The sequence below is a fragment of the Oreochromis niloticus genome, linkage group LG23 (genome assembly GCF_001858045.2).
Source record: "Oreochromis niloticus isolate F11D_XX linkage group LG23, O_niloticus_UMD_NMBU, whole genome shotgun sequence".
NCBI lineage: Eukaryota > Metazoa > Chordata > Actinopteri > Cichliformes > Cichlidae > Oreochromis > Oreochromis niloticus.
Genome location: NC_031986.2, coordinates 26,276,228 through 26,401,510, shown reverse-complemented (window position 1 = coordinate 26,401,510; position 125,283 = coordinate 26,276,228). Strand labels below are relative to the sequence as shown.

General features: G+C 40.1%; 4 protein-coding genes and 2 long non-coding RNA genes across 10 annotated transcripts; 3 read left to right on the top strand and 3 right to left on the bottom strand.

Annotated features, from left to right (window-relative positions):
• Positions 1–4,446: 4,446 nt before the first annotated feature.
• Positions 4,447–23,087, bottom strand: LOC102080470 (uncharacterized). Its single transcript, XM_019365353.2, has 20 exons — positions 23,032–23,087; positions 22,015–22,461; positions 20,657–20,920; positions 20,284–20,538; positions 19,951–20,199; positions 19,557–19,814; positions 17,416–17,718; positions 17,046–17,315; positions 16,841–16,924; positions 16,632–16,694; positions 16,128–16,211; positions 15,072–15,142; positions 11,668–11,729; positions 11,297–11,352; positions 10,532–10,746; positions 9,811–10,076; positions 8,593–8,706; positions 8,077–8,218; positions 6,077–6,117; positions 4,447–5,817 (listed from the first exon to the last, which is right to left on the bottom strand). Exons 3-20 carry the CDS (start codon positions 20,881–20,883, stop codon positions 5,551–5,553), a joined length of 3,027 nt encoding a protein of 1,008 aa, XP_019220898.1. The 5' UTR covers positions 20,884–20,920; positions 22,015–22,461; positions 23,032–23,087; the 3' UTR covers positions 4,447–5,550.
• Positions 23,088–29,467: 6,380 nt separating this feature from the next.
• On the bottom strand, positions 29,468–34,804 carry LOC102075999 (circumsporozoite protein-like). Its single transcript, XM_019365392.2, has 2 exons — positions 34,752–34,804; positions 29,468–31,168 (listed from the first exon to the last, which is right to left on the bottom strand). The coding sequence occupies exon 2, from the start codon at positions 31,150–31,152 to the stop codon at positions 30,712–30,714; it is 441 nt and encodes a 146-aa protein (XP_019220937.1). The 5' UTR covers positions 31,153–31,168; positions 34,752–34,804; the 3' UTR covers positions 29,468–30,711.
• A 16,449-nt stretch (positions 34,805–51,253) lies between these two features.
• Positions 51,254–71,588, bottom strand: LOC109194432 (protein NLRC3). 2 transcript variants are annotated; one of them, XM_025903345.1, is made up of 12 exons: positions 71,527–71,588; positions 71,332–71,442; positions 71,117–71,230; positions 70,381–70,491; positions 60,313–60,393; positions 59,621–59,849; positions 57,748–59,509; positions 57,476–57,649; positions 55,853–56,026; positions 54,160–54,315; positions 53,789–53,835; positions 51,254–53,613 (listed from the first exon to the last, which is right to left on the bottom strand). In XM_025903345.1, the coding sequence occupies exons 5-12, from the start codon at positions 60,313–60,315 to the stop codon at positions 53,042–53,044; spliced, it is 3,117 nt and encodes a 1,038-aa protein (XP_025759130.1). In that variant the 5' UTR covers positions 60,316–60,393; positions 70,381–70,491; positions 71,117–71,230; positions 71,332–71,442; positions 71,527–71,588; the 3' UTR covers positions 51,254–53,041. The 2 variants fall into 2 exon arrangements, with proteins under 2 accessions (XP_025759130.1, XP_025759131.1); XM_025903346.1 differs by lacking the exon at positions 60,313–60,393.
• A 5,196-nt stretch (positions 71,589–76,784) lies between these two features.
• LOC100702047 (NLR family CARD domain-containing protein 3) lies at positions 76,785–86,182 on the top strand. Of its 4 annotated transcripts, none has more exons than XM_019365357.2 (7): positions 76,785–76,869; positions 78,200–78,357; positions 78,442–78,534; positions 78,622–78,726; positions 80,201–80,279; positions 80,955–81,177; positions 84,387–86,182. In XM_019365357.2, exons 2-7 carry the CDS (start codon positions 78,233–78,235, stop codon positions 86,180–86,182), a joined length of 2,421 nt encoding a protein of 806 aa, XP_019220902.1. In that variant the 5' UTR covers positions 76,785–76,869; positions 78,200–78,232. The 4 variants fall into 4 exon arrangements, with proteins under 4 accessions (XP_019220902.1, XP_025759136.1, XP_013121210.2 ...); XM_025903351.1 differs by having other exon boundaries at positions 76,849–76,939; positions 78,255–78,357; XM_013265756.2 differs by having other exon boundaries at positions 76,849–76,939.
• On the top strand, positions 85,510–91,980 carry LOC106096852 (ribonuclease inhibitor). Its single transcript, XR_001223203.3, has 5 exons — positions 85,510–86,178; positions 86,303–86,476; positions 86,873–87,046; positions 87,142–87,188; positions 90,881–91,980. It is a non-coding gene; the product is annotated as a ribonuclease inhibitor (long non-coding RNA).
• Positions 91,981–94,805: 2,825 nt separating this feature from the next.
• Positions 94,806–106,985, top strand: LOC106096858 (prothrombin). Its single transcript, XR_002063910.2, has 15 exons — positions 94,806–94,971; positions 96,068–96,148; positions 96,609–96,688; positions 96,779–96,803; positions 97,483–97,548; positions 97,626–97,740; positions 101,400–101,536; positions 101,884–102,177; positions 102,266–102,382; positions 102,545–102,671; positions 103,513–103,680; positions 103,758–103,931; positions 104,865–105,043; positions 105,273–105,343; positions 106,745–106,985. It is a non-coding gene; the product is annotated as a prothrombin (long non-coding RNA).
• Positions 106,986–125,283: the final 18,298 nt, after the last annotated feature.

The following is a 125,283-nucleotide window of genomic DNA, read 5'->3' as shown; positions in this document are numbered from 1 at the left end:
TTTTCGCGCTGTGGCGCCAGCCTCCGGAAAAACACGCAAGTAAGGGCGGAGTTGAAGGCTAGGAGGCTGTCCACAGCCCATCTGTTATGTTGGATACTCATTGTTTGTTCAATAAAGTTTCTATGGAGAAAAAAAGGGGGCTGTCCAGGCCTTCTCACTTCCTGACTACCCGTCCGTCTAAGGACACTACCTTGTGACGTAGGTAGGTAGTGTCCTTATGAGCATCCTTCCCCTGAATTCGGACACAGCCAGTGTCTCACTCCAACTCTCAGAACTTCACATACAGTACGCGCCAAAATCTCCACCCCAGCACTTCCCTTCAACTTGGGTGTGAGTGGAGCCACCTGGTGGTCCGCCACAACAGCTGCTCATCGTCGGTCACAGAGAGCCGGGTTTGGAGATCTAAGTCAGCATGTGACCAATGTTCCCTCTAATTTTTCACGTGTCTGAGCGAACACACAAACTCCCTGAGCGATCCCGTGGACCACTGTGAGCGACATTAGACGTGTGCACTGTGGTCACGCCAGCGTCGAATCCATCCAAGTTACATGGTTTATTAAAATAATAAAATTACAGCATTTACATTTATGTTAGACTACTTTTAATTAACTGCTTTAGCCCATTTACAATGAAAATTTAAAAACAAATCTTGTTCATGACCTGTGTAGTATGTTAACACTATTGGAAGTAAAAAATAACTTGAACTCCAATTTGGAAAACACAACTTTCTTCTTTTTAAAAAAAAATAAAACTGACTTGTATTATGAGTCTGTGGTCTGTGAGAGAGTCCTGTAACTCTCTGTCTGCAAAATACAGTATATAATGACCAATGTTGGGCAATTAATTATATAGTTACTTCTTCTTCAAAAAGTTACTGAGTTTTGCAAACAACAAAGTTTTTTGCAGCTGTTTACCTAAAAATGCAGCCAAGGCGGTTTTTTAAATAAACATTTAAAACTATTTACAGAACAATCAGCTGTTTTGCATCAAATCTGATGCCACACAAATTATTTGTGCCACTCCAAAAAATAATTTCTGTCCACTATGAGATAAAGGAGAACAACAGCCTGATACCTGCAGGCCTGACAACACGAGATGTATCACTCCTGTAACACCTGTAACATTCAGCAGTCGCCTCATTGTTCTGACACACACAACAAAACTATTGACTACACTACACACTAACTACACAAGATTTGCCCTAAACGTTGCAAATCTCTCACATCTCAAAACACCGCCGTCACTCCTAAAACTTCCTCCCGTTTCTTAACAACTAAATGCCATGTTTTGATTGGTCGACATTGTACATTTTTCGACCAATGGGAAAGGGTGGGGTGTTTTGGTTTCGTCTCTGCTCACAGGCTTTCGAGCGTTTTCCTTGTAAAACGTCGTTTTTACCGTTTCTTCCCGCAGTAAATATAAACAACGATAGTATTCAGGAAGAAAACCAAACATTGCATATTTTTTATCATAACTCTGGTTTTACGTGGCCTATCAACACAATTTAAAAACTGGTATAAAGTCCACACTTTTTCCGTTAATTCTTCCGTCTGGCCTGCTCACATCTCCAAAGGTTGTACACGTTGTCATTAAGGTGGCTTCACTCCACATCAGCCACGCCGCTTTGCTAACTAAAACACCGGTGTCGGCACATATTTACTTTAATTTCAATTCAGGTTAGATTTTTTTCTGTGTGCGCAACGCAGATTTTCTCTGCGCAGAGACCGTGCCAACAGTGCGCAAGCTTAGAGGGAACATTGCGATGTGACCGCAACACGATGCAAACAAACATATCTGCTTCCAGGTTATGGAGCCAGAACAGCAACATCTGATTTTGTTAAATTAAAAAAAAAAAAGTATTGAAAAGTAAAATAAAAACTGAAATTGAAAAAGAAAATGTTCACATTGAATTTAAAAAATCTGTTTTTAATATTGTGTACACAGTTTTTTTTCTTTTTATGCTTACAATTTCTTTTTCGCTTCTCTCTATTTTTCAGTTTCCATCCTGTGTCACTGTTTTGGCTTGTGTGGAGGGGCTAAGTTAGACATGTACATTGAAACTGTGATCCAGCTCAGATTCCCGAACAAACACAACACCAAGCATTACTTCAACGCACCCCTGGGTTTACAAACAGGTTCTTTTTCAAGCGAGTTCAGACCAAGCTGGCAGCAGACATGGTAAAGAAATATAGCAAAATATTTATATAAAATATTTTAAGTAGCTAAAAAGGACTGAATTGATTTTACTGTAGAACACAGAGTATGTACAGCAACGCAGTCATAAAGATCCTAACATAATAGGTCATTTCTTTATTTGATATATAAATACATCTTAAAGCTTGTTGACTGCAGACTATTTATCAATATGAGCAAAGAGATATCAAGATGTAGAGCAACTATCACACTAGTCGGTGTTGTGCCAAAAAAGTGATTTCCAATGTCTTTCGATTATTTTCTTAATTTATTCTGTCATGAATTTGCATATATTGTTAAACAGACACCAGCCAACAGGATTTAACAAAAGGTTATACGTATAAAAATGAGCTGTTTTAGAAACATCTTTATGATGTTTTATTTGTCACAATATATGACTCTTGTCCACATCAGTCTTTAAAACAAAGATTTGCAGCTGGATAAATAAAGGATACAAAAAAGACACTTTCACAAATTATAGAACAGGGGCCGGACGCAATAACTTTCTGGCAGACAATCACTTTTTGGCACAACACTGGCAACTCTGGGCAAGGGTTAACTGATGGCACGACCATATCTGGACTGGCCATTGGGCATTCCGGATCTTTGCCCGGTGATTTTTCGTTTTTATGGGCCGATTATTATTTTTTATTTTGTAACGATATAAACAATGAAAGATGGTGGATTGGCCAGATGCTGGCAGATGTGTAAAAACAACTCCGATATAAACCAAGTTTAGGTGTAGTTTATTTTCGTTGTGCTGACTTTTTACAGTCAGTTACAATAACTGGTATTGTGTACTAGCAAGCATGATGGAGTTTCTATACAGCTGGGTGGTGGGTGCTATGTTACTGATAGTGAACTTTATTTTATTCATAAGGTTAGTTAGTAGAGTTGCCAACCGTCCCGTAAAAAACGGAATCATCTCGCATTCAGAGAAAATATCACGCGTTTCGTATTGAGCTGAAAGGGAACAGTTTGTCCCGTACTTCAGCTAGAATGGAAAAGACACAAAGCTGGAGTTATTCTGCGTTTTTACGCTGTCAGCTGCCTTTTCTTCTCTCATTCAGTCATGAAACTGATCCATGATCAGCTGATCGGTAAATGGCCTGTATTTGTATAGCGCTTTACTAGTCCCTAAGGACCCCAAAGCGCTTTACACATCCAGTCATCCACCCATTCACACACACTTTCACACACTGGTGATGGCAAGCTACATTGTAGCCACAGCCACCCTGGGGCGCACTGACAGAGGCGAGGCTGCCGAACACTGGCGCCACCGGGCCCTCTGACCACCACCAGTAGGCAACGGGTGAAGTGTCTTGCCCAAGGACACAACGACCGAGACTGTCCAAGCCGGGGCTTTTTCTGTCGCAAGTCCCGTCTCTCGTTTGTTCATTGCCCACTTTGCGCCAGAAAGAGGAAACCAGCGGATGTCGCGCTAAACAACAGCAGCGCGTTTAAGTTTGATCAGCTGTTGTTAGAATTTATTTAATATTAATTTCTAGTATCAGCTGATGTTTGCTGGAGCCACAGCTGTAAAAGCTGCTGGTCATTGTGTCGGTTTGGATATCTGGTGAGAGGGAAACATGAAGATGAAACCAGGAGATGTCCTTACTGAATCATCAGAGCTGAACAGGTGATGGAGAAACAGGTTTACCTTTTAGGTGACATGAATGAGTTGAAGGGAAGTTATGAACTGTTTCTGAGAGACAAATAACACCAGGATCCTTTTCTATGTAGCTGACAGCTGGTAACTGTGCAGGGGCGGATCTAGCAAAGTTTTGCCAGGGGGACAGGTAGGGCATTAACAGGGAAAGGGGGGCACAAAGAAATACTTTATTATTCTCATTTAAAATTTCTAGCTTTTAAAAAATACTATCCAAATCTTACAATCAAAGTTTTTATCTGACGTAAAATGTTTAGAAATCATACATATACCAACAATTCATCACTGTCACAACAGCGTTTGTTTTCATTCAAAGGATTTTCCTGTAATACCTGGTGGGCCGGTCTCTAGTCAAAATGCCTGAAACTGAAGGAGATTTGTGATGAAATAGTTAAACAAATAAAGACTCAAACACTTTGTGGAAGCAAACACTAATGCAAGAAAAACAACATCCATTATTTACAGGTGACCTACTCATGCCCAATTCTCATAAAGAATTAGATTTTCCAACTGCTTTTTTTATGCTCATCACTCTCAGTATTTCCTGAATGACACAATCCAACCACCTGGAGCCACCACTGTGATCTGCACATGATCTTCTGTAACTATAAATCACTGAGACACAATCACATCAATTACAGACATCTGGCCTCTTATTATTTATTCCCTGAGTCCATTTGTAGCGGTACATTGATGTGATAGAAAAAAATACATTTATTTTAAGCAGACAAAACTTGAATTAAACTTGAAAATAAAAATAGCTGACTCCCTGCATTGATAAAACAGCTGTCGTCTTTGTTTTGTCTTAATAAGAAAATAACTGAATAATCATCATTACACAAGCATCAGATGTAAAACTGGAAAAATTAAAGGAGTGAGACACAGCTGGGAAACAAACAAGACAACAAGGCACGGAAACAAATGTAAATACAAGGCAAAGAGACAAATGACTATCAAAATAAAAGAGGAAGTAACTACACGGAGGATCACGTGCCCAAGATGAAAACATGACGAAATGATACAAAAGGACACAGGTGAGGCTGTACTTAACCGAACCACACATCAGTAAAAATAAAGATATACTCAAAATGTAAACAGAACACACTGGTTGCTCTTTGTCTCCATATAAACTGTCCTCTTAATCATCACAAATAAAAAGAAAAAATCTGACCAAACATCAAAACTCATTTGATCTAATGTTGATGTGTCCTTCACTGCTGACTCCATGAACAGTATCACACTCCACCCAATATTTTCACAAGCAGAGTAAAAACTACGATTCTCTGACGATGACAACTGCTTCAGATCTGCTCTGTGCACAATGTTGTTGGACTTCCTCAGGCCAAAACTCCAAACCAGTAAGTCAAAAAAATCTTATTATTCACAAAACTGTGGTCACCTCACTTCATGTGGAACATACACAGTTCAGTTTATTCTGGGAGCTGTAGCAGAAAGAAATCAGCATGAAGCCTCTTAGCTGCTCTTTACTCATGTTGGATCTCAGGGATCTCCTCAGTCTTTTGCACACATTGGTACTTACTTTCACCTCCAATACACTCAGCCCAGGAGTATGCATGAAATAGAGTGACCACACACCATCTACGTAGTCACTGGAAAACTAACTTCTCTGTTCTCACATCAATCTGATGTCACACAAAGAGCTGTACAGTCTGTGTGAGAGCAGATATTTAATTTCTGAGGGTTGATATTTTTTTCTTCACCAGGTCGTTCCTACATATCGTCTTTAAGATGTTCTCCATCACCTGCACAGCTCCAGTGATCTCATACGTCTGCACCATCAGATCTACTGTGTCGTTTCTGTCTGCTTTGGACAAATAATTTTCTTTGATGGGTGACATGTTGTTCCACACGTGAGTCTTCAGGTGCCACTTAAACTTCTTGAATTCTTCATCATTTAAATCTTCGAGGATATCGGGAAGCATCACCATGATTTTCTGTTAAAATCAGAGCATACTGTCAATCTGTAGAAGAGGCTTTGCAGGTCATAATGAAAGGAAGTTGAAACCATAATGGTGTACACAGTGAATAGAAGATAGCCTTACAGAGAGCAGAGATAAGAAGTATAGTTCTTTAGTTCCTCACATGATCCATATCCTTATTAATGACAGCACACTCATTGAGTCTATACAGAAGTTAGCTAGAACAGATTCAGACACTGACAATAAACTTTGTCCAAACTGAGATCAGCCTCACCTCTGCTGGGATTCTCCCATCTGCAGAGAAAGGTAGATGATCTGCAAGGAGCCAGGGATAAGAATTATAACACGCAAGCATTTAAAAGAATTGACGAATCTTGAAATTAAACGTAATGTTTTTGTATTGCAAGTCCAAAATATTTTCTGTAACTCACATGTCCTGTGTTTTTTGAAAAAGCGTAAGTGACACATTTGGGGAAAATAAAATAAAAATCTCCTACAAACAGCTTGTATTAAAAACCTCTATGGACATGAATGTGGCCAGAGGCAGCAGGTGAATGGCATCCTGAAAATGTCTGACAGCCCTTGAGTCAAACAAAAAAAAGTTTCTATTAAAGGCATTTTAAGCCATGTTAACCCACTCAGATATTTGGACAAGGTGCTGCCAGTCCTGCCATAGAACTGCTAAGTCTTGCTTTCCAATCTAAGGAACACTTAACTTCATGGCTTGTCTCTATTTTTCTAATTTGTGCCTCCTCGTCTCCTCCTGCCTGTGAATCTCAGTACATCATGCTCAAGGATGTCTAACTTCCTAAACTGCACCTGGACAAGTGAATAGACTTGAAGGTTGAACACATCTAATTGATCCTTTTACCTGTGGATACTGACTAAAACTACAGAATAACTGTTGCCTTGTGTGTTGAGATTCGTGATCAGCAAAAGTGTGTTTAGAGATTACTTGCAGACCTGCACATCTCTGGAATCAGCTTGTCAAGAAAACTCAGATTCAGCTCACTGCTTCAATATGTTCACCACCTTTCTCACTAACTTTAATCATACTTTTTTTTTTTATGTGTTTGACCAAAAATGGTTTAATAGATAGTCACCCTGTTAAATTACAGCTGGCCGTTTTTCTTCTTCTTCTACATTGTATTGTTTTTTTTTTTTGTTTGTTTTTACAGTGTTGATATTATATATTGTTTTGTTTGTAGGTTACTTTTAGGTTTTTGCCAGGGACTACAGATGAAAATTAGCCTATGGCTAACTCTGGTGCATTTACACCAATTTTTATCGAGTTCACAGGGTTCTGTGCTAGGACCAGTTCTGTTTACATTATACATGCTTCCCTCATGCAGTATCATTATAACAACATTTTCACTGCTATGCAGATGACACCCAACTCGTTCTATCCATGAAGCCAACACATAACCAACATCAATTTGTTAAACTGTTAAATTGCAGGAATTTCTTAAAGATAGAAAGACCTAAATTCAGATGAAACTGAAGTTATTGTACTCGGCCCTAAAAATCTAAGAAATATGGTGTCTAACCAGATTCTTACTCTGGGTGGCATTACCTTGACCTCCAGTAACACTGTGGGGAACTTGGAGGTGTTTTTTGACCAATATATGCTCTCCAATGTACATATTAAACAAATATGTGGGAATGCTTTCTTCCATCTAATATCTCTAAAATGAGAAATATCCTGTCTCAGAGAAACACTGAAAAACTAGTTCATGCATTTATTACTTCCAGGCTGGACTGCTGTAATTTATTATTATCAGGATGTCCTGAAAACTCACTGAAAAGTTAATCAAAAATGCTGCAGCAAGAGTACTGACAGGGACTAGAAAGAGAGCATATTTCTTCTGTATTGGCTTCCCTTCATTGGCTTCCTGTTAAATCCAGAATTGAATTCAAAATCCTGCTCCTCACATACAAGGTCTTAAATAATCAGAACTGGAACCAGCTCCTAGTTTGGATTTGGGAGACAGACACCCTCACTACTTTTAAGATTACCCTTAAAACTTTCCTTTTTGATAAAGCATATAGTTAGGGTTGGATCAGGTGACCCTGAATCCTCCCTTAGTTGTGCTGTAATAGGTGTAGACTGCAAAAGGTCTCATTAATACAAATAGGCATCACAGCTTCTTAAACAACTGGAGCTCAAAAAGGGCTAAAATATGAGGAAGAACTCAAAGTCAACATGGATCAGTCAAAATGAATATTGCGCTCTATTCCTTTCTAACATGTCCAAAGAAATTTCAGGATGATGACCTGTTAGATCTGCTTCATGCTCCCAAACCTCTGTGTCGGTTTGGTCTCGGATGGTTAGAGTCACTTCATCTGTGTTCATTGGAAGGCGGATCACAAATGTTGGGGAGTAGTTTGGTCCAAACTCCATGTCAAACTCAGCTCTCTGAAAAGAAGCATAGCATCAGTATCTTTAACTATGGCAGTCTCATTAAGTGATTGTAACCCCATTCCTTTTATCACCTCATGTCTCAATTCATATGGATGACATAATTTTGTACACCTAAGGCCCAGATTCTGTTTATAGTTTCCTCCACTGTAGACACTGATATTTCTGCCAATAAATCCTTACACGGTACCCACATGAACATAAAACGTACAACATCTTGATTCAAAAAGTCAAATTAAATGTTAAATGTAGAGAATATCTGCATTTCAGACACAGGCTGATTATTTTTGATATTGTTGTTATTATTTTACACACAGCTTAATGCCTCCGTTTCATTAAAGTACTGGACAACTTTTCTTCAGAGTACTTACTTTGGGTTGGATTTTATTGGCCATGGGACAGTGAACGGTGTAGGTCGTATTTTTCATGAGGTTACACGCAGAAGGCACCAGGATGAAGTGGGAAGGTTGATGATGCTTGCTTACCTTAAGAGTCATCAGAACATTTTATATAGAGTTTTATCCCTACATGAAACTATTTAGACAATGACACCAAATAAAATATACAAATTTTAAGAAGGGATACACTTGAACCAGCAAACATTTGGCATTTTAATTGAAAATTGCTTCTATGATTTGTTATCATGACACTATTTTTCTAATTAACTTTTGTTTTTCCAGAAAAAAATGCATGACTGACAGCTAAAGTGGTTACTGAATAGCTAAGGGTAATATAAACAGGATATTATGTGGTATTGTGGTGCAGTATACAGTGTTGGATGCTTATAATCACTGCTTGGTTATGTTCTGGGTAGCAGCAGAGGTGTTAGAGAGAGACATGAATGCAGTTAAAGTTCAGTTGTGACTCATTTGTCTGCATTTGGGTCCAAACAACACAACCTCCACGCCATCTGCCATCACACATTGTGACAGTTGGAGAATTTTGGTAAAGGTGGTGGATAGAAGTTTAGATTACTGGAGAAAGTTTTTAAAACCTTATATGTGGGCAAAGTCAGCTAGCTTTAATCAGGTGCAACTACTGGTTTCATACACGTGTTTCTTTTAATTTCCAAAACATTGAATTAAAGTTTATTTACATAAAGCTTTAAAGTAACTACCAAAGTAAGGAGCCAATTGTCTTTTAAATATGGCTGTTATGTAACACACTTGCTTTTACAAGGATTTTGATAGAAGTCATCAGTTTAAGATGACGATGTTTTTAATAACACTTTAAACTTGCTGTGGGTTGGTAGGCAGCCATAATGTCTAAACACCATGTGCTCCACAAAGAAGGAAATGCTACAACAGCAACAGCACAAGTCAGCTTTTCACAGCCTGTCCACAAAGAAAATCAATTATTATTACCAGAAATTATAATGGGACTTATTTGTAAGTGATTCATTTCTCCCACTGCACATCTACACTGGAACACATTGTGGTTCTACCTGCCACATCCAATTTTAATCAATGTTCACATTCTTTGTTGGTAGCTACAACTCCAAGTGAATGTAAAGCTACACAACTACGCACTAAACTGGATTCTATTGACACAATGAAAAAGATGAAGCTGTAACAATAATGAATTTTTACCTCAGTCATGGGGATGGTTCTTGGCAGAAGAAGCACATTGATGTTTTGAGTCTGTTTTGTATGGTTTGGTGGACTGAGGAACAATAAAACTTGCCCCTTAACTTGCTTGTTCCAAATGCCCTTCAGGAAATCCAGGACAAGGCCAAAGGCAGAGAGGTGGGGGTTTTCGACTATCACATGAGTATCTGTGATCTTTAGTGGTTTGATGAAGCTCACTGCATCATCAGTGAAGTGGGCAACAGACAGGAGGCCATCAGAGAGCAGAGCTGTGAAAACACAGAGTCAACAGACATGTATTTATCTGAACACCCACTGATCTCATTTTAACTACCCACTCTTACAAACAGCCTTTTTATCCCTTTTCTGACCCTCTTATCTCTTTTCTGTTCCTTTCTTTTCAACATGCTGTCTGGAATGAATTCATATTACTAAGATCATCATCAACCACTTCAATATGACCATGCGTCTTTCACTTTCTCCATTTTCAGTGATTGAGCTCATGTGCACGACTATGTTTACGTGTCTCATAGTGAGAATCTGTATGCATATTTGTGCCCATTCATATACACATACAGCGACACACACACATAGTACACGTAAAACTCAATCACCAACCACCCAGAGCAAGAGCCAGTCAACATCACAAAGGCAGACATACAACAAGTCTCTGGGGTGAGTGGGTGATTATTGTGGGCATTACTGTCAAAAATAATCTGCTCACCTTCCTGTGTTCCACAGTGTGGGAAGTGTAGCTGGCGGACAGCATCCTCACAACATTTGATGTCGAACAGTGGCCCTGCAGCCACCTTTCCAGCTGGTTGGAGGATGCTCTCATCCCACTGGATGATTTTGTATAGGAGCTCTGCCTCTCGAGTCATATCAAACACCAGCCCAGTCAGAATACAGCGGAACAAACCTGAACCAGGACACTTGAACCTGCAGGATATAACATAAAGGTTGTATGACCTGAACTCTTAAACCCTAAAATGAAAAACCTTGTTCCTATCAGACTCCACCTCACGATCACTGACCAAAAAGGAAAAAAAAAAAGAGAGAGAGAAATACTAAAAAAAAAAAAAGACTAGTTTGTATTATTCTTTCAAACTGTAGCACACAGACAAAAGTAAAACATATCAAAGTTAATGCAGGTAACTCCAGGAGCATTTACTCCTGTAGCACCTCCACTAATGATGAAAGAATGGAACAGAAATTGTAGTAGTTTCTGTTGGTGGTTCAAAGGAAAGCATGTTTTATTTTTCTACATTTCCCTAATTTTGTCTTCAATGAGATGAAAAACACAGCAAAAGATTTTCCTGTAGTGTGCATTAAAAGTATTATCCAAAATATAATGCTAAAATGCTCCCAGAGGTCTGCATAATCTGTGTTGTTCTAATTGTGAGACAGGACAACAACAGAAATTTGATAGAAAATTTACTGAGAATGTCACATGAAAGCTGTTACAGCTGTGGATTTATGATGTTGTTACCTGTAGGAGATTTGTGCACATTCATTTTTTACTTCAGGTATGAAGCTGGATGGAAGCTGGAATTTAAAAAGAAACATTTGTTAATAAATGGTGAAAACCTAACTTAAGCATGCTTTACAGATAAATTGTATGTACATTGTGAGAATACAGCGCTATAGAACCTGACAGTAAATTTACTAATCAGGATCCCACAGAAAGGGTATAAAGCTTAAGCTTGATACAACATGATAATTATTCATGTGTAGTGTTGTAGTGAAGTTTGTTAGTTTCATCTTACAAATTCACAACAGGCATTCAAAGAGTTTGTTAGGATCTACCAATCTTAGAATCTTCAGATTATTATAGATTATAAAGATATTTTCTTTTCTCACCTTCTTCACATCTTTGGGATTTATGTCTGGTGTATTTGGACCCGGTTTGACCTCAGAGTCATCTGATGGGAGAAGACAAAGAGCTGTTGGCAATATAAACTATACTCTAGCTCTCTTCATAAGAACTGAGTCACTCTGACTTCAGCAGCTCAAGGTTTCCTGCCATCATTTTTCTCTCAGAAACTTCTGGATTCCACTTATGGAAGTACCTGCTGCTGTTTCCCGATTGGTTAAGTCAGCTGGTAGCTGTCCAATGCTGAAGCATGTTAGCTACAAACAATTTAGTTGAATATTTGTATTCTCTAATATTGTCTGCTATGTGGATACACTCACTTTTCAGTTAGACTCTACAGCTACAGCCAACGTTTTTTGTGTTTTCAATATAGACGGAGTGGGCTGTTGTGGTAACTGTTACGCTCAGTTTCAAGAATAATGGTCTACTTACAATACTGTGGAAAAGTCTCATTCCAAACCTAATTTATTTATATTTTGCTAGGAAATGTGAGAAAAAGGTGTAGTGATTTATTTAGCTTTTTTATTTTTATTTATTCTTTTGCAATTTTAATTATTTTCAAAGTTCATATTTGGTATGACCAGTTTTATTCTCTGGTTTTATAACTCTCTTAGGCAGCTTTCTTGTCATTTCTTTAAGTCGTCTTCAGGAATAGTTCTCCAGGCTTCTTGAAGGACATTCAAAATTCTTCTTTTGATGTTTCTGCCTTTTGTTTCATTTTCTGTTAAGATGATCCCACACTGCTTCAATAATGTTGAGGGTCCAGATTCGGGAGAGGTCAGTGTATGGCTGATAGTGTTCCACTGGGATCACAATGGAAAACACAATGTTCTCACACACTTTCTGTGTTTACAATTCCATCAAGTTTGAAAAGATCTTCGCCACTGGCTGAATTACAGCATCAAACCATGACAGAGATTCCACTGTTTTACAGATAGCTGTAGACACTCAGTGTTGTCATCTCTCATGACCTTCTCCAAACATATTGACAATGATTTGAAACAAACATTCTTGTGTAATTCAGCATACAGAGCCTTCTCTCTGTTTCCCTTCCTTAAGAATGGCTTCTTGACAGCCATCCTTCCACTGAGACCATTTCTGATGAGACTTATGTAACCAGTAGAATGATCAGCTGATGGTCCAGACACCTCTCTTAGGTCCTGTCTCAGGTCTTTGTTGGATTCCCTCCTATTTCTTAAGAACATAACAATAAATAAATAAAAAAATAAAATATGTGATTTTGCAACAAGCTATTAGAAGAAATTGCCTAAAGATACAATTTAAAACTTTTTATTTCACAAAATTGTCCCGTATGTGTAGACAAAACACTGGTTTATTTGTTGTTGTTTTTTTAGCTTAAATAATTCATTGGTCAGTCTTAAGTTCTTAACTGGCTTAACAAAAAAACAAAAAAATATTGTGAAAGTGTGTCACGGTTCTGGGTCATTTTGACCCAGCTTTTGCAGTTTCTTATATTTTGGTAAATTTCTGTATTATGATTTATGTTCTGGTGCTTTAGTTGTGCTATTTTGATTATTATTCTAGATTTAGTTCAGTGTCAATCTGCATCTTTGTAAGTTGTTTCTTGTTTCCTGTTTTACTTTGAAGGTTCATGTCTGATGTCAGTGTGTTCAGTTTTACTTCCCCCCTGTCTTGTTAGCCCTGATCTCTCCCAGCTGTGTCTCCCTCCTGTTTCCCATTCCCTGATTACTCCCCTGTGTATATAAGCCCTGTGTTTTCCTTTGCCCTCTGTTGCGTCGTTAATGTCTGCTCACCCTCATTTTCACTGGGTGTTCCGTTTGCCTGCCTGTTAGTTTATTTGTTTTCCCAGTTTAGTTAGTTTTCTGTTCTTCTTATTTTCCTGTAATAAACTGAGTATCTTAAGTTCACCTCTGCCTCTGTGAGCCCTGCGTTTGGGTCCAATCCTGCCTACCTGCACAGCACACAGCCATGACAAAGTGGTCATGGAAGTGGAATGAAAGGTGGCCGAAGATTTTTGCATAGTGCAGTATTTTAGTAGTTATTTTCCTTTGTGTATCTCCTTCCTTAACAGTGGCTATGTTTACAAAGATTCTAATATTCCCATTTATTGGCTGTAAGACTAAACAAAATAAAAATGTAATAAATACACAAAAAGTCAGGATGAACACTGCCAAACTCAGTTCTGAGGTATGGGACCTTTTCCTAACATAATTCAATCATAATAATTGGTTGCTTCAAACTTGCTGGACAATGTTGCCATCTTGACATAAATGCACAGCGATATAAGCTTGAACTGTTTAAAATATGAGAGCTGCAGCTTTTAAAATTTCATCTGAGTAGAATTTAAAACAAATCTTTTGATAGTTTAATGTTATGTTTTATTTAGAGGTTAATCACATGAATATGGTGTTATTGATGGCTAATATTAAGGGCCTGTTCACTAGCAAATTTGAGTAAAGGCTGAAAGGGTTGTTTTAAAAGTTATAAAACACCTTTTTGGCTCTAAGGTCACACATTTACAAGAGCAGATCAAATAATCTCTCTCTTGGGATATTTTTGTTGATGTTGTTACATTTTTCATAATTCACTATAGTGCAAATCATGACAAAAGTCACCTCAAGGTGCTTTATGTTGTAAGGTAAAGACCAGTGTTGGGCAAGTTACTTTGAAAATGTAATTCAATATGGTTACTAGTTACTTCTTCAAAAAAGTAACTGAGTTAGTTACTGAGTTACAATATTATAAAAGTAACCAATTACCAGGAAAAGTAACTATTGCGTTATTTACTTAAAAAAAAAAAAGTAAATATGTAAAAGAACTTGAATACCCTCTTAATGGAACTTACTGAAATACTAATATATAAATTACTAAATATACTTGAACATACTAAAATATATATTCAACTGTTTGTTATAATTTGAATATATAGTTGAAATAAATGGGCGTTTAATAGAAGGGACTAACAGGAAATACTGTACACTAATCTAAACTATTCAAATGTTACCCTGTGATAATATGAAATAAAACACCAATCAGATAAAATTTTGTAATTGTAGATAGAGCTATTTTTTTCTATTTGCAATAAATAATACAGTAAAACACAATAGATGTTTTAAACCTTGTCTTTGATCTGTTTAAGAGAAAAATATTTTTTTCTACTTACTTCCACTTAAAAATTGCTACCTTTGAATTAACCAGGCTCTCCATGACGGTGTCTCATCACTGTGCGTATGTACAGTGATGAGACACAGTTTGTATGTGAACACCCACCCAAGTCTGCCTCTTATTGGACTACTTTACTCTTCCTCAGCCAATCAGCAGCAATTGTGCAAAGAACTGACATTTGTAAGACTCAGATACTCGTGTTTGTTCCTTACTTATCTTCTGAGAGAAACTACTGAAGTCGTACCTATTGATGAAGCTGCCGCCTGGATTTCCAGCATCTCCACTTCCAGTTCCTTTGTTTGCTCCCCCTCTGATCTACAACAACACAAGAAAAGCAAACTTTAAATGTGCATACATTAGATGGTATCACCTTGTATGTGAGGAGACTGATTCTGGATTTAACAGGGACCCAGTGAAGAGTATCCTGTCTTACCATCACTTCGAGACAGGATTTTAGAGATATTATGGAAGAAAGCAGTCGTGCATATTTCTTTATTATGTTCATTGAAGGACATATGCTGATCACAAACTACTTCAAGACTCCTCACAGTGTTACTGAGGGCAGAGAAAATGCCATCCAGAGAAAGTATCTGGTTCGATACAACGTTTCTAAGATTTTTAATAACATCAGTTTAATCTGAATTTAGAAGCAGGCAATTTGAGTTCATCCAGGTCTTTATGACTTTAAGACATTACTGCAGTTTAAATCATTTTTGTGTGACAACAGCAATCTAACATTAGTAAAGAGCAAAGTGAGTCGGATAGTTATGCCATAGAACCTGAACAGGAGCTTTTAAAAAGCATCATTTTTTTTTTAAAGTCTCAGGTTTCTGCTATAGATGCTTGTCCTCGAAAACAGCTGAGTGCCTGTTTGTTTTCTGAAGCTGGCCAGACGTTTGGATTCCTGTTGACGTTTGTCTGACATTTGTATTCTGTAGCTGTGTACTTCCCTCTGCCTTCATTGATTAGTAAGCTAAGTAGGAATCTGTCATAACTATTGTGAAGCAAATGAAGTTAGAACAGACTTAAAGTTTCTTTGTTTGTTTTTTCTTAAGTGCATCTTTTTTTTTCTACTTTTTCCTCAGTACCCCTGTACTCTTTGACTGTTGTTTCCGCCGCTGCAGGTCTTTGATCAACTCAGAATAAAAACTCTGACTTAAGTGCTTGAAAGCTCGTCTCAAGGTAAAGCAAATATGTTGTTGTTATTATTATTTAGGGCATTCTACATTCTGTGAATGATTCCTCTGAGAGTCTGAGGAGAAACTCCTTCACTGATGGAGACTGATTCATGTTGGCTCACCGCACACAGTCGATGGAGGGGTTGATGGAGAGCGGCTGCAGTAACACATCAGTCGAAGCATCAGTGATCTGATTGTGACTCAGACTGTAACACAAACACAACAAGTAGCTCTAATTGATCACTGCACATTAGCTGAAAGATACACAAAATCAATGAGGTAAACTCACAGTAATGATACAACTGATATGTTTGTCACTGTGATAAAGCAAAACAAGACAATCCAATGCGTAAATGTCAGAATGACAGTCATAGAGACTCTGCAACACTTCAGAAAAAACCGATAAAAACTATGTAAACTTTGCTTTTATATAAACCACATTCTTAATTATGATATTAAAGAAAAATATCTAATTGTTATCAAACCTCTTTAACCTGATTTTACTATCATACACTATTGACTAATATTGATCACAGTATTGATGCTTTCGAGCCAATATTTTCATCTAATGATTATCAGAGGACTGTTAAAGAATTTCTCCCTAATGATGACGACGAGTGCTTCACCAGATCTCAAACTGCTTGTGTTCCTTGAAAGCTGCTCTGTGCACGATGTTGTTGCTGTAGAGTCTAGAAAGAGACCAAAGCAGAGAGAGCAGACGTCACTCATTCACTCAGAACAACATGAATCCATGTGAGCTCAGACTGTGAATGATTCCTCTGAGAGTCTGAGGAGAAACTCCTTCACTGATGGGGACTGATTCATGTTGGCTCACCGCACACAGTCGATGGAGGGGTTGATGGAGAGCAGCTGCAGTAACACATCAGTCGAAGCATCAGTGATCTGATTGTGACTCAGACTGTAACACAAACACAACAAGTGGCTCTAATTGATCGCTGCACATTATATTATTGTAGTGTGTGTGAACAGGCTGATGGTTATTGGTGCCTCCCAGAGAAGGATCAGTGTGTGACACTCACTCCAGGACTTGGACTTTGTGCAGATGTGTGATGAGAGGGAGCAGCAGCTGGTCAGTGAGCTGACAGTGACTGAGGTCCAGCTCTGTCAGCCCTTCACACGAGTCCAGCATCTGGACCAAAGCCCCACAGGCCCTCTGATCCAGCGTGCTGTGACTGAGATCCAGCTCTCCACCCAGGGCTCCACACAGGGACACCGCCCGCCTCACTGTGTCCCTCTCACTGTTCACAGGAACCAGAGACAGCAGCTGGAGGAGGACAGTTTTACTGACTCTAAACAGGACAAACAGAGCAAAGAGAAACTGTCAGGATGCATCAACACCAGTGTGAACGAGCTTCTCTCTGGTTTAGACTCTTCAGTGGTCTTTCTCACCTGAGGCGGACCCTGTGGAGGACAGGAAACAGCAGGTCCAGCACGCTGTCCTCCACCTCACAGTCTCGCAGGTCGAGCTGTGTGTCCCGGCTGCTGTGTGTCAGGATGGTGGAGACGGCCCTGCAGTCATCAGCAGTCAGACTCAGAGGCTCAGGCTGATCCTCCTCTGGTAGCTCCACACAGGAGGAGCAGGACAGATCCAAGCTGTGCTGCAGAGTCCTCAGCAGGCCTGACGCTGCCTCCTGCTGGACGTCACAGGCAGCACAGCAGTGGATGAACCTGAGCAGCTGATTCCTGTCAACACTGCAAGGAAAAAATGCCAAAATACCAAATGTTAAAGAGTAAATGATAAATGGCCTGTATTTGTATAGCGCTTTACTTAGTCACTAAGGACCCCAAAGCGCTTTACACTACATTCACACACAAGCTACATTGTAGCCACAGCCACCCTGGGACGCACTGACAGAGGCGAGGCTGCCGGACACTGGCGCCACCGGGCCCTCTGACCACCACCGGTAGGCAACGGGTGAAGTGTCTTGCCCAACGACTGAGACTGTCCGAGCCGGGGCTCGAACCGGCAACCTTCCGATTATAAGACGAACTGCCAACTCTTGAGCCAAAATCACCCCACATGTTAACTGAAATGTTAAAGAGTGTGCTGTAGATGATTTTAATGGGTCTAATTGGGCTTGTTTAGATTAACCTAGAACAGGGGTCTGCAACCTTTTACACCCAAAGAGCCACTTGGACCCGGTTTCCACGCAAAAGAAAACACTGGGAGCTGCAAATACTTTTTGAAATCTAAAATGAAGATAACACTGTATATATTGTTTTTTTTTTACCTTTATGCTTTGTGTGAACAACTAAAGTAAGTAAGTAAAAATTTATTTATTAAGCGCTTTTCACAGACAGGCAGTCACAAAGCGCTGTACACAAAGATTCAAATAAACAATACAATCAATAGACATTATGCACAATGTAAAAGATCAAATGTAAATAATGTAAAGAATATAAAATACGTAGATCAACAAAAGGCTTGTTTGAACAGAAAAGTTTTTAACTGCTTTTTAAAAGAATCCACAGAGCAACTAAGGTGTGCTGCTTATGAAATCCATGAAGTGCTACAGAGAAAATTACATTTTATTTATGTAATTAACACATTTTGAACTCTTAAAGAAATATAACAAAAGGAAAGACACCCAGCTGAACTAAAATGATCCATGTAGCAAACAAAAACTGTTGTGAGCCGCCTCCCTTATATCGCCTTTGGGCTGTTGGAGCCTTGACCTGATTTTTAAAAAATAATCAGAAAAAAAAGCTCTATGCTGCTGAAAAATGAAAATTAGATATTTGCAAAATTCTGCCTAAATATGTATTTTACCTGGATAATGTGTGTGGCGGGGCGTGGTCTGCAGTGCCGCTGCATGGGAGTCGGACGCACCTGAGCGGCACCCGCAATCACGCCTCGCCGCCTTAAAGTCTGTGCTCTCTCTGCTGTTGTGTTGGTATGTGTCAGGCTGTGAGCTGCAAAGCTACAAACAGCTGTATGCGTACAGCAACTGTGTGTGAAAAGCGTGTTCATGCAAACATCGTCGGGTCTGCCGTGATATGTTTACAATAAGACTTATGGTCCCGAACCTCTGCGCACAGCGTCTGCAAATCGGGGCTTTCATCTTTACGCAGGACTGTAAGCTGTCATCTGTGAGGCGTGAGCGGTGTTTGTTTTTAACATAGTTCACGGTGGAGAACAGCTGCTGACATAATGTGGATCCGAAGATCCATAATTGGCCTACCTGGGGTTGAAAGTCTCGATAAATGCACGGCGTTTCGGCGGGTACACCGGCTTCCCCGAGTGTGACGCTTATTTTGAGCGATGAAAGAAATAATAAGATATCATTTTATTTTTATATTTCAAAATCACAATAATCTTCCAATTTAGAACTACAAGTTAAAAAAAGAACTAAACACAAATAAAATACACTTCAGCAAAATACTTATAATTTATTTTCCCAAACCACCCGGAGCCGCAAAATAAAGACTAAAGAGCCACATGCAGCTCCGGAGCCGCGGGTTGCTGACCCCTGACCTAGAAGACTAACCTATGTGTTCATATTACATGAAGTTTACCACCAATATCTGACCTGAGACGAGAAACTTTGTCCAGCATGAAGAGGATGGACTCTACTCCCTCTGCTGGTATGGAGGTCCACAGGAGGTTCAGTTTGACTCCGTCTCCGTGTTTGAGGATGAAGATCAGAGCAGCACAGTCCACTGAGTCCAGCTCTCTGCTGCTCAGGTTGATCACATGACCAAATGACCTCAGTAAACTGGGTACAGCGTGACTGTCATGAGCTCTGTAGAGCTCTCTGATGGAGCTCATCACAAAGCTGGGACTGGGCCTGAAAACAAAAAGTTTATTTCCAACTTTGTTTAAAGGATCCATAAACTGCTGATTAAAGATGAGACAGCATTTCAAATCCTCCTGATTAAACAGCAGAAACTGTGTTTGGTAAAAGATCAAACTACATTCAGCACCTTTTAAACACAATCCTGTCCAGAAAGGGAAGCAGACGTGTGGTTTCCTCCTGTAAGAAGAGGTTCTTCCTCAGGTCCACAGTGATGGTCTGAGCTGACGACTGCTGCAGCAGATAGTGAAGAAGCTCCCAGTTCAGACAGCAGGAGGTCAGGTCTCCACCAACCTTACTCAAGAAGGACAACGTCAAGTCCTTGTCCTGGATTTCATGGAGGAGACACAGAAGCTGCTGGAAGCTCTCTTCACTCAGTCTGCAGAGATCATAAATATAAAATAAGCTTTAAAGTAAAAATCTACATTTTATTTGGCCTGTGATGTTCAGGAAAGACATTTACTTGACTGTTAGAGGACCATCATGGAGCAGGAGTGTAATGAGACCGTGAGCAGGGATGCAGCTCTCAGTCAGGTCTAACCGTGCGACTGTCCAGTATCTCAGCAGCGAAGCCAAACTACTGACAGCCCTCAACATTACTCTCTGTGATGGTCGGGCTTTCTTAGGCACAAGAGAAAGCTCTTCAACAGCCAGCGGACAGACCACTCTGCCTCTTCTTACCCACTGAAACAGGAGCAAGGACATGTCGATGGAAAGCCTGAAGATCACAGAGACAAAAGAGCAGAAATGATGAACACCAAGAACTAAAGATTCAAAGTGGACAGCAGATAAATGGTGTTAGAAGAACAAGAGAGAGTCATGATTTCACTTCCTGCCTCAGACTGCGTAATTGTGTTGTGTGTCTAAAGAGGAGAGCGCCTCCTCTGGCAGACATCTTGCTGGGTGTGAGGATGAGATCCACTTTAGAGCCACACAGTTTGAGAACTCTCCCCACAGACCAGCAGCTTTTCCTGTGTAACTCTCCTGTTAACAGCAGCTGGAACCCCAGGAGCAGCAGCAGAGACTCCAGCTGCTGGGCCTCCTCTGTGGATCTTACAGACATGGATGTGCACACACTCTGGAAGAAGTCTGGATCACAGCTGAAACACAGTGAAGATGAAATGAGAAAATACAGGATGAGCTACATTGTTAAAAACCATATTATGTACTAATATGATATTGAAAACAGAACTTTTAATGTAATAATTTGGTAATTTCTAGATTATTGCCGTGCAATTACAAAAGTAATAACCACTTAATTTCCAGTAATATCATATAAAAATTCCGCCATAACCAAGTGGCCAGCACAGTATACAGAAACATCTATGGTGAGTATGGAGTGGAAGTCCCGAGGTCAAAATGGGAGACACCCCCTAGGATGGTCGAGAATGACCATGCGGCCATAGTGAGGGTGAAGCTAATCCTAGGAACAGTAAAGATACTGCGCATAACCCTCAATAACAAGTGGTTATTACTTTAGGAAATGGTAAATGGTCTGTATTTGTATAGCACTTTACTAGTCCCTAAGGACCCAAAGCGCTTTACACATCCAGTCATCCACCATTCACACATACATTTGCACACTGGTGATGACAAGCTACACTGAAACTACACTGAAAAGGAAATGTATAATAATGTATAATAATAGTTTAGAAATTACCACATCATAATGGTATTACCAAGCTGTAATAGAAAGTGTAAACAAAATTAATTATGCACCACCTTTTTCACCTGAACTCAGAAAATTAAGGCAGAAACTTTAGTAAACTCCTCTCTTCACTATCGTCTTTACATCACTTTCTTGAATTTAACATCTAAATCAATTCATTTCTAAATCTATCAAATCTAAATCAAATCTAACATTTCTGATGAGAACGTCTTTACTTTAGATCCTGTTTCATCTGAGATTTATAGAAAATATGAAACTTCACAGCAACAAACAGCTGAACAAGTCAGTGAAACACAGTGGTGTACTGAGCACGTTTCCCTCTGAAATATGACAGAGTCTGAATACATTTACAATATGATCCATGTAGATAAAGTCACAAATATGATGCTGATGACAAACAAATAGCACAAGACAAAATCATCACTTTACAATTTATGGAGCTTCAAATACAATACTTCCATCGCTCCTTTTACAGCACATCTTTTCTTACAGATATTTGACTCATGTGAAGAACATTTGATTTACCTGAGCTGTGAGATATAAGGCAGACACTGCAGGAAACTCCTCACTTCACTCTCGTCATGTGAGCAGTCTGTCAGCTCCACTTGTTTCTTCTCTGGTTGGAGTTTCAGCACTTCCAGGAGGATGGAGGTCTTTCTCTCTGAGAGCTTTATGGACCAGACTGCAGGAGCTGACTGGAAAACTGACTGTAATGATGGAAGGACACTCAAGCCTGTTTTAGTCTCACAGTCCTTCACATGGGAGCACAGATCCAGCAGGAGATCACACTGACATTTCTTAATATAATCATCACCTATATATCTCTTATTAAAAGGGAATGTTTGATATGTGCACACTGATGATAACAGCTCCAGTATCTTCTCTCCTGTCTGCTGTTCTCTCTCTGCTGCTGCACAGAACAGATTCACAAAGAACCTGATTTTTTCTTTGTGTGGCCACCAAGCATCAACACTGGAACGATATGAAGGAAACGTTTAGTGATGATTAGATCTAAGGTGCATAAATACAACCGCAAACTACAAATGGACTTCATTTTGTCCATTTCCGTCCTGTAATAATGAAACTGCAGGTTAAACACATCTTCCATGAGAGCAGCTTTAAACAGGACTGACTTGTCAGCACTGAGCTACGTTCTTCTTCTTCTTTGTATGATTTCATGATTCTGCTGCAGGTCAAACATGCAAGTTTCCATCAAACACATGTGTGCACTCCAACACTCTCCTCTCTGCTGCATGAGCTCAGTCACATGCTCACCTTCATTCACACAACTTACATCAGCTTATTGAATTTAACATGAAATCAAATCATTTCTACATCTATCACATCTAAATCAAATTCAACCTTTCTGATGAGAACTTCTTTACTTTAGATCCTGTTTCATCTGAGATTTATAGAAAATATGAAGCACAAGACAAAATCATCACTTTACAATTTATGGAGCTTCAAATATTTCCATCACTTCTTGTCACAGCACATCTTTTCTTACAGATATTTGACTCATGTGAAGAAGATTTCATCTACCTGAGCTGTGAGATATAAGGCAGACACTGCAGGAAACTCCTCACTTCACTCTCTTCATGTGAGCAGCCTGTCAGCTCCACTTGTTTCTTCTCTGGTTGGAGTTTCAGCACTTCCAGGAGGATGGAGGTCTTTCTCTCTGAGAGGTTTATGGACCAGACTGCAGGAGCTGACTGGAAAACTGACTGTAATGATGGAAGGACACTCAAGCCTGTTTTAGTCTCATAGTCCTTCACGTCAGAGCACATATCCAGGAGGAGATAGCACTGATATTTCTCCAAATCATCATCATCATCAATGGCAACAAAAGGGAATTTATCAAAGCTGTACACTGATGATAACAGCTCCAGTATCTTCTCTCCTGTCTGCTGTTCTCTTTCTGCTGCTGCACAGAACAGATTCACAAAGAACCTGATTTCTTCATCTGAATCCTCAAAATCAACACTGGAACGATAAGAAGGAAACATTTAGTGATGATTTGATGTGAGCTGAATAAAAACAACCACACACTACTGATGGACTCCATCTTGTCCTTCCTGTACATAATGAAGCTCCATGTTAAACACATCTTCCATCAGAGCAGCTGAACACTGTTTTACACTCTTACAACACAAACACTCATCCTGCTCTAACACATCTGCTACATCTGCAGGTGGACACACAAAGTGATGAAGACTCTCTGCTGTCTGAAATCTTCATCTGCTGCTCACTATAGAGCTGCTACCATCATCATCATCATCATCATCATCATGCTCAGTAAAGTTCAATAAAGTCAGGAGATAAAGTGCAGCTTCATGTAATTCATTCATTTACTGAGTTACTTCACTGAAGGACTCATTGAGTTTGATTTCATGTTGTTTCCATGGCACTGATCAATTGAAGTATAGAGGATGTATCACGCTGTATCACTGCAGCATAGAGATGTGTGCCAGAGGTGTGGTCTTTGGCTTCGCTGCAGGGCAATGCTGTGGAGGCTGAAGGGGTATGGAGTTAAATCAGGGCCATAATGTTTGTTTAGTTAAAAAAAAATTTGAAATCGAAAATATGTAAACTGAAAGCAAAAGTCACATTTTTAGAGTGAACTTTGAAAAAGAAAGAGTTGGATTTAAAATTTTCAGATTCAGATCTTTTAAATTAATGTACAAAAAAAATTCTTCAGATTCGGATTTTTCTCTCAGCTTCAATTTTTTTTTTTTCACTTTCAGATCTCTATTTTTCAGTTACAGACTTTTGGCCCTGTTTTGGCGTGGTGGGCGTGGCTACACACAGAGGGGCGGGGAATCATGAGTGACAGCAGACCGCTGCAGGCTCAAGATGGTCCATTTTTCATGTTGCCTTCAGGAAACCTGGGAATGAACATAATTTATCAAACACCTGCTGCACTGTATTATTTGATAATGTTTAGAAAAGATGTCATGCATAACTGCTAAAACTCAGTTACTAAAGCTCTTTCAAGCAGTAATGTGTACAAATTACGCCGTAACTGATCAATTATGAGACGTTTTCCCAGCCACTACGTGAGAAGTGGTCATTCCCCATGCTCTCAAAGTAGCGCGCATTGTATCGGGTGGGGGCTGCTGTTAACTTGTCCCTCAGTGAACGATGGCGTCGTCTTCCAACAACACTGCTGGCGCGAACAATCAGGTGAGTGTTCAAGTTTGGAACAATTACACTGCAGTCTGTGAATACTACGAATTTAAGAAGTGGCTATTGTTACGGTTAATTTTTTTTTCCTTTTTTTTTTATTTTATAACGTTTTTTGCTGAAATGCTAGCTCAACAGAAATGCCTCGCTATCATTTTCGGCTGAAACTTACTTCGAAAGGTAAAGTAATATTAACAATTTGATCCTTCCCCAAAAATATGGAAAACATTTTAAAAGACTCCATAACTAATCGGGCTTGGGATGCAGTCTTCATCACCTGCGCTACGGCAATGTTGCAAGACTCTCATCCATCCATTATCTGGTTCCGGTTTTCGATGCGCTCTGAGGTCATAGCAAATTAGAACAAACATCCTACTGAGTGATTTTGCAGAACTACCTTCTATTTATAGAGTTTCTAATTATTTGGCATTATTGCAGCAAACCAGCCTATGAAATGGATGAAACACATCGTGACTGGGTTCCAGCGCTACATAAGGGACCTGCTTCAAACATACCACCATGCCAATCAGATTACTTCTTCCATGTGAGGGTGAAGAGGTGACCCTTCTGGATAAGATGGTGAAGGTTTGCTGCGTTTGGTGAACAGTGTGGTAGTAAAACCAGGGAAAATGAAACTTGCTCCTGTTAAATATTCTTAAGTCTTTTGCTGTATAAATAGTGGTATTTTTTTTCAAAAGATACAGTAAATAATGTTAGTAGTGGGTGATATCATGTAAACACTGTCATGATTTTATGTAAACATTTTGTCTTTTATAAACTATAAATGACATGGATTCTACATTGTAACTGATGTGATTTTCTATAAAGTGGTTTTAATAATAAAAAAAAGAGGCAAAACTTAGTTTGTTTCTTTATTCAATTTTTGAACAGTGGTACTCAGTACATATTCAGTAAATGCAAATTATTTACATGGCAGTGCACTACAGGCATAAATCTAGACCCCTAGATAAAACATTATGGCATTATAGCAGTGACAACTCCTCCACAGTAGCAGGTGGGATTTTTCTTTTTTGAGGACGGCTCCTTTTACCTTTCACTACGGATGGTCTGTTTATGTTTTGATCAAGAGCCTTTTTTTGGGCAGCTGAAGAGGAGAAGTCTATCTTATGGCCAACCTCTGGCTGTGTCTTGGTCACATTACCCAGCAAAAACCAGTATGCAGGTTCATCTGTAACAGGCCTTGTGCCACAGATCCGCACTGTTGCTTCTACATTAAACAGAAGAGCAGCGACATGGCTGCAGGTCTCAGCGACTCCGGCCATACAGGTGCAGTGGGCGGCTTCAACCTTCCCTGTGATGCTCACAGTGACCCATGGCTGCAATGCTGGTTCATTCAGTCTTTGAGAGTGCAGCACCTGAAACACACACAGACAAAGTTCATTTAAAGACAAGAACTATGAGCCAAGGCCGACATAAATGTGTTTTTATCTACTTTATCATAAATGTGACAGTGTTTAGAAAGTTAGCACATACATGTAATTTTTCATTTCTTTATGTGTCCATCTATAAAACGCTGCATTTTATAGGGTAAATCTGCCTGTTTTCTGTCAGAAACCTGCCTGCAGAAAATGAACCTAAAGTATGTAATGCAAGGATGTCATCACTTTAGAGATGGAGAAAGCATAAAGTGACAATTATGAATCACTTAATATGATAAGGAGATTCTGCAGGTCATTAACCAATGTATAAAATTAAAATAAAATGCATTTTTAGTGACACAGGACACAAACACAGAAGCAAGATGTATATTTAAATTATTTATAATAAATATGAATAAATCATTGCAATTTCTTTAACCATAAAGAATAACTAAATCCTTCAGGACAATGTCTCATCAATGTACTGAACTCACTATGTTATCCACCTAACAGCCTCCACATGTTCTCACTGTAATTTCCCCCTCATGAGTGAATTTATGCTGCACTAATCTGAATGTTTGGGGGAAAATCAAACGCATTTCACACGCAGTACTCGAGCTGACTTACCTTTGTTTGAATGACGACTTGTACTCGCTGACTGCACAGATAAGGTATGAAAATATGTGAGGTTATGTCAGTAGCGGTTGGTCTTCAGGGTTTCTACTCCACGGCCGTGTTTCATACGGGTCCACATTTCCAATGCACGCTATTTTCTGCAAGTACCGCCGCTTCGCCTCTGGACGCAATCGGTCTCTATACCGTCCGTTTTCTTTGGAGCTGCTTTTAAGCATGATTCTTGTCGACGTCGTTCCAACAGAGTGTCTCTTTTGATTCGTAGACCCCGAAAATGGCGCCGCGCTCCGCGGCGTGACGTCAACTCCAAAGCCCTATACAATGCGCGCTACTTTGAGAGCATGGGGAATGACCACTTCTCACGTAGTGGCTGGGAAAACGTCTCATAATTGATCAGTTACGGCGTAATTTGTACACATTACTGCTTGAAAGAGCTTTAGTAACTGAGTTTTAGCAGTTATGCATGACATCTTTTCTAAACATTATCAAATAATACAGTGCAGCAGGTGTTTGATAAATTATGTTCATTCCCAGGTTTCCTGAAGGCAACATGAAAAATGGACCATCTTGAGCCTGCAGCGGTCTGCTGTCACTCATGATTCCCCGCCCCTCTGTGTGTAGCCACGCCCACCACGCCAAAACAGGGCCAAAAGTCTGTAACTGAAAAATAGAGATCTGAAAGTGAAAAAAAAAAATTGAAGCTGAGAGAAAAATCCGAATCTGAAGAATTTTTTTTTGTACATTAATTTAAAAGATCTGAATCTGAAAATTTTAAATCCAACTCTGTCTTTTTCAAAGTTCACTCTAAAAATGTGACTTTTGCTTTCAGTTTACATATTTTCGATTTCAAATTTTTTTTTAACTAAACAAACATTATGGCCCTGATTTAACTCCATAAAGGGGCAGCTGCCGCTTGTTGGCATAATAAGGTCTCTCCCTTTTTAGTGACGCCGGGAACTGGTATAAGGGGAAGAGTCAGCAAGACAGCTGGCTTATCGACAGGAGACTAGCACCAAACCAAAAGAAATACTGCGAAAACACAATAAAAAAACAAACATATAGCCTGAACAGTGTGTCTGGTCCGAGTGATGTGTGGGATCACAAACCCATCTCTCTGGGATAATTACATTAATAAACTCTTCAAGAGTTTCAGATTATTCAATTAACTGGTTAAAATCTACTGATCTTCTGATTAATTCCCACTGCAATCTGGAAATATTAAATATTTAGGTATTAATATCTCTCCTAAACTAACAAAATTAAACCACATCCCACTTTTAAATAAAATAAAATGCAATCTGGAGAGATGGAAATCTCTACTCATATCACTCATTGGAGACTCATTATAACTCCATGGAGGGGCATATGTAATATGACAAGACTCTGGATTGAATAATTGCTCGATTTTTGATTGGCAGGGCATCCGAGGGGATGTGCGACGCTGGTGTGCATCCTGCCCAGAGTGTGAGCTCGTTAACCAACCAGCCATTCCAAAAGCTCCTTTGACCATTCATGGAGTTCCCGTTTGAGCACATTAGCATGGACCTCATTGGGCCATTTCACCGAAGTACACACAGATATTACTTTGTATTAGTTCTGGTGGATTATGCAACACAATATCCCGAAGCGGTGCCATTGAGTACCATTTCTGCACAGTAGCAGAGGTACAGTTTCAGGCCATCGCATGTGTCAGTATGCTGAAAGAGATACTGATTGACCAGAGCATGTCTTTCATGTCTTGCGCACTAAAAAAGCTGTACAGGTTACTGGATATTAAATCAGTTTGTATCAGCATCTACCACCCGCAGACTGACGGGCTGGTGGAGTGCCTGAATAAGGGTTTGAAATCCATGATTCATAAGTTCATTGACGAGGATGAATGCAATTGGGATCGCTTATTAGACCCTCTGTTGTTTGCAGTGCAAGAGATTCCCGAGGCCTCCACAGGAATTTCTCCCTTTGAGTTACTGTTCAACAGAAAGCCATGGGGGATGTTGGACCTGATTAAAGAAAACTGGGAGGAAGGTCCAAACTCAGCGAAAAATCACGAACATCAGCAGCACCTTAGTTGAGCAGGGCTAGACTCAACACATATGCAAAACGCAAGGGTGGCGGGGCTAAACTCAGGCAATTTTCATTGGGAGACAAAGTGCTTGTATTACTCCCTTCTTAAAGTTCAAAGTTACTAACCAAGTGGCAAGGAAACCTTGGTGGTCATATTGTCATGGTCCTGGGTCTTTGACCCAGTGTCTTGAGTTTATTGTTATTATTTTCCAGTTTCTACTGTTTTGTATTTGTTCTTAGGGTTTGAGTTGTGCGTTTAGTGTTTCTATCATCCCTACCTGTGTCCTTCCTCTGTGTCCTGTTCGTGTCCCCGAGTTGGTATTGTGAAACAGTCTGTAAGTTTCCTGTTTTACTTTGTAGGTTTGTGTCTCGTTATGCCCATTAGTTCCAGCTGTGTCCCCTCGTGTCTGCCATTTCCTAATTACCTGGTGTGTGTATTTATACTGCGCGTCTGCCTGTGCTCCTCGTCGCGTCGTTTGTGTTTCTCTGTGAATCTTCTGTGTATTTAGCATTATTCCGTGTTTCACCGTGTCTCTCTGTTCCTCGCCCCGTGTCCTCCTTTTGTGTTAGTTTTCCCAGTTTAGGTTTATGTTCGGTTCTGCCCACACCTTGGTTATTGTTCACTGTAAATAAAACTCACTTGCACCTCCGCCACTGTCTGCTATTTGGATCCTCCTTCTCACCTCCACACGACTGCTGCCCCAGTCGTGACAGTACGACGCGACCAGCATGGATCCAGCAGACTCACGTTTAGTGTCAGTGGGGAAGTATCTCACGCAGTTGTGGAATTACTATGGGAGGATAATCCACGCTGCGGACCCCTACAAGAGGCAGCTGGAGGTAGTTTTCTTTGATCATTGCTTGTTGTCCACTGCCTCCACTGTCACTTTCCTGGACATTAATGGACTAAAACGCATAATAACAGCTCTGAGAGCGAGGCTGAACTATGAACTATTTGGCATGGGCGGTCCTGGGAAGGAAGATTCAGCTGCCCTTCTGGAAACCCTCGCCGCTTGGTGTTCTCGGCGCCAGCAGCATTTTTCACCAAGGTTTGTGGCCAAATCTCTCGATCCACCTTTAAAGAAGAAATGCTACCCTCGCCATCATCACCCTACCACACTTCCTCTCACACCTGTGGTATTGACGGGAGCGGTGGTCATTTCCACACCGCAGCAGAAGCAGCCGTAACAGCGTTCTACCTCCTTTCCTTCAGGCACCCCCGCTTCCTCTTCCACAAGGAAGCAACAATCGCACCGCCGGCGCATCACCCCGAAGCCGGAGTTTGGCACTTCAGCGCGCCCGGCTGTGGTGAGTGTACAGGACACTGATAGTGTTATTTCTGACTTTGGGACTTTGTGTTTCGTGACAGGGGATAGTACTCCCAGTGGTTTCCCCACTTCACCTGCTGCACGTGTGTCAGTGCAATCTGTTCAGCCATCAGTTCAGTTAGCTGCTCAGCAGCCATTAGCTCAGTCAACGCCTCCACCACAATCAACTCCGCTACCTGTAGCTCAGTTTTCAGTTCTGTCAGCCTCTCAGCCACCATCACCACTGGCATCATTACAACCTCTACGGCAGTCCATAGCGCAGTCAGTAGCACAGTTAAGTGCTCAGTCACAGTCTTCGCTTGGCCCTTTTCAGGAGGCTGTGCCTACTCCACACATTTTGGACTGTTTTTCTAGCATTCACCCCAAGCAGAGAGACAAGCATACTAATACTGACATATTTCCTCATGAGCTGGCTAGTTTTCAGACTGTAACTTGCTCCAGGGCGTCCCCAGAGGCTGACTTGCAGCCCTCAGCGGACTCTGGACCCCTGGAGGCTAAGAAGCCAGATGAGGACTGCACTCGGCTGTTGCTCCCTGAGCAGGGTCAGTGCTCCGCGCAACAGCAGTCTTCCTTATGTGTGCCAGAGGCCCACGAGCCTGCTGGTTTTGTTTTGTGTGTACCTGAGGCCCATGTGCCTACTGGTTCTGCAGCAGCTTCCGCTGAGGGGTCCTGTGAGCCTCCTCACCCTGCTGCTTCCGCTGGGGGACCGAGGAGCCCGTCCAGCCACCGCCTGCGGCGCCACCACCTGCGGGTCCCACGCCATCGCCTGCGGCGCCAGCCTCCGCGCCCTCATCCTCGCCTGGTCCGGCCTCCGCGCCCTCATCCTCGCCTGGTCCGGCCTCCGCGCCCTCATCCTCGCCTGGTCCGGCCTCCGCGCCCTCATCCTCGCCTGGTCCGGCCTCCGCGCCCTCATCCTCGCCTGCGGCGTCGGCATCGGCCGCATCCTCGCCTGGTCCGGCCTCCGCGCCCTCATCCACGCCTGCGGCGTCGGCCGCATCCTCGCCTGGTCCATCCTCCGCGGCCGCATCCTCGGCATCAGCTTCAGCCTCGCCCAGCAGAATAAACTTTTGTATCATGGGGTTCCCTTTTGTTCTGGTTTTGGGGGGGGAGTTGATTTTTAATTTGGGAGTTTTTTTTTTGTTTTTTGTTATTTTCTGTTTCTCCTTTTTCACTTATTTTTTCTTTTTCTTTTATCTGTTTTATTGTTATCATCTGAATTTTAATGGCCTAATCTGTCTTGACATATGTCTTTGTATCGGTTGGTACTTGCTGTATTGGGCCTGATATGTCAAATTACATGTTACGTGTCCTAACGTTTTCCACCATTAAAAGACACATTTTTGTTCATCTCTTTTTTTTTTAAAATGTGTAAAAATTGTTTAATTTTTGTTGTTTAATTGCAATTAAGTCACTTTCTTTTCCAGTAATACATGAAAACATGATTGGACATTGATATGTGAACATTTCTTAATAAAGAGTCGATTATTTAATGGGGTGTCCTAATTTTCTCACATGACTGTATATCACCTCAACCTCCTTAAAGCATGGAGAGGGGCTGAGTCTGCTCCTCTGGTGAGCCTGGTTAAAGAAAGAGATGAGTTGGGGCTGGAGGTGCCAAATTCCACCATTCCAATTTCGCTGCATTGTGACAACCACCCCACACAGGCCCAGAGAGCAGATGTTACTGCATTGCAACAACGTTTTGCAGATGTGTTATCCCCCCTTCCTGGCTATTACGATGCTCATGAAGCACCATTTTGCGCCAGCATTAAAAGTCATCTGAGATCTATAGAAAATATGAAACTTCATAGCAACAAACAGCTGAACAAGTCAGTGAAACAGTGGTGTACTGAGCACGTTCCCCTCTAAAATATAACAGAGTCTGAATACATTTACAATATGATCCATGTAGATAAAGTCACAAATATAATGCTGATGACAAACAAATAGCACAAGACAAAGGCGACGTTCACACTGCAGGCGAACGAGCATCAAATCCGATTTTTTTGACCCTATGCGACCCATATCCGATCATGGTATGACAGTGTGAACGGCACGAATCCGATATTTTCAAATCCGATCTGGGTCACTTTCATATGTGGTACTGAATCCGATACATATCCGATGTTTTAGAAAGCGACTGCTGTTTGAACGGTTATGTCACATTAAATCCGTCTTTTACGTCATTGACACAAGACAGACGCCATAGCTGGACTGGCCATCGGGCATACCGGGCATTTGCCCGGTGGGCCGCTGGCGATTTTTTGTTTTTATGGGCCGATGGATTTTTTTATTTATTTATTTTTTTAGGAAGGGTATATATAATGAAAGGTGTTGGATTGGCCAATTGGTCATGATCGACTCTGGGCTGGACCAATTACAGCCGAGGAGGCCGGATGCACCCTCCCCCTTGTTTAGCAATCTTAGACGAACTAAAGAAAATGGAGAACAAAAAAAGGAAAGGAGGTGTTTATGAAAATATCACTAAATCTGCCATTTATTAATTTTAATATTAATTAATGATCATGTCTCACCTCTAGTGTTCTTGGTCTTAATTTAAGGTTTCTACCATGTGTTGTAGATAGTTCAGGAGGTTAACTCGACCAAGCAGTCTTTTTGTTTCCGCTATGTACTGTTTAAAATCCAGAATAGGGAGGATGGTGTAGGTTTAAGTTTATTAGATTGATACATTTAAACCAACAAGGCAGTGTAAATCAAAGCAGTTGTTTTCATGCAAAGGCTTTATGGTTTTTCCTATAGCGATTGACAGATCACGTGACTTTCACGCATTGCATTCCGGGAACTCGTGGCAAAACAAGTACCGCATCAAATGCAAGCATTTGCAGCACCGCAAAACGTTCATTCTCTGGTTCCAATACCTTCTTGGTTTTTCTTTGCCGCACAAAAAAGGAATGTACAAAACTAAGGAGAACAATGCCGGACCGTACAAAGACAGACTCGACGAAAAGGCAAAGAAAAGATACGAGGAAAAAATCAAAGGAGTGAAAGGGTCAGACCCTTACATGCACACAGAGTGGACAAAAGACGTTAGCGTGCTGCCCAACTTTCACCACGCTCAGATTTATAATTATACGGTTCTTGGAGTGAGTGCATACACTCATGAAGTTTAGTAACTTCAGGTCACTGCAACAAGCCCAGGTACAGTTTACCGACGGATGGGTACAGGACCTTGAAATGCACCGTGTAGAACGAAAGACCATCGTACAAACAAAGGTAAGTTTACCAGTCTCACAAATCGTCGTCATAAATACACATTCGTTAACCGTTTATTAATATAACCTTTGAGCTCAACGATAATTAATTAGTAGTGGAAATAATTTCTGATACGCATTACAGAACTGTAGCAGTGACAATAATGTTGTATGTTGTAATCGCACTGGACAATTAGTGATACAAAACAACTGTTTATCCTGTGAATAAAAGTATATGTTTTTGTCAATGTACCATGGTAATAACAGAAGCGAAACACAATATTGTGTCAGGACAATTCACTATTTATGCACAATAAATAAAGGAGCATAGCACGACAATTTCTGTTCAGCGCCAGACTTGCTTGTAACCTATATCACCAATTATGTTAAGAAAAATGACGTATTAACTACTACAAAACACTGACCTTTGTGGGAATGCTTGGAGCAGACTAACATGTGAGCTGGAGTGTTCTGAGACGTTATATTTGGTATATCCAGACCATCCGTCGGCTCTTACTTCGGAAACATGGCTTAAAAAAATTCTCCTCAACGACGTAATCCGATAAAAAAAAAAAAACGATCTCTTTACCTGTCGGCTTCCCGTGGCTGTCATGCGACCGGCTATTGCAGTTAATAATACAACAGCTTCTTGCCATTTTTTGGGTTTCTTTTTATCGCTGTGTAACTGAGTTCAATTGAAAGCCTGCGTGCGCTAGTACCTCTTGCCACAAGTTCCCAGAATCCTTTGCGGTTTTACCCCTGAATGACGTCACATTTTCAATCTCTATCCTGGTGGGCCGGTCTCTAGTCAAAATGCCCGGGCCGATTTTTTGTCCCAGTCCAGCCCTGACAGACGCCAACTATCAGCACCGGAGAAGCGCCCGAGAAGACATCGCGAACGCTTCCTGGCCATCCAGTGTAGATGTCAGTGAAACTGTTGGGAAGACAATGTTGGAGAAACGTGAACATTTTATTTGTACTGTATAATCTGCAGATTCTGACAGAAATCTGCAACTATCCTTTGAAGCACCGCTCCTCTAAAACAGCAATAAGGATCATTATTAGGTTATTTACATTATTATGTAAATAACAAAATAACTTAAAGCAAAAATTGGGAAACGTAAAGTCCGAAGTCTTTATATTAAGGGCAATCAGTCAAACAATGTTGTTTGCTCTGGGTCTAAACAGAGCGCGTTGTGTGTGAATTCTTCTTTTGCGCATGTGGGCCGCTTTGAGCATTCACACTAGAGCGCGTTTGCTGTCGCATTTTATTTGTAGTGTGAACATGCAGACAAAAAAATCAGATTTGATCAAAAAATCGGAATTCAGCATTAAGACCTGCAGTGTGAACGTAGCCAAAATCATCACTTTACCATTTATGGAGCTTCAAATATTTCCATCACTCCTTTTACAGCACATCTTTTCTTACAGATATTTGATCATGTGAAGAAGATTTCATTTACCTGAGCTGTGAGATATAAGGCAGACACTGCAGGAAACTCCTCACTTCACTCTCTTCATGTGAGCAGCCTGTCAGCTCCACTTGTTTCTTCTCTGGTTGGAGTTTCAGCACTTCCAGGAGGATGGAGGTCTTTCTCTCTGAGAGCTTTATGGACCAGACTGCAGGAGCTGACTGGAAAACTGACTGTAATGATGGAAGGACACTCAAGCCTGTTTTAGTCTCATAGTCCTTCAAATGGGAGTACAGATCAAACAGGAAGTCTGATTGATATTTCTTCATATCGTCATTCATGTATGTATCATCAAAAGGGAATGTTTGATATGTGCACACTGATGATAACAGCTCCAGTATCTTCTCTCCTGTCTGCTGTTCTCTCTCTGCTGCTGCACAGAACAGATTCACAAAGAACCTGATTTTTTCTTTGTGTGACCACCAAGCATCAACACTGGAACGATAAGAAGGAAACATTTATTGATGATTTGATCTCAGCTGCATAAATACGACCACACACTCACTATAGAGCTGCTACCATCATCATCATCATGCTCAGTAAAGTTCAACAAAGTCAGGAGATAAAGTGCAGCTTCATGTAACTCATTCATTTACTGAGTTACTTCACTGAAGGACTCATTGAGTTTGCTTTCATGTTGTTTCCATGGCGATGATGGATTCAGGTGTAAAGGATGTTTCTGGCTGTATCACTGCAGCATAGAGATGGTTCACAGCTGCTTTGATTTTCAAGCTGCTCTCATTTTCAAAAAGCCACAAACAGTTTGAACTTTGACTTTAAACATTTGATGTCACGTTGTTGTTGTTTTAAGAGCAGCTTTAAACAGGACTGACTTGTCAGCACTGAGCTACGTTCTTCTTCTTCTTCACATCATTTCATGATTCTGTTGCAGGTCAAACATGCAAGTTTCCATCAAACACATGTGTGCACTCCAACACTCTCCTCTCTGCTGCATGAGCTCAGTCACATGCTCACCTTCATTCACACAACTTACATCAACTTATTGAATTTAACATGAAATCAAATCATTTCTACACCTATCAGATCTAAATCAAATCTAACCTTTCTGATCAGAACTTCTTTATTTTAGATCCTGTTGTCCTGTTTCATCTGAGATTTATAGAAAATATGAAACTTCATAGCAACAAACAGCTGAACAAGTCAGTGAAACACAGTGGTGTACTGAGCACGTTTCCCTCTGAAATATGACAGAGTCTGAATACATTTACAATATGATCCATGTAGATAAAGTCACAAATATGATGCTGGTGACAAACAAATAGCACAAGACAAAATCATCACTTTACAATTTATGGAACCTCAAATATTTCCATCACTTCTTTTCACAGCACATCTTTTCTTACAGATATTTGACTCATGTGAAGAAGATTTCATTTACCTGAGCTGTGAGATATAAGGCAGACACTGCAGGAAACTCCTAATTTTACTCTTTTTATGAGTGTATTGTGTCAGCTCCACTTGTTTCTTCTCTGGTTGGAGTTTCAGCACTTCCAGGAGGGTGGAGGTCTTTCTCTCTGAGAGGTTTATGGACCAGACTGCAGGAGCTGAAAAAACTGACTGTAATGATGGAAGGACACTCAAGCCTGTTTTAGTCTCACAGTCCTTCATATGGGAGCACAGATCCAACAGGAAGTCTGATTGATATTTCTTCATATCGTCATTCATGTATGTATCATCAAAAGGGAATGTTTGATATGTGCACACTGATGATAACAGCTCCAGTATCTTCTCTCCTGTCTGCTGTTCTCTCTCTGCTGCTGCACAGAACAGATTCACAAAGAACCTCGTTCTGTCTTCATCTGATGTCTTTGTATCAACACTGGAACAATAATAGGGAAAAATTCAGTGATGAACACATCTTCCATCAGAGCAGCTGAACACTGTTTTACACTCTTACTACACAAACACTCATCCTGCTCTAACACATCTGCTACATCTGCAGGTGGACACACAAAGTGATGAAGACTATTGCCTGAAATTTTCATCTGCTGCTCACTATAGAGCTGCTACCATCATCATCATGCTCAATGTTTTGTTCCCTCTGCTGCTCTATTGATGAGATTCATCAAGAGATCAGAAAAATATTTAAAGTCAGAGTTTTAATTCAATGTAATAATTTCTGTAAGCATGACACATTCGAAGTTAAAGACAGATGAAACATAGATGTGGGCATAACTAGATTAATATGCATATAAGCAATATACCTGAGTGAGTGGATGTTGGGTAAACACTGTAAGAGTAACTCGCTGACAGATTGGTCAACGGAACTTCTGTGATCCCAGTGGAGGCAGACTTTAACCTTCTCTGCACTTTTCTGCAGGACTTTTCCAGCTTGGTCATAGAGTTGTGGCTGACTGTTTACTGAAAGGTGCAGCTGGTTCTCAGCAAAGCGAAGTAAGCTGATGTAATCCACCTCCACCTCGCTGAGAAGACAAATGGTCCAAAGCTGCCATGATAACTGGGAACTGGAAATTTATTGGAGAGCTTCATATTAATTGACAAGTAATGAGATGTTAACAACCATCAAGTCTCTTGATGGTTGTTAGTTTCTTTTAAAACAGTTGTTGTTTTAAAACAAAAAAAAAAGCCAAGAAAATAAGAGTCCACAAAATAGGTAAGTATGTTTGTTATTGCCTCAACTGAATTAAAATGTTTGCTTTTTTCATTCTAGTTTCCACATCTCAACACCAAGACTCAACTGCAAGAGTCTGCATAGACAACTCAGATTCACCACAAGTGTGCTGTTAACACGTACAGGCAGGGGTGTCCAAATCCAGGCCTCGAGGGCTGGTGTCCAGCAAGTTTTACATGTGTCCTTCATCCAACATAGCTGATTTTAATGGCTAAATTCCTCCTCAACATGTCTTGCAGTTCTCCAGGCCTGGTAATGAATTAATCATTTGATTCAGGTGTGTTGACCCAGGGTGATATCTAAAACCTGCAGGATACTGGCCCTTGAGGCCTGAAGTTGGACTCCCCTAGGGTACAGACTAATGCACAGAACTTTAGTTTGTACTTTGTAATTTTTGCTTACCCTTAGTTTGGCCACTGACTTAAAAATCTGCAATCTTGTGTTATGATCCTTGGTCCGCCTTTCTTTTTTTTTTTCAGGTACACTAACATATTTAATGTATCAATAGTTAATTATTGTTTCACAGAGAGTTAGAAAAATATTCTTAATATTATTATCCTGATATCACTTCAAAGTTTCCCCCAAGTTCTTATGCTCATCTTAGGCAACCATCATATAAAAAACTGTTTAAATTTAATTTTTATTATTTGGGGAACAACGAGACAACCTTTAAAAGAGGAATAGTTTTACAAGTGGAGCTCACTTACTTTTTTCTCCTCCTTATCTTTTCTGTCTATATTTTCACTAGCTCTGCATTTGGATAGGGTCAGTGTCACTACGGGTAGCATGAGGAGATACCTGGAACCTGCAAAGGTTGCACAGATAATCTAGCTTCTCCAGGATTGCACATCAATATGTGCCATTCCCAAAAGGTTTTCTGTGTCTCCCAGGTGAGTCCCAAGTTCACAGAGAAGATTCCAAGAGTTAGGTAGTTACCTAGGAGAACTGGACAGGACCCTAGAAGGTCCTTAACCCATCTGCAGGACTGGAATCTGCTCCTTTTTGCAAGGAGAAATAGGATGAAGACTGCTAGTGCCCTAGATAAATAACCTCCATCAGGGCCCTGGAGGGAATGTCTCTGACCAAACAAACAATCAGAAATAGACCTCAGGGCCTGAAATCATCTAGTGGGCCTCACTGCCTGGCACCAAGGACCCAATTGTCATCTGCTACTGGTGCCCTGTTATTTTCAAAGATGGGAGCAGTATCACCCTGAGCACATATGACAAACATGAAGGGGTCTGGAGAAGCTGTGGAGAACAATATGCTTAGAGATGGCACGATACCACTTTTTTTATGTCCGATACCGATACCGATATCATAAATTTGAATATCTGCCGATACCGATATGAATCCGATATAGTGTGTTTTTTAATCAATAAAACTGTTTTTTTAATATCTTGCTGCATTTTGTATAAGTTCATACTCAAGTTTAAGTAAACAACAACACTAAAGCTATTCTGTTATACCTGCATGTAAAAAATACACTGCACCCAAAATATTTCATAGTTCAGCAACACTGATCGATCTAATAAACTTAAACCTACTCCATCCTCCCTATTCTGGTATTTTAAAGAGTACTTAGCAGAAATATTAAGCAACCTAACTAATAGGGTTGCAAACTCCCAGCAAAAAAAAAAATAGAGAACCACCCCCCACCCTCCACCTCATGATGCTTAATCGATGTAATCAACTTTAATTTGATGCAGTGTGAAAAAAAATGCACAGAAATAAATTATTTTTCAAGAATAATTAAATAGACTCAACATCTTTCTTCAACAGAATTGCAGACTGCACAGATGCTACCTTCCCAAAGGAAAAAGTACTATAACTTACAAGGGTATATTAGACTTAACAGTTACTATATACAGTAATGGACTTCTATACATTTTACATCAGATTAAAACTTTGGGTGTAAGATTCAGATAATTATTTATTAAAAGCTAGACATTTTAAATAAGAATAAGAAAGAAAAGTATGTCTTTGTGCCCCCCTTTTCCCTGTTCATGCCCTATCGGCCCCCCTGGTTAAACTTTGCTAGATCCGCCCCTGCACAGTTACCAGCCGTCAGCTACGTAGAAAAGGATCCTGGTCTAGAAAGTAATATTAAATAAATTCTAACAACTGCTTATCAAGCTTAAACGTGCTGCTGTTGTTCAGCCGCTGGTTTCCTCTTTCTGGTGCAAAGTGGACCAAAAACAAAGAAGAGAGACGGACTCGCGACAGAAAAGCCGATCAGCTGATCATTGATCAGTTTTATGATTGAAGCAGGAGCAGGAAGGTGAGGGAGAGAGAGAGAGAGAGTCAGTCGCTCCATATATCAGTTGTTAAGCTTAACATGGGAACGCTTTACAAACATTCAGAGATGAACTTACACACTTGCTTTACTTCTCTCTGGGATAACTTCGGACATGAAATGCTGGTTTGGTAGCGAGGCTACAAATACACACAGCCGCTCAATCACGCCATGCATACTGCTCCGACGTGCTACGGTTATGAGCCGAGTTACGCCATGTCGCAAGTTTTGTGAGGTGCTTTTTTGATATTTAATGGATCGGATTACATTTTTTATTTCTCGCCGATATCCGATCCAGTAATTTAGGTCAGTATCGGACCGATACCGATACGTAATATCGGATCGGTCCATCTCTAATTATGCTGTTTGTAACTTCGTTCAGAATGACCAGTTTGGTGATGGGTCAGAAATGATCTTCACAACCCTCTACAGGCTAGGCAACTACACCCTGACTACCACAAGGTATCAGGATGAAACTCCTGAACCCAATGTCAGACCCCGCATTGCTGCACTGGGTCCTGGGCTCCTCCTTCTGTATGACAACGTCCAGTTTCATGTGGCAAAAGCATGCAGGTAGATCCTGGAGGATGAAGAAATTGATACTATTGACTGGCGCCTGACTTGTTCGACCTAAATCTAATAGAACATCACTGAGACATTATGCTTTGGGGCATCCAGCGTCACCAGATAAGAGTTTGACCATCACTTTGTTTTGTCAACATCAGCTCAAGTGTGAAGCAAGGTGGTAGCACTATGATGATTGCTAATGGTTTAGTTTAAAAAAAAGGCATCATGAATGTGTGAATTTATTACATTTTACATTTTAAATGAAAATCTCAGATACACATGTGTCTTGTATATGGAGAGTGATGCAAAGTATTTGTACTTTGGAAGTTCTGACAAAAATGAAGAAAATACTAAAGGCATTGGAATGACAATGGCAAAAAAAAGAAGCATGGAGACCTTCAGACATACAGCAAGTTAATTTAAGTAGATTTTTATGTGATCTTTAGCTTATATTCATAAAATTAAGGAGTGATTTTAGCTGGTCTACCTCAGAGAATGTTTACTAGTATTAAAAGTCAGAAAATATCAAAACGTCTACAGATATTTAGATTAAACAAACATGTAAACTATATGTTCTTACTTACCTTTGGAGTTTGCTCAGACATCCTAGTAATGGTCTCATTCCTTGTTTTGATACTTTTGTCTTTTCCAGGTTCAGCTGTATTTTCCTCTCCTTACTCTGGCTGATTATATAGGACACGGCATAGCATTGCTGAGGATCGAGAGTCTCTCCACTCAGATCAAGACAGTAGTCCAGTTTATCCAGAAGATAAACACAGGCTTCAGCAGACTGAGACTCATAGAGACACTGACATAAGAACAGCAAGTCTATTTCACAGTCCTCAGTGTCACTACGATCTACAAAGGTGGTCACCAAGTGTTTGAAGAACCAGCCAGATGTTTCTCTGAGATGCTGAGAAGTAAACAGAAATTGTAACAAGTCCATATTCTTCTCATTTAACAGTCCACACAAAAAAGGAACCAAATGTTTCATGTGTTTGATGTCATCAGTAAGACACTGTTGAACAACACTTCTGGTCCGTTCTGGATCCTTCAAGACCCACAGTGCTGCAAAAAACTCTTGAACTGTGTAGTGGAGAAAGGTATACAAGGGTTTCTTGGCAGTTGGGCTGACTTGAGTCACACTCCTGCTTAAAAAGGCTAAATGAGCACAGCTTTCTAATTTGGGCAGTGATTTCAGGTTCACATTTTTTCCTTCTGTTGCATAAAAAGCTGCCTCAGACAAAGACAGTACTGCGTCCCATTTAGTGCTTTCATTTTCAGATATCTTGCAAACATTTCTCTCATTGCAGAAATGGAGGATATTGAGGTATATTTCTGTAACTGTGCAGGGATGTGGAGAGAAATTGGAGCCCTCAAAACTAAAGCAGGCAACCACCATCAGGGCGTACATGGGGACATGGCAAAGAGAGAATAACTCCAAGTTACACAAAACTTTGCTGAAGTGTTCCTCACTCAGATTCTTGGATAAGTACTCTCTGATGCCCTGCTCACTGAAGCCTTTCACTTCCACTCTGAGACAGTCCCAACCTAACAGGAAGTCTGCTGACTCGACCTCTGGTCTGCAGGTGATGATGATCTTTGCTTCAGGTACAAGAGTCTTCTGTATGAGCTTAAACACCACAGAAGTAGAAGGGATATCTGTAACACCATCAAAAATTATAGTAACACTGTCAGCATTATTCTTTATGTTCTCCAAAACAACATCTTTGCCTTCATCTGGTTCATTGATCACACTGAAGAGAAGATCCTCCAGTTTATGGACCTCTGTGATGTTGGGTGTTTCTCTCATATCAAAGTAGAACATGTAATCAAGATCCTTATTGTCTTTCTCTGACCACAGTTTCAACATCTGATGGACCACAGCCGTTTTCCCAATTCCAGGTTTTCCTACCAAAAGGATTTTTCTTTCATTCATTTTCAGCAGTTCACTGGGGGAAGTTTCCTGTTTGTCCTCAGGTATGTAGGCCTTTAGTTTTTTAGTACGAACCTTCCTGCTTTTCTTGATCTTTGATTTTTTTATTTTGGAGATTGAAGCCTGTCTTTGTGTGTCTAACACAAGTGACGTGTACGACAAAGATGTCTCCTTGTTGAACAGGACTGCTTTACTTTGGGTCCATGATCTTTCTGAAATCTTCTGAGCTTTGGATTTCAGCTTTTGCTGGTATCTGTGGCACGGGCTGGGCCCTGAAAGAAAGGAGGTGTAGGAGAAATGAATTAAAAAGTAATTTAGTGATTTAACTCATGTGTCACTGAGCAACACTGCATTAAATGTGTGTGATCACATGAAATTATGCAACAGACTTCAGTTTGTTTAAAAATACCTTGTAAATATGTTACATCCATGTTGGTGTCCTCCTTGAAAGAAAAGCAGCTGATCCAGTAGCTCAGGTCAAATTTGTCTTTCAAAGAGGAATCTGTCTCTGTATTTTCCAGAACAGATGGTGAGCTTTCTGTGGATCTCTTTCTTGTTATGTCAATAATCCTGAGAAACTCATAGCAAGCTGCTTCCCCCTTTTTTATGACAGATTCCACAATTCTTCTGCTTTTGTCAAAGTCGTCACCCTCTGCCTTTATTTCACTGACTTCTTTCTCTGAGAAAACTCCTCTCTGGTACAGATTCTCCACAATCACAGTAGTGAGCCCCTTTAATGTTCTCACCAGGTTGAGTCTGGCCCTCCTGACGTACTCCACTGCTGACTGAGATGTACAAGCCATGTTTCCTTTATTTCCTGGAATTCAGTAACTTCTGTTGAAAAAAAATGTGAATTTAAACAAAATATATTTCATTTCAAAGATTCAGACTATTAAATATAAATCATGCTAAAAGAGTAGACTTGATCTCCACCCAACACTAATTTATCTTAGATTGATGTCCCACTGATCACATCCTTTGTCAAACAAGGTGCTGGTTTGTCAAACAAGCTGGGGGAAGGACTAAAACTGCATTTAAAACAAAGACACACACAACTGCTTAATTTTAAATTATTTTTTAATTAAGAACGAAAGTAGAATTTTCTTTTCCACACTTTTATTGGATGCTTAATTATTGAGCCACTGTTTTATTTTTGATGTTGCTTTTGATCCTAGCACTGCTCGGCTTTGTTTTAAATTGATGTGTCAAGTGTATTTATAATTTATCCTCAGGCTTTTTTCCCCTGTGTCTATTGATTTTATATTCTTCGTTCATTGCATGTTTTTTTTTTTTGCAAATAAACTTGCAACTCTGGTTTTTATAAGTGCTATGCATTTTCTCATTTTACATCCTCACTACTTACTCAGCACACTGCGAGTCTTAGTGACTTGCGTAGTAATCTCTTTAAATGTGTGTGTCACATGCTCATGTCAATGATTATTTATTAATTCACTCATTTATTTGTTCTGGACTGTTAACAGCTCAGCCATTCTTCAGCGAGATCTACACTGATGTTGGAAACTTTCTCCAAATCTATGCCATACATGTTATATTTTTTTTATGAACCATATTCATCGCAACTCTGTTTTTTAAACTTTTTATGCTTTAAGCTGAATTTATATTAACTCCATTTTACAATCAGCCAGTTAAGAATCTCTGGTTTCTTAAAAGATTCAAGATTATTTGTCACATGCATAGTTATATGAGTACAACACGCAGTGAAATGAAATGTGTCCTGAAATGCTCCACAACTATGCATAAAGAGGATACAGTAAGTAGTGAATTATATACATTAAGTTCTGGTTTAGGACTCGGATGGCCTGAGGGTAGAAGCTCCTCTTCAGTAGGGATGGGTACCGGTACGTCAGAACCGGTGCCATAATGACATGAACACTTTCGTCCCTGGTTGAAAACTTCTATCCACAGATTTTTCATCAAATCGAGCTTTCATTTTAGTTTGCACTTGCTTCAGGTTTTCCCCGGCTATTTCCCATGCTAGGCGATGTCTATCTCGAAGCTGACTCACGTAGTTAAGAACACTACACTGCTCCTCCGGGGTCTCCGCCACTTTTCCGTCAAAAGTCAGAGAGGGCCTCGGACCACATGTCCGAAAACCAGCTCAGCGGGACTGCTGTTTAGCCTCTCTAATGGCAAACAACAATAGGGGAAACCCTCATCACACTCTTTACCAGACTCTAAACAGAGCTTATGTAACATAACTTTGAGAGTTTGGTGGAACCTTTCCAAAGCACCTTGACTCTTGGGGTGATATGGGATAGCTGTAACATGCTTGGCATGTAGTTCTTTAACAACCTGTGCAAAGACTTTAGACATAAAGTTGGTGCCTTGGTCTGTTTGAATGATTTTCGGCAACCCAAACATAGAAATAATTTGATCAAAGCCTTAATTACTGCTTTGGCTTTCACCGTATGGAACGGAATGGCCTCCGGAAATCTCGTTGCTGAACACATTACAGTGAGAATATACTGATGACCGGCTTTTGTTTTCGGCAGAGATCCCACACAGTCTAGTATTACTTTTTCAAAAGGTTCACTCATTACTGGAATAGGAGATAATGGCACAGGCAGAATGGGCTTATTGGGTTTGCCCACCAACTGGCAGGTGGCACAAGACCAACAGTAAGCAGCTACATGCTTTTTAAAAAAAAATCAGGCCAAAAGAAGTTGTGCAGCACTCGGTAATAAGTTTTATTTATTCCGAGATGCCCAGCAATGCCGGCGTCATGTGCTAAGCTTAGCACCTGATCACGATGCTGGGATGGTACCACCACCTGTGTAACACTCAATGTTCCACGCTGATCTGGACCACCGCCTCATTAACACGCCATCCTGCAGGAAAAAATGAGGAAGGATGCTTTCCCCAGCAGTGACAGCGACTGTAAAACAGGAACTCAAAGACTTGTCATTTTTCTGAGCGGTTACCAAAGCTTCTTTATTCACATCTCCGCCCAATTCCGGCATTAGAATTATCAAACTGCATTCCTGTTTCATACCGTCTTTCTCCCCTACAAAAGGCTTTTGCTCTATAGCCACAAACGTATCTGCGATACTAACGACATCAGCAAATGTGTGCGCCTGCATAACAGTGCAAACGGGAAACACTGTCGCTTTCGGATCAATAACATCTGAGGTGGTAGCAACAGGGGTATCCATCACTTTAGGCGGTGGAAAAACTTTCCCTCCGGCCTAATCATTGCCCAAAATAAATGACACACCTTTAAACGGCAACTGTCGTCTTACGGCGACATACCCGGTGGAGTGGTGCACGAAGAACACTCATTTCAATTCCCCACACCAACACATCTGTGTGGTAGGCGGTTTTATCCGACAGTGGCAACACATCATCTAACATAAAAGACTGATGTGCCCTGGTGTCTCGGAGAATAGTGATAGGTGACCAGACTCACGGCAATAAAAACATTCCCGCCTTCAGTTTCCTCCTGTCTCGCCTTTCGGGCCTGTTTAGGAGATTTTATTCTCTTTTCCTGCCTTCCCCTCACTTCTCGTGCTACCCCAGCTGGGAAAATGGTTTTATGTGTGAGGGGAAATTTGTCCACTAAAACTGCTGCTTTCGCCAGGGACGTCACCTTCTGCTCATTTAAATAAACAACTAACTGATCAGGGAGACACTTTTTAAATTCTTCTAAAAGAAGCACTTCCTTTAATCCCTCAATATCCTTCACTTTGCTTGCTTGCATCCAGCATTCAAACAAGTGATGTTTCTCATGGGCAAATTCCACAAAAGTTTGATCAGCGGTCTTTTCACTTTTACAAAATTTCTGACGGTACGCCTCAGGGACTAGTTCATACGCGTGCAGAATGGATTTTTTTCACAATATCATATTGGAGGCTGTCGTTAACGGAAAGGCTAGTACATACTTCTGGAGCCTTGCCGATTAACTTACACTGGAGTAGCAGCGCCCCAAACTCCTTAGGCCAACTCAATGCAGCTGCCATACGCTCAAAAGCGTTGAAATAAGAATCAACCTCAGCCTCCCGAAATGGAGGGACTAGTGTAACATGCTTGGTGATGTCAAAGCCTGTTGAAGTAACTGTGTCTGTTTGGGCAAAGTAATTATTAAATTGCATTTTTTATTTAATTGAAATTAAATAATTTCCCATGGCACACCTAACGATCTCTCACGGCACACCTATGTGCAGCGGCACAGTGGTTGGGAAACACTGGTTTATTGGTCTGTGTATGGAAGACTATTGATGTTTGTTTATGGTATGCGGGCAAGTGCTGGTTGTAAAATATTATTGTCTACTGGACTTAAGTTCTAATGAAGATTGGCCATTTGATTTAACACTTTTTTGAAAGCAGTATCCTTTAAGCTTGTGTGTAGAGTGGTTAAAACAGATAACATAATTTGAGCATTTTAAAAATACACAAGTGAATATTGTACTACAAAGCTTATACACTGCTATTGATGTGTTTGTAGTTGTGATAGAAATGAATGTTTTATTTTTATTTAATGAAAGAAATGTTTAAATTAGGGCAGGATATTTTAATAAGGGTTTGACTGCTCACAATATTCACAGATGTGTGATAACAAACATGGTTTTGTATCTTTTGGTTTGTATTTAAAGGTTTTCCACCTAGTTTTTATGACTGTATTAATTGATCATTATCATTATTATTATTATTATTATTATTATTATTATTATTAGTAGTAGTAGTAGTAGTATCATTATAAACTTCTCGGTGCGGTACAGTGTCTACTGTAATTTTACAATAACACAGGTCTGCAAAAAATAAATAAATTTTTGCTGCATGGGATATTTTTGGTAAATTTGATGTATTTTTAGGGTGCTGAATCCAAAAATGATCTCCATTTCCCTCCATCACCTACAGTCTTTTGCAAAACACGAGGAGTTGACATTAAAAAAGCACAACAGCTGTGATGGCTGCATGCAACCACACAATTAAGATACTTAGGTAATATTCATTTGGTCTTTTGTCTTATGTTTACGTTATGCTCTAAAGCTTCTGTGATCATAAGTTCACTAATTTGTTATTTTGAGTTTACCTGTAATGCATGACAGCACTAAGCTATAGCCCAAATGGTGGCATAGACTCTGCTTTGCATTGTTTGTTGTTTATATTGATTATATTTCTGCTCTTTCTGAGTTACCTGACCTCCGCTCCAGTCCTTCCTGGTTTGGCTGAAAGAAGAGGCTGTGGGTGGAGCTGGTTTAAATGCAGAAGCCAATAAAGTGGACTGGACCATCTATTGTGATCATGCAGGGGGAATGGGGGTTCTTCTTGAATGATGGTTAGCTGTTATCTCTTTAGTTTTCACCTTTGGTGTATATAATGGTTTATTCATTTGCTATATAACCGGAGCTGTTTCTCATTTGGGCAGGTCAGTTTGAGTTATGTTTTTGTTAAGTGACTTTTGAGTAAAGTTCTGTTAAGTTAACCTCTTTTATGGGCCCACTTGGTTCTTAAAAAAGTTTATTTTTGTTATTTTGAATTTTTGTAATTATCTTGTCCTTTTTGGGGTATAATAAAACCCATTTTTTTGAAGATTACATTTGTGCCTGTGTGTTCCTGGCCGCTTGGATCCTGACAACAGCGATGAACGAAAATCAATATTTGGTTACAATTAACTATGCATTTTTTTTCTTAGACTCCTTACCTTTCACTATGAACAAAATAAACCTGTCAGAACATGCATCTGAGCTCCTCACAACCCCCCCCGAACTCCATGAATTCCTGGCATTTTGTATTTTTAGTTCTCTTGAGTCATTATTTGATATGTTTTGTTTTGTTTTGTTTTGTTTTTTGACTCAAGTATAGGATAACAAGTTTCAGTTTTAAAAAGGAAACTGTACGCTTAATTACACTAAAACATGAGTTTTCCATGAGATGGAATTTTTAAAATATTCTTCCTGGTTTCAGTGAGTAAAAATCTATAAGAAACAGTCAAAAAGTCCTATGCAGTTTTTCGGTTGCAGACCTGTGTAATCTTTCCCTTGAGTAGCCTAATATGGCTGACGCACCGCTAGGATAAAGGGTGGCAACATGACCTATATATTCAAAAAAACAAAACGGAAATCACATAATGCTGGGCTTACACTGTGCGATTTTTGGCCCATTTTGAGCCGATTTTTCAGTCGTGCGACCGTTGTTGATCGGCCCGAGTTTGGCCTTCATCGTGCGTCGTTCATCGTGTAGTATACATGGGGTAACGAGAAGCGATTAACACCTCACGACCAGCTCCCGATCATCAATCGCTTGGTCGGGAGGGTGTCACCGCAGCCGCTCACACTGCGCACGCGCAAACACATATATGTCGGCGAAAAAGACGGAGTAGCACAGCAGTGCAGCGTGTGATCTGGACACAAGCGATGGAGGCACTTGTAAAACTTTGGAAAGCTCATCTGAGTCTTTTCAATGTGGCATCACAAAATTATCATGACCACAACAACCGTGAAAATAGTTGGATCTACACTGCTGCTCAATGTTTTTCATTAGCAATTTAGCAAAGTTGATGGTGGTGGTGTGCGTGTCTGTGTGAGTGAAAGACAGAGAGGGAGAGCGAGGGACAGATTTTCTGTTATAACCTTCATTTTATGGACGCACAGTGTGAGCACTCAGGTCGCATCAGAGCATCGGGCCATATAGTGTGAGACCCTGCATCGTGTGAGACCCTGCATCGTGTGAGACCCTGCATCGTGACCGACGAACTTCTAACCCCTGTGAGTCAGTCGTGCAGTTTGAGCTGAAGCTGAATAACGCGACTGAAAAAAAATCGCACAGTGTATGCCCAGCATTATGAAACACAGACTCGATGTAACGGCGGGAGTTTGATCTCAAAACATCTTTAAAACAAGTCATAACATACCTGAGCAGCAACACAGAGCCTCACAGCTGAAGGCACTTTCATTTAAAATAAACACTTCCTGTAGTTTCGCCTCAGCTCTTTTTGTAGCTGCTGCTAGTGTCCACACGATGGCGCCATTGTAGTAGCAGAAAGATGAAACAAACCACTTCTGTGGACGTTGGAAAAATGTTTTTATTGAGAAAGGGAACATATTAAATGATTTCAATAAAATTAAAAAGCATTCTATAAATACACTAACAACAATAAATACCATGATATACACAAGGACCTAAATGTGAAGAATATAGTCAAAAGCTTTACTTTTCACTGCGAGGTTTCACCAATACAAACATCAAGCAGATGGAAAACAAGTACCAACAAAATATCAAGGCTCACTTTGAAAGCAAACTCAGTAAATAATAATAATAATAATAATAATAATAATCTTCATCTTCACCATAATAATCTGAAACTGTAATTTCTTTTAAATTCACTTGTGGACATTTCCTCAATAACTGCAGTGATTTTTTTCCCATGTTGATCTGACCTTTTCCTCCATAATAATCAATAATCACAACAAACTGGACACTAGTCCAAGCAAAGAAAGATCAGTAGATTTAAGACAGACTGAGGAAGGACTGCAGGAAAGTTAACAAGTACAAACAGCTATTTTACATGAAAGACCTGAAAATACCTAAGGAAACTTCTTCTTGGAGAGCAGATAAGATGTGTACTTCCCACTGAGTTTGTTTTGTTCACAAAAGAAAAATGACACAGACAAACCGACAAACCACAAAGAGATCCAGAACATACAAACATTTATTGCAAGATACAAACATATCTGCAAACCTGAGGCTCTGCAAACCTGAGGTTCCATTTTAACTAGGGTGAATCTTGTCCTTTTCATTAATATTTGTTGATAAAGTATTTTAATTAACTGTTTTACTGAAATGCAGGTAGTGCCGGAGTTTGTAAGGCAAGGCAAGTTTATTTATATAGCACAATTCAACAACAGGGTGATTCAAGGTGCTTTACAGAAACATTGAAAACAACAGATAAAAAACATGATTTAAAATTGATTAAGACGAGCAAGCAAACAAACAAACAAACAAACAAACAGTATATAAAATCAAAAATCAAAACAGTAGATAAAATCAAATCAGTAGATAAAATCAAAACAGTAGATAAAATCAGGACAGTAGATAAAATCAGTAGTTAAAATGTAAATTTTGAAATTTAAGCTTAAAAGTGTGGATTTGGTGTTTTATTCAAATGCAGCTGAGAACAGGTGAGTCTTCAACTTGGATTTAAATAAACTGAGTGCTTCAGCTGATCTGAGGCTTTCTGGGAGTTTGTTCCAGATATAAGGAGCATAAAAGCTGAATGCAGCTTCTCCGTGTCTGGTTCTGACTCTGGGAACTGATAAAAGACCGGATCCAGATGACCTGAGAGATCTGGAAGGTTCATACTGGGTCAGGAGGTCACTGATGTATTTTGGTCCTAAACCATTCAGAGCTTTATAGACCAGCATCAGAACTTTAAAGTCTATCCTCTGACGGACAGGCAGCCAGTGTAAAGACCTCAGAGCTGGACTGATGTGGTCCACTTTTTTGGTCTTAGTGAGGACTCGAGCAGCAGAGTTCTGAATGAGCTGTAGTTGTCGGACTGATTTTTTAGGTAGACCTGTAAAGATGCTGTTACAGTAATCAAGCCTACTAAAGATGAATGCATGGACTAGTTTTTCCAGGTCCTGTTGAGACATCAGATCTTTTATCCTTGAAATATTCTTGAGGTGATAGTAAGCTGACTTTGTTATTGTCTTAATGTGTTTTTCTAAGTTTAGGTCTGCATCCATCACTACACCCAAATTTCTCGCCTGGTTTGTGGTTTTTAGGTGTATAGATTGAAGTTCTCTGGTGACCTGTAATCGTTTTTCTTTGGCACCAAAGACTATTACCTCAGTTTTGTTTTTGTTTAGCTGGAGAAAATTGTGGCACAGCCAGTCATTAATTTCCTCAATGCATTTACCAAGAGCCTGTACAGGGCCTCGGTCTCCTGGTGACATTGCGATATATATTTGTGTGTCATCTGCATAGCTATGATAGTTTATGTAAGAGGGGTTTAAGACAAACTTACACTGAGCAGTTGGGGATACAGGATAGATTTACTTAAATATGCTTTAGCTTCTTCCTTATGTGGCAGCACGAAGGAGGAAAACCAGTAAAGTTGACACCCACACTTCTTAGGTAGCAGGACTGACAATACAAAACAGTTAATTAAAATACTTTATCAACAAACATTAATGAAAAGGACAAGATTCACTGCCACCCTAGTTAAAATGGAACTCAGTAAAATAATTAAACAAAATGGTGGAGACTAACCACTTGGGGAGGCAACCTACAGGAAGGAGTGCCCAAGGGTGCCACCAATTACTCACCCGTGTGGTCTCTCTGCAATCCTCCCTGCCATTCTCACTGCAATTTAAATGGTGCATTATACCCATTTCCCGGTGTGTACACTCACATGCATCAGAGGGAATTCCACCACATATCCCTAGCCTCCACAACAAGCGGCCATGCCTCCACTAAAGCAAAATCAAAAAATAAAAACAGAACAAAAAACAACAACTATATATTGTGACATAAAACACCAAACAACTCAGTAAACGAGATATAAAAGAAACAAGAACGAATTCAACCACCCTAAAATGCAACTCCTTTGAAAGCATGATTAAATATAACAAACAATTAACACTAAAACAGCATAAAACAAGGAACCAGCCAATGCCAGTAGTAAATGACAGCAAAGCTACAACAAGACAGCAGCAGTGTTTAGGCCACCCTTTAATGGTTATACAGATTAAGCAGTTGCCAGGAGAAATGAATCCAGTCTGCAATACTTAACAACAACCTGTAATCTTTACCACCTTGAACAGGAATGAGTGCAAGTTGCCAGAGCTCAAGAGTAGATGACAGCTGGTCCTTATAACCAACCTCTGATTAACAGCTAAGGGAAGGGTGAACGTTCATGCTAGCGTTTTCAGTGGCAGAAGTGCAGTTTTGGTTCTCTTTGAAGAACGAAACATTGTTACAAGGTCTGCAATAATGTTTTACACTGAGGAAAGACACTACCCTCTACAGACTGACCCAGTGGACAAATTAAGCATAACAAATAAGAAAACTACAATAGTTATAGCAGTTGCTTGAAGGTCACTGGACATTAATATTAACATGCATTTAATAAAATCAGCATGGTTGATCATCCATATCACTGATATAATAAAATAGAAACTGATGCAATGACACAAGTTTATTCAGGTTGCAGGAATCCATCAACATCTTCCTGCTTCAATATGTACGACAATGTCAATCATAAATACAGTCATATAAAACTGTGTCAGGGTTACAGGTTAGCTTTAGAGCAATGCAGCGTTAGTTATTAGTGTTTATTGTCCTTTTGGAAATTCATTTTTTGCTTGTATGAAATGTCAGATAAATATCACCACATCACAGACGGTATCACACACACACACACACACACACACACACATTTATTCACTGTGTATATATATACATATATATATATGTATATATATATACACACAGGTTCATTAAGTCATTAATTATGAATAAAATCTGGATAAACCCCGGCTGGTCTACACTTTTGTTCACTGAAAAATAATGTGTGAATGTCTCTGAAGAGTTTGTAAATTCATCTCCTGGGTTTGTGTAGCTCAGTTTCCTCCCTGATATCACAGTTTGTCTCATGTACAGCAAACTAACTGCAAACAGCAAACTAAATCATCTCAGGTGAGTTCAGCTTTAGAGAAACACAGCGTACTTCACTATAAAGCTGTGAGTGGAGGAGGACAGAAAAACAACATGTGGATGCTGGAATAATTGTAGCTTCCATTGTTAAAGGACTGAAGAGACAAAGTTTACAAGGAAAGTGACAGACATGTACAGACTGCATTATCTGTTCAACAGTTTCTGTTTGCCTGGAAAATCTCTGACTCTACAAATTTACACAAACACAATGAAGAAGCAGGCCTGAACGCAAACCCAGCATAAAGAGGTTCAGTGAATGTGGTGTTGAAGGTGTGGAGGTGGATCAAAGTGTCAGAGGAGACTCTGTAGAAGGACAGAGTGCCAGCAGGACAGTCCACATACACTCCTACTCTGTTAGAGACAGAGGAGGAGGAGGATGAAGAAAAACATGTCTTTTGGTTATTGTGCCAGACAAAATAACGATTTTCAGAGCAGCTCAGACTCCAGGACTGATCATTTCCACCAAACAAACACCTAACACTGTCTCCTTTCCTTCTGATTCCTCTGTAACTCACTGAAATGTCAACCCTGCCTCTCCACTCGACCTCCCAGTAGCAGCGACCAGTAAGACCATCTCTGCACAGCAGCTGAGGACGGTCATCAAATCTGTCAGGATGATCAGGATATGACTGAACCTCCTCCACATGTGTCACCTTCCTGTTGTTGTCAGACAGTTTGACATTTCTGTGTACTGTGTTTGTGTCGATTGTGAGTTGGCAGGAATCTGATGGAGAGAACAAACACAATCCAGCTGCAGTTATTGATCCATCATCTGTTCATTGATTGACACTTTGATGATGACTCCTGACATCAGAGATGTGAATGAGTGATGTGACAGTTTGAAGATGGTTGAATGTGTGCTGCTTTGTTTTCATGAATCACATTAAAAACACACTTACACTTCCTCAGACCTGGTCTCAACCATCGGACTCCAGCAGGCTCCACCCTGAAAGGAGGAGGGGGGTCAGACCAGCACAGTTTCTTTCACCATAAATAATATGTAAATCAATATGTTGTGTGTGTTAAATCATTTACTAATGGGAAATCGTGAAACAGTAAGTTAGGCACAGAATTAATGTCCCAGGTGTTCTTCTGAGAAATCCCCTGCATATAAAACAGGTCCTATATGTGTGATTGTTCATATAAAGCTCACATTCTGGCTTAAAGAAAAGGAGAAAAACTACCATCACTTAGTGAAGGACAAAGAAAAAATTTCCACTCCTTTTTCCTCTATCAACATTGTACATGGCTGCAGCCAGTCACTCCATACCTGAGAGTCTCCAGTGTCAGCTGCTTCAGGAGATTCACTCCTGTCTCTCCAGGATGATTGTAGCTCAGGTCCAGCACTCTCAGATGGGTAGTGTTGGCGGTTAGAGCTGACGTAAGGGAATCACAGCCTTTCTCTGTGACCAAACAGCCTGACAGACTGTGAGACACACAAAACACCACAAGTGGGGAAGAATTTATGGAAACTGGTACTTGGTCCACATTTTAGTTAATGACTCAAACTTAAATAACTAAAAATGTTTTAACAAGAAAGGGGACAGTATGGGTCCCTCAGATTTTGGCAGTGGAAATTGAATTTTGATACTTGGAAAAACACTGATTTCGTGAGTTTTAGAGACAAACATTGTTAATGCCACCTCTACATTCAGTTTACAGTGTTGGGAAGGTTACTTTTAAAATGTATTTCACTACAGATTACAGAGTACATGCCCCAAAATGTATTTTGTAACGTATTCCGTTACGTTACTCAATGACAGTAATGTATTCTGAATAATTTGGATTACTTAATATATTATCATGCTGCAAGTAAGGCTGCACTTTTTGCAGTGATCTCGTATAGATATATAAAACACGTCCGCGGATCCGAACCGTAGTAAAGGGACCTCTGACTAATACGTTGGGTTCCGTGTTGGGCTCGTAGCTGAAAACTAGCTTTAATTTGTTGTCTGGGTCAACGTTGCTAGTGAGACAGAGAGAGGCGTTGAAAGGCTGCTCCAATGGAACTTATTGCTTCGGAGGAAAACACGAACACAGTGTACAGTCGAGTCTTAATAGCTTAATTACAACTGGGCTGGGTATGGCAGTCCATTCTCCCTGCAGCACGGACTGCACTGCCCATGAGGCCACATTCTTTAGGGCTATGCCTGTAACACTCTGCCTATTGCCTTCATATTAAATAATTTTTTGAATAATCATTTTTAAAAATATTTCTTCACGTCATTATGCGGGCCACAAGTAGGGGTGACATGGGCTGCGAGATTGAGACACAGGCATTAGAGCCTCTCAATATGTGTTTTGTTTGCGTTTCCACCGGCGTGGAATTACCAGAAATAGAGAGAGCATAGCCTAACATATTAAACAGGAAAATACCACCATGTAATCCATTTATTTCAGTAACTGTATTCTGAATACCACCTTTTTAAACGGTAACTGTAACGGAATACAGTTACTCATATTTTGTATTTTAAATATGTAACGCCGGTACTCCCCAATACTGACAGTTTAGAACCAAACTTTTCAGTAAGTGATGCAAGGATATGTTTAATATTTATTTTTCCAGTCAAATGGAAAGCTTGAACAGATAGACACGCAAATGGAATTTAGCCCTATAATAAATGTTGACTGACGTTCTTACTTGCTGATTAACAGATCTCAAATCCATGCTCATTTTTATTTAAAACCCTTTCAAATGTTCATAAGGACTGGTTTTCATTAGTAAGACTAAGCTACATTTTCTGTTTCGGAAGTGTCACTAACAATGCCCATGCACAGCTAAATAGTATTATTGTGTACTGGATACTAATTGCAGCATATGGCCTTCAGGGTACCCATTCACTTTTGCAAGCACATCATAGAACAGATAAACACAGATGGTTGAATAAAGTGAATATGAAATCCAAACAATTAAAACAATGTAATTTTGAGTTCATGAGTTTAACAGTGTGATGAACCCTGACCTTAGAGCTTCCAGTTTGCAGTGTGGACTCTGCAGTCCAGCTGACAGAAGTGTCACTCCTGAATCCTGCAGGTCGTTGTTACTCAAATCCAGGTCTCTCACACTGGAGAACTGGAAGCGAAGAACTGAGGACAGACTTTCACAGCTTCTTTCTGAGAGGTTACAGCCGTTCATCCTGAAGAGATATTGTACAAAATTTTTGATGGAGACGAGTCTGCTTACAGAGCAGAGGTGAGAGCCCTGACATCATAGTATCGTACAACAACCTGCTGCTCAATGTATGCAAGTCCTCGGAGCTCATTGTGGACTACAGGAAAGTGCAGGGTGGAGGACACATACCCATTTTCATTGAGGGGAGAGTGTCAGATGCTTCAGGTCACATCACGTGGATGTGATCACAAAAGCAGCAAAAGAGCGGTGAGGAGGTTTGGCATGGACCCTTGAAAACTCCCCAACTTTTATCGATGCACCATCGAGAGTATTCAGTCTGGCTCTATCATAATTTAGTATGGCAGTTTTAATGCTCTGGACCACAAAGCTCTATGGCTCTATTATTGTACAATCTACTGTACAATATAAAGCGCCTTGAGGCAACTGTTGTTGTGATTTGGCGCTATATAAATAAAATTGAATAAAATTGACTCTTTATGGTCCTGCTGTCAGGTAGGAAGTATATGAGCATCTACAACCACACCAATAGATTCAGGTACAGTTTCTACCTGAACTGCAGAAATATAGGACAATTTATTTTGCACAATCACTGTACACACTGTAACAGCAGTCTGGCAAGGAAGTAGCGACTAGCAGGTCCAGCAGGCATGTGGTGTGGAGGTTAACCGGATAACTCGAAGCCAGTCAGTTAAATCAAACAACAGACCTTTATTCGTTGTCAGCAACATAAGACCATACAAGCCAGGTCTCCACGGCTCTACTCTGTCCATACATACATGTGCGGGGATCAGTAGTCGCCGACACCAGCCCGTTACAACGGTAAGGTTTCTCCTGAACAGACACACGAACAGCATGTAATGGCTGCCACTATACTCTCACACACCCACTAGGAGACTCCCACAACTACTACAATAGTAGCCCCCACCCCCCCAACCCCTATTGCTATAATACAATAGGGGTTGTTACAACACTACATGTATATGCCATTACCTCTGCACAATAGCTACTATAGCATTTTTAGTAACCTGTATTTATTTATTCTACACTTTTGTTTAATGTGTATTTTTTTTCCTTTTATACTTTATTTTACTTGTTACTTCATGCCTTTATGCCATGTGCTACAGTTGCCTTTATATGGCAAATAAAACTTGACACACTAAGTCTAGCATTTCTCATTGAAGCCAAAATATAAAAATGATATTAAGCTATTTTATTCTTCACAGTTAAGTAAAATTAACAAAAAATAATTTCATACTTTCTTTTCATTATATCTTATTTGTATTTTGTTCCTTGTTTGCCACTAGGCTGTATGCTGCTGCATAAATACCTGTGCTTCTTGTCTTTAATTACTTTGTCACTGATCTGTACTTGTTGTAACTTAAAGAGATTTATGAATCTGAAACTTTAGACAAATATCTAAAAACATATAAACCAAAGTGTGAGTTGCTCTGACCTGAGAGTTTCAAGTGTGCAGTGTTGACTCTTCAATCCAATTGATAACAGCTGTACTCCTGAAAGTTGTAGGTCATTGTTGCCTAGTTCCAGCTGTTTCAGTCTAGAGGACTGAGAGCTGAGAACTGTAGACAGAGCTTCACAGCTTCTTTCTGAAAGGAAACACTCACTCAATCTGAAAAGACATAAACATGAAGGCAAGTTTTGTATTTTTTCCCCTATCACTGAACCAGAGCAATGTATTAAAATAATGTTAACTTTACAATAACTTACAGAGCTTTCTTGGAGGCTTTGACCACTGGCAGCAGTCTCAGTAGAGCCTCTTCTGAAACACAGTACTTTTTCAGGTCAAACACATCCAGATCTTCTTCTGCTGACAGCAAGATGAAGACCAGAGCTGACCACTGAGCAGGAGACAGTTTATCTGTGAAGAGACGTCCTGATCTCAAGTACTGCTGGATCTCTTTTACTAGAGAACGATCATTCAGTTCATTCAGACAGTGGAACAGGTTTATGTTTTTCTCTGCAGACAGATTCTCATTGATCTTCTTTTTGATGTACTGGACGGTTTCCTGATTGGTCTTTGAGCTACTTCCTGTTTGGTTTAACAGACCTCGTAGGAGACTCTGATTGGTCTCCAGTGACAGACCAAGAAGGAAACGAAGGAACAAGTCCAGGTGTCCATTTGGACTCTCTAAGGCCTTGTCCACAGCACTCTGGTAGAAGTGTGCCCCAGTTTGTTGTTCTTCCAGCAGATTGACTCCAGAGTTAATGAAAGTCAGATGTACATGAAGAGCAGCCAGAAACTCTTGAATGCTAAGATGGACAAAGCAGAACACCTTGTCCTGGTACAGTCCTCTCTCCTCTACAAAGATCTGTGTGAACACTCCTGAGTACACTGAGGCGGCTCTGATATCAATGCCACACTCTGTCAGGTTTGATTCATAGAAGATCAGGTTTCCCTTCTGCAGCTGCTCAAAAGCCAGTTTTCCCAGAGACTCAATCATCTTTGTATTTTCCAAACTCCAGTGTGGATCTGTCTCAACTCCATCATCATACTTGACCTTCTTCACTTTGGCCTGAACCACCAGGAAGTGGATGTACATCTCAGTCAGGGTTTTGGGCAGTTCACCTCCCTCTATGGTTTTCAGCACATCCTCCAGAACTGTAGCAGTGATCCAGCAGAAGACTGGGATGTGACACATGATGTGGAGGCTTCGCGATGTCTTGATGTGGGAGATGATCCTGCAGGCCTGCTCCTCATCTCTGAATCTCTTCCTAAAGTACTCCTCCTTCTGTGATCTAGTGAAACCTCTGACCTCTGTCACCATATCTACATATTTAGGAGGGATCTGATTGGCTGCTGCAGGTCGTGTGGTTATCCAAAGATGAGCAGAGGGTAATAGTTTACCCCTGATAAGGTTTATTACCAGCACATCCACTGAGGTGGACTTTCTAGGATCAGTTAGGACTTTAGTTCTGCGGAAGTCCAGAGGAAGTCGACACTCATCCAGACCATCAAAGATGAACACAACTTTAAACTCTTCAAAGCTGCAGATTCCTGCTTCTTTGGTTTCAGTAAAGAAGTGATGGACAAGTTCCACCAAGCTGAACTTTTCCTTTTTCAGAACATTCAGCTCTCTGAAACTGAATGGAAATATAAACTGAATGTCCTCATTGGTTTTGTCTTCAGCCCAGTCCAGAGTGAATTTTTGTGTTAAGACTGTTTTCCCAATGCCAGCCACTCCCTTTGTCAGCACTGTTCTGATTGGTTCACCTCTTCCAAGTGAGGCTTTAAAGATGTCTTCTTGTCTGATTGTTGTTTCTGGTCTGTCTGGTTTCCTGGATGCTGTTTCAATCTGTCTGACCTCATGTTCATCATTGACCTCTGCAGTCCCTCCCTCTGTGATGTAGAGCTCTGTGTAGATCTGATTCAGAAGGTTTGGGTTTCCTGCTTTAGCGATCCCCTCAAACACACACTGGAACTTCTTCTTCACGGTAGATTTAAGATCATGGCAAACAGCACCATGTGTTCCTAAATGAAAACAAAACAGATGAAAGAAATAAAGAAATTCATTAATAAAAAAAGATATTGGTAAATGTCCCATTTAACCAGTGGTTTAAATCCTACGAGAAATCCTCTTACTACTCTGCAGACGGTCAGCCAGCTCCTCCTGGTCCATTTTCCTCAGGAAGTCCAGTATGATTTTCAGAAAAGCCTCTCTGCTGCTCCTCCTCTTCTCTTCATCCCTACCTTCCAACACCTCCTCATCCTCCTTTTGCCTCTTCAAGCATTCTGGATAATCTGGACTGAGAACCTTCTGGATCTTCTTCAACTCATTCTTCACAAAAGTGATGACGTTACCCTCCAGCTCCTAGAATAGAACATTGTTTGAATGACCAAATCAAACTGAAGTAATGCAGTGTCCATGTTGGAACTGACTGACAATCTGCTAGTTTACAAACTGTAGCATGGAGATGACAGTGAGGAGAATGGGTGTGTTTGTTCATCTGTACAGCACTTTGGTCCATTGTAGTTGTTTTATACCTTTTTAGTCTATTCTATGTGATAGTTCATGCTGACAATGTGATGATGTATATTCCAGCGTAGGAATTGCAATGGACAGGTGATCAGATTGGCAAAGATTGGCGAATCGTGTATGTGGATTATAGCGCGTGTGGGTTTTTTTTATTACATGTGTATTTTACATGATTTCTGCAAAACCCTTAATGGAAAGATACCATGGACTGGAACATGTTAAATGCATGCTTTATAAATAAAAATGGCACAGTATTGTTTGGTATGTATATAAAAGTAGTTGGTTCACATGTACAGACCATAAATATACATAGTCCATATGCGTTTGATGCTGCTGCACAGACTGACCACTTTGAGACTTAGAGGTCTCCTTGTCCACTCTGTGGAGAAATCATAAAAAAATTGTTCAGATTGTTTCTGTCCACATAGGTCTATAAAGTGATGTTTATATTTGAACAGAGAATCAGGTCAGATACATGAAACTAACACTAACAAGCCTCAAAGAAGTGAAGCAACACTGTAATGAAGACTGGGCCATAATTCATCCACTCTGATGTAAGTAACTGATAAAATCATACAGAAAACAGTGACTTTGGCTCATTGCTGCTAAAGATGATTCTATAAGCTACTGATTCAGGGGTTGCACTTTCTGTACAGGAGTGCAAAGAGTCATGTGAAAAACTTTCTTTTTCATTTTCTTATGACACGTTACAGTCCTGTAGATAAAATTTACTCTATGATGTGGAGAAAACTCCACCCTTCAGAGATGGGTTATACATATTACTCATACACTCAGTCTTCTTTATGGTAGACTGTTTAAGTATACAACAGATAGACATAAATGGGAAGACTGCAAGATAGAGACAAGTGAGAAGCGATAATAACCTGTCTGATCACAGTATAATTTGCTTTAATTTTTATCAAAATGGGAGGACTGTAAATACTGTGGAAAAGAAATGTAGGTATGTTCAACAATCAGAGATTCAGAGAAATTAAAAAGGAGAATGTTACGTGCCAAGAGATGTGGCTTTGGTTTTGTGTTCTTTTTATCTTTCAGGTGTCAAGCCTCCACCTATTGGCCAGTTCAAAGTCGATTGGCATGTGTCTATTGGCTGGTCTAGGCACAGTTGGCCACACTGTAAAATGTAATTCCAGATGTTTGTTATTTCAACATATTATTCTATATCAGTTTGACGATAGATGACTGAAGTTGTTGTTATAACATAGAATTACAAGTTAAAAACGTCCCAATTACACCAAAAAAAGCTAACTTGAAAACTCATGTCCAGCTAAATCAGCAACTTATGTGAACTTGACAACGTGGGTAAGTTGAGCACAGCAGGATTCAAAACTGCCTCACGTGACTGCTACCGAGGTGCATCATGGGGAATTGGCGGTTAACGACATGCTCACTTTACTTGGACGTTTTCTAATCGTCTTCTTTGGAATATGCTTTCAAGGTGAGTAACATTGGTTATAACTATAAGGAAAGAGAGCTACAAAAGTTGGAACATGTTTTGAATTTATGGCATGATGTGTGTTTTTCTCTTTTACCGAAATGTTTGCTTTAGCTAATGTAACTTTAGCCGACATGGTCCAGCTTGTGTGTCATGACCAAACTTGACCTAATAAACTGACATATGGCCTTTTTTATGGGTTTAATGTGGCACTGACCAAATCACAAGTATTGTGCCGCTAGCTTTAAGGTTGTGCACTCAACCACTGTTGCGATATTAGCAAGCTAACTCAGCTAATTAATAAAGCTTATTTCATATTGTCTCTGTACTTGTAAATTTCTTTCAAGTTCACAGGCTGTTGTATTTTGGTGGAAGTTCATTTTGGCAATATTTCCAATAACTGACTGGGTTCAAAAAGAACTTTTTGGCAGGACTCGGATGCTTGTTGTCATCTGTTTACCCCTATGTAATCACTTAAGTTGTTATTAACTGCTGCATGCTAAGCTGCAAGAGTGCACTGAGGACTGAGACAAAATATGGTCTACAAACCAGCATTATATTAGTTTTTATCAGATAGTCCTCCAGTGTGTTTATTTTTTGCTTTAATTCTATTGTGCAGTTATTTGTTACCCTGAAATGCTTTATGCTTAACAACAGCTCACTATTTTGACTTATTTTTGAACTCTTGTGATCAGTATGACTAGTTTGTGTGAGTTTCCATACTAAAAGAGCTGTAGTGATAAAATAATTGGCATCAGAGACACTGATTTTTGGCATGGTATACTGCAGAAGGTTTGTTTTTTTTTGCATAATTTACCTTTTAATTAAACTGCATTCTCTGTATTGTAACAAAACTAACATTGTTTATATGTCAGAAAATTAGCAAACATGAATAAATGGCGAAAACAATATAATTATAACATATATTTTTATTTTACTTATTTTAGGTCTGTGAAGCCAAACTTGATGCTGGGGATTTATTTTTGTCAGTGGAGTCAAATGGTAAGTTACAATTTGTGCATTTTGTCATACTGGAAACACCACAGATTATATTGTAACTTAATAGCTCTGTAGAACAAATGATATAAAGATTGTAGTGTCAGGGTACTTCTTAAGAAGTAATATTGCACTATTGATGATCACATGCAGGTGGCATAAACTAAATATTCAGACGTGTTACCAACAAATGATTCATTAACAAAAGCAATGGAGCAGACTGTTTAGGTTCTTGTGATTGTAATAACATCCATAACTGCAGGTTTGTCATTAATTTATTTTCACAGGTCTAGATGATCACATCTGTCTTTGTCATTTAAATGAGGTGGACTTGCAAACTTTGCACTCTTTTGGGTAAATTGCTGTCCACTACATATACACAGAATGTGCACAGTATTTCAGATCTAAAAAGGGAGTATGTAATGGACTTGCTGGCTTTAATGTAAAAAGCCTGTTGTGTAACTTTAATGAGGCAGTTGGACTAAAACAGTATTGCTCATCAAGGTAAACATCTGAGGAATAAGGAAACTGTTACTTGTCCTTTTACTCAGTGTTCTTTTAATCGCACGTTTACTAAAGTTTTACATCACATAAGTCATTTTCACAATCATTCTACTTTAAAAGATTTCAAGACAGAGCTTATTGTTCTCTGAACTTCCTTGTTTGCTGAACGGCAGGTAAAGTGCATCTTTTTGTTTGTTTGCTTTTGTGTGTTTGCGTTTTCTCTAATGGGCCTCAGATGACCGTTTGCTTAAATTTGGGTCTCAAAGAATCTTTTTTTTTATTCTGCCTGTACTCTCCACCCCTCTTCTTCTATTGCTCAGGTTGAAGCAGAATTTGCCCGTCTTACATCTGTTGACCTGAAAGGGTTCCTTTTTGCTGTGCTTGACCATTATGGAGAGGTTCGTGGAGCTGTACAAAATCAAGAGCGGCATAGAAGGGCTAACTAGGCTCATAAGATGCTTCGGAGATGATGTAAGTGTTCAACTGCGAAATCTAATCCTTTGTTTAAGTTTTAGGTTATCCAGTTCAACTGATGAACTCATTGAAAGAAAGCTGATAAGTAAAGTCTGTCATCATATTTCACAACTGGACATTTAGTGTGGTAACTTTTACAGAATCTGTGTATATTGGTGGTAGGTTGGATATCATATTCTACTTGAATGTCCTGATAAGCCTGATTCAAAATCTCCAATGATAATCATATATTGATGGAATTATGTATCAAAAAGCTGTGAATTTGGAGCTGTCTACATGCTTCATAAACACTGTTTAAAAAGTGTTTTTGTTTTGTTTTTGACTTCTTTGACCAGAGCCCTACACAAAGGAAGAGGACAGAGGACCTCATTTTCTAAAGGAAGAGCCCTCACACACTTTCAAGACTGTGAAGGTTAGCATTGTTTCTTTTAGTAAATTTAATAATGACAGCACCACAGTGGATTTTAAATGAAACATGTGGCATCTATGAAACAATAGATGCCACATGATAACATGTGTACTTTTTCCTCACCAAATGTATTATTACAAGATCTTTGACACTGGATTTGGTCTGGGTTTCAGAGAAACTAACTGGCAAGCTAGCATTGATATTATTAGTGTCTTGTGTTTATTCATGTCTTCACCAGGGTCTTTGACATTTCGCTGCTGTACTGTTCACTTCAGCTTTACGTTTGATTTCTCACATTGTATATTGTAATGGCAGAGATATTAGGATATTTAAGGGGCTGCAGTGGCTGCTACAGCTGTGGGGGCAATACTTTGGTGAAATGTCCTGGACCCTGGAAAAGAGACTGTGTAGACTGTGTAGACTGGGTAAGCAATTAAAGGTTACTGGCCGAGAGTCATTGGGCAGCTGGGTAAAGGTGGATGTTGATATTCAGTGCCAATTATGCAACCTGTTCAGCCATGTCTATATGCTCTTTTTTCATGCTGTTAATATAGGGGGAAAAATAAACTTTAATCAATAAACTGATTAAAGAAGCATTGTCTATGGAGCCACAATCTGATCCTGTAGTGTAGCTGCAGTTTGCACATTTCATGTATTCTCAGCCAGATTTGGTTTAGAGCACAGACAATATTTAGCATAAGTAGATTTAAATTCACACACTGGTGATGGCAAGCTACATTGTAGCCACAGCCGCCCTGGGGCGCACTGACAGAGGCGAGGCTGCCGGACACTGGCACCACCGGGCCCTCTGGCCACCACCAGTAGGCAACAGGTGAAGTGTCTTGCCCAAGGACACAACGACTGAAACTGTCGGAGCCGGGGCTCGAACCGGCAACCTTCCAATTATAAGACGAACTGTCAACTCTTGAGTCACGATTCAGTCATCCACCCATGTGTGTGAATGACTGAATGTGTAAAGCACTTTGGAGTCCTTAGAGGACTAGTAAAGCGCTATACAAATACAGGCCATTTACCATTTAAATTGAAAATTTTGTTTGAATTCTGCAATTGAAGACATGCTCAGTTATTTATGAACATGGTCTTTGTTTAAAGCAAGAAATGGATTTGTAACATGGGGGTGCATATCTCATTCTGAAAAAACTTTAACAACTAATAAGTGTTACCCAAAGCCAATCACCATCATCCAAAGCATCAGTATGGCTCTTCTTTGGAAAGACATGAATTCTTAAGCACAAGGGATATTGTGTAATTGTAATTGTGTAATTTTTTTTTTTTTTGTCTTTGAACCCTTTTATAGCCGACAGGTATTGAAGACACGTTTTCTAAGAGGATGAAAGTTGGCATTGCGATGGTGAAAGAAGAAGACATCATCGATGTGTTGGTTGTCCTTGAGGCGGCAGTAATCCTGTCTAATCTGAGGGATGTCTCAAGTGCCATTTCCATGCTGATGGGCCTTCTTTTTGCCCTCAACATAGACTATCCAAAGGAACTTAAGGACATCTTTGAAGTCATTCAGAACATCCTAATGAACATTGGTGGAAGGCAGTGCATCTCACTAGTGCATGGTCTAAGAAACAGACTCTTGCAGAAAGCCATGTAGAACTGTAATTGTATGCTCCTTAGTGTTAAGGACAGTTTTTATTTTACTGTTTGTTTTTTTATTCTTGCAAGTTCTCATTCTCACTTTTGTATGTCACTAAATGACTACACTTTACATTCCAGATTAGACAATTACTCATTTGTTCATGGTTTAAGAAACTTATGTGAACAACAATATAATGGTGGACTTTGCAGATGCTTATCTCATGCAAGTCAGTAGTTTTTCCTTTGTTTTGCAATTGAGCAGACTCAAACTGATGTTTCTGAAATATTCATATTATCAAATGTTTCAGAAGCATGCAGTCATTTTCAGAGATATTGGTTCTGTGGAATTTGTTGCAATTGTAAACGAAGACAAATACAAGAGTTTGATGTCTTACTTGTTATAAACTGATCTTTACTGTCACTTATCAAAGGTTTTGTACTATTTTAATATTTCAAGTTTTATGCTAACAGGTGTGACTGAGCACAATGAAGTTTAAAAATTTTGTAAATGTAAAGAATAACTTTTCTAAAATAGCAAGTGTCCCGTTGATACATTACATTAATGCAGACTTTATGTTGTTACTTCACAAGAATCACTACTGCTCCGAGAGTATTGGTCAGAATTTAATCTTCACCCAAACTGGGCTCAAGACCAAGTTCAAATTTATTGTTTCACAGGGAGCAGCCTTTGAGTTTTGATGGATTGTGAGCCTGATGAGCTACATCACTGATTTTTCTGTTTCTCAGATGACTAAGATGGCACAATAAATGGTGAATGTTGGGTGCTCATGAGTAATTGTCTTGTCATGTTCTTAAAACAAACTTTCTGTATGAAATGATCAGATAGACTTTAATGGAATCTGTGGGGTTTTATTTTTTTTTCTGTAAACAACAGAAAATTAATTTAAAGGAATGTAGATATTTAAACCTGAGATCTAAGATAAACCTAACAGGTAGTTTTGCTGAAATGGATGTTAGAAAGCTAAAAAAACAAAACAAAACTTAAGATGTTTAATACACATTTTTCTTTACATCCAGTCAATCAACTCTGATAATTAAAATGAAACTGATTTACAAGTTCACTCAGCTACCTTAAGGAGCTCAGTTAATTAATAAACTTAAATCAACTTAGCTAACAGATTATGTTAGTTAAGCTAAAATAGATTCCTAAGTTAAAAGAACTACTAAAGTATTTGAATTAACTAAAAAACCCAAGTCAACTGAACTAGGACAAGAGTTTAAACAATAAATTATTTTAATTTAGCTGAAAGGGTTTTCCCAAGTAAAAATGACAATTAAAGGAGTTGAACTGACTAACAAATCTCAGTCAACTAAACTAAGATGAAAGTTTAGACAACGTGTGATTTTTCATTAAGATAACAATTGGTTGTGTTATAAGAACAAACTCTATTTCTTGACTTAACTTAAAATTTTAAGGCAGCCCTTTACCTCATATTTTTAAGTTGAAACAACAAGTTATATTTTACAGTGCAATCACTCTCCGAGGATCACTACAAATGAGCAACTCCCTGGCCAGCTGGTGGCTGCTGGCTTCTGCTTTATAACAAACATTTGTGTGAAGGCTTCTTTGTATTGTGTGTGGTAGTGATGGGTAGATGAGGCCTCGTGAAGCGTTTCAGCACATTCCCCAAACTGTATCGATACTGTGTCGACACAGTGTTGCTGTTTTGCTCCATACTGACACCTGCTGGACCTTAAATATCATTGCAGGCAACTTACTTGAGACTCACAAGACACTGATTCAATGACCTAGTCATACTTGTACACTGTAAGGTATTGTACTTTCCATTGAAACATTTTATAACTTTTACATTTCAAATATTGTAGACATCTTTAAAATATATTGTGAATGACATTAAGTGAAAATTAAAATGAAAGTATTGTGAATGTAATATTACCCATTTAAATGTAATTGACTCAGAGTTTATTATAAATTTCTATTCAGAAAAATAAGTTTATCCAATGTTTTAGCATTCAGTCTATTGCGTTTTTTTTTTGTTTGTTTGTTTTTTTACACCATTTCCCCAGCTTTGGAAAACTCACAGGCACAGATGAAGCTGGGGAACACCAAAACTGTAAAGCCAGGTGGAAAAGGTTCTGATAAGATGTCTTCCTTTCCCCCAGTACCTTAAAGGATCCTCTGATCTTGGAATTTTTCTCTCCGACACTCTCCACAATACTAAGGGGTTGACAGTCCTTTATAAAAAAAATTCAGGACTGCTTGGTCCAGAACAGTCTTCCTAGATGCTTGATTTCAAAATAATAAAACACATATTAATAGAAAAAAAAATGATGATAAAGCTGTTCAGTGTCAATATAGGCCGACCTGTGTTCATTCTCGGTGTGTTTGTCGCCTCATTTTCATGTTTGGCTCTGTAATGCCTAAACACTGAGGAGGTGCTTTTGTTTGTGTAAGAAATGCAGAACAGATGCGACATTTAACCTGGATAAAATGAAATAAATAATTTACACTGCAAGTCACATTGCTGTTTTTCCTGTTCTTATAGATTACACTGAAACAAGACAGACAAACTATTTGCAGTTAAAAGATCAAAATGATCCCACACAGCAGAAACATTTCCATTTTGTTATGGAGAGACGTGTATTTTTATTTATCTTTGCGATTTTGTGTTTTGTTTTTTTTTTTGGTGGCGACTCGTTCCGTTGACAGATGCGGATGCGGTACCTTTTAAACACATTGGCGCGTTGGTAATGAGCGATACAGCAGCTGTATCGATCACGTGACTTTTTCTTAAAGCGACGCACGCACCGATACAGGCTTCACTCTGTGAGCTTGATACATGCGCCGGTGCGTCAGTGTTGCTGGACCCATCACTAGTGTGTGGTGGGAGGCTGGACAGGTAAGCTGGGGGTACCCTATACACTGGCTGCAGTTTTGAACTGTAGACACACTAGGTTATGCGGTTGATGCCACTTTTGTATGTTTTCACTGACCTTTTGTCGAGTAGCTAGGTAGGCCTTTTATTTTGCATTTTTGTTTTAGTTAGGCCCTGGAAGCTATCGACCTCTTTTTGTTTTATTAATTTCTTTGATTTGGCTCAACCGCCCAGTCCTCCTCCCCCCACCTTTTTCTTTTGTTAAGATTGACTATCAAGGCAAGCAACCAATAAATCCCGCCTGATTCTTAACTGTCCTGTTGTCCTCCTCCTTCATTGATTGTGGTTGTCCGGTGTTGCTGTCTCCTTCCTACCTTTGCCTACACCAGTGGTTCCCAAAGTGTGGGGCCCGCCCCTAGGGGGGCGCAGAGCTATTGCAGGGGGGGCGCGGCATGAAAAGGGAAAAAAAACAAAAACAACGCTTGGACAATGCTAGCACGGGGCGCCCACACAAACGCAAAGCAGGAGATGAAGCATTGCTGAATATGTTTCCAAACCAACTTCATTCTAAGCCAAAGACTAGAAAATATGGTGAAGCATATCTTCCCTTTGGTTTCACCTGCACAAGTGCTGAGGTAGGTCTCCCTGCAGAATTAGTTTTCCCTGCATCAGGAGCAGCGCTGGGCTGTTCACATCACGGACAAACAGTATCCCACAGTTGTTTATGTTTTTGAACCCATTTTGTAGAGGGTTTTTTTGAAAAATGTATTGATAGCAATGTTGAACATTATTACACAGGAAAAAAAACAACTACATGTAAAATAATTACACCGTGATGCCTCTGCCTTTCTAAATGCAGGGACAGTAATGGCCTGTATATGTAAGCGTGTAAAACCTGCAGAGTCAGATTAACAGTATTTTGTCTCTATCTGCCATTCTGCAATTCATCTCATGTAAACAATAACGTGGCGCACAGCGTGACGTGAAAAAGGCACATACCTTTGACATTGCGTGACAAACTCTGTATTCCTTGTCCACAGGTAAACGCAAAAAAAAAAGGAGTTTTAAAAAATCTCCGTTCTCCGTGATTCGATACGCCGTTTACATGTGCCAGAAACAGCTGCGCGTTCAAAAATACCCGTGTAGGTGCGGACGGAGCGTAAAAGAGTTGGTTTTTTATTTTCTTACTACCTGTAATTTATTGCAGATTATTTGTATTTGCTTAATTGTTTAATAAATGTTTGAGGTGTGAAATAAACCGCAATGGAGCAAAATATGGGTGTGTGTGGTTGAAGGATGTGTTTGTGCGTGTGCGTGCGCGCGTGCACGCGCGGGGGTCAGGGGCGCGAACATTTTTCTTGTTAAACAAGGGGGGCCCAGCACAAAAAGTTTGGGAACCACTGGCCTACACCATGGTGGGGGGGACGTAACAGAGAACAAATGATGCAGAGCAGAAAACAAAGAGAGGACAGTAGTTCCACCATTTTGTGACACAGAGTTAAAACTGTTATGAGAGGGAAGTTATTTTTAAGGGAAGCTTTTGAAAATGAAAAGGAAGCAAACAAAGAAAAATGGATGATTTGAATGGATGGATTTTAGTACAGAAGCAAACAAAGAATTGGAAACAATTTTACAGCAAACAGCTATTTTATCAAAATGAAGCTAATATGGTCTATATAAAGGCGAGTGAAGGGAAAGAACTTTGGGCTATAAGGAATAACTAGAAGTAAGAAAAATAGAGTTTGGCTGCTTTTCTTGCTGAGATACATCTTTGAATGCTGAACATAAAAAACACTTCTGAAAATATCAGTGCTCTTTACCACTGTTAGGCTGGGATTGCAACAGTATGTGTGCTGTTTTAATGTAAATGGTTTAAATGATTTGCAATATTTTGCTGTTTCTAGACTTTTAATGGAACAACACAAAACATCTCCCTTGGCTTCTGGTATGTTGCATCTCATTTTTATGTTTAAATCACCATGTATCTACTATAAGATGATCAATCCATACTTGTTTGTCAAGGGTAAAAAAAAAAGCAGACACTGTTGCAACAAATCAGATTACCTCTTTACAGCAGAAGGCCGTGCTTTAAAAGTTTCTCCAATGCCCTTGGACTGGTTGCTCTTTAAGGACACGCAGCTGAGTTCAGGTCCAGGTCCATCCCTCTGAGGGATCCTGACAGAAAAAGACACAGATCAGCTTTAAAAGTAACTGACATCGATCTACTTGGATTTAGAGACATGCTGTCTTTAAACTAGTTGTTCTTTAATCCTATATAGTTCAACCATGCTGTGTTAATGGAGGATATTATAAGACATTTTCATGTTGGTCACAGTATTCAAAATTTGTCATTGTTATGTTGCAAACCAAGTTTTGGTTTATAGTTATAGTTAATAGCTGCTGCCAACTTGATGTCAAGTGTCTAAGCTGAGACGGTAGATATCTTGTAGTTAGGTCTGTAAGCTTTTGTACATTGACAATTTTTTCATAATGTTGCTTCTATACACATTTAAAATAGATTTTACATCTAACAATAAAGATGTGATTGAAATGCAGACTTTCTGCTCTAAATAAAAGGTTTAACTAAAGTATTGTGTTAACTGTTTAGGAATTAAAGACATTTTTCCCCATTTTTACTATAAATATAAGAATTGTTTTAATAACTCTTCAACACATGGAGATTATCTGCTGGAAGAGCTGGAGTCCTACAGATACTCTTCACTACATAAATAGCTCCCATCATGTCGATTCTTTACACTTTGTGGGGATAAGAGCTTCAAACACAGTTACAGCTGAATACCTCTCTATCTCAGAAAGTTCCGCTTTAAAGGTTTCTCCAATGCCCTTTGACTGGTTGCTCTTCAAGGACACACAGCTGGGTTCAGGTTCAGGAAATCCTGGTCTCTCAGTGATCCTGACAGCAACAGAAAAAAACGAACACATATTTGCAGCACTTTAACTACATTATCCCTGTATTAATAACAACTGTTCTAAAAGTAACTAATATCAGCTTACTTAGATTCAGAGGTGCACTGTCTTTTAACATCGTCATTTGTTGACATCTCACTTTTGGCTGACTCACAGCTGGATCCAGTTTCAGGTTTGCGTTTGATTCTGTGCTTTTTTCTGTGAATAATGATGGAGCAGTGATGTGAGTGCTGAGCTGTGACATGGAAAAGAGTCATGTACAGTTAGAGATGGTCATCTCACCTCTGAGCTTTGGTCTGGCTCTCATGTTCCCCACACAGAGTGGTTTTAGAGGGAGGGACTCCCTCCTCTCTGTCCTCCATGTTCCTGACATATGGAGTAAAAAGAGGACATTTAGTAATATTTACTGAAAAATCTCTTCGTCTGACTATTTCTTAATGACACTTAATTCTAAAATAATGGACAACACAGCACGGTGGATTGTTTTTCATTGTAGTAGATGTCTATCTAAAAATGCTGTAACTAATGTTAAACAAATAATTCCACCATTATTTTCTTCAGTGCCCTCTCTAAACACAATGCAGAGCAGCTACCAGATGTCAATTATCTTGTTAATATTGTCCTCACTGTATATGACTTGATGCTCTTGTTCCTCTGACAAAGAAAGCGGCTAATTGGAGAGGTTTGACTCCCTGATATAACTCATAAACGTTTACCTTGAAGCAGATAACTCATAAACTAGAGAGAAAGTGGTGTTCTGCTAGTTTAGCAGACCTTTGCCTGACCTGTCTGACCTGGAAAGTGTGTTTCTTTATAATCTCCATCTTTGCTCATAGAGGATCACCACATTGTTTGGTGTTTCACTGTATAATTTTTGTGTCCTTTAAGTCACATCCACATCACTTTCTACCTTCACCTGCAAATCATTCATGTGCACATCAATTGAAATCCTCCTTTCCATCATGTGTGCTGTCCAAATATCAGCTGCTTCTTTTCTGCTTCATCTCAGCAGCTATTTTTATAGAACTAGCTCACAAAATCAGTGATCCCAATGTGCTTTACATTTGTAGGTTAAAGTCCTGACAACATTAGACAGAGAGCCCCAATGATCATATAAGCAGGACTTGGTGGCTTCACTTTTAACATGAAGAAACTTCCCTCAGGGAGGAAGTGATTCTTTGTGAGGACGCCTCATCTCATCATATTAGCATCATGATCCATGTTAACTGTTGCTGTAATATGGACAAGAACAGTAACACTCCTGTTAAGTGATGATATAATTACCATGTCTCCTGTCTAAGCACCTCCTGTGTTGGATGAAGCTCTGATTTTTTTAATATGCTGCAATGCTTTGTCTTTGCTTTGTGTCAGGGTTTGCTCTTGTTTAAGCTATTGTTTTTTTCACTGTAGTGCTGTAGTCTACACGCCAGTTTGCACATGTTACATGGGGAGCACTCCAAAATGCCAACAGGGAAGCAGGTCATTATACTTGATGTCATGTGTGCATAAACCACAGTGTGATTGGTAAAGTAAACAGTCAAAGAAAAAGAAGCAAAGCTGCACCCTAACAAAGTTTATAACTTTATCTATGAAACAAAATTTTATTTGGCCTTAACCGAGTAGTTTATTTATCTGGACAAATAAAGTCTGCATGTTCACATCCTTGAGTAACAAAAGAAAAGAAGTTTTGAATTCTAGAATTAGTTTAGAAAATTGTTCATACATCTATTTTCTACTGCTTATCCAATTAAGTGTTGTGATCTGGGAAAAGCCTATCCCAGCAGCTATAGTTTAAGAGGCAGGGTACACCCTTAGAGTCACCAAGTAACCTAACATGCATGTTTTTGGACTGTGGGAGGAACATGAAACTTCACACACAAAGTCCGGCAGGATCAAACACTGGACCTTCTTATTGGGAGACAATGTCATGAACCACCACACCATCATGCTGCCCTAATAAAATTGCATATATGTGGTTGATATTCTTGTTTGAATTTTATGTTTTTTTAAATGCAAATCATGCATGTAAACCCTAACATGATTTGCTGGAGGCACACGGATCTGTTAGAGATTATTAGTGATATGCACCAGTAAATGCAGCCTAATCCTGGTTTGAACAAACATTAACAGGAGGTGAAGTTGTGTTTATTGTCTCCAGCTGTTTGAGTTGATCAGATCCCTTCGGTATATCACAGTCCACCTTTCTTTAACAAAGAGACAGAGTCAAAGCTTTGGGGTTATGATTACATGCAAATCCTTTTCATTTTAAATCAATAAACTAATAAAAATGATGTTGCCAGCAACACAGGCATAAGATTTAAGGTTTTATTGACATTCTTTCTCTTGTCTGAAATGGCATTGCTTCACTATTTAAAGTGCCAGGTTCACCACTGCATTGTCCTCTTGTATTATGGTTCGTTTGAATTTTGCAGTTTCTCTATTCTGGATATTATGGTACAAGCATACAAGCAGGAATCCATGTCATGGTGGTCTTAAGAGTTTGAAAACAAGGCAGTGGGACTTCTTTAACTTTTGTAAAGGCATTTCATCTCTCATTCAAGAGGCTTCTTCACTTCTGAATTGAATAAGAGTCTTGAATCAAAGGTGACCTAAATGTCCCGTCGCCTTCTTTTCAAGCTCCAAAGACTTGAAACAAGTTTAATATGTAAAAATAATTTTGCACCAAACACTATCTTTCAGGCTATCCATGATATATTTCATGTCATATTACTGAACAGTTTTTGAGAAAAACAAAATGCCATTTTTTTTCTTCTTAAAATGGTAAATGTTCTCAGTTTCAACATTTGATGTTTTCTTTGTTCTCTTGTGAATATAATATAGGTTTGTGGGATTTGCAAATTATTGCATTTTGTTTTTATTAACATTTATAGAGCATCCCAACTGTCTTTGAACTGTGCTTGCATATCATATTAAGCATTTCATAAAGGGGAGGGGTGTGCTGAAACTAGGAAGTAAATTTGAACATGTACATCAATAATGCAATTTTTTTTTCCATTTGCATTTTTCAAAAGCTTTGCTGTAATACAAAAAGACAGTTACCAGTGACAGATGTGAAGTCAGCCTGAGTCAGAATCCACTGAGAATTCTTCTTCCAGTGCTGACATAATTTATAATGTATTTAATAACATATTTTATAATTGTATAATGTATTTTATCTCTCTAGTGCAGTATTGCTTTTACGTATTACAAAAGCACTGCTTTAAAATTGTCTGTTTGTTTACTGTCACCTGTACGGTAATACCCAGAATAGAGGAGCAACACATTTCTAGCCGCAGGTAGCCTTACTGCGTCTTTACAAACTGGTTCACTTAATCACACTAACTCTTGAATTATAACCTGTGGTATCAACAACCCCCCCCCCCCCATTGTCACTCCAGCTGAACGTTTGAACTTGATATCACTACTGTAACAGTGCTTAACCCACCCAGCCCTGTGGTGTAAATATGCCGACAGGCATATATAAACAGCTTTTCATCCACAGCAGGGAAAAAAACCCCAACAATAACAACTTTTGCTCCACGGGAGAAAAAGCTGCCCTTCAGTAATCAATAGTGGATCCACACTAACAACGATTCAGAGATCAGCTGCTGACCGTCAACTTATCTTTGCTGAGCTGGTCACGCACGTACACAAACATTAAATGGCCAGCCTTCCCAGGCCCTGCTTCCCAGTTCCAGCTGGAGCCGCTCCATAGTTCAGTTGGAACTATGGAGCGGCAAATTTGTGCTGTTTGTGGTGGGACTAACCTGTACACAGCTGATATTAGCAAGGAAAACATTACAGAGTGCTTCACTTACCTTTACACGGAGCTTCCCACAGGAGACGATCACCTGCGCCACACAGTTCATGAAAGTGAAAGTAAAATAAAGATGGGAGTAAATACCCAGCCCAACACATGACACAGACAATAAAAGACACACTGTGTTTTCGTGTGCGTTATTATTTAAGGTGGAACTTCATTTTAAATCCACAGACGTAAAATTCAAACAGACAAAGATAACTTTTCATAAGTTAATGGCTTAAAGGGTTAATCTATGAAAAATAAGAAGCACTGCGAGAGCACAAACCTCCACCTGGCAGCTGTCTCTCTGGGCAGTATTTGCTTTTAAGGGTATTGTAATTTTTGTAAATGTCAATTTTGTTTTCTTTGTTCTTTTTAAATGCACTTTAAGAAGTTTCAAAAGATTTGTCAAAGGTTGACCAGACATTTCACCGTTAATAAAATGTCAGAGGTCCAAAGTAATGGGATATTTAGAATTCCCATTTATATATTATCCCCTATATTCCTATATGTTGTCACATTGGCGGCAGGAGACATAGTTTTAAACGGCTCTATATGGCATTATTATCACTCTGACTTTCTATGGAAGAAATATTTCTTCCATAATCAACAGACTTTTTTCTTATTGTAATTAAGAGTTTGTCAGCATATTTGAGAGGTGGCATTAATCTATTAATGTATAATCTTTTATTTAATCTCTATGTTATGTCATGTTCACAGAAACTAAATTTAAAGCATGAAAGTTGTGATCATGAACTTTACCCAAAGAGGGCAGTGTTAGCTCTCCTTCACCCAGGTAACTTGAAGAGTAACAGTTATACCTGAAGCCATCATATTAAACACACATGACTGGAATTTCCTGATTTGTGAAGCGTAATGAGCATTATTTTGTAAAATTTTATAAAATAACTATAATTATAATTATAAAAATGGGTCTATAAATTGTAATTAAACTTCGACCTCGGACTTTATAAATATATCAGTGATTGATCATAGATCCCTGACTGTGTGCAGTTTTATTCGCTGACAGCTGTTGAAGCACCATCAGAGACCGCCCCGTCCTGTCTTCCACCTGCATTGTTTGAGCTCAGAAAGCTTCCGAGGCTGAAAACAGATCTCTGATTGAGGAGAGAAGTCCTCCACCTCAAGGAGTGCTCTGTGGCAGAGGTGCGATCTGGTGTCCTTTTGTTCTGGCGTGAGATCACAGACTAATTCCTGCCTGACTCAATGTGAAGCCACAGACTCTGGTTGTGTCATGTGGTATAAGGTGCCCTTTAAAACAGTAAATCACAGGACTGTGTGTCAGGACAGAGCTGACTACTGGAGCTTTGTTTCTGAGCCTAATTTTATTTTCAGAAGCTGGTGGTGAGATTCAGGTACCAACAGCCTCTTGTTCGGGTTTGTACATCAGTATCAGACATTTTTTCAGTGTCTCCATGCAGGTCATATATGAAGAAATCTGCAATTATATCATGACGTTTTCATCATTCACAGAATCCACAGAATGAAGTCGGTTTGGCTCCCGAGCCTCTGGTATATAATCTGCTGATGGCCGTTTAAGCTTCTGCGCTACAGGTGAAGTTTTCATGGTGGTGACTGTCCTCTAGTGGTCACCATTAGTAACTACAGTAGGTAGTGTGGTACACTGATGGTTAACACGCGCTGAAAAAAAACGACTATAGTTCAACCAGTGCACTAAACTAACTCTGTTTAAAGTAGTTCAAACCACATGAAGCGCTGATAGCTTCAGTGGACTTGGTTGTACTTGAACCTTAGTCGTTCGGCTGAGGTAGTCTGGTGGGCGGGGCGATCTCCTGTTTCAGGTCAGCCTCTGTTTATTTCCTGGTTAGTTAAACTGGCTTTTGTCATGTTTACGTGAATATTTATACTTTGGTAAGTGTTTGTTCGTCGTTTATTCTTTGCTTTTGTTTGCAAAGTTGCTCATTTGTTTGTAAGAGCGGATCTGTAGAGTGTTTATTTTATGTGATTATCAGAGCCCAGCGTGCGGACTGGTTAAGTATGATGGAGAGATCTGTGAAAGCAAACGCGCTGATAGAAGTGTAACTTTAACAAGGGAACTTTTTAAAATCGTATCTCAAGTCTTTGTGTTTTCTTGTTTTTTTTTAATTTTTTTATGTCAGGTAGTCTAATAAACTTGTTAAGCACACAGATCAAAGTCTTAAACATACCTAAGAATATTTTACAGGAAGTGTTTGATTGTTATTTTTTGCTACATTATCTGATTTAAGTTCAGTTACATGTTTGCTGTAGTTTAAAACCTTGTTAAACTTGTTAAACCTGCTGTACACAAACATTTAACTATCTGTTTTGACCATGCCTGTATACACAGCTATTAACTTTCTATTTGCCTCCCAGTTAGATCTAAAAGCCACACAGTGTTAACAGAATTGTTGCTGAACAGTTTATTCAGCTGTAAATGTGCTTCAACATGGCCAAACAGATGGGCAAAGTTGAACCACAGATTAAACTATTTTATTGAGTTTCATCTCACAGTAAAAACTGCATAGATCACAAGGAAGCAGAGGGTTAGGGCTGGCAGCTCCACACAGCACAAAAAGGAGGAGGACTTCTCACCATCTGCAGACTGTTCTTATTTGAACCCTGATCCACTGTTTTGTTGCCAAAGTAAATACATTGGCGTCGACCCATGTAAGACACAAAGCTCCTGCAGGTGAAGCATGGACAATTGAGTACTCAAAAAACATATTAAGAAAATGAGAGAACACAATCACATTAACAACTAGTGGATGCATGTGAATCTTACTGAAGTCATACGAGAGTTGCTAACAGGTGGGATAAAAACCTAACTGTGACATACATGTAATTATCTGACAGCTGACAAACCTAAACCTTGTAAAATAACGGAGAAAAAAAGAACATTAAACACTTATGAAACTAGTTGTGATGTTCACAGATGGCCCACATGATGTTTTAATAGTCTGACCTGTCTTAAAGAAACTTATTGATACAGTTATTTCTGCCTGGATGTACGTTAGATTACTCTGATAACAGATAATGATCATTACTTATATTAGTATCAGTATAGCGCTCAGGCAGAACGCTGTCCACCTATTATCTGTTTTTTTTTTTTTTATCTGTCTCCTACTATTAGCTGCTGTCCCTTGTTTTCAGTTCATCTCCAACAAATCTGATGTTCATCCACTCATGGAGTTTTGTTTGTGTGAAGGAGTGGGCCCGGCTATGGATCAGTGTGAGGACAGAGAGGAGGGAGTTCCTCCCTCTAAAACCACTCTGTGTGGGGAACATGAGAGCCAGACCAAAGCTCAGAGGTGAGATGACCATCTCTAACTGTCCATGACTCTTCTCCATGTCACAGCTCAGCACTCACATCACTGAAACTTCATTATTCACAGGAACCAACCTGAACCCAGCTGTGTGTCCTTAAAGAGCAACGATTCAAAAGAACTTGCGACTGATTTCAAACAAAAAAATTCCTCTAGTAAAACGTAAGTTGTTATCAATATTAACTGATTTAAAGAATTAACTTCAAATCCACATATGAAGTTTTTTCATGCAAGGATATTTATTTTTAGGACCCATCAGACGCTGAATTCTCTGAGACCTGAACCCAGCTGTGTGTCCTCAAAAAGTGAACAGCCAAATAATTTAAACACCAGTTTTAGACATACTGCCAAAAAGTAAGTTACCATAATATGAAAATGAATATTTTACAAAAAAGAATATGATTGTAAAGGCTTAATAGAACAGCACTGATCACAGAGTCGACTCCTCTGAAGCTGAATCCAGCTGTGTGTCTGTGAATTGCAGCCAGTTCAAGAAGCCACTGTGACATTTTACACAGAATCTTTTTTCACAGGCAAAGTGAGTTAACCCCTCTGTGATGGCGAACCTCCCGTGTGTACAGAGTTTGTCAAAGATGTTCTGAATAACTCTCAGAAGTACTTTCAACTTTAAAATAACAAATAGATTTGTAAAATTTGACAAATAGATAGATTTAGTGTTATATGTGCCACTGTTTATATCTTCCAGGAGAGTATATGCCCTTTAATGAATGCACAATGCTTTCTGTTATCTTATTTTACAAGATACACAAGACACTGGAGCATTAAACTTAGAACTGCTAAAGCTGTAGCTGCGGTTTGGGCTAGTTTTCACTAGTATTTTGGTCCTACATTGGGCCAGTATTTGCTGTTTTAGTTGCACATTGACATATTTTTTTTTCCAAGTGTTCAAATCTAACCCACAATAAAAGAAAGACAAAAATTTAAGCACGATCTGGTCTAAAGTGAATAAAAGTCAGGAACAATGATTTACAGTTTTTTGCATGTGCTTTTGGATCCTTGAGTATTTTACTTGTACACCTAATTAATTATTATGACATAAATGTAAAAGACCTAATGACGTTCAAACAAGTGACTGGAATTAATTCATACTTTCAAAATAAACAGAAAACTCACAAGTGTCAGAAAACATTTGCATTTTCTCCGAGAGATAATGGTTATTTTTTCGCTACACTGATGTTATTACTTCGATAAGATTATTTTGGGTCCATTAAACACTAATTAGTTTCCTCAAAATAACTCATCATTTTGTTGGCATCACAATATGAAAGTAAAAATAACAAATTATATCCTATCTTCACAATTAGAAGTCACATTATTCACTAAAAGTGGTTTTGTTGCTGCTGTGAAGGTGAACTGCAAAATCCTTCAAAGTAAAGGGTCGTCTATTTTTTTGTATTGTTTGGCAACTGGCAACCTGTAGAATATTCAAACAGTGCATTTAAACAGAAAGTCAGACATAGTAGAAGCAAAAGAAAGACAGTAAAGCTGCATTGATGATTTTTGCTTCTTTTTTTTTGAGCAGCCAAAGTTTGGTCAGATTTTTGTTCAAAGACATGCAGTTTGTTGGGATAGGTTAATTGATTAATGCAAATTGCCCATGGGTGTGAATATGAGCGCGAATGGTTGTCTGTCTCTGTGTGTTAGCCTTGCGACAGACTGGCGACCTGTCCAGGGTGTACCCCGCCTCTCACCCTATGACAGCTGGGATGGGCTCCAGCGCCCCCCGCGAAAAGGATAAGCGGATGGATGGATGGAGGTTTAGTTCAAGTTTATATCAAATATTAACTAATAGTTTATGTTTTTACAGGATGCAACAGGAGAGCTCAGAGGTTCCTAGTGGTCAGTCTGAACAGCAGGATCAAAAACACCTGGACTCCATATTTAGGGTCTGTACATTAACAGAAACGTCCTTCACTTGAGCTAAGAATCAAACAGGACTGTGTACTAATATAACATCAAGCAGCACATGTCTGTGAAGGTTCTCGGTCATCCACTCATCATAGTCTAAAGAGCTTGGAAGGAAAGCATCTGGACTTCCTTAAGTTTCTTGAAGATGAAAAAGCCAAAAGGGCTTAGGGACGCTCCCAACGGGGCTTAAAAATCTGGGACTCTCCACATTTGCTCTTAGAACCGAAGAAGCTTCTCGGATGAGAGTTGAAACGTCTGCAAGAAACTTCAAGAAGTCCAGATTCTTTCCTTCCAAGCTCATACATCAAGTAGCGCAGTTTCATCAGATTAAATCAAATTCTTGTTGATGTAATTCAGTTCAACAAAATTCTCTGGCATTGTTAATATGACATCATAAAGAGGACAAACTTAAAACTCTACAGTAACACATGTTTTCAGTGTTCAAGTTTGTATTTGACTGACTGACTAGCTTATGTAAAGCTGTGTAGTCATTATTTCTATACATCCAGTATAGATAAGGTGGCAGGCTTTGTAATAAAGTTCCTTTATAGTAATTTGTAGGCCTGTAGGTTGAAATTCTGTACAAAACCAGATAAGATGTTTCTGATAATTATACCATTCATGTTAAAAAAATATACAGTATTCTGTTCTAGTTGCTGGAAGAAAACATTATCACTTTTGTGAAGAATGAACTGAAGAAGATCCAGAAAGTTCTGAGTCCAGATCATCCAGAATGTTTAGCGAGTCAGTGGAAGGATAAGGAGATGTTAGAGGGTGAAAACCAGAAGAGGAGCAGCAGAGAAGCTCTTCTGAAGATGGTAGATGACTTCCTTAGGTGGATGAAACAGGAGGAGTTGGCTGACTCTCTACAAAGAAGTAAGAACATTTCTATAAAGACCAGGTGTAGTGTCCAGATCAGGCATGTTTTTTTCCAACTAGGTTCATAAAAAAACAACACCTGGCTGCTATCACATTATGTCCCACTCCCACCACTCATTCCATGTTTGTAATATTTCCTGGTTATAAAGTTCTGACTGTGTTGTGGTGTATGTTTGTGATTTCATCAAATCCACTCAGCTTTTGTGACCTCACTTCATCAATGAAGAGTGAGAGGTGTGTTAGCAGGAAGAAAACAGTTTTTAGAGTCTGGCTCAGGCAGTATTTACCGTCCTGAGCAGCACCGTCATTGCAAGCCCTACAACCGCTTGTGGCAGGGTGTGGGAAACAGGGGTGGGCCAGTCGTCTAAGGAGCTTGAAAAGAAAAGCGTCTGGACTTGTTTTCTTGTTTCTTGAAGATGTTTTCACCTCTTGTCTGAGAAGCTTTTTCAGTTCTAAGAGTAGGGTGAGTCTTGGATTTGTCTCATCATAGCCAAAAGGTCTAATCTTCACCTGAAATTTCACTGGCAAACCATAATTTTCCTCTAATATTTGTTTTGGACCATAAAATTATTTTACCCATATCCTTTTAAAGAGAGCAAATAATGTTCTAACATAGTCTTGCCAAATATGCATAATTTTACTGTGCACACAGAAATAAAATTATTTCCCAAATATCAAAAATCACCTTGGTTGAAAGTATGAACCTGGATACTAATAGCAAACTGTGTATCTTTCCAGAGAAGAGAGGCCAGAAAGCTGAAGGCTCTGCCTCCCATTCTACCTTTAAATACTCTAGGAACCACAAGTAAGCCTATGAAATTTTCTAGATTTAACTGGGAGCCAATGAAGAAAAGCCAATATGAGAGAAATATGCTCTCTTTCTCTCTAGCCCCTGTCAGTGCAGCATTGTGGATCAGAATGTTCTCCAAACATAAGAACCAAAGAGCCCTAATTTCGTCTTATCTGACCTTAGGATGTGGTTTCAGTATGGATAGTCTTTTTCCAGGTTGTGCTTAACATACTGCAAACTGGCTTGAAGATGTCCAGTCCAATTCTGCAGAAGTGGAGGTTTTCTTGGTCTGCCACTAATTATTTGGGTTTCACCAACGACTGTATAGGCGTTGGCTGAATAGCAGTGGTGCCGGTCAGAACTAACAGGATGTTCAAATTAGGTTCTTCCTTCTTTACTGTCATTCGTTAACACTACAGCACAGTAATGCAACCACAAGCTTACAGGTGGGGCGTACAAGGACTCGTAGGTGTGGGAGTGGGTGTCTGTGGTCTGTAAACAAAACGTATACAAAGTGCTGAGTATAATAAACAATCAAATCATGAATTATGCATCATTAACTGTTTTCCAGTATAGCCAGAAATACAAATGAAAATAAACATTGCACTTCTACATAAGCTAATTCCCTGAATGACATAAAAGGCCCAAGACTGTCCTTTCCAGACAGGTATTGATGTCATTTGTCTTTCCAGAGTCTTTGAAATCTTTCATTCTTACTATTAGATACTATTATTAAATACTATTAGAACTTTGTATATCAATATCTTGGAGAGTGTCAAGAATTCTTTCAATCAAGTCTAAGCTGTTTTTTTTGTCTTTGGTATGCTTTCTCAAGTGACATCTCAAAGCCTTGCTGTGGTTCTTATATTGCGTGCAAATTAGAAGAGGATCCTCAATTTTAACTGGATTTTCTAAGCTGCGAGACTTACAACGTTAATGCTCAAAAGTAGTTTTTCAGGGGGTTAATAATATTGAGCCTAATAGTTTTTGTTTTTTTCTGAAATCAGTCTGAAATTGTGTACAAGCATAAATCATTCCTACTTTCTAACAACAAGTAGTATGTTCAGAAATGTTATTTTGAAAATCCCACTTAACCCTTTCACACATAGTGGTCACTATAGTGGACAACTATTCAAAGGCTGTTTTTTTTTTTGTATGTGTGTTAGTGTTAATGGTATAGTTGCACATAAACCACTACATTGGACACTGATGTGTCAGTCTGTACCCTGCCACTCACTGGTCAGCCAGTGGGTGGCAGTCCACATCAAGACATCACAGAGCCTCTACATATATTTGTTACATTTGTTACACATGCTCTTATATTGTTATAAAATATATTTAAAATATATAAAAACATATTTTTGTTATGTTATAGTTTTTATACAGTGTATATTATTTATTCGTTTGTGAAATTCATAAGTCAAAACGTATGTTGTCCACCTAAGGGGACATATAAAAAACTGAAAAGTTCAAAAACCTTTTTTTCATGCCTAAAGATGAATAAAAATACTTTTAAATATCCTGATTGAGGTTGTCATATTTCATGCATGAAATGGTTAAAAAAGCAATTGGGAAAGTTAGCGGAATTTTTGATAAAGACTTTGATAGGTGGGGAATAATTTTGCCTTCATCTGTATGTGAGTCTTCCTGTTAGGGAATTCAGGATGTTCCAGCTTTCCTCTTCTTTCAGTATTTTCTGAAGAAAGGCATTGTTCGGATGTTAACAAAACATCTTTGGTCCAAGCATCACTTACATAAAATGGTGCATAGCTCTTAATGACATTGATTGATTGATCATACTTTATTCATCCCGAGGGAAATTGGGTTAAGGCTGCCAGCCGTGCCAGCGCCGACATTCATGGAGCTATATTTTTTTGTGATCTTGGAAGCCACACTGATGAATCTTCTCTCATGAGCTTCTCATTCTACAGATGCTCTCTGTGCCAAGTATTGCAGCCTGGTGCTATGCCTTAAGTTCGTTCAGCACCTTCCTCCTCAGGTGAAGTACCCAGAATCATCTCACCTGATGTTTGCCTTTTCTGCTCACACTTTGTCCATCTGGTCCTACAGATTCCCACTAAGTAGTTACACTACTGCACTTCTGTGGCAGTTTGAGCTGATTTCCCGATCTTCACAACACTTTCTTTTCATGAACTTATAATGCATATCCTAGGTGGTTGAAGACTGGTTGGCCTGTGTTTTAGGGAGATCCTGGCATTCAACATATAAGAATAGGGGAAGAACAATTTTCCTTTTTCTTCTTCACTGTGTCAGCGGATGTATTGTTTTGGTTTTGGGTTGCTAGTCCATTACCTAGCCTTTCTTATCTAGGGTTGGGATGTGAAATGTAAGAGTTACATCTTCTACATTAATATCAAATGTTCAAATTTATGGGATTTGTTCTTTGTTCAATCAGGAACTCCAGCTACATGCCAACAACATCTCAAATATACAATGAAGAAGAAGTTCCAGTGCATGTTTGAGGGGATTTCTAAAGCAGGAAACCCAACTCTTCTGAATCAGATCTACACAGAGCTCTACATCACAGAGGGAGGGACTGCAGAGGTCAATGATCAGCATGAGGTCCGACAAATTGAAACAGCATCCCGGAAACTAGACAAACCAGAAAGAACAATCAGGCAAGAAGAAATTTTTAAAGCCTCACCCGAAAGAGATGAACCAATCAAAACAGTGCTGACAAAAGGAGTGGCTGGCATTGGGAAAACAATTTTAACACAGAAGTACACTCTGGATTGGGCTGAAGACAAAACCAACCAAGACATCCATTTCATATTTCCGTTCACCTTCAGAGAGCTGAATGTCATGAAGGAGGAAAAGTTCAGCTTGGTGGAACTTATTCATCACTTCTTTACTGAAACCAAAGATGCAGGAATCTGCAGCTTTGAAGAGTTCAAGGTTCTGTTTATCTTTGATGGTCTGGATGAGTGTCGACTTCCTCTGGACTTTCAGAAAACTGAGGTCTTGACTGATATCACAAAGTCCACCTCAGTCAAAGTGCTGCTGACAAACCTCATCAAGAGAAAACTACTTCCATCTGCTCGCCTCTGGATAACCACACGACCTGCAGCAGCCAATCAGATCCCTCATCAGTATGTTGATATGGTGACAGAGGTCAGAGGGTTCACTGAACAACAGAAAGAGCAGTACTTCAAGAAGAGATTTCAAGATAAAAAGCTAGCTATCAAAATAATCTCCCACATCAAGACATCACGGAGCCTCTACATCATGTGCCACATCCCAATCTTCTGCTGGATCACTGCGACAGTTCTGGAGGATGTGCTGAAAACTAGAGAGGGTGGACAGCTGCCCAAGAACCTGACTGAGATGTACATATATTTCCTGGTGGTTCAGGCCAAAGTGAAAAAAGTCAAGTACGATGGAGGAGCTGAAACAGATCCACACTGGAGTCCAGAGAGCAGGAAGATGATTGAGTCTCTGGGAAAACTGGCTTTTAATCAGCTGCAGAAAGGAAACCTGATCTTCTATGAATCAGACCTGACAGAGTGTGGCATCGATATCAGAGCAGCCTCAGTGTACTCAGGAGTGTTCACACAGATCTTTAAAGAGGAGAGAGGACTGTACCAGGACAGGGTGTTCTGCTTTGTCCATCTGAGTGTTCAGGAGTTTCTGGCTGCTCTTCATGTTCATCTGACCTTCTTCTGCTCTGAACTCAATCTTCTGGAAAAACAAACACCCTCCAAAAAGTATGAATCAAGAGAATCTGCAGAGACACGTTTATATCAGAGTGCTGTGGACAGCGCTTTACAGAGTCCAAATGGACATCTGGACTTGTTCCTCCGCTTCCTCCTGGGTCTTTCATGGGAAACCAACCAAGCTCTGCTACAAGGACTGCTGACGAAGACAAGAAGTAGCTCAGTGACAATTCAGAAAACAGTGGAGTACATCAAGAATAATATCAGTGACAATTTGTCTGCAGAGAAAAGCATCAACCTGTTCCACTGTTTGAACGAACTGAATGATCATTCTCTAGTGGAGGAGATCCAACAGTCCCTGAATTCAGGAAGTCTCTCTAGGGATGAACTGTCTCCAGCTCAGTGGTCAGCTCTGGTCTTCATCTTACTTTCATCAGAAAAAGATTTGAATGTGTTTGATCTGAAGAAGTACTCCCCCTCTGAGGAGGGTCTTCTCAGGCTACTTCCAGTGGTCAAGTCCTCCAAGAAAGCTTTGTAAGTACACAAATTTTAGTTGCTGGATTGTCTACAAACAGCAGGAGAACAAGTTAGTAGAATTAGTTAACGTGTGTCAGTAAGTGGATCGTTTTATTGATCATTTGTCCTCTTTTTCTTAAAGAATGAGTGGCTGTAACCTCTCAGAGAAAAGCTGTGAAGGTTTGTCCTCAATTCTCAGCTCCCAGTCCTCACATCTGAGAGAGTTGGACCTGAGTAACAATGACCTGAATGTTTGGGGAGTGAAAAAGCTTTCTGCTGGGCTGGAGAGTCCACATTGTAAACTGGAAACTCTCAGGTGAGATGTTTATTATTTGAGCTACGATACCTAGAAGCAGCCTGATGACAACAACAAAGAAACATTTTCTCTCTTGCTATGCTTGCTAACTAGTCAAAAAAAGGGCATTCAAGTCCTCATTCTCCTGTAGGGTAAAGCAATTTGATAAAGCAAGACATGTGCTTTATTCAGTCTTAAGCAACTGTTAGTAATGTCTTGAGTTTTCAGGGTCTTTACTTTTAGAATTCTATTAGTATTTTATTAACACATTTTCAATGAAAGGAAAAGCTAATTGTCACCATTTAAATTAAGAGTTGTCATCATTTTAGCCATAAGTATGCTGTTCTCTAATACCATTAAATTGTACACTGGCATTCCCACATGAACTGACATGTATCTCATTTTGCATGTCTGCAGTCTGTCAGGCTGTCTGATCACAGAGGAAGGTTGTGCTTCTCTGGCCTTAGCTATTCATTCCAACCCATCATCCCATCTGCGACAGCTCGACCTGAGCTACAATCATACAGGAGACGGGGGGAAGCTGCTGCTATGCGGACTTGAGGATCCACTCAGGAGGCTGGAGACTCTCAGGTATCTGGGTGATCTTGTTACTAACATTATAAACACATCACTTTATAATATAAAATGATAGGATGATCTGAATTTGTCTAAACGTATCACTTTAGCTTGGAACCGGTTGGTGTCGAGTGGTTGATACCAGGTCTGAGGAAGTGTAAGTATGTTTTTGTTTTGTAAAATCACAAATGAGAGTTTTTCCCTCAAAGTAGTGACAATTTTCATTGATATCCAGATGTGATGCAGCTCAGCAGTGAGTAGAATTGAAATTAGTTTGTATTTAAACCAGAGCATGAGATATGATTAAGAAATTTCAATCAGTCAGGTGGTTTTTAATCACAAGATAAACAGTATAAACAAATAGTTTTTATTGAGTGGTGGTTCTTTATTCTTGGTATCTGGGTTGGTGGACTACCCTCCAGTGTTGCCAACAATGTGTTACTGGCTGTCAAGTTGTCGGCTGAACCTCCTCAGTTGGCACCAGAATATGTGAATACTGGAACACCACAGTAGGTTCTTCATTACAGACAGCATTAAGTTCACTAGAGGGAAGATTAGGGATGGGTATCGTTTAGGTTTTATCCGATACCAGTACCAAACCGGTACTTTTGAAACTGTGCCGGTGCTTAAACGGTGCTCGAACTGGTGGTTAAAGAATGAAGAACACACACTTTGTCCAAAAACCTCTCATGTTTAGCTGTTTTTTTTGTAAAAAGATAACAATGTTAGCCTTTTCTGCAGCTATAGGGCATATCTGGTCTCACTCTTGGCTGGAAGCAGTGCTTAAACAATGGAAAAAAACACAAACTTTGTCCAAAAACCTCTCATGTTTAGCTGTTTCCCACTTTTTCTTTGGTCATTTTAGCCTTTTTGGCCAGGGTGAAGGGAGTATCTGCCATCAAACAAGAAGACAGCCGCATGTAACTATGACAGTGTTTGCTAGTTCACCTTACATGCATTAATTTAATAACGTGGTTAGCCTACTCAACGTAAATTACACACGAACAACATTAAGCTACTGACCCAGAGAAGAACGGCTGCTGCTGCCATCATCATCCGTCATCATTCTGCTACACTGACAGGGCTAGGGGCCAGGACTCTCCTCTTCGGGTTCTTGGGGGATGTTGCTAACTCCGGGTCCGATAACAGGCACCACACCCGCAGTAGATGTGCACGGTGTGAGGTCTTGCAGCAAGCTATTAAATACGGTGCATTTCTCGGCTTTTAAAAAAACGCTTTGACAGTATCACAGTATCAGCTTAAAGCACTTGTTGCAGGCTGCTGAGTTTGCATCTTTTGCTGTGAAGTACAGCCAGACGTTTGACCGCTTCGCCTTGGGCATTTTTAATCTGTAGCTCTGCTCTAAAAGAATGTACGTACCTGGGCCCGCCTACTATGCTTGCAAAGGTAAAACGATTGGCTAGAATCCAAAGTGTATGACATCTCAGTAAAAAAAGCACCAAAATAAAGCACCGAAATAAAGCACCGAAATGTGCGCTGCTTTTCGGTCTGGTTACTACCGTTTATGTCAGAACTGGTGCCATCATGGCACCGGACACCGGTACCCATCCCTAGGGAAGATATGACTACTGTTGCAAGATCAAGGTTATAAATTTGCACTCATATCCACTCTGCACAGATACATCCTCTCTTCCAACAGCTAGTTTAATGTTTAGTTTCATGTTGTGATTTTTAGTTCGTTTTGTGATGTTTATTTCTGTGAAGAGTTTTCCCAACAATAAAGCTGCGCTTTAAGTTAACTTTCCTTTTCTGAGTCCTGCATTTGGGTACACATCCTGCCAGCCACACAGCACTCATCATAACATCATGCAGCTTTATTTTGAGTTAGTTGTAATTTCATTTCTTTTATTAAAGCACTGGACCAGATCACACTGCAGTAGTTAGGCTGTGCCAGAACTTTCTTCTTGGCTCTTGACGGAGGCGGTCGCACTTTTCTCCTTCTCCCTCTGCCTCTCCCTCTCCCTTATCTTCCCTTGGCTTCTCATGTCTTTGTATAGTCTCGCTTATTCTCTAACCCTAAGAGAGTCTCCCAGACTTGTTCTTTTAAAAACCTAAAGAAGACTTATGGATTTGATCAACTGGTCCCTTGACGAAATTGACAAACTCCTGGGCTTGGGAGAACCCAATTGTCCTGCGGAGATGTTTGCTGCCAGGTACTCGATGGTGTTACGAAATCAGTTTCACCCGGTTCTTCTTTATTCCTCGAGGCATCCAGAGACGGCACCGGACTCAGTAGTCATTTCACAAAACCTTTATTCATCTACAGTTAAGCATGCATCTTCTAGAAGGGGAGATGTGCAAGGCCAGTGTCCCTCTGCAGATCTTCCACTCCTTTGTTACAGTCAGCTTTATAGAAGTGACCCCATCATAAAACCCCCATGGTGTGTTGAAAACTCTGTGTTTGTGTGTGTATGTGCGAGCACGTGAGTGCCTGTGTGTGCGCGTACCCGTATGTCTATGTGAGTGCACGTGAGTGACTGTGCATGTAGGTGTGAGTGCATCGTAACAGTCAAAGCACTGTGTGTGTGTCTCTGTGTATGTGACTTCCTGCCGGTCATAAAAGTAATCTCCTCACTCAATCTACACCAAATTCCTTTAGACAACATACAAAAAACAGTTAACATATTACAAACACTGAGACCCCCACTCTGCATCCACTGGGCCATTGGCCTCTTGTTGTCTTACATTTACAGATAAGGTGGAGAGTCTCCTGCAAACCTACTTCTAAGTTTATAACAATTCTGACCGTTTATTAGATTCAGGTTAAAGTATCAGCATCCACATCCCCCACTGTAGCTTCCTGTCTCCTTTTATGACAGGCAAACCCCCAGTGTCAATAAATTCCTTTCCCTCTAAACAATTACACACACACTCTCAGGCCTACAGCTAAGCCAAACTAAAACACACAGACAAATCCTTCCTTATTCCTCTGATCTATTGCTGGACCCTCTCATCTAAGCAAATTTAACACATTATATTCTAATAATTGTTTTCTTGTACTCACAATGGTCGGTTGCGTCGTGTTTCAGGTGACACTCTTGATAGAGAACATCAAACGACATCTACCAATTCAGAACCATGATAACAGAGTTCTGGCTGATTGGAGCTGGCTCAGACCTGGCTTATCGAAGAACAAGAAACACCTACAGCTGTTCAAAATCCCACAAGGCTGGCCGACATGATAGACGATGGGCAGGGCAGTGAGTACTCACAAGGCCACCCGCGTCGACCGAAGACTGTTGACTTTTGCCTAACCGAGTGAAGGGACACTTTCTATCGGCTGAACACACACACACACACACAGTCACACGCACACATACGCATGTACACTGACACAGACCTACACTCACCCCCCCAACCCCTCCAAACGCCTTCAAAGCTTATGTCTTCTGTGTTGTGAGATGTGATGATTCATGTGCTATGTGCTGAGGTGGGATTTTTTTTCTGTTCACAAACTGATCTCCCTGTTGGAGCTCAGTCTGGGGGGAGTTCTTTTTTCTCCTCGTCCTTCCTCATGTTGTGCATTTTCCATTGTTATACCTCTCTGACCTGTCTTCCCCAAGTGATGTTTGTGTAATGTGTGTATGGTCGGAAGGGTAAGATGGCGCTGACAAGGCTTGCAGCCTTAACCCAATTTCCCTCAGGATTAATAAAGTATTGTCAATCAATCTTGTCACCACTGACAGACCTCCACTCATTTTACTTACATTATCAATATGTTTAGACCGTGTTCATTTACAATCCACCATTAAACCTCATAGTTTTGTGTCAAACAGATAAATGTTAAAAGACAGCTTAACTGCAGCTGCATTCTTTTTTCTCCATCAGATTCCTGTCAACTCACAATCGACACAAACACAGTAAACAGAAAACTCCAACTATCTGACAACAACAGGAAGGTAACCCATCTGAAAGAGGATCAGTCGTATCCTGATCATCCAGACAGATTTGACCGTCCTCAGCTGTTGTGTAACAATGGTCTGACTGGTCGTTGTTACTGGGAGGTCGAGTGGAGAGGAAGGGTTGATATTGCCGTGAGTTATAAAGGAATCAGAAGGAAAGGAGACAAAAACCACTCATGGCTTGGAAGGAATGATCAGTCCTGGTGCCTGAGCTGCTTTCATGATGGTTACTCTTTGTGCCACAACAACAGTGTAACATTCAGTCGTCTCCCCTCCTCATCCTCTGTCTCTAACAGAGTAGCAGTGTATTTGGATGCTGCTGCTGGCACTCTGTCCTTCTACAGAGTCTCTTCTGACAGCCTCAATCACATTCACACCTTCAACACCACATTCACTGAACCTCTTTATCCTGGGTTTGGGCTTCAGAATGACACCTCACTGATTATATGTGACTTAAAAGAACACAGAGAAAAACTCAGAACTCTGAAATCATCTAAAACAAACATTAGCAATAAGCTGCCTTAGTATTTTTTTTTTTTTTCAAAAGAAAACAACAGGCAAAGCTTTGTTACTTTAAAATCCTCCTGATATGGCTGCTGCTTTATCTTTAGTTGTGGGACCAAACAGAAATGGAAGTGTGTGAGGACTGTCCTGGTATCAATCTGTCCTTCTAGAGACTCTCGCCTGATTTCCTCATCCACATTCAGGCCATGAGTATCACAATAGCCGAGCCTCATTAGTTTGGTTTTAGGTTTCAGAATGACACCTCAGTGTATTTAAAAGAGTTTAAGATGTTTTTAATTATGATGGTTCAACTGTGAGTGCCAGCATTATCCAATGAACAGTACTGGCTTTTTGTTATGTGCCTGCTGTGTATTATGGAGGAGCTGTTAAGAAGACAACCAACTCTTTTATTGTTTACCAATAATTTTAGAGCTGTTTTATAATGAAAGTCAGTTGTTGGTGTTTTTGAAAAATACATAAATACGTATGTTCATACATAAATTGTCAAAACGTGAGCTTTGAGAATTTATGCAGAAACCCAGCAGATGAAGCTCTGAAACAATCGAGCTGCACTAGTTCTCCCAAATAAATTATCCTAGAAATGTTAGAATAAGTGTGCAGTCTAGTAAACTCTGCCTTTCAATGGCTGAATCATGGGTAACTGTGGTGTAACACCACAAAAAGGCTCATTTATGTCTTAAAGACTTTTATAGTATGTTGGAATAATTCATGTTAATCTCTGCATCAGAACTTCAAGTGCAATACTTTTACTTGAAAAGAAATAACTTGATGTTATTTAAGATTATGTAGGGTTTTTTGTTATGGATGATGTTATATAGTTTCATGTTTATTTTATTTATTGAGTTTATTGTTTGAGCTAGATTAATTCCACACTCTGCAACAAGCCTATGTGCCATGCTGTCTAACTACCACCGGAGGGTAGTGTTGGCCTCCATGGGAGTGGGGTGGGCTAGGAGAGATTCAGCTTTGTATTTATTGTATTTAAAAAAAAAATTTATGTCCTCTTAAATCCTAAACGACTTTTATATTACAATGATCAGATCTGAAAGAATATGAATAAATAAATAAATAAATAATAAAATAAAAGGACTCAACTTCTTTATTACTCAGATGCAATGAGAAACACCTGTCACTGTAGGGTTGGAAAAAAAAAGTTTTAGTCTCATTTCAGGTTGGTTTGTGAAGTATGTGTGACCACAACCTGAACACCACTGGAAGACTTTCACCTCAGTATCAGCAGGTAAATATTTGATGTGTGAGCTGTCCTAAGTCAGACAGAAGCCAGATCAATACTAAGAGGTTGCTGCATGTCTCTTTACCTTCATGTTTTTATTTAACCACTCCTGCTTCTTCTTCCCAATATGCTGTTTGCTATATGAGTTCATAACATGCTCATTGAGACAAGCTAAAGCATTAGATTCTGAACATGACCTCTGACCTCAGCAGCAGCCTTTATTTACACAAATGACGTATGTCTGAAAGGCTTAGGAACAAAAGTTCGCCCGGTCAGCGCCGACCTCTGAGTCAAAAAAAAAAGAAAAAAGAACTGGTGCAAACCACAAATGTAATATATCATAACTTAGTTTGTGTCAAAATTGTCTGAATATGTTTTTTTTCTTCATGTTTTTAAAATTCCAAACTGTAGTTTCACACAGAATATATTTCAACATGAATCCACACAGATTACAGCAAATGTTTGACAGCAGCACAAACTGCACCCTCTGATGGGACCATGGAATTACACATTCACTGTTACTGCAAACTGAACATCCAGCCATTTTCTGAACTGACTGACATATTGAGGTTCTGAGAAGGCTTGGAGACTGTCCCTGTTGGTGAGAGATGTGACCTTCAACTGATCTCCAGTCACCAATCATCAGACGTTGAAAACCGATTGATGGTGGTCTTTTCTTGATGTCCTGCTATAGTTGAAAAACTAACTTACTGGAAGGCAAAGAGCTAAGGGCCTTTTCCACACCCAAATGAAAGTCTGATGTCAAAATGAGTATTTATTTGAAATGTAACATCTAGTTTCTGGAGCGTTGCTTATTGAGCACATGGCCAAAACAAAAACACATTGTAGCCCTAACACATTGGTGCATATTAACTGTGGGTGTTGATGCCTAACTCCATACTTGTGTTTTGGAGAAAACCAAAACAGGTCTGTGAAGTAGACATTTGGGGAACATCTTTGTATTGCATAGGGTTAGGGTTTGTGTCATCACCGATAATGAACTTGACCTAGCTTTTAACAAACTCTTATTATTTTAAAAGTTGAATCATTTTTGTGTATGATGGGTGTACAAGGACCCAACACACTCAATGGTTGACTCACTGATTTGCACTTTATTGTCAGTTGCACACACAAAGACAATCTCCTCTCAGCCCAGATGTCCGTCTCCTCCTTCTACGCTCGTCTCTTCCCGGCATCGCCCCCTCGAGCTCACTGCACCACTCCCCCCCTGCAGCTGATCCAGGGACCACACCTCCGGCACAATGGGTTTGGATAAAACAATGGATCTTTAAGCTGACTTTAGGAACTCAAGACTGTGATAACACAGGTCTGCACAAAAAAAAATGTTTTTTTCTGAACGGAATATTTTTGATAAATTTTCATGTTTTGTAGGGTGCCAAACCCACCCCACCTTCCCCCTCCTACTGACCCCCCTTAATTCCTCACATTTACTATTTGTATTTCTCGGGACTCTCACTCTTAGAAATATTAAGTTATTGTAAGAAATCATTATTGGTTATGTTTTTTTGACTCAAGTATAGGATTCCAGATTTCAATTTAAAAAGGTAAATTGGATGCTTAATTAAACCAAAACTTAAGTTTTGCAAGAAAAACTGACAAGATGGAATTTTTTAAATATTTTTCGTGGTTTAAGTGAGTAAAGATCTACAAGAAAAAAAAATCCTATGCAGTTTTTTGGTTGCAGACCTGTGTAATTAGCTATCTACTGCCAGGTGATAGCTTTTGCCTGTAATCAAAGACAACTGATCTTATTATTATTAAACAATCACAAATACTACATGTGCTCGAATGTAAGAAATGTACCAAAGATGGTATTTTTAAGACATTTTAAGATTTTTTAGGGACTTGTTACACTTGTTAATTGTGACTTGTATGTTCATATGTTTTGTTTTTTTACCAAACAATAATTCAGTATCAACAGAACTGATCTTGTGTTGTGTTAAACTACAGCAGTATTAACTCACAGTAGGACTCAAGTTGTTGAGAAAAAGTAAACATGTAGGTTTAAACATAACCGACTCATCAGTCTGGCTCAAACTTTGACCCTTTGGTCAATAATCCCCCTCCAGAGGACGGACAGAGAGACAGAGACGGACAAACAAAGCTATAGACACACTGAGTACTGCTGGATCTGGTTCTGAGGTTCTGCTCAGAGGTCTGGATCATGATGGAACCAACATCAAAACCTGCTGCTGTTCTGCTGCTGTTTCTCCTGCACAGCTGTGTAGCAAACCATGGTAATGAACTCCTTTCTTCTTCAATGTGTGAACTGGTGTTTTTAGTGCTCATATTAGTGGTACTAAATGTAGGATCAGGGGTATTTGTGTACATTAACAGTAATATTACTAATCTAGATCAAAATTTTACTTTGGTTTGAATATATGTAGGTTTAAGTCTTTTATGGACAGTAATGAAAGTTCATTAGAAGACAGAAGGTAACCCTCAGTCTGTGTATCTGTACATTTGATTGTTTAACCAAATATCACTTTTCTTTCTTCTTCTCTTGTCTTGAATTTGATGAACACTAAACCAAATGAACCATTTTAAATCTGATGTGGAAGTATAATTACAAAGACTGTTTTTACAGTCTTTGTAATTAGTGCTACTATTACTTCTACAATTACCCGATAGAAATACGTGTATAATATGATTGAAATCAATTCTCAAGTATGTAAATTACTGACCTTTACTTAAGATGTTTTCAATCCATTACTTTTATTTTTTGAGTACGTAGTTTGTACAGTATTTTTATATGCCAGCATTCGGCCAAAGTGGGGAGGTGGGTGAAACACAACTACCTGGAAGAGGCAGACCCTGTAAATTATTTATAAAGCATATTGTGTCATTTGACAAAATCTTCCTCATTATTAGACAGAAGATAAATGGAAGAATGGAAAAATTTTATACAAATCCAATCCCCAAAAGTTGGAACATTGTGTAAATTAAAACAGAAAAAAAATATTTTATTAAAAAATAGATCTTAGAAAACACATCAAATGTTTAAGCTGAGTAAATGTGCTGTTTCAAAAACCATATCTCAAGTTGAATTTGATGGCAGCAGCACATCTGAAAGGACTGTGTTTACCACTGTCTAGCATCTCCTGTCCTTTATAAACGATCTGTAAACATCAGGAATGAGGAGAGCAGCTGATGTAATTTTGGAAGAGGTACTTTGTCCCATTTTTGTCTGATAGAGGGTTCTAGCTGCTCAACAGTCCCAGGTCATCTTGCATTTGATCATTTGTGTGACTACAGAACAGATTTTAAATTAAACTGGAGGCTGAGTTTTGGTGATGCTGGAAGGGTTTAACTGATTTTCCATCTTTGCTATAGTTTTTCTCAACAGCCACCTCGCATCACAGGTTTTGGTCCGGAACAGACGAGCCAATCAGATGTTTGAGGAGCTGAAAGCAGGTGACCACACAGCAGCTTTTCTCCTCATTATTACATCCACTAGCGTTCGACATCTTGACCATTCATAATATGATGTGTCTACTAAACTGAACAACACTTAAAAGAAACACTCATAAAATCTCCTTGATTAAAATAAATGTTTGTACAGGGAGCAGGTTCATTTCTCTCCCTTTCGTATCTACTTTAGATTCAAATGTAATCACTTACTTTAGCATGCGCTGCAGGTTTGGAACAATATTAGCTTTGAGTCTTTGTTGACTGGAGGTGAGCAGAGACTGTTAAATGTTAGCATTAATTTTGGAAAGTAAATCAAAAAGAAACAAAAAGAGCCAAACAAAGACAACAAACAACTGTGAAGTGACACAAAATGACCCTAACATGTTTTACAGGTGCTCTCTATGTTTGTGTCTCATGATACTGTCACGATTACAGTGTGTTAATGTGGATTATTTCATATCAGGGAACCTGGAGAGAGAGTGTGTGGAGGAAATCTGCGACCACGAAGAAGCCAGAGAGGTGTTTGAGCAGCCAGATAAAACAGTATGTCTTTACTTCTCTCTGCTGTCAGAAGTTTTAACAGCACAGAGATCAGTTCAAAGTCTAACCGCAAAACAATCTCTCTTCCTACAGGAAAAATTCTGGAACAAATACCTCGGTGAGATATACTGCATTTAAACATGGAAACAAATATGTTCAATACTAAGAGATAAGTATAAGTATATGAACAGTATGATTTTTTTTATTACAATAAATAAGAAAAAACATTTCTTTCTTCAATTTTCTGGTTTTGTGTAACCAACAGTTCCACAGTCTTTCAGTTTATCAGAGGAAATTCTCATATTAAGTGATTTTAAACAAACAAAACATCCATCCATCGATCCTTTTTCTTCTGCTACTCTGTGCCCTGGTCATGAGGGCAGCAGCCTGCACAGAAGCCCAGAGCCCCTCCCACCACCACCACACACCCCCACCCGAGTCATCAAGAAAACTTGTATCCACCCCCTCTATGACAGAGATGTTTGTGTTTGGATGGTTGGATGTTTTGGTCCAGTTTAGATTTGTTGTGTTTCTGAATAGAACCTAGAATTGGTTGAATGTTTCTGTGCTTTCTGTTGGTTTGAATGAATTTAATTTTGTTTAATCTTGTTCATTTTTTTTTTTTTGCTTCTGTTAAACTTTGTGCAGTTGGATGCAAGCAGAGTTTAATTTTTCATGTTGTTTGTACACCAGAGTTATTTCAGCTGTGTGCTGCACTGCAAACACAAACAAAGTCAAGAACAGCCCACCAAGGGAGCACACAAACATCTCACTGTGTCTGTCTATTTGTTCTGCAGACTGTAAAGGAACTCGGATGTCAAGAACAGCAAAAAACATCAATCTCATCAGAACATGCATAGAAGGTGAATATAAATGAACACAATAAATAATAAAACAGTTAACTAGCGCACATTAACGCAGAGTGTGTGTCTGTCCTCAGGTCAGTGTATTTCTGGTCAGGGTAATGGTGTGAACTACGAAGGAGACATCAGCATCACGCAGTCGGGCAGAGTGTGTCAACACTGGAGGCACAGCTTTCCACATCCTATCTTTAGGTAATTGAGCAATTCCCCACATAAAAACTAAAATTACAGTCCTGAAACTAACTAACGAACTTCTTAAATTAGGTAAGAAATAACCAAAGCAAAGCAACATATTACTCATTACCTGAGCAAAAGCAGAAAAATACAAAGGACATCTAATTTAGTCATATTTAAAAGGGATAGTTCACAAACTAACTGGTAAAACAAAAATGATTAACCACCCAATTCATAACTCAGTAATGTCTTGATGCATGCTCAATCATCCAGGTAAGTAAATCTCCAAAAGTTGATTCTGTTCATCTGGACGTAGCGTTTTGTGGGAGAAACGTTTCGTCACTCATCCAAGTGACTTCTTCAGTCTCAGCTGACTGCAGGTTTCCCCAAACCTTATAAACAGTACATTTGCACAATGACTGAAACCAGCCCACTGAAGGAACAATGGGCTGTGAGGTCAGTTCCTTGATCATTAATATGCAAATTCTCATGACCATCAACAACCACTGATCAATGCCCATGAGTACCATTCACAGAGAGTTGGGGAATGGCTGCAATCACATCATTGTAAGATGGTGAAAGATGTACCCTTAGGCCCCTCCTCCATTCAGAGATGGTCTTTCCCTTTTCACGTAAATGGCCTCCTTGGCTCCGCGCTCAAACCTGCGTTCCTCCCTGTCCAGGATATGTACATCCTACTTCAGCGGGGGACTAGGCAGGGCTGCTGTTTGTCTCCACTGCTCTTTGCTCTAGCTATGGAGCCTCTGGCCATTGCAGTTAGAAGCAGCTCTGATATTGTAGGTATATCCTGTGGTCCTGTCAAATCTACTATAACTCTATATGCAGACGATGTGGCTCTAACACTGTCTGATGCCAGGCTCTCCTTGCCTCCCCTGCTTCATCTCATTAACAAATTTGGACAACTCTCTGGTTTCACAATTATTTGGGACAAGTCCATTTTTATGCCACTGGCAGATGGTCTCGACTCCAGCTTCATCTCTAGCTTACCTTTTAAAACCACCAGCAGTCACTTTAAATACCTAGGTATTAACATTCCCAGAAACCGTAAGCTACTATTTAAATTGAACTTTCAGGTCCTCATTGATAGTATTAAAGCCAAGATGGATAAATGGACTCTTCTCCCACTTTCTTTAATTGGACGTGTCAATATTATTAAAATGGTAGTACTTCCTAAATTTATTCATCTTTTCCAAAACATACCCATCTTTCTCACCTCATCCTTTTTTTAAAACTATCGACTCTATCATTTTGTCTTTCATCTGGGCAAATAAACCCCATAGAATTTCAAAGGCTCACTTGCAGAAACCCTCCTCTGAGGGCGGATTAGGCCTCCCAGTTTTCAGGCACTACTACTGGGCTTGCAATGCCAGAACGTGGGTTTTCTGGAACAGTGTTTCAGCTGTTCCAGCTGTTCAGGAGGGATGCGGTCCTTCTTGGCCTTTGATAGAGGCACACAATGCTAAATCAATTTTTGGTACGTCACTTGATGCTATTCTGTTTTCTAAGCCCAGCATACCTACCAAACTTTTTAGTAATGATTTTGTCCTAGGTCATTCTCTTAGGATCTTAAAGCAAGTTAGGGTTGCTTTGTGCCTTCCAGACCTATCCATTTTTGCTCCCATAACTGAAAACCTTTCTTTTTCACCTGGTTTGATGGACCCTGTGTTTAAGCTTTGGTCAGCACTAGGTCTTCACACTATTAAGGACCTCTACATCGACAATTGTTTTGCTTCATTTGCTCAGCTGCAATCGAAATTTATGCTCCCCTCTGCTCATTTATTTAGATACTTGCAAATTAGGAATTTTGTTAAACACTCTTTTGCCCATCTGGATAAGCCCCCTGCTCATAGTGACTTTTATGATTATTTGATTAAAAATCCCACTTCCAAACACCTGATCAGCCAATTTACTACACTTTTTACACTTACAGCACCTACAAACCACATCAAGGATGCTTGGGTTAAGGACTTGGAAGTAGACATATCGGATGCTTTGTGGGCCAGTGGGTTGAAGAAGATTAAAGAATGCTCTGTTAATGCCAGACTACAACTTATACAGTTCAAGGTCCTTCATCGTTTGCATTTTTCTAAAACAAAGCTATGCAGCATTTTTCCGTCTATTTCGTCTTTATGTGACAGATGCAGAGCGCTGGATGGAACCCTTGGTCACCTTTTCTGGTCTTGCCCCACACTCAGGAGTTTCTGGGCAGAGATATTTAATATATATAACAGGATTTATGACTTAAAATTAGAGCCGGATGGTGTACTTGCAGTGCTAGGCTGCTCCCTAGCCTCATTGGCACTCAGGCGTCCTCTTCAGAATGCCTTAATGTTTGGCATGATTGTAGCTAAAAGACTTATTCTTAGAGCCTGGAAATCACCTTCTCCTCCATTGTTCAGGGTTTGGCTACGTGAGATGATTGCTTGTTTGTATATTGAAGAGGTTCGTTATCGTTTGGCTGACACCCATTTTAAGTTTGTCGAAATCTGGGGCCCTTTTCTCAATCATATTAATGGGATTTCAACATAAACTTTAACCCTTTTTTGACTGCACTTTGTGTTTGTGTGAAACTGAACTTCTGCCGGACCCTGATTCCTTCCTGGACCTGTTTCCCACATTTTTCGGACTTTGTGAACTCTGTTGCCCTGTCTAACCTCACACAGAAGATCATTTTCTTTGGACATTGGTGTTTCTTTTGAACTTTTGATTTGTACTGGCTAACTGGTGTATTTTTCTTTCTTTTTCTTTCCTGTTTGGGTTTTTTTTGGTTTTTTGTTGGTGTTGTGTGTTTGCTTTCTGGTTTTTCTTTTTTTTTCTGTGCTTAAATGGTATTGTTTTTGAATCTTATGTCCTTTGACTGTTGTGACGTTATGTAACTTTGAACTTAAAATCTTATAAATAAACATTAAAAAAAAAAAAAAACAGCGTTCCTCCCTGTCCAGGATATGTACATCCTCATTGTAGGTGTAGCTGTAGGTGTAAATAGACTGCAGAGTCCTGGCCCGACAAGGTAGCTCGTCTGTGTTGTGCCATCCGCTTCACCAGAGGTTGTTTGGTTTCCCTGACATATAAATCCTGGCAATCCTCCTGGCACTTTACAGCGTACACTATGTTACTCTGTGTCAGGGGACCCGATCCTTGGGGTGGACCAATTTTTGGCACACCTTGTTTTGGGGTTTGAAAGTCACAGAGACACAGTGTTTAGAAAAAATGCATCATAACTGTTCTGATACTCCTGACACATACGGGATCATTACAGGTTTTCGCTTAGGCAGCAGTTGTCTTTCTCTCCTGGATCGGCCTGAGCTTTCTTTAGGTGTCTTCTTTAATGATCAAGGAACTGACCTCCCAGCCCATTGTTCCTTCAGTGGCGCTAGTTTCAGTTATTATGGAAATGTACTGTTTATAAGATTTGGGAAACCTGCAGTCAGCTGAGACTGAAGAAGTCACTTGGATTTACTTACATGATTGAGAATGCATCAAGACATCTATAGCTTTGCTTTTGCAGATGATCAGTACAACATCGCATTAGTACAGAGGTCATGCCAATCTGACAGTTTTCCCATTCCATTCTGTTCACACTGGTGAACAACACACTGAGATCCTTCCTCCACTTGGGGAAGTAATTAATTCCCTGTTTTCCTGTGTGTCTGCAGAGAGTATAACGCTTCAGAGCCAGGCAGCAATTTGAAGGAGAATTTCTGCAGAAACCCTGACCGTCGTCCAGAAGGACCCTGGTGTTTTACCAAAGACCCATCTGTCCAGAAAGAAACCTGCAGAGTACCAATATGTGGCAAGTATCATTTGGGTGACCTCTGTGTCAGCTGGTAGAGGAATCTAAACAGCCACTGAGTAAAGATTATAAATACAATGATAATAATTAATATTCTTGAACCATTTAGGCTAGTTGACACTCTTGTGCTAATAATGTTGGAAAGCCATGTCGACACCTAACATGAGCTGCTCACAAGTCACTGAATCACTTCAACAGTCTCTGGTTTCCACATCATTGCTGAACTCTTCTTACATCCTGGAGTGTTTCAGGGCTCATATACAATTTAGAATTATATTTCTCTGTAGTTTGAGCTCCGTGTCCTGTCAGCTGATCTGTCTTTCTTTTTTTTCTTTTTTTTGTTAAAGGTGAAAACTTTGTCCCACCCACTGTGGCCACGAAACCACACAAACCTATAGTGTGCTTGCCCAATAATGGTATAGAATATAATGGGGACCTAAGTGTTACCATAGGAGGTCACACCTGCCTGCCATGGTCATTACCGGAGGTAAAAACCCTCAGTCAGGACAAAGAGTTCATCCCTGAAGTTCAGCTACAGACCAACAAGTGCCGAAATCCTGACGGTGACTTTGAGGGCCCCTGGTGCTATGTCAGGATTGCTGGAAATATAACAATGGACTACTGTGACCTGCAGCTATGTGGTAGAGTACAAACCTACAATCCACTTTTAAATAAATCCTCCTGTTTACCAGGCCCTTACTTTTCCAATTGTCCACCTGTTTCTTGCAGATGACCCGCTATTAGGGCCTGAGCAAACAACTGTGACCGAAGGCAGGGAGCGCTCCGTCTTAGGTCAGGCCAGGAAAAACCTTTTCAGTCCTCGCACATTTGGACAAGGAGAGGATGGTGAGTGCACTTAATGGGCAGTGACAGCAACCATCAGGTAATCACTGTACCCCAAAAAGCTGAAAGAGAACTATTCAAGAAGCAGGTGATCAATCTAGCCTGTTAATAGTTTTGTTGTGTTTGACCATCTATCTAAGTTTTTATTGACTTCTTGTATTGCAGATTGTGGACAGCGTCCCCTGTTTGAAAAGATAAGCAAAACAGATCAAAAAGAAGCAGAGCTTTTGGAGTCATACGCAGGGGCTCGTATCGTTGGGGGTGATGACGCTGAAGTGGGCTCAGCTCCATGGTAATGACACTAGATAAACAACATGACTTTAAGGATGGTTGACAAAATTGTTCTGAATGTCTGTCAAAACAGACCAGACTACCATCAGGAGATTATCAAGATAACATTAGATATACTTAATTTATCCCAACATTCAGGAAACTGCAGCACTATAGCACCCAAAACATAAAAACAGTAAAATACATAAAATACCACAAAACCAAATAGCTTGAAAGGTAAATAAAATACACACAAGAAAGAGCTGAGGAACAAGGAAACATAAAAAGTGAAGGACTCAAAAAGTAAAAATGAAAATATTTAGGAGCTTGTGAGTACAATCAAGCAAATAAATACAAGTATGACACAGGGAACTTTCAACATCTGTCTCTTCAGAAAGTTTGTATGCTGCCTGGCCAGGATATAATGGGGGTGGCCCAGGTCATCCAGTTATTATGCATAGCCATACACCACAACCATACTCATTTGGGTGACCTCTGTGTCAGCTGATAGAGGAATCTAAACAGTGATAAGATGATAAGAACAGATTAGTAATATGTATACATTCCACAGTGAGCAGTTAAATATTGAGACCAAAGAAATGTTCTGTTTGCAGGAACATATCTGTGATTACACAAAGCTTCCTCTCACAAACCGTGTAATCCTGACACATTTGTTCTTCCCACTCAGATTGGTAGGATTGGCCTGCTCGAAAGCTCCTGAAGGGTGGTGCAGTCAATGAGTGTCCATTGTCCATTCTGCCAGTCAGAAACAAATAAATGAACCATTAAGAAATGAACTGTTCCTGTCACCTTTTGACTGACTTTTTATTACCAACTTAATAGATAATTGTTGTTGTTTGCAGGCAGGTGATGCTGTACAAGCGTAGCCCACAGGAGTTATTGTGTGGAGCCAGTCTGATCAGTGATCAGTGGATCCTCACTGCAGCTCACTGCATCCTTTACCCACCCTGGAACAAGAACTTCACCATCAATGATATACTGGTCCGCCTGGGAAAACACAACAGAGCCCAGTAAGAAGGCGTGTCTGTCTTAATTATCATTAGTTTCATTTTGAAGGCCTGTTGGAATTATGTCATTTTTTTTCTAGGTTTGAGCGTAACATTGAGAAGATTGTGGCAATTGATGAAATCATTGTCCACCCCAAGTACAACTGGAAGGAAAACCTGAACCGTGACATCGCTCTGCTGCACATGAGAAGGCCGGTCATATTCACTGATAAGATCCATCCTATCTGCCTGCCCAGCAAGACGGTCGCCAAGTTGTAAGACAAACGAAACATTTTCAACCAATTACAAGTTGACAAGTTCAGACCAAATTCTTTAATTATATTTCCCACACAAATCAAAAGAAAAGGGTAAAAATGTGTCTTTTGCCTTTTATCTAGCTTGGCACAGATTGTTTTCTTTCAGAACATGGTAGATTCCTCTCTTTAGGACAGAGTCAATCTCTGCTCAATGTGAAGAAGTTAAATTGCTACTGCGGTGAAAAGCAGCGCCATAGATTAGCTTAAAGCTGAGTGGTGGACCTATATTGCCTATTGGTAAAGCAATTTACCAACTTACCGCTATTTGTGCCACTCATCTAAATGGACTAAACACAGGCATCCAAAATCAGTTTTGTCCTGATGGTGTTAACTAAAACATTCAGACTAGGGTTTTTACCTTTCTCTGACGTGAGTCTTGTGTAGTGCTGGCATATAAAAAAAACTGTACTGAATGGAGAATTAAATTTCCAGTTCTGTCATGTGATCTGGAGCGTTTTCATGTGGGGGAGATTCTGGGTCAGACATAGAGCTTGCTGGAGAGATTATTTTGTTCATATGGTGTTGAATACTGCTAGAAATATTAATTGGGGAGGTATCAACACAGTTTATTATTGTGCCAAGGACTTTGCCTAAAGTACTGAGTAAACAACAATTTGATTAAATCAAGTCAGGTCCTCAAACTTGGTCACATAGCTATTTCTGCATAGATATCGATTTTCCTTTTCTCCAGTTATCCTGCAGGGGGATAAAAGATTCATCAGATCCCACAGATTCCTTCTGTCTTAAGTCTAAGTCTAAAGTAATGCAAAGACTGTGCCAGTAGAGGGTGCTATTAAGAACTGTGGTCAGAGACACTTTGGTTCAGTGAGGTTTATACTATGGATGGTGACAGGCCTTGTGATATATCTGACTGGTATTTTTTCCCGGCAGTCTGATGTCTGAAGGCTTTAAGGGCCGAGTTACCGGGTGGGGGAACCTGAAGGAAAGCTGGAACCCTGCAGTGAGAAATTTACCATCAGTCCTTCAGCAAATCCACCTACCGATAGTGGACCCGAACATCTGCCGCAGCTCCACTTCAGTCAAGATCACAGACAACATGTTCTGTGCTGGTAAAACAAAACAAAACACATTTGTTCAACAAGAAAATGCTTGTTTATATTTTATTTTTGGCTTATTTTTGGTCCAACTGTTTGATCCTGAATAAACCCCTGGTGTGCTGAGTGATGCTGCCGTCTCATCGGCTGTACTGAATGGAATTTGGCTGTTTCTCTCAGGATGATCCTGGATCTGCATCTCGACTCATAGTTTCTCTATAATTACAGTCTCTGTGTGTTTCAGGTTATAAACCAGACGATAACAATCGTGGAGACGCCTGTGAGGGAGACAGCGGTGGACCTTTTGTAATGAAGGTGAGAATCACAATGAAAGAAGAATAACTAATGATAGATTAAGTCTCCTCTTTACCATTTCTTATCATTAGATAACATCCGGTTTATATCTCAAGCAGCTGTTTAATAAAATATTTGTTAAATAAATTATAAGACCTACTGCACGGGAACACATGGAAGTGACATCATGTTTTAATTAACACATAGTAATAAATTATGTAGACTATGTATTAACGCTTAATTATATAATCAAATTAACATTTACATTAAAAATGTAAAGTTTTGTTGTTCACAAGTTGAACAGCAGTTTAATGGGATTTTCTTATTCCTGACAAGTTAAAATTGTTAACGAATTTCCTGAAAATCTGTCTGGACATTAACAGTATTTTATAGTCATAAAATATTTAACCACAACTCAAATATGTAAAATTTATGAAAATGCAAAATGTTTTAATTAGGAAATACCAATGCTTGAGTTGACCTGTGCCAAAGTCATACAGCCATGTTTTCTCCAAATAAATTCCCAGTCACACAATCCTAGAGACCAGATGGTAACCCCATGGCAACCAAAGGGAAAAATGTGTGTTCTCTGGGACACCAGTGATGATTTGATTCACACAGTTTGTTCAGGGTTTATTCAGTGATTTCATTTATCGCTTTAACTTTGTGTGCATTTTTTTTAATGTTGTTGATTATAAATAATTTTTTTGGTCTGTAAATCACTTTCTACCTAGGTTTTAAAAATTGCCACACAGCACTGATTTTATTATTATTAATATTAGCATTAAAACATATACACTACACAATCATACACCAACATTTCACTGGATTGCCTTTAGCTTCGATGACGGCACACATTCTCGCTGGCATTGTTTCAGTAACGTTATGCAGTTCACGTTCAGGTCGCCTACTAATGGGAATGTTGTTGGTTTGATCCCTGTCTGCGTGCCAAATACCCTTTGGGCACTTTGGCACCAGAAACCTCCAAAAGGTAGGAACTGAAACTCACTATTCACTGGTGAGTTTCAGTTAGTGAGGCATATTGAGCTTTGAAGATCCTAACTACAATATAACTTATTAAAAAGCTGCTTGTTTCACAAACTCTAGACAGGGGGATAGTAACAAGAAGTTGAATGACTATGTAAAAAGTGTGTGAAGTCTTCAGATTTGCCTAATTGGCAGCCTCAATCTTCATTTATTATCTCAATTTCGAGAAAAGCAGTAAATCCTCACAGTTAAGGGGATTATTATTTGGGATTTTGCTTAAAAATTGAAAAAAAAAATAGTTAAAATATTTATAGTTTTTCTTTCTTTGAGCTCTGAAAAGACTTTTCTACCATTTACAAAAGGTTCAATCTGAGAATTTAGAATAGTTGCCTTTGCAAACAATGAGTCTTATTTTGAAACTGTCTTCCTGTGCAGTACCCGGCAGAGAACCGCTGGTATCAGATTGGCATCGTGTCATGGGGAGAGGGCTGCGATCGCGACGGGAAGTACGGCTTCTACACTCACCTGTTCAGGATGACCAGGTGGATAGGCAAAGTTATTGAAAAGATGGGAGGAAGCGATGATGAGTAAACACAAGTACTCGATCAACGTCAATCACTTCACATTCATCCCTGTTAAGCAACATGGCCCCAATAAAGATTGTCATCGCATTGTACCCTGGCCTCTGGTGTTATTCAAGCCTTGGTTTGACCTGCAGCAATAACAAATAAGCCAACGTGATCTTAGGAGTTCTCTGGGGATTTTTCCAGAGGTTTGTAGCAACCAGCCAACAGATTGTTAACATAAACAGAGGTTATAGCTGCACTGTACATCCATGTACTGTTTATTTATACATGACAGAGGCTCTAAAGTGTTCTCATTATGTTTGTTTACTCCTGAATCATCTTCATCTGTTGAGCCATTTTCATGGTCTCTTTGACTTCACCAAGTTTCCCCAGCAGTGCTACTCTAGATCTGTTAACCAAAGTTCAGTTTAAAGCATTACAGTTACAGCAGCGATAGAAACTATTAAGGAACTCTAAGAGGTAAACTGATAAACTTGTGGTAGGAATTCTTTCTACAGTTAAAAACGACAACAGGGCATCAACAGCTGGATGATTGGATAAATACATCTCAGCATTTCACCATACAGTTGTCATTCAGGTGCGCCACTCAGGTATATTTTGAGACAATGCCCTCACTTTTATTCTGACAGTTCAGCTGCTGTTAACAAGCTACATGCAGTCCTTTCCTTCCAATATTTCCCAGATAAAGGCCAAAAGCTCTCCTTAGTCTGCAGCTGGATGGACTAAAACTCCAACATCTGGGAATGCAGCTGAAGATCAGAGCCTGAAGGAGGTGGAGACGCTCCTCACAAACCTGCATCTCAAGCTGCAGTCCAAGATGACGGGAGTTAAAATCTGTTGGCAGTAAGGGTGGAGCCGAACCCGAATATGGTATTCGGAAAGGCAAAAATAACGCGTTTTTTACGAATATTTATTTCAAACAAATACTTTAAAAAAATATTTGTATTTGGGAACAAGGGAAAACTTTATATCAGAAAGCTGAGTTTCCTTGTGAGACCGCAGTGCATTCCCAGATGAGTGAGTGACTGACGTGCGAAAGAGGTGACTGACACGGTAGGGTGAAGATATTTTGATTTCTAAAAAAGAGGACACTTGGCTCACTAATGAAGAACTTGCTTAAAGAAACATATTTAACATATTTAAACGATGCCTTTTCTGTGCGGTTAATGAATTGTGAAATAAAAAATGTCATATAGGTTTTTACAAGTCAACAAGTGCAAAAAAATAATAACTTAAAAGCGTCTGGAATTAAATAATGGTACAGAAATAAGGCCTCATCTGCATAAGAAAAATTACCAGTACTGGGCTGGTAAGAGGGAAATTTCTTTTGCAGTTTTCTGAAAAGATGCAGTTGCGCTTCGGGATCTTTTAAACATCATTAGGGGCGTTGCTGCACGCTGGCTGTCCCGTCTGTGAGTGCAGAACAACCACTCACAAAGCAGCAGCTCTGGGGATGACGTCACACATACGGGTCCTCTGTTGGACTATAGGAAAACCCGGACATTTTTATCAATCTCAAAAATCCCCCCGGACGCCCCGAACAGAATGTGAAAAGTGGACATGTCCGGGGAAAAGAGGACGGTTGGTCACCCTATGACAGGGGCTGCTCCACACAGCAACAGAGAGGCTCGGCTGAGCGAAAAAAGGCTGAACTGCATCACTATTTTTGTTGAATAGATTTTTTTAAGATAAGATAAGATAAGATAAGATGAGATAAGATAAGATGGCCTTTATTAGTCCCACAGGTGGGAAATTAGTTTTGTTACAGCAAAAGTGCAAAGTTATGTAGCAGAAATTAGAAAACACTGGAATGCAGTAAAATACAATAAAATAAAATAAAATACTATATACAATAGAATAAAATAGAATAGAATAATATATACAATAGAATAAAATAGAAATACAAATACTATATACAACTGAGTAGGAAAATACAAAAACACAACTTCGTCAGAAGAAGAATTGCACATATAGCAGTCTTATTGCACATGTGTGGGTTTGTGTGTTTGATCAGCTGCAAAAGTCTTTATTGTAGAGTCTGACAGCAGTGGGGAGGAAAGACCTGCGAAATCTCTCCGTCCCACACCGTGGGTGCCGCAGTCTCCCACTGAAGGAGCTGCTCAGTGCCGTCACAGTCTCATGCATGGGGTGGGAGATGTTGTCCATCAGGGATGACAGCTTAGCCACCATTCTCCTGTCACTCACCACCTCCACTGGGTCCAGAGGGCATCCTAGAACAGAGCTGGCCTTAACTTTTGTACCTTAACCAGGTTTCAAAGGCAGTCTATAACTTTCGCGAAGATCAGTAGATTATTCCATTACACTGCATTATTGACGTCTGCAGTTGGGTGCTCTCGTGTTCGCTCTATTAGCTCGGTAATTTAGACAATAGGCTGTTGACAGAGTAACGTTAACGTTCGGTTAAAAAGGTTAAAACAATGCTTGTGTAGTTGTGTCGAATTGTATGCACTTACGCGAGTTGTATGGTGTGTTTAAGTTACTCTGTCTTTTGCAGACCGCAAGATGTAGGCTATAGGCCAGTTAACCTTAGCATAGCTTCCCGTCACTCGTTAACTTAGCTGAAACTCCCCACATGGATTTGGGCAACCAAATAGAAAAGAGTGTGGCTGCTGCTGAGCCATCTCTTGGTCCTCCAGCAGCCAAAAAAACTCAAGTTCTGTGTGGAAGCATTTTACAGTCAGTGCTGCAGAAGAAACCAAAGTGATATGTAATGTGTGCAAAAGTCAAATCAGCAGACGCAGAAATATCAAACATCTGTCAACGTCTGCCATTGATAATCACATGTACTTAAAGCATCCTCTCCTGGTACAGTCTGCCAACCCCCCCACAAGCACCAATTCATCATCACAGCCATGTTCTGCCCCTGCGAGTCAGTTTTGCTGTCTGTTCAGCGTCCTCCAACAAGGACGGGTGGTGGGGGGTTCATAATGTTTGCAATGGTATTTTATTAGTTGTTGGTTTAACCATGGATGAGGCCATGGCTGTTATGTTATTTTCTTTTCAATGATGTTACATGTTCATTGCTAGATTTATGGAAAAACATCAACTAATACTGCATATCCATAATTATTATAATGGATGTAATTAAAGAATACTTACACTATAACGTTAATTAGAAGTGTAACACAAAAAAATGGATTTTTACGCCTATTTTGAATTTTACTTGAATACAAATACAAATATTTCCCCCCCCCCTCAACAAATACAAATACAGATACAAATTCCGGCTGTTTTGCACATCTCTAGTTGGCAGGATGAGGGACCCATTGAGGATGCTCCATTATTTAGACTCAGATTTGGTGTTTCAGATTGTGTGGGTATTCTTGCCTTAGAGGCTAACTGTTTTGGAGGAAAAGACAAGATTTCGGTTGTTTTATTTCCCTGATTTAGTTATCTCCACTCTTTATAATTTAAAAAAGTAGAGCACAAAGTGCCACAAGGTGGAGCCCCTTTCCTTGCAGTGCTCAACTAGAGTTATAGCACAATACAAAACAGATGATTGTTTTGTATAAATATGGAAAACTAAACTTTCCAAGAACACGGTTGGAGGACTGAAAAATGAAGGCTGAGTTCAGTCAGCTGAATACTTCAAAAACTTGTTTGGGTTGATCCTGTGGTATTGTTACACTATTCTAATAATACCACATACAAAGAGGTTTGTAGTTTGATGTACTTTTCAGATTAAGGACAAAAGTTGGAACAATTTTTGTTCACGTAAACCGAGTCAGTGACACAAATTGATGAAACACTTTGCTTCACAGCAGAGTAAACATTAACATGCTCGAGTCGACCTCGGGGTCTGCAGTGTTCACCGGGTCACGTTTAAGATCACCAAAAATAAGAAATTAACATCTTTTTAAGTCAAAATCATTAAAAAAATAACCTTCTTTATCCTATTAGTCTAGGCACTTCCCACCAGGGTGAAATTACAACCTCTATTTTTTTGTTCATAGTGACAAAATTCACCAAAATGGCAGAGTCTGTGTTACCCACTGTGGCATCTTGTGTTGCTGGTCCAGAGTCAGCTGACTCTTCAGAAGTCACAGAAACGAGTCGTGTAGTGGGGTGACGATAGTAAGGGCACCATCTCCTTCGTAATGCAGGGTCAAAGGAGTTAGCAGCAATCGACAATGGGGGACGATGTCTGCCGGTGCAGGGCTCCCAGGAGGGCAGCCGAATCCTCCTTGCCTAGACCACCAAACCAAACAGCTTAAAACAAGAACTTGCTCTCAAATCCATAAGTACTTGTGTTAATTTTTTAATGTCCAAAATACTCATAGAAAAGGTAGTAGATGACAGGACGTTGTCAAAAAACACTACTTGCATGTGTCTCTTGTGTGCATGAATTATGCTCCGACAGTATTCCCACAGCTTTGTGAGCACTTTCTCCTCCTCGAGGAAACCTGAGTCCGCTGGGTCCATTCTGGCGAGATCGTTCTGTCAGTGTTGATGAAAGAGGGCCCAAATGCAGGACTTCTGAATGTAGACAGTGCGTTTATTTACAATGAAAAAAAGACCAGAAAGCAGTGCCAACAATCCACAATGTGTGTAAATGGCCTGGTAAATGGCCTGTATTTGTATAGTGCTTTACTTAGTCCCTATGGACCCCAAAGCACTTTACACTGCATTCAGTCATCCACCCATTCACACACTGGTGATGGCAAGCTACATTGTACCCACAGCTGCCCTGGGGCGCACTGACAGAGGCGAGGTTGCCGGACACTGGTGTCACCGGGCCCTCTGACCAGTATTGACCTGTGACCTGTGTGTTCTTCATGCGCCCGTACCCAGTTCCCATGCAGTGATTCTCTGACAATCCATGATGAGTGTTTGTCCTACTCGGTGCCTATGTACATTAGTGTGCTGATCTTTCCAAACATTTCCACAATTCTCCTGGAAACAAAAGATGCAGAGTACATTCCCATATACCAGCCAACAAAAACACCTTAACCCTTCAAACAGGAAAATAACTGAAAACACGGTCATATGAGCTGGAGAATCAACTGTGCTTCTAATAGAATGACCCCACGCCGACTGCTGCGCCACTGCTCTCTTAAGTAGGGCTCCTTGATTAGGCAGATCGGCAAGAGGTGAGTGATTAATCTCTGGTGTGTTTGGCTGAAAAGCGGGAGACTCTCGAGGCCTTGTGTGGCAGCAAAATTAACATGCCACAGCACACACACTCAAACGCGTACACAGAGAAACGAGGGACCTGGAGCACATCACACCAACAAATAGCTATAAACAATGCACAAAGATAAATAGAACTCATAATATTCATTACACCCAAAAATAACACATGAGCACTTGGTCCCCAGACCCATGACACTTTTATAACAGTGAGGATAAGAGTTGGAGGCTGCATACTCAATGGAAAGTTTTGTTAGATTTTATTTGCGTTTGTTTAATCCAAAAAAGGAAATTCAAAGTCAAACTTGCACCAACTCAGAGGGAAACAGTCATACTGGAGAGAGGACCCCCAAGATAGACAGGTGCAGCTTTTCACAGCGGCCAGTGTGGATAAACTGACAATCTCTCTGACTCACGGTGTCAACCCCCAAGCCGGGACTCCACCTACGTACCATCAATAAAGTAATTTCAAATAGAGGTGGCTCTAGCTTTTACCAACGAGAAAAACCTCAATCAATAAATCACTTTCAGAAAGGCAGGCTCTTGCTTCGGCCAATCATAGAGCAGAGGAGGCCGGGTTTAACCTGATCCCTGTGAAACTGATGTTTGGGGGTTTTGACCCCCACTCTTGCTCAAGCGCAGCTACCCCAAATGACTGGAAGCTCCTGCCAGCCTGAGTTTGCGAGAAATGCTAAGAGGGTCGTTTGAAAGATTGCGCCGAGCGGGGCTCCGCCCGAAGGGTTGCCTACCTTCAACTGCTACCAATGACATATCAAGGGACAGGTTCCACACAACCAATCAGGAACAGGACCGAATTTATGATCAGCTCCCAGAGATTTAGAGGAGGTGAGAGGGTGCAGAACTCTGCTGTTTTCAGTGCTAATCAAAACTGGCGTCAATGTCCAGCTGTGCATATGATAAGGTAAGTGGTAATCTTCCTGTCTAACCAAAGTTTTATATTTCCTTTGACCGTTTTGTGAATCCTTTCATCTGAACGATCACACAGGTTTATGACACCTACAATACACTTTTTAAATATATAACAGCTTAAGGTTAAGAGTGATGAAACTTCATACATCACACGTCTACATGAAATAACATGGCTTCCTCTGATATGTCATGTCATAGCATTTTGTTTTTATGGGCGTATATTCTGTATTGGATTTGTCTCTTCATAGCCAAAATGTATAATCTTCACCTGAATGTTCACTGGCAAACCATAATTTTCCTCTAATATTTGTTTTGGACCGTAAAGTTATTTTACCCTTACCCTTTTAAATAGAGCAAATAATGTTTTAACATAGTTTTGCTAAATATGCATATTTTCAGTGCTTAAAATATTTTACTGTGCACACAGAAATCATCATGGTTGAAATTATTAGATCCCTGATACTAATAGCAAATTGTGTAGAGAGAAGAGAGGCCTGAAAACCGAAGGCGCTGCCTCCCATTCTACTATTATATTACCACCCCAGCTGGGCACGGGTGCGGCTTGTAGTCCGTCATAGTGTCCTGGACATGGATTCAGCAGATAATTATTAGAGTAAAAATCAGGGCAATTAGAGTCAGGAGGGAGGGTGGCTGCTTTGAGCCGCCATCACCTTTGCGGCTTTCCCTTCTTTCTTTTTTCCTACAACATGTTGCTGTGCTTCTCCCACTCTCAACCTCAATAGTTGTTCTTCAAGTTCCTCTAGATCAGGGGTCGGCAACCCTAGGCATGCGTGCCACAGTTGGCACGTGAACGGTTAACTGATGGCACGACCATAGCTAGACTGGCCATCGGGCATACCGGGCATTTGCTCGGTGGCCCGATGATTTTTTTTAATTTTTTGTTTGTAGTGGTGGATTGGCCAGATGCTGGCCGGTGTGTAAAACATAACTCAGTTGTTTGGTGGTGGCTATGGCGGAGCTTCCACAGATTCAGTAAAATTAACAAGTGGTGGAGGGCAGCAGGTGGATGAGGGAGAGGGGAGGCAGGAGGAGGAGAGACCCGAGGCAGCCGCCAGTCCGAGTGTCAGATGAACTGAACTTCAGGTAAGAAGTTATGACCTGCAGTCTATCTGGGTCAGATATAAACCAAATTTAGGTGGAGTTTATTTTCGCTGTGCTGACCTTTTACAGTCAGTTACAATAACTCTTACTGCGTACTAGCTAGCATGATGGAGTTTCTATACAGCTGGGTCGGTGATATGATGTTACTGATAGTGAACTTGTTAATCACTTGTTGATAATCTCTCTTGTTTGTTTATCGCCCACTTTGCGCCAGAAAGAGGAAACCGCCGGATGTCATGCTAAACAACAGCAGCACGTTTAAGCTTGATCAGCTGTTGTTAGAATTTATTTAATATTAATTTCTAGTATCAGCTGATGTTTGCTGGAGCCACGGCTGTAAAGCTGCTGGTCATGATATCGGTTTGGATATGTGGTGAGAGGGAAACATGAAGATGAAACCAGGAGATGTCCTTACTGAATCATCAGAGCTGAACAGGTGATGGAGAAACAGGTTTACCTTTTAGGTGACATGAATGAGTTGAAGGGAAGTTATGAGCTGTTTCTGAGAGACAAATAACACCAGGATCCTTTTCTAAGTAGCTGACAGCTGGTAACTGTGCAGGGGTGGGTCTAGCAAAGTTTTGCCAGGGGGCCAGGTAGGGCATTAACAGGGAGAGGGGGGCAGAAAGAAATACTTTCTTATTCTCATTTAAAATGTCTGGCTGTTATTAAATAATTATCTGAAGCTCGCAAATCAGCTCGCAAATCAGCTCGCATAGACACATTAGTTGTGCCGCTTCTTAATGACGGTATCTTAGCTAACAACCTCAACTACCAGATTCAACTTGTAATTGGCTAAAAATAACTTAGCCTACCGGTGAGAGGGACGTTGTTAGCTTTCCACATTCCGACACTTCAAAAGCTTCAGGAACTTTCCGCTCAGCACAGCATCAGCACCACGGAAATACACGGATACATCCGTAGACTTGAGACACAATCCGTTTTTGGGACTTTCAGGTGTATGGACCAATGTTTTATTTTCTGATCAAACCAGAAATCTTTAATGAGCAGCTAGATTTGTCTCGCATTAACTGGCTGAGTTAATGCCAGTTAATGCAACATCGAAGCAGCTGGAATCCATAGCTGTGCGTATTCATGGAGCTGCATTTTCACCTGCTGGACATCACTACCTGACAAGTTTAACTGTCTTCAGAACATTGCAGAGGCCTTATTGACAGTATTTGGCTCTACATATCTGTGTGAGCAGATTTTCTCTCACATGACCTCAGGTAGCCGTCTGAATGCTGGACACTCGGAGACCTGGGTCTCTGAGTGGGAGACCAGAGATCACATTAACATGTGTATCTCTGTATTAACAAACATGCCATATTGGCACAGTTTATTTTTCTTGTCATTGTTGTGAGGAGACCATAAATAGCATTTGTATTTTCTGTTGTACAGTTCATTTGCTGTTATGGATAAAAAGTGTCTTTTTTTTTGTTTTAAAATAGCTGATAACTATTCGCTGATAGCTGCCAACATCTGCAAACAAATATAATTCTGTAGAGTGGTTCTATATAGTGTGTAACTGTTAATATAGAGCGTTATTAAATTTATTGCTAATGCAATCATATGGCACACTGACTTCTGAGGAAATTTTAAATGGCACTCAACATCAGAAAGGTTGCCTACCCCTGCTTTAGATCACCTTTCTTTTTCTCTTTCTCCAGTTTATACTTATCAAGATGGTGCACCAAGTGTGTCTCCCAGCGATGTGAATGCGCCCCCTTTAAATCAGGGTCATCCAAAATTTTCTCTTTCACCTCCTCTGGAACTCCTTCCAACACTGCTTTCTTGAACCACTCTTGATGGAGATCCCTTGTATTTGGGTTGTGGCCAGTTTGCTGTAGCCACTTCTCCTTGCTCTGCTCTATATAGTCTCTGGAGTTCTGATCCAGTTTCCACTCCAACTTAGTAGTTGCTGAAGCATTTGGGTTTGGATACATCTGCCTGACAGCATTCCCCACTCTCTCCTGCACACGGCAGTAAGGTGTGGTGTCAGGAAGATCTACCACCCTTGCCATTACCTGCACCTCTTTTAACGCTGTTATAGTAATGCATCTTCTAGCTATGGCCCTGAAGTCTCCCAGAGCCAGTTGGGTGCCTGAAGTCACTTTATCCAGTTGTCTCAGCCACGCTGCCCCTCCCTCAGTCATTGGAGGCAGCATCTGTACCAAACCAGTAACATCTCCCACACTATAAGGCTTGTACCTTCTATCACCGCCATTCGAGGCCAATATGGGGCGCTGTCCAGGACCCTCGCTCTCGGTGCCCCAGTGGACCTTTCCCCCTTTGGATTGGCTGCGCAGGTGCATGCGGCAACCCCCTTTCTCTAGTCCTCGCTCTTCCTCCTCACGTCGTTCTCTCCGTCCCTATAAAATGCTTCATACTCTTCAGTCACCCAACCTCCCCACGAATCGTCATCCCACTCTCTATCTTTTGTTTTCATTTCCCGCTCCATTGCCAGAGTAAACCCCTTCTGATATTTCTCCCGACTCCTTCACTCCGGATCTCCCTCTAATTTCTTTACCAGTTTCTTAGGAGCTGGGAGCACAGCCGGGGTACCCCCTTTTCCTTTCGAATTCTGTAGCCGACTCTTAAATACATCCAGGCTCTCTTCTTCCTCCTGTGCTGGACTGCGCCCTCTGTCCTCCTTCTGTGTCTGAGCTGGAGTGGGTAGTTCTCTAAACTGAATCGGCTCTTCTCCCTCTTCACCTGCCTCTCCCAGCGAGGGCCCCTTAGGGCCCCCTCCTGTGGCCATTCCCAATGTGGCGTTGTTCTGGCCCGAGCTAAAAGTCATTGGTGAGATTTTAAATGGAATCTTGTTCGAGGGGCTAGGTCGCTTAGTCGGCTCATAATCACAGTTAATGGTCCCAGAGTTGAGCCTCACCACCGTGCCGTCCTCTTTTTCCATACTTACGTCCATAACCACGAAAGTTGGGAAATTTCCTGAACACGGTGGCAGAGCACACTCAGCAGGGGGGGCTGGGGCGGTGGAGAGGGGAGACCCTGCTTACCTTTTTCCTCCACTGGCTCCCTCATCAAGTGCTCCTCCCCCTGGCAACAAATTCCCCATTTCATTAGGTTAGCTCTTCTCTACTCTTCCTCTTCAAGTTGTTTCTTAATTCCCCTTTTCTTCCATACATTTTCTCCTTCCATCTCCTTTCTCAAGTTCTTTCCCTTTTCTTCAGAAGCTCGTGCTGTCATGTTTCGGCTGTGTGCAGGCAGGGATTGGACCCAAACGCAAACTCACAGGAACGGAAATTAAACTCAAATGCACAGCTTCATTGCTGGGAAACAGGCGATACAACAATATGAAACTAAACTGGGAAAAACTAATTATAATATGCACAAGGAGACACAGGGAGAATCACACATAGCTATGAGGGACGACGCAACATGGAACAAAGGGAGACTCTGACATAAATACACAGAAGGTAATGAGGGAAGTGGAAGCACACGGTGAACACAGCTGAGGACAATTACACATGACAGCGCGGGGAGGACATAAAACTGAAAATACTGACACCAAGACGCGGACCTTAAACATAACACTGTCGGTTTTTGTTACTGTTTGTACTGGAGCGCTGTAACTATGCGCGGAAACTATGTTGCAACATAGTTTCCCCTGGGGATCAATAAAGTATTCTGATTCTGATGATTCTGATTATACACTTTATACACTATACACTACAATTTATACACTTTCACAGACATATATCACAAATTGCTTCACAAGAACGGTAACAAAACATAATACAGTAATAAATACATCATAAAACCCCTGGTCTAATTAAAAAAAATTGAAATAAAAATATCTTCAGCTGTCCAGAGAGCAGGATGATGATTGAGTCTCTGGGAAAACTGGCTTTTGAGCAGCTGCATAAAGGAAACATGGTCTTCTATGAATCAGACCTGACAGAGTGTGGCATCAATATCAGAGCAGCCTCAGTGTACTCAGGAGTTCACACAGATCTTTAAAGAGGAGAGAGGACTGTATCAGGACAAGGTTTTCTGTTTCGTCCATCTGAGTGTTTAGGAGTTTCTGGCTGCTCTTCATGTTCATCTGACCTTCTGCTCTGGAGTCAATCTTCTGGAAAAACAAACACCCTCCAAAAAGAATGAATCAAGAGAATTTGCAGAGACACATTTATTTCAGAGTGCTGTGGACAACACTTTAAAGAGTCCAAATGGACATCTGGACTTGTTCCTCCACTTCCTCCTGGGTCTTTCATGAAAAACTAACTAAGTTCTGCTACAAGAACTGCTGACAAAAACAGGAAGTAGCTCAGTGACTATTCAGAAAACAGTCGAGGGTATCGATTGTAAAGGAATTTCTTTCACTTATGTATTAATCACATTATTTTATTGTAATGCCTTGGTGCCACTGGATTTTAACATGTCTGACACCCATACTGTAAGACAAATGGTGGGGGTCTAGTTAGGAAGTTGGGGGAAGCAGACAACTCCACAGGAAGAGTCTTTTGTCTCTTCCAGGGAGTGGTGAATCTTAAGGTGTGAAACATCTGTGTACTGCCTTTTGTTCCTGGAGAAGGTATTTAAGTGAGAGCCACCCTACTCTCAGTGAGACTCTGCTGACCCTGCCCCGTGGTCATGCAGGCTCTCCACCAAGCTTGGTTTTCTGTTCTTTGTGTGCTTTGATTAAAGAATGTTAGCTACCGCTCACCGCTCATCTGCAGGCTTTATTTAAGTGGAAAAACTTCCACAACAGAATGGCGCTGCGAGCAGGGTGGTCCGTGTGGTCGCTGAACAACGGTTCCGTGGATGGGCTGATCACCCCTGAGGGAAAAGGTACCTTTGTCCTACCAGCTGTTGAAGCAAAGGAAATGGAGGAGTCACGGAGCCGTGTGTTTCAGTCACCACCGAGACCATCAACTTTGAGGGGACTCCTGCAGATGGGTGAGTTGTAGCTAACTTGTATACAGTCATGGGGAGTTTTTTTTTGTCTGGCCGAGGGGGGAACGCTGACCGACTCCGGAGTTCGAGTCTCCGGGGGGAAAATCCTGGCGGTTTGAGACCCCAGGCTTGTGTTGGGTACGGTCCATCACAAGGACATTGGCTCGAGCGCGCTGTTGGGGAGAAGCCGGCCCAGACCTGTGTTCGGTCCAAGTACGTCACAGGGACAGCGACTCGGGTACACTGTCGGGGAAAATCCTGGTGGTTTGAGACCCCAGGCTTGTGTTGAGAACGGCTCATCACAAGGACAGTGGCTCGAACACGCAGTTGGGGAGAAGCCGGCCCAGGCCTGTGTTCGGTCCAAGTACGCCACAGGAACGGCGGTTCGGGTACACTGTTGGGAATCATTTCTGCGTACTACAGTGCGTGAAATGACGGTATTTTAGCACTTTTCTGCCGGTAAGGGAAGAAGGCCATTGCAGAGGACGCTCTGAATGTAAAGGGAAACTGGATCCAGTAAAGCGGCAGGCCTTCCACCAGGCGGCCAGAGACAAAACTCAATAACTGACTGTATGATAAGAACTGAGTAAATGTGAGTGGTTGTGTGGGAAAAGTTGATGTGTGTGTAAAAACAGCGAAAAATGGGGTTCAAAATGTTGAAAATGGGGAACAGGAAAAAAAGGAAAAAAAAAAAGAGAGGAGTGTAGACATGTGTGTAAAAGTTGTTTCCAACTAGCAGGAGAGGGTGATACTGCAGGCTACCAGCTCCCCTAGTGTGGACACACAAAAATTTCTTTTTAGCAGAATTGTTGATAAAAATAAGCAATAAAATAGGAAGAGGGTTTGTGATTTTTCAATGTAGAACAACTACAATCTCTCTGGGTTTTTAAGAAAGGGGACTTCAGAACCAGAGAGGGGAGACGTGTTTCTTTAAGCAGTGATAAGAATGATCAAAATGTCTCAGTGTGTCACTTGCAGGTGAAGAGCAGACCCTGATCAATTTTTCACGTGCAGCAGTCGGAAGAAAATTATAGGTTAACATCATTTAGAAACACTCAAGCCAAGTTTTGGCTGAATTGTTTTACAGCTTAACTTCCATGTGTTTGTCACCCTGAGAACACAAGCTCCAAGAATCTCTCCCTGAAGACAAGAAATGCAGTTCCAGAACAACGAGATGGATATCAGGAGCTCACAGCAGTGTCCTGAGCAGTGAAGAAAAGGTCCAGCAGCAGCAGCTGTGCAAGACAGCGACAGCAAGGAGAAAAATGGCATCATCATGACTGGATAGATGGATGTGCATTTCCAACGAGCTGCAACTTCACTGTGTGTGAATGGACCTTTGAAAAGACTGTCTGAGTTGGACATTTGCCACTTTTGGAGCAAAATGGCAAGATGAGACAGTGGAAAACACAGGACAACTGACTCTCACTGGACTGCTGCAAGGGGGAGAGATGAGATGAGACCACAGTGGAAGGAGCAGGGGAGAACATGGCTGTTTTAGTGTGGGAACTGAAATTTGGGTTTAGGAAACTGGGAAGAAAAAAACGACTGCCTTGCGTGGAGAATTGAAAAGTGTCTGGAGCACCGCAAAGAGGAGAGGTACACAAAAATTACACAAACAGAAAAATGCATTAATCCTACTAACACAAACACACATGCAATGAAGCTCATGAAGACCAAATAGCATTTTAAGCATGCATTGCTGTTACCATCATCTTGTCCGGTTCACTTAGTGGGTTAAGAAGTGATACATAGACTAGTGAACTAGTATTATTTTGGGGAAGGATGATTGAATTATTGCAAGGGTGAACAGAATGCTGCAGGGGGGTCAGATGAGTGGGGACTAATAGATTATTGAGTTTCTTGTTTCTGATGTGTGGGGGAGGTCTTATCATGACACACATCTGGGTACATGGGGGAAAACAAAACTCATTATCTAATAGAATATTGTTGTGTGAGGTGTGACTGGTGGATGAAAGTTTTGGGGAAGTTTTGCATTTTCTTTGGTACCACTTTGAAACTGCCAATTAGTTTTGTTTTGATCTATCATTCTAAGAATATGCTTAGACAACTTCTAAAAAGAGGCCTTCATGTTTTTTGATTTTTAACAGTGCACTGAGATTTTTGTTTGGCAATTTTCTCTTTTGAAGCACGCCTGCAAGATCGGGATCGAAAGCGCTACACAACATGTTGAACAATTGCAAGTGAGTTTCTCCAAAAATTAAAATGGGCTCGGGAGAAAGCCACTTATTTGGGACAATCAGAAAACAAGTCCCTGTCAAAAAGGATTCAGCGAGGTAATCCAGTCTAAATTCTTTTTTCTTTTTTGAAATGACGTCATTGCTGGCAGTAGAAACTTATTGCGTCACGAGGTTCTACTGTCAGCAAATAAAAATGGGGACTGACTGGACTGACAAAAGCTTTGGCTGACTTGACACCAGTATGCAAGATTGCACCTCCACCTTGACCTGACAAAAGGGTGGATGTATGTATGTTTCTTTTACAGGAGCAGAAAGGTGACAGCAACAGGTTGTAGGGGCTTTTGGGCCATGCTGGTTTAACCTTTTAATTGTCACTTTCTGTGTCTTTGAATTTACCAGCGGTGTGTTATTCATGACCTTGTATTGCTTACAGTGCAGAGGTCACTGTGAGAAAGTGTGCATACAGATGCGCTACGCTAACATCTATTTTTCCACAGCAGAGGGTTAATCATATGATCTAATCACATGATTTACAGCAGGACACACCGCTGGCTAATGTTTTACCTTTTCTTAAGACAGGGCCTGGAGTGAAACTACTCCAGAGGAGAATCCCTGGGAAATTTTAAGAGACAATGCACAACTTCATTGTGCATGTCTAATTGTGCTAAGCTGACATAGGGCAAAAGAGGGTTTTCCGTGGAAGCTTTCATTTTTAAATTGCAGAGACCGTGACATGAGGGATATGGAAGGACTGACGCAGATACAGACCACGACCGGGAGAGAACGCTTCAAGAGGACCAGTGAGAAGCAGGGACCATCTGCAGGACAGCAGACAAACGACAGTGGGCTGCACCACTGGGCTTCCAAAAGATTGTCACGAGGAGATTTTGAACAGCAAAAATCTTAAAATAAAATGAAAGAGTTTCGCCGTTGACGTTGAGGAAGACAACTAAGGTGTACGACGTGCTCTGCCTTAAATCTACAGCTGCGTTGGAACAGACATCGAGGGATGAAGAGAGCGTGCCAAGCTCCAAAAGTGACAGCACAGAGGGAGATCAGCGTTGGAATTATGACTCTGTAAACGGCACAGACACCAGGAGCCATGACTGGGACTGGGAATGACCATCCAATGCTTTTTCACTTTGCCATGCAAAGTACTTTGACACTCTGGAGAAGACCTTTCCTCTGTATCATTGTTGTTGCCATTTGCATGTGAGAGCTTAGATTGGGGGGAAGATTAAAGATGAACAAAGGGTGGTGGGAGAACAGTGAAGTTAGGATACACAGTGTGAAACTCCTTTAAGTGTAAAATAATGTTGATGTAATATACAGAATGTTGGGAAAGAAATTCTGGTTTTAATGTGATTCTTGATTTGAGAATCAAAGGGTGGGATTGTAAAGGAATTTCTTTCACTTATGTATTAATCACATTATTTTATTGTAATGCCTTGGTGCCACTGGATTTTAACATGTCTGACACCCATACTGTAAGACAAATGGTGGGGGTCTAGTTAGGAAGTTGGGGGAAGCAGACAACTCCACAGGAAGAGTCTTTTGTCTCTTCCAGGGAGTGGTGAATCTTAAGGTGTGAAACATCTGTGTACTGCCTTTTGTTCCTGGAGAAGGTATTTAAGTGAGAGCCACCCTACTCTCAGTGAGACTCTGCTGACCCTGCCCCGTGGTCATGCAGGCTCTCCACCAAGCTTGGTTTTCTGTTCTTTGTGTGCTTTGATTAAAGAATGTTAGCTACCGCTCACCGCTCATCTGCAGGCTTTATTTAAGTGGAAAAACTTCCACAACAAAGAATGTTAGCTACCGCTCACCGCTCATCTGCAGGCTTTATTTAAGTGGAAAAACTTCCACAACACAAGAATGATATCAGTGAGAATCTGTCTGCAGATAACAGCATCAACAGGTACAGGCAGCAACAGGAACACCAATAGATACACAGGAAGAAAACAATACAGTACAGAAAGCGTTCAGCTTGTCAAATTTACATAAATCTTCGATCGCTAGCAGTGTACCTCTGAAGTGCTGTACTGTATGTTTGTACGTTTTCTCCAACAAACACAACAATGTAGACAAAACGTTTTGCACCATCAAAGGCACCTGTGGTAGCACCCAAAAGCCAGAGGATGACGCTAACCATCGCACAAAAAGTTGGACTTCTGGACATTCTATAAGAAGGTAGAAGTTACCATATTTTTGGATCATAAGGCACACCAGATTCCTATTGCTTCCTCTACTTCTGTACCATTGATTCATTAATGTTGAATTCTCTCGCAGCTGCTCTATTTCCATGTTCTTGACCTGAAAAGAGGGTTTCATCTTTGGTTTCATTCTATAACACCGGACTTATTTTTCTACGAAGGTTTGAACTTTGAGAGAGTTTAATCAAGAGAGAAAAATGTGAAAATGTTCACGCCTGTCTAAGAAAAGTGTATAAAGTGTGTAGTGAGGGGTTTTACAGCCTTAAACATCTATAGTAATTGTAAAAAAATAAGGCTGGCTACTTTTCAGATTTCACCTATCGTGGGTTATTTTTAGAACGTAACTCCCGCAATAAACGAGGGAACTCTGTATTCTGTTTTTGATCAGTTCCGTGGTCACCCAGCATTTTCCAGAATGTCAGCATCACTTCTTTAAACAACCAGTTGGATGACTTATGCCAGTTGGCACAACTACCCACTTTCTCCTGAAGCAGGCAATTTACAAAATGTACCTAATCAGATAAATGTTAAAAGACAGCTTAACAGCAGCTGCGTCTTTTTCTCCATCAGATTCCTGTCAACTCACAATCGACACAAACACAGTAAACAGAAAACTCCAACTATCTGACAACAACAGGAAGGTAACCCATCTGAAAGAGGATCAGTCATATCCTGATCATCCAGACAGATTTGACCGTCCTCAGCTGTTGTGTAACAATGGTCTGACTGGTCGTTGTTACTGGGAGGTCGAGTGGAGAGGAAGGGTTGATATTGCCGTGAGTTATAAAGGAATCAGAAGGAAAGGAGACAAAAACCACTCATGGCTTGGAAGGAATGATCAGTCCTGGTGTCTGGGCTACTTTCATGATGGTTACTCTTTGTGCCACAACAACAGTGTAACATTCATTCGTCTCCCCTCCTCATCCTCTGTCTCTAACAGAGTAGCAGTGTATGTGGATGCTGCTGCTGGCACTCTGTCCTTCTACAGAGTCTCTTCTGACAGCCTCAATCACATTCACACCTTCAACACCACATTCACTGAACCTCTTTATCCTGGGTTTGGGCTTCAGAATGACACCTCACTGACTATATGTGACTTAAAAGAAGACACGGAGAAAAACTCAGAACTCTGAAAAACAAACAAACATTAGCAATAAGCTGCCATAGTATTTTTTTTTTCAAAAGAGAACAGCAGCCAAAGCTTTTTTGCTTTAAAATCCTCCTAATATGGCTGCTGCTTTATCTTTAGGTGTGGGACTAAATAGTAATGGCAGTGTGTGTATGTACTCCAAGCTGTAGTTTCACACAGATTATAACAGCAAATCTTTGACAGCAGTACAAATTGCACCTTCTGATGGGATCATGGAATTACACGAATTCCTTCTAAATCACTGTTACTGCAAACTGAACATCCAGCCATTTTCTTAACTGCTTGACATATTGAGGTTCTGAGAAGGGTTGGAGACTGTCCCTGTTGGTGAGAGATATGACTTTCAACTGATCTCCAGTCACCAATCATCAGACGTTGAAAACAATTGATGGTGGTCTTTTCTTGATGTCCTGCTATGGTTGAAAAATTGACTTACTGGAGGTGAAAGAGCTAAGGGCCATTTCCACACCCAAATGAAAGTCTGATGTCAAAATTTGAGTATTTATTTGAAATGTAACATCTAGTGTTGCTTATTGAGCACATGGCCAAAACAAAAAGCCATTGTAGCCCTAACACATTGGTGCATATTAACTGTGGGTGGTGATGCCTAACTCCATACTTGTGTTTTAGAGAAAACCAAATCAGCCCATAGGGGTAGGGTTTGTGTCATCTCCAATAATGAACTTGACCTAACATTTTAAAAAAA

Excerpts from the sequence above, each read along its gene's own strand:
- LOC102075999 (XM_019365392.2), bottom strand. The coding sequence starts at position 31,152 with ATGATACAAAAGTTTATTCTGCTGGGCGAGGCTGAAGCTGATGCCGAG.
- LOC100702047 (XM_019365357.2), top strand. The coding sequence starts at position 78,233 with ATGGAGTTTTGTTTGTGTGAAGGAGTGGGCCCGGCTATGGATCAGTGT. Across the intron at positions 78,535-78,621 it reads AAAAATTCCTCTAGTAAAAC|GACCCATCAGACGCTGAATT; the intron begins GTAAGTTGTTAT and ends ATTTATTTTTAG. Across the intron at positions 80,280-80,954 it reads ACCTGGACTCCATATTTAGG|TTGCTGGAAGAAAACATTAT; the intron begins GTCTGTACATTA and ends ATTCTGTTCTAG.
- LOC109194432 (XM_025903345.1), bottom strand. Across the intron at positions 57,650-57,747 it reads AAAGCCTCCAAGAAAGCTCT|ATTGAGTGAGTGTTTCCTTT; the intron begins GTAAGTTATTGT and ends ATGTCTTTTCAG. Across the intron at positions 54,316-55,852 it reads TGCAAACTGGAAGCTCTAAG|TCTGTCAGGCTGTTTGGTCA; the intron begins GTCAGGGTTCAT and ends TGTGTCTCACAG.
- LOC102080470 (XM_019365353.2), bottom strand. The coding sequence starts at position 20,883 with ATGTCTGTAAGATCCACAGAGGAGGCCCAGCAGCTGGAGTCTCTGCTG. Across the intron at positions 15,143-16,127 it reads CCCTCCATCGACTGTGTGCG|ATCAGAGGGGGAGCAAACAA; the intron begins GTGAGCCAACAT and ends GTGTTGTTGTAG. Across the intron at positions 10,077-10,531 it reads ACACTGTGGAACACAGGAAG|CTCTGCTCTCTGATGGCCTC; the intron begins GTGAGCAGATTA and ends GTGTTTTCACAG.